This window comes from Pipistrellus hanaki (assembly GCF_964339955.1).
Source record: "Pipistrellus hanaki genome assembly, chromosome: X".
Classification (NCBI taxonomy): Eukaryota; Metazoa; Chordata; class Mammalia; order Chiroptera; family Vespertilionidae; genus Pipistrellus; species Pipistrellus hanaki.
This window is the reverse complement of record NC_140524.1, coordinates 11,547,417-11,652,738: the sequence shown is the minus strand read 5'-3', so window position 1 is coordinate 11,652,738 and position 105,322 is coordinate 11,547,417. Positions and strand designations below refer to the sequence as shown.

At 48.1% G+C, this 105,322-nt stretch overlaps 1 protein-coding gene across 4 annotated transcripts; it reads left to right on the top strand.

Annotated features, from left to right (window-relative positions):
• The first annotated feature begins 28,908 nt into the window (after positions 1-28,908).
• On the top strand, positions 28,909-100,101 carry ZNF185 (zinc finger protein 185 with LIM domain). 4 transcript variants are annotated; one of them, XM_084871063.1, is made up of 25 exons: positions 28,909-29,067; positions 44,795-44,873; positions 45,068-45,191; positions 45,617-45,682; positions 48,133-48,171; positions 48,276-48,353; positions 48,970-49,059; positions 49,999-50,085; positions 51,093-51,176; positions 51,480-51,521; positions 52,919-53,002; positions 53,433-53,522; positions 59,484-59,570; positions 64,657-64,761; positions 65,718-65,816; positions 68,012-68,107; positions 68,979-69,068; positions 75,845-76,045; positions 84,866-85,063; positions 87,618-87,728; positions 89,329-89,409; positions 91,532-91,603; positions 93,534-93,636; positions 96,581-96,679; positions 97,892-100,101. In XM_084871063.1, the coding sequence occupies exons 2-24, from the start codon at positions 44,840-44,842 to the stop codon at positions 96,677-96,679; spliced, it is 2,160 nt and encodes a 719-aa protein (XP_084727189.1). In that variant the 5' UTR covers positions 28,909-29,067; positions 44,795-44,839; the 3' UTR covers positions 97,892-100,101. The 4 variants fall into 4 exon arrangements, with proteins under 4 accessions (XP_084727189.1, XP_084727192.1, XP_084727191.1 ...); XM_084871066.1 differs by lacking the exon at positions 53,433-53,522; XM_084871065.1 differs by lacking the exon at positions 68,979-69,068.
• Positions 100,102-105,322: the final 5,221 nt, after the last annotated feature.

Here is a 105,322-nt window from a genome sequence, read left to right as displayed (position 1 = left end):
GACATTCTAGTGGGCTCATGCAAGTCACGTGATTGAAAACCTGAAAGTTCCAAGAAGGAAAGGAGTGAGGGCAACTGAAAGTGAACCTGGCCCAGTTGAAAATGGGGCAGAACAGCCACCAAAGGCTTCCCAAGGAAGCATCGTTAGTGCAGATCAGAAAGGTGAGACTGAGATCATTAAGTGGCTGCGGGAGCCCTCCAGACAGACCCTGAGCCCCAAGTGGGCAAAGGGCTGTCCTCCCCGCCTGGTGAGGGCCTTTACTGCCCGCCCTTGCTCTGCCCTGCAGTCCTAACCCAGACCCAAGTAACCTGCCCCCCCCCCCAACCTATTTGTAGAAAGTGTGACTGCCAGGAAACCACAGCCTCCAGCCCCTCCCCCTGAGAGCTCCTTAGAAACTCTGGAGCCCCACCCCACACCTACTGAACCGAGACTCTGGGGGTGGGCCTGGCACATTGTTCCCAAGCCCTGCCAATAGTCTGGATCACTGAAGTGGCCTCCCACCAGGTCATTGAGTCTTAGGTAGAACCTTGCCTCCGCCACTGCAAGACTGAACTTGCCCCCTCACCGGCCCAAGTCCCTGGGCCACCGGACCTGTTCTTTTCCTGAAGGCCGATAGCCTTGCAGCACACCTCCCGAAAATTACTTCCTGGAGAACCTACCAGGGCCTGTGCCCCTCCTGTGGCACATCCGTCTGTAGAATCGGGGCCGAGGGAAAGGGGACAGCTGAAAGTCCATGCCCAGTTCTGCGTGTTCATTGGGGAGATCTCTCATTTCAGTCATCTCTCCACCCCATTGACATCGACCTAGTTCATTCAACACCTGGCTCTGTCCGCACCTGGGTCAGGTGTACTGGCCCAGCCCAGCCGATCTGTCTCCTCCGATCCAGCCTCTATGCACACCCAGGGAGTCCTTCCTAAAACAGTCCTAGATCCTCTCCTCCACTGAAAAAACTTCAGTGGGTCCTGATTTTCTCCTAACACATTCCACGGCCAGTCCATCATGGCCTGTGCTCAGCTCACCCTTCCAGCCTCTTCTATTGGGCTTCACGCCTGCTATGCTGTACCCAAACTACTTGTGCCCCGTTCTACATCCCTTTGCTCAGGTTGTCCTGGATTCCTGCAATGTCCTCTCCATATGTCCTCAGGTCCAGAATGGCCAGCTCCCTTTCATCCAAAAAGCCTACCCAGATCCTCCCAATTAAAACCTTGCCTGTTCTCTAGGCTCCCAGCCTGGGGATCTCAATCTTTGCCTCATTTTAGTGTATTCCCTCTGTGTACTTTCCCCCACCAGTCCAGGAGCTCTTATGGCAGAGCCAACCAATGTCCCCACAGCACAGAATGGGCATTCAGGAAATACATTCAACCACCTGCCTGGCCTGGAATCCTAGAGTAACAGCAGCAACAGAAGGAAACAACCCAAGGCCTGGGGAACGGAGCAGCCAGTGGGACTGGTTGGAGCAGAGGTTCTGGGCCCGGCGTTCATGTGTGATTTGGGAGGTCTATGAACCACATACTAGTAAATTGGATGCAGCCTTTGGGTCACCTGTGAGTGTTTGACTTTTGTCAGGAAAAGAAAGGCACATAGCTATAATCTGCTTTTCAAACATGACTGTGGCCCAGTCAAAATTTGAGCCAGTGGAGTGAGGGCCAGTAGCTGTGGAGAAGCCCACTTTGTAGAGAGGGTTCAGGAGAGACAAACAGGGACAGAATGGGCCTCCAGGCCTTCTCAGCACTCCCATCTGCGCGTGTTCCTGGATCAGAAGTGCTTGTGGCCCGCTGTTCCATCTGAAGGACTGGAACCAAGGCGGAGGATGGCTCAGCAGACAGGAATGGCTGAGGCCTCTGACCACAGCACTCCAAGCTCTGGTGTGCATTTCTATGCACTGACAAGTAACTCTAAGCTTTCTCTCTCTTCTTGGTGTGTAATAGCCCTTGCTGGTGGAAAGTTCTCCCTTCTGCTAACCTGAAATACCTCTTCATGTGACTTCCATTGGCTTCCCTCCCTCTATCCAATCCCAGAAAGCTAGCTTATAAGCTCCTGTGGTCCTGCTAGGCCCACAGCCTCCTGTTCATTCTAAACTTTATCTCCAACAGCATTTCATCCTCCCAGCTTTCTCTCAAAAGGGTCTCTCTCTTCTGGCTTCCTACAAAGCCTGGGAGCCATCAAAATACTTCCTCAGTTATAAGGTAATCACCAGTTTAGCTGCCCAGTTCTCCTATGTCCACTTGTCAAGGATCAGGGGCTTTTGATTTATTTCTATGGCCCTGGATTCATGTACAATGCCTGCTTCTGGGAAGGTACCCAGTAAGTATAACCAGACTGGGAGGGTATTTAGAGGGGAAAACTACCAACACCCACATTGACCAGCTGGGGGAGCTTCAGAGAAAAGAAGCCACATTCAAGGGCACTCAGGCAGTTAGCAGAGCCCCAGCTAGACCCTGGGCTCTGACCCCTGAGGCCAGTGCACTGCAGGTTACCCATTTGATTCAGGCAGCCTAATGCAGCAAAGGTGCCCAGGTGGGGAGGGAGGGACATCATGGGCTCTGATCTGAGGCTCTGCAACATGACAGGCTTAAAGAGCACAAATAGTTGGGAATGGAGAGAAAGAAAAGAGGCTTTGGCCCTAGCTGGTTTGGCTCAGTGGATAGAGCATTAGCCTGAGGACTAAAGAATCCCTGGTTCGATTTCAGTCAAGGGCACATGCCCAGGCTGTGGGCTTGATCTCCAGAAGTGGGCATGCAGGAAGCAGACAATCAATGATTCTCATCATTGATGTTTCTCTCTCACACACTCTGAAATCAATAAAAAAAAATTTTTTTTAAAGAAGAAGAAAAAGAAAGAAAGAAAGAAAGAAAGAAAGAAAGAAAGAAAGAAAGAAAGGAAGAAAGAAAAGAAAGAGAAATGAGGCTTTGGGAGATACAATCTTCCCTCACCAGCAATGCCTAGTTATTGATCATGGAAAACCCAAAATGATGATGGAGCCAAATTAGAACCTTCCTTTTGTCAGATCTGCTTCTCACTCACTCAATCCCAGGAGGTTTGCTCACATTTGCTCCATCGGCCCAGAGAACTTTCTAGAGTAACGTGAATAGGGGATAAAAGGAGAGAGAAGAAGGTGGAGTCCTATCAGCCTTTTTTTCTGTATTGCAGCCTGTTTCCCAGCAACTCTTATAAGATGCCTTTTCTAGCAACTTCTGAGAGACACACACACTATTGGCTTTGTTCTCCATTGGGGGAGTGGAGACCCTTAATTTAGGAAATATTAACTGAGCACCTCGTAAGTCCAAAAGGTTGCAGAAGTGACCAAGATAGAGCCCTTACCCTCTGAGTCCCACAGAGAAAGTAATAAGCCAAATGCTCTTTAAGAGTAAGAACAGAGGTTTTAGGATGATACATGGCCTTCATCAGATCCTGGTTTGACCAGAGGTACTTTGAGAGACGTTTGGAAGAAAATAGGGAAATTTGAATGTGAATTGATATTAGATAATATTAGGAAATTATTATTAATCATTAGGTAAATTAATGGTATTGGGGTTATGTTAAAAAAAAAAGCACCCTATTTTGTAAAGATTCATATTAAACTGGCAAAATGTCAGGAGATATATACACTGAGTGGCCAGATTATTATGATCTCTGAACACATAATAATCTGGCTGCTCAGTGTATATCCTATTTAATAAAAGGGTAATATGCAAATTGTCTCCTCGACCAGGAGTTTGACCAGCAAGCAGGCTAGTCGACCGCCCATGTCCCCTCCCCCTAGCCAGGCTGGCTGGGCACTGGGCCTCTAAAATAGTGAGTGGCCAGATTATTATGCATTCAGAGATCATAATAATCCGGCCACTCAGTGTATAATTTCATTTTAAATATTTAAACTATTTCAGAAAACTAAGGATGACAAATTGTTATACCTAAGTAATGAGTATATAAGTGTTTATTATATATTATTTCCTCCACTTTTCAGTACATTTGAAATTTTCATGATACACAATTCCAATAAAGCAGTTTTCTAACATTAAAAAAAAAAAAAAAAGAGCAGAGTTCTGCAAATGTTGAACTCAGGGTCAACTCCCGCTTGCTGTCCACTTTGCTCAGTAAAGTTTTATTGGCACCCAGCCACATTCATTCATTTGCATATTGTCTATGGTTGCATTCATGTTACAATGGCAGAGCCAGTTATTGTGTGACCCACAAAGCCTAAAATGTTTACTATCTTCCCTTTACAGATAAAGTTTCCCAATCTGCTTAAGAGTGACTGATAAACCAACACGCAAATGAAAAGATGCTCAATACCATTAGTCATTAGGAAAATGCAAATCAAAACTATAGTGAGATACCACCTCACACTCACTAAAATGCCTCTAACAACAACAACAAAATTAACCAAAAAAGAATAATAATAATAATAAATAAATAAATACAAAAAGACGAGACCAATTTGGTCAACCTGAGAAGAGAAGGAATGGCATTCTAGCCTTTGGCTGAGGCAACCACTGTGGGCTGTGGCTAGAAATGGTAGGAGATGAGGTTGCAGGGGTCAAGGAGCTTGGACTTGATCAACCCCTAGAGAGTAACATGGTGACATTTGTGTTTGAATGGTGAGGGGAGAGTGCAAAGTGAGGAATTTGCACCAATGGCAAGTGACTTCTGCAGTCCAGGAGAGAGGGTGAGAGTGTGTATGTCTCAGGAAACTGGTTATGGAGATACAGAGAAGAAATAGTCTGGAGATGGTTCTGGGCTAGAATAGACAATACTTGGTTATTGGATGTGGAGCTAATGGACAGAGGAATAAAATAACTAGAAAGCTTGTATTCTGGCCACAGTGAGTCTGAGGAACCTTGAGGTTCTAGAAAGCAAGATACCAATATTTGAGGGGTCTTGGCATACTGCTGCTACTTGAAGTCATGGGAACACAGGAGGATGAAGGATGGGACCTGGAGAATTCAAAGGTGAACTCAAAAGGCATCAGGGAAAGCTAGAGAGGAGAGTGGTCAGTGGTGTCAGCCAGTGCAGAGAAGTTGAGGAGGCTGAGGCCAAGGGTAGATGCCCAGATAGTGAATTGGGAAGTGTCCCTAAGGTCTAACAGTCACAAATATGTCCTGAGCACCTCCTGTGTAACTGGCTTGTGCTAGGGGCAAGGGTACCATAGGGAACAGTCGAGATAAGAGTCCTTGTGGAGCTAATGATCCAGCAAGGGAAGGGGATGTAGTCATTAATGGAAGAATCACAATTTATTCAACTGGGCTTTGTGGTCACAGGGAAGCTGCAGCATGAGGCAGCAAGTGTCATCCCAGTTATGGTACATTGGTGCTCAAGGCAGATTTCCATGAACTCTTTATGAAACTTGCATCTTTTCTTCATCTTCCCCTACATATTCTTCTTTGATGGTGGCCATCTCAAGGGCAGATTATCTTAGACTTTGAGGACCCTCCAGCTCCCGCCCCAGACAATACTAGTCATGCTGTGGACACTCCAAATTTGTTGAATGGTTTTGGAAGGAGGGGATTAGAGAAAAGAGCAAAGACGAATGCTGAGCTAGATGACAGGAGCAGAGTTATGGAAAAGCTGGCAGATGGCTGGCTTTTGTTCAGCACCTCCTCAGCCAGCACATTCCCAAATATACTGATGGACAGACATATGGACCAGTGTTCTCTCCTTTGATTGTTACAATAAGACTGTTTATTATGATCTTCACTTTGTACTCGAAAGCCCAAAGCCTTTAGCAGAAGGGTTTTCACAAGACATACAGCTGGTTGGGGCAGAACTGGGCCTCAGCCCCAGGCTGGCATGCCTCTGGCCCAACATTATTTTTCCCAATGGTCTTTCAATTTCAGAGAGTAATCCCGAGTGGCCTATGCCCCTTCCTTACCTCTCCACTGGGTAGAAACTGGATATTTGAGAGTCCTGTGGTGACTATTAAAAAATTACCACAAACTTAATAGCTTCAAACAATGCAAATTTATTCTATTATAGTTCTGGATGTCAGAAGTCCAAAATCAGTTTCACTGAGATGAAGTCAAAGTGTTAGTTGGTCTGATTGCTTCTGGAAATTCTGAGGGGAAAACCCATTTTCTTGACTTTTTCAGCTTTGAGTGTCTTGGCTATGGCATCACTCTAATCTGCTTTCATTGACACATTTCCTCAAAATGTGGACACCTCTGGGGGCCATTATTCAACCTACCACAATGGCTAGATGTACATAATATCTAGAAAGGAACCCCTCTGGACCAATAGTCAGTAGAGCGGGAGTGTCCTGGCAAAACCAGTCAGGCATGAGGTTATATCTGAACCTCAGTACAAGGTAGTGAGGCAACTAGCTGAGTAGGTAGCCTGGTAGAGTCATGCCTGAAGCCTGGTCAATACAGGCAGATGTACCATAAGAGGGTGCTAAGCAAGCTGCTGAGGCATGGAAGAAAGGTACTGGGCCACGGATATAAGGCAGGCCTGCTAGAAGAGGGACCAAAGACCAGACAAGTCCCAACAAGTTCCAGAGCTATGAATCCAGGGTGTGGCAGCCCCTGCCAAGCTCACTGGGGAAGGCAAGCCCCTGGGTAGAGTGCCAAAGGACTGCCTACCCAATGCTCCAACTCACCTCTGACAGACCAAATGCTTTGAGCAAACTGTGCTGGATTCCTGCAGTCATCTGCCAAATACTATTCTAATCATTCCATGGCTAGTTTGGCATCTACTGATGATTGCAAAACTTGTACAGAGGTCACTACTAGACTGGTGCTGGCTTAGAAGGTACTGAGAAATGTGGGTGTGTCTATGGGGCTGGTTCAGAAAGGCCCGAGAAGCCTGTGGCCCAGGTGAACCAGTGTTTGTCTGAACATTGCCTCCAGGCCCAGGGCGGTGACCTCTGATCCTGGGACTGGGACTTTCATCTTGGGAGGGGAGGCACTGGGAATTGGACACGCCTCTTTGTGCCTTATTTGGGGCTGAGATTAGCTTTTGGAAGAGTGAAGCTCAGAGACTAAGTGAAGGCTGCCCAGAATAAAGCCATCTACTCATAGCGGACCAAAGGGGCACCCATCATGGGTCCAAGTGGAACCAAGACCAAGCCGAAGAGATTGGGCCCTGCAAGAGAGGCAAGGTTAAGACCCAAGGCTCCAAAGCTCTGCTGGTAGTTCAGCAGAGGTCACCCCATGCCACTGCAGACCTAAGGGCTCCAGAGGTCTCCAAAGCTAGTTCTTGCTCAGACTACTGGGTGCTGAGGGGCTGATTTCACTGTGAAGGGGCACAAAATAACCTTTGACACCTGTAGCCTCTCTAGACTTGGGGCTCCATGGGAAGTCTGCTCAGAACCTTTACAGGAAAACCTACTAGCCTAGGAGCCCCATTTCTAATGGCAGCATGTTGGGGGCTCTCCTTGGAATGCCTCCTGCCCTCTGTCTAGCAATTCTCGACTGGATTGGCAACAAGGCCAGGTGAAGTTCCCACTGTCCCCTCCTCTGTCCTCCCACTGTGCCTGCTCAGAGCTTCCTCCACTGATGACACCAGAACAACATGCCTGGCTCTTGTATCTGCCTCCCTTCAGAGTGAGGAGTCCTCCAAAGCAGGACCTGCTCAGAACCTCCCTGTGACCCCTGCAGTGCCAGCACAGGCATTAGCACCCTGGAGCCTGCCTCTCCCCATTCAGCTTGAATGCTTCACAGAGCTGAGCTGAAGGGAAAGCAGAAGCTGCCTTGGGGGTTCACCAGAGGAATCCTCCACTGTGGTAGGCCCCTGGCATGACAACCCAGCAATGAGAAAACTGTAATGATTGGGGTCTGAAGGAATTCTCCAGGACCCAAGTTCATTGTCTGGGAATAGTCAAGCCCTACCCAGAATACTTCTGGGACCAAACTCTAGCAACCCCCCTCAGCCTAACCTTCCTCCTCCAATGTTTGAACTCAGTGAGGGCATATAGGCCAGGACCCTCATTATTCAGATAAGGAGACCAAGATTCAGGGAGAGCTGAGATTATTTCAAGAAGAAAAGTCCAGCCCAGAGGTGTGGCTCAGTGGTTGAGCCAGGAGGTCACGGTTTGATTCTCAGTCAAGGCACATGCCTGAGTTGTGGGCTCCATCCCCAGTAGGGGGTGTGCAGGAGGCAGCTGATCGATGATTCTCTGACATTATTGATGTTTCTATCTCTTTCTCCCTCTCTCTGATATTAATAAAAACATTTTTAAAAAATCCCATTCATGAAAAAAGAGCTATTACAATGACAATCCCCTCCTAGAGTCTTCTGTCCAGCTCCTAGAAGCTTTTGACCCGCTCAGTCAATCCCAGGTTTCTATGCTGAGGAAAGGAGTGAGAGAGGGAAACTCATAGGAATGAAGCATTGTTAGCCACCAGAGATCAGACAGGCAGTGTTATGGGTTTCATTGTGTCCCCTCATTGTGAATGTGACCCAATTTGGAAATGGGGTCTTTGTAAATGTAATCAAGTTAAGATGAGGTAATTCAGGTGGGCCCTAATGCTATATGACGATGCCCTATGAGAAGATAAAACAGAGACACAGACACAGGAGAAAGCCATGGGGGAGACAAAGGCACAGATTGGAGTGGTGTGGCCAGGAGCCAAGGGATGCCTGGGGCCACCAGAAGCTGGGAAAGGCAGGAAGGATCATCCCTTAGTAGGGGTGTCGAACTCAATCAGAGAAGGGGCCAAAATCTAAAATCCAGCCTAAATTGCGGGCCGAATGGTTTACTGAACAGTCATAAACTGACAATGTCATAAACTGACAGCGGAGTGCAGTGATGACAGCGCGGTGCGGGCCACATTGCAAGACCTGGCGGGCTGGATTTGGCCCGCGGGCCTTGTGTTTGACACATGTGCCTTAGAGAGTTCTGAAGGAGTGGCCCTGCTGACACCTTGATTTCAGACTCCTGGCCTCCAGAACTGGGAGAAGAGAATCATGTTTGTTATTTTAAGGCCTCCCCCTGATCCCCAATGTATGGCACTTTACTGTGGCCACCCCATGACAATCTGCAGACTTTCCCAAGTGTCTCCTAGAAGGCTCACAGCAAGTCAGAGGCAGAGGCCTGGACAACTTCCCATTACAATGTCAGTGCCCCTGTGCTGCCTCTCCTGGCCTGCTGCTTCCATCCAGTCATGAATAAACAGAGCTCCTCAGCTTCAAAGTACTCTGGACATACTAATTAACTCTTGGTTAATTGGATGAAATAACTTGAAGCTCTAGTGACATCATCTCCATTCTGTGCCCAGATTTAGCCACAAGTGAAGTCTGATGACTGCTGAGCTATGAGCCTTGTCTTGTGGTAACATGTTGTGCCTTTCACAACTGTTCCACGAATCACTGGTCAGAGAGACCCCCCAACCCCCCTCAGCTCCACAGGCTTTAGAATGGCCAGCTGTAGGGGACTCTTAACCAATCAATCACTCACAATCAAAGTGGTTTCTGTGATTAAGTGTGTGTGTGTGTGTGTGTGTGTGTGTGTGTGTGTGTGTACTACATACCTCTGCACTGTCCCACATTGCTGAAATGGTCTTACTGGCAGCTCTAAACAAAAACCTACAAAAACTCAGATATACCTTCAAATCTTCCATGGAATGACCCTCGGGCTCTGTGACCCTTAGGACCTGCGTACCTCCTGCCTTCCACAAGAAGAATTTATTTGCCCTTTATGTTCAGGACCCCGGAGGGTGAGCAAGACTTGAACTGGAAAGTAGCTGCTTACAAGGCCTAGAGGCAGAAGCCTGTCCCAAGTCAGAGTGGGGAGGGATTCAGACCAAGGCTTGCAGGTCATGGCAGGGAGGGGCAGGGCTGGGGCTCTCCTAACTGCACCGGGCTTCCCAGTAGATAGAAATCTACAGGCTGTGGTGCACAGAATCAGGGGACCAAGGTTGGAGTTCTGCCTTTGACTCTGCCATAGCAGGAGCCCTGTCCCAGGTCTCCCTGACTTCTTTCAGACTCCTCTTCATCCTCTACCCAACAGCCAGGAGCTCTGAGCACCAGGAAGGTCTGCTCTTGCCCTCATCTATGTGTCCCAGCAGGTGGGCTAGAACATCATCTGTGGTGCAAAGACCATCATTGTCCAATAACAAAGGAAGGAAGGCTGTCCCTCCATCATGCTCTTCCAGTCTTTCAGATTATGAAAAACAAAACTCCGAATTTGGTGCTCTTGTGTGTGTTTGTAGTTGTAGCTCATTCTTCCTGCTGTGGAGTATCATAATACATGAAGACAGCACAACTTTCTTGTTCTGTCTGATAGGCACTGTGGCTACTCTGGGCTCTTATAAATAGTGCTGCTATGGCTATTGTTGTGCATGCCTTCGGTGAACTGAATATATATGCATTTGTGTGGAGTGTGTGTACCTGTATGAGTTTGCTGGGGCTGCCGTGACAAACTACTATGGTTTGGGTGGTTTAAACAATAAAAATGTATTGTCTCCCAGTTCACCTTTCACCCACCTTTGCAGGGTCACTTGTAGCAGATGCATACTATAAAAGAGCTACATTTACAATGTTTAAGAAAATGAATGATATTTTAAAAAAAATATTGACAGGGAACAGGACTGAAATTATATAGAGTATACCCTCTAACAAAAAATAAAATAAGCTACAAATTGATAACAAAAAGATAGCTGGAAAATATTGACTTGTTTGGAAATTAAGCAGCATGCTTCTAAATAACTACAGGTCAAAAACCATAATGGAAAATTAAAAATAATTTTAGTATTTTAATAAGAAAAATACTGCATATCAAAACTTGTGGGATATAGTCAAGATCATGCTTAGAGGGAAAGTTTAGCCATAAATGTGTGTGGTTGAAAAAGAGAAAAGGTTAAAATTAATGAGCTAAGTATCCATCTCAAAAAATTAGAAGAAGAGGAGCAATTAACCCAAATAAAAATGAATCAATGAAGGTTAAGGACAGAAATTAATAAAAAAGAAAAAATATGACAGAGAGGATTGACAAAACCAAAATTTATTCTTTGACAAGAACTCTTTAAAAATTAAATCAGCAATTAAAAGTCCATCTCCCTCCCATCGCCCCCCCCTCCCCCAACCTCAAGATGTCAATTTTACATGTCAACTTGACTAGGCTATAGTCCCCAGTTACTCCATCAAACACTCTTCTAGGTATTGCTGAGAAAGTATTTTATAGATGTGATTAAAGCCCATAATCAATCGTCTTTAAGAGAGATTATTCTGGATAACCCTGGAATAGGGTGGCCTGATTCAGTTCATTGAAAGGACTTCAGAGCAGAGCTAAGGCTTTCTTGATGAAGAAATTCCTCCTGTGGAATGAAGCTTCAGCTCCTGCCAAAGGGTTCAACAGCCAGTGCTACAGATTCCGGGCTTCCTGGCCAGTCTCCACCATCATGTAGCCAATTCCTGACAATAAATCTCTATATATCTCCTACTGATTCTGTTTCTCTGGTTGAACTCTGACTGATACACCTCCCCCCAAACAAAATTTCCAGGCCCAAATGGTTTCAGTGGTGAATTCCACCAATCATTCAAGGAAAAGATTCCAGTCTTACAAAAAGAATACTCTGTAGAGACTAGAAAAAGAAGGAAGGTTCCCTAATAGGAACAGAACGGAAAAGGAAAATGACAGACCAATCCCACTGATGAGCATAAATGCAGAAAGCAACAAAGCAAAACAAGCAAACAAAAATATTATCCAAGTGACTGACTATAGGCAAAGGATCTTATACCAGAACCGAGGGTATCGTTGCAGGAGTGCAATTGCAAACCAGGTCTTGGAGGGCCTAATGGCTTTAATGTAAATGGTGAAATTCAATTTGAGAATAGTAGCACACCAATAGTCAAATTTTCTAATGAAATGCTTTTTTTATTTAAAAATTTTTTTATTGTTGAAAGTATTACATGTACCCTTTCCCCTCCCCCAATGACCTCTTCTAACCTGTCCCCTTCCACCAGACTTTCACCACCCCATTGTCTGTATCCACAGGTTATGCCTATATGCATACAAATTCTTTGGTTGATCTCTTCCCATTCACCTACCCTCCATGAAAAACATTTTAAATCAGTGGGCACATCATTCAATTACCTTCATATCCTTGATGCCTTTTTAAAAATTTTTTATTGATTATGGTATCACATAATTGTCCTCATCCCCCCATTCCCATCCCAAACCCCTCTCCATATATGCCCCCACCCCCCTGTTGTCCATGGCCACTGGCCAGGCCCATATGTATGCACACAAGTCCTTTGGTTGATCTCTCCCCCTTACCCCCACCTTCCCCTACTTTCCCTCTGAGGTTTGAGAGTCTGATCACTGCTTCTCTTTCCTTGATGCCTTTGATACCTTTATGCCACAGGATCCAAGGCTGAGAATCTAAGTTGAGGAAGGTTCTTGGTCTCACAACTGCTTGGGCTCTACCCCTGCATTACATCCCTGAAAATCCCCACCTCACTCGAAAGCCACAGTCCTCAATCTTTGCCACATACCCGAGTCTTCAGGGAAATTTGCTAAAGATGTGAATTGTTAGACCTCATTTCTAAGATGAGAATTAGTTCTGCTGGAGGAGCCTGGGCATGTGTATGTTTTAAAAGTTATCCCAACGTCTCATGCCTTCTAGGGCTTTCAGAGCCAGGCAGCTGTGTCTCCTGGGCAAGCTAGTTAACTTTCTTAAAAGGCTTTGTCTGCCTTGGACTGCTGTCCCAGCTCAGCCACTCCTCAGCTGTGTCACCTTGGGCAAATGACCTCATGGCTCTGAACTCCAGTGTCCTCATCTTGACCACAATAGCATTCTGGCCTATAGGAGAGGAAAAGGTCACTTTTTCTGGCTTCCAGGAAGGGTCCAACATGTGATGAAGACCTGTGCGGAACGAGGGTGGATTCCCTTGAGCAGCCTGAGGTCCATGGGGTCAGCTCTGCCTTCCTCATTCCCAGAAATAGCAACGCTTCTGCTAGAGGGCTCAGTTGGAGCTGAGCCACCATCTCCCCATGCCTCTTCACCGAAGACAGACTGACATGGACCATTTCCTGGAGGGGCTGGTGAGGTGTAGTCCTCATTCTCTTTGTAAGCAGTCAAGATATTCAAGGTCAGGCTCCCCGAATGCAAGCCATCCCCTGATCTGTTTAGAAATATCCTGCTAAAAGCCAATCATATGCTTCTTTTTCAAATGTGGTGTCTTGCACAGATATTTAAACTCTGGCATAAGCAGTAGGTTGCACCAGCCTCTCTTATAGTTAAAGCCTGCAGGATTCCAATAATTTAATTTTGACCAAAGGAAGAAAGCCTCCTTACAAAGTGGCAGAAAAATGGCGGGGTGGGGGTGGGGGAATCCAAGCACCCTAAAGGATTTTCTCAGGGAACCCACTAACTGAAACACTTAGCATTGTGCCTGGCACATAATAATCCTGCAATAAATATTAGCTTCACTATTAGTTTGGCTAGCACAACTCCCACAGATTCCCCTGATTCCTGATTCTGCATGTAACCTGATAATTGAGCAGTCTGAGCTCAGTGAGGTAATAGACATGGAAGTTAGGAGTCCAGGCTCTGAAGCACAGCCAGGCTTAGACCCACCGCTTGCTAGCTGTGTGACTGTGAGCTTCAGTCTCCTCATCTGTAAAATGGGAATAATCCAAGTATTTATCTCATAGGGATGATTTGAGGCCTGTATTGCCACCTTTGGTACATCCTGGTGGAAGGTATCTGGCCGCAACTGTTGCTGGCTGTCTTTAGACTGTAAGAACATTTAATGCCTGAAGTTCTCAGCCAGGAATTCAAAAAGTGCCTGGCTCTTAGTGGGAACAAATTGTTTTCGAATGGCTCCTGGTACTAATTGGGGAGCAAGCAGGTCATCCCCAGTGGGTATCCATTTCCCTTCTGCTCCCTGCTCAGGCTGGGTTAGTAGGTTTCTGCTCCTTGCAACCAGATGAGTTTTTACAAATATAACTGCTATTGCCTGATCTCTGACCCCTTCTTTGTAGGCTCTTTCCTCACGGAGCTGGGCAGGGCTCCTCCCTGGCCCTCCTTATCCTTTTATAGACACAGAATCCTTCCTCTATGGCCTAAGTGAGGCCATGCCCTCTGTGGCCTTCAGGGGCCACCAAAAGCTGCCTCAGCCCAGGCACATTTGGCCTCTGCCCTGGACAGTCCTTCTGAGCCCCAGCCCCATAATATTCTGGTACTTTGGTTGTCACACGGGCCCCTCGGTCTCATTATATTTTTTAAAATATATTTTTATTGATGTCAGAGAAGACGGGAGAGGGAGAGAGAGATAGAAACATCAATAATGAGAATCATTGATTAACTGCCTTCCACCTGCCCGCACACTGCCCACAACCAGGGCATGTACCCTGACCAGGAATGGAACTGTGATCTCCTGGCTCATAAGGTGATGCTCAACCACTGAGCCACACTGGCCTGGAAAGTCTCATTATCTTCCAAACCAATTTTATTGCCCGCCCCTCAGATTAGATTCCTACCCCATGCCCTTCCTCAGTTACTTCCCATGGCTTCTGTAATTCCTGAATAAAACCTTTGTGCAGGTAACTAAAGCAAATAGTCAGTCTCTCTCTCTCTCTCTCTCTCTCTCTCTCTCTCTCTCTCTCTCTCTCTCTCTCTCTCTCTCTCTCTCTCTCTCATGCACACCAAGCATTTGTCTGTCTCTCTGTGGATGGGGCAAATAGTTTAACCCCTTCAGACCAAAGGAGGAGAGGACCAGTGGGGGCCTCCCTTGCCGAAGTTGGGAGTGGAGGCCAGGGAAAAAGGAGATGAAAGCATATTCCAGCCACATAGGAACATTTTTGTTGGTGCAAGAAACCTACATCAAAGTGGCCACAAGATGAGCTAATAGAAGATGGACAAATGTGACTCCACATTTACTTAGCTTGATGTGGAGTCTTGACTTCACAGGGAGGGGCCCCGCCCATGCCATTTTGCTGACCTCTTCCTCTCCTTCCCAAGCTCATGGAGCAAGAGGTGGGGCCCCCATTAAGGCTGGCTTATGGCATTTGATATTCTTATCTCTATTTTAAAGCACATGCTGACCCTCTGTCCCCCTCCTTGCCTTTTCCCCTGGGGAAATATAATAAAGGAATAAAGACGTTTGTCTTGAAAAAAAAAAGCTGTGAATCCAACTTTGACAGCTAGGGATAAGCTATAAAAAGCCTTGACCTGATGGTGGCATTTCACTGACAGCAGATTTCCTCCTTCTTTCCTTCTCTCCCTCCTTTTTGTAGTCACTAACCTGTGATCCAAAGGAGCACTCAGCCACTCCAGAACAACATGATTTCACCTTTCACATCTACCTCCTCATACCTTTAGACCTGAAGCTCAAGGAAGCATGGAAGTCCCTTTTAAATGGGTACAGTCTCTGCCATACCCAGGCTCCCCTCCCACCTACTCTTCCCAGGACCATCTCTTTCAATTTTCCTCCAATGTCCTTCTCCCCTCTCCCAACTGGTTCCCACCCCATGCCAGTGGCTCCTCTTCCCTCTGACACTAGTTCTTCCCTCAGGATTCAGTGACTTGTTAAGCCTCTTGGGCATTTTTTCTCCCCTACAGACAGAACCACCTGGGACCTGGGCAGGCACTTGGAACATATACATGGTCTACCTGAAGCCTGCCTCCAAGTGTCATTTTCTTCTGTCCTGTATCACAAGGAGAGAGTAGGGTCTGGGATTCAGGGGACACCTTCTGGGGTGACTTCATAGAATTTTATATAATTTTAATCATTTTGACTTTTAAAATGTAAATTTAAAAAATACAATGTAACGTGCTTTTAAAGCATACCACATTACCTGCTTTTTACTTTGCCAGTTGGACTTACACTGAGTGGCCAGATTATTATGATCTCTGAACGCATAATAATCTAGCCACTCAGTGTATGTCTTTATTGGTCATTCAAGTAGGGCAAAGGAAATATCCTTTTAAAACTCAAGCAAACTGGGTGTTTGTCTTGTAATCCTGTCAGAGGGAAAAAAATGGAAAAGAAAAATAAATAAAACACCACATACTTACTGGGTTTCTACTTGTGAATAAATATTATTACACAAATGTTAAAGAGTGGTCAAATGCAGTAATCGTGTGAGGACAGCTAAAGGCTGGCTGTCCTGCTATTCACGGTGTGATGGTGTGATTGGGGGTGGGGGGGTTCGAGTCCCACTATTGAGTTTAAGTTTTTGTTTTGTGCAGCTGTTTTATTAACGAGAAATAATATATTCAAGACATTGTCACCTCCAAGTTACTCCTTGGGGAGGGACCCACTTGTCCACGGAGACTGCCTTGGCCTAGAATCCAGCAGTGTGAGATAAGCCCTGTGTGTCATCTGCTTGATGGACATGCTGGGCTACTGCTGATTGGACAGTGATGCCAGGGGACACCCAGGTGTCATCCTCTATCTTGAGTTTTGAAAAGTGAGCATTTACAAAATGTCATCTCCATTTTCTTTCTATACTGGAGAGGAATCCATTCTATTGCTCCAGCATTGACTGAGTGCTTAGTGTGCGCCTGGAGGGGAGGAATGGGAGTTGGTTTCTGCCTTCTAGAGGTCACAAGCTGTAGGGGAGACAGAGAAAAACCATGATGTGTTGACATGGCAGTCGCTGATAGCTCAGAGGGGCTAGAGTGAGGAGAAAGCTCACCTTTGAGAAAGGTATCCTTTGAGAAAAGAACAGCTGTAGACAGTTCTATGTGCATCCAATCTCTGCTATGTGAAGTCTCTGTTTTAGGTCAAATTAATTCTTTCTCAATTCGAGGTGACCCCAGATTCTGCCATACAAGTTTGTTGTAGAAGAGTTCACGCTCACCATCTCTATGTTTTCTGATTTTGCGGAGCTATTTCTTCTTAGCACTGACCTTTACAGACTTAAAAATGCTTTGTTAGAGACACCGATTCATTATTGGAGTTTTCTGCCTCTGACAGTCAGTCAGCTCCTTGGCTGTGTTAGTGGCTTCTCTCTGGGCCCCCTGGGGGCCTGGCCTCTCCTTCCAGCACAGAGAGTAGGGGAACCCACAGCTGCAGGCTTTGAGGGGGTAACATATTACTCTTGGCTCAAGGCATCACCCAGAAGCAGGAGGAGCTCCCTCTTGGGCAGCCCAACTACTGGCTCTGACTCCGCAGCTCCAGAGCTCCTCAGCCAGAGGAGGTCTGGCATGATTTGAGTGGGCTGCTTGTGAAGTCGGCAGGGGCCTCAGCATGGCTTGGTGGGCTGGGCTGGGCCAGTAGCAGCAGGGGCTGGCAGGGGTTGACAGGGCTGGCTTGGGTGTTAAGAATAGCTCTCTTTTCTTTTTTGTTTTCATTAGTGTTTTTTTTTTTATTACGAAAGTAATACCGTCATAAAAATTCAAAGAGTGGAGAATGGAATAAAGAGAAAACTCAAAGTACAAGTACCTTCCCACTCAGCCCACACAAACCCACTGCCTAGCGGCAGCTGCTCAAACCAGTGTCATATGAAACCTTCCAGATACTTTCTAGCATATACAAACACAAATATAAGGGTGTACTTTTTGAAAATCACTTTCTTAAGAAAAAGAGATATATTAAAAAAAACAAACACTACAGAATACATTTTTTAAAAAGTAAAAGTAACTTCAAACTCATCTCCTAAAGATAACAAGTGTTAACATTATTAAAGGTGTTTCTCAATGCCTTCGGACAAATTTACAGAAATGAAGTAATGCTATACTTGCTGTCATGAATCTTATGAAAAAATGCTTTCCCCGCTTGTTTAAGAACATATTATAGGCATTTCTCAGGTCCCTAACTAGAGACCTATAATCATCACTTGATCAGCTGCATATTAACCTGTGATGAATTTTGAACACACCTATGGATAAAAATGTAGACTAAATGTTAGCACTTAAAAAATATTTTATTGATTTTTAAAGAGAGGGGAAGGGAGAGAGAGGGAGAGAGAGAGGAATATTGATATGAGAGTGAAACATTGATTGGCTGCCTCCTGAATGCCCCCTACTAGGGACCAGGGATTGAGCCTACAACCCAAGCTTATGCCTTGACTAGGAATGGAACTAGCAACCCTTTGGTGCACAAAATGATGCCCAACCAACTGATGCCTGGCTAGGGCATTACCAGTTTTTACTATCATAAAAAATATTGCAATGAGAATACTACTACTTGTGTTTCTTACTTCCAATAATACAACTTGAAACTGCAATGAACTAGCACTTTGCATTTACTACATTGGCAACAATAACACATCTGACAACAAGTGTTGGCAAGGATATTGAGCACTGGACATTCTCAGACATTGCTGACAGGAAAAAAATCAATGCTCTGTTATCAGTTTGAACATGCATGTATCCTATGACCCGGCCTTTCTACTCCTGGGTATCATATACCCCTAGAGCAGTGGATCTCCAAGTGTGATTTTCCAATCAGTAGTATCAACATCAGCTGGGATCTAGTTAGAAATACTAATGATTCCTAAACAAATCAGAAACTCTGGAACTGAGGGCTAGCACTATAACAAGCTCTCAAAGGGGATTCTGATGCCCATCAAAGTTTGACAACCATTTATCTAGAGAATTTCTTGCCCATGTAATCAGGAGATGTGTAAAGAATGTTTAGAGCAGTGTTGTTAATGGCAAAACCACTAGGAATTCTCCAACTAGTGGAGTTGGGGAAAAAAGTAGGAAGATTTCTGGATCTATTGGGAAGGCTGGAGGATTTCCTGACAGATAGGATGTGAGGAGTGAAAGAAAGTGAAGAGTCAAGGATCACACCAAGGTTTTGGGCCCCAGCCACAGAAGGATATGTGGCTATCAATTTTGGTGAGGACAGCTGCAGGAAGAATGGATTTGGAAGGGCTGGTAAAGAGTTTGGTTTGGAACACCAAGTACAATACCTAATAGGTATGCAAGTGGAGATATCAAATAGACCTTGGGATATAAGAATCTGAAATTCCGGGGAAAGGCTGACTTGGAATTGTTAAGTTTAGGAGTCACTAGCCTTCAGATGGTATTTAAAGACAGGGGATGTGGACAATGAGAAGAGGCCAAAGAAGACTTAATGGGGCCAGTGGAATAGGGGGGAAAGTAGAAGAGTAAGAAGTCCTGGAAGCCAAGGGAAAAGTGTTTCCAGAAGGAATATGTCTTATGTCAAATGCTGTTCACATGTCTAGTAAAATGAGAACTTAAAACTGATCATTGGATTTAACAAGTTGAGAGCACTGGTGGCATTGGCAAGAGCCATTTCTGTGATATTCTGGAAGAGATAGAAAGAAGAAAAATCAGAGACGAGGAGTATAGATAATTATCTTCAGGACTGTTTCTGAGAAGGGGAAAAGGAAATAAATAAATGGAAGGAAAGGTGGGATTTAAAAAAAGCTTTTTTTGTTTGTTTGTTTTTTTGTTATGTTCATTAACCCATTTATTATAGGCTCACAACATTTCAAACTGTGGAGCTTCTATTGGTCTTTCAATCCCTTCAGTCTTCTGATGGCTGACTTTACTGTGATGGCAGAAGTGGTGTAGATCCAGGCACCAACAACAACTGTTTTCATGCAGAAACCACAGTGCCAGATCCCCACGGCTCACCTCTTCATCTTGGTTTTGCCTCAGAAGGAGCAAGTATACTTGGTGTGCTGGCTGATTTCAATTTTTTAAATTTAATATTATTGTTTAAAGTATTACATAAAATAGTACATATACCTCCTTTTTCCCCCCAATGACCTTCCCCCAGCCTCCCCTACCCCCTGTCACATGCCCTCATCCCACCCCCCAGTGTCTTGTGTCCATTGGTTTAATTTTCTTCACCATTTTCCTGAGGGAGGCACCATAACAGTCCATATTTACTGATGATTTCTAACCTTCTTGGTGCATTTAGCAATGTCGCCGGAAACTAGGTAGGACGCTGAGAGCAAGCTTTTTTTTTTTTTTTTTTTTTTTTTTTATGGTGAGAAGAATTATAGAATGATCCAGCTAAGAGGAAATTATTGATGACTTGGAAGAAAGGGAGAAATGTTAGCCAGATGTCCCTGAATAGGTGGCAAGAGATGTGATTAAGGGCACAAGCAGAGAAATTTTCCTTTCATCTCAAGCCAGGACAGGTCATCCTGAGTATCAAGACTGAAGATAGAAGGCATAGATAATGGTGCTGGCTGGTGGGTAGATGTTTATGTGCATCACATTTTGCATACTATATATGTATACCATTTATATATCAGATAATAAAAGTAATTTTTAAATGGCAGTGTTGCTGGGTCAAAGGAAGTCCTCTTTGTTCCTTTTGTTACATATTTTGCCAGCCCAGAAAGGTCACAGCAATTAATACACCCACCCCTATGGCCCCCTGGGATATGAGAGTAAACCATTTTTCCACATCCCACGTAACCCATGTTTTGCAGATCTATTTTAACTTTTGCATATCTGATTCAGGGGTTGGAATAGTTGAATTTCCTTCATATATTAATGGACTTCAGCAAGTCTTCATTTGTGAATTGTCTGTTCCCGGTTTCGCCATCCCATTTTCCTATTGCTTGCTTTGAAAAGAGCCCTTTTTTATTTTAGGAAGATTAAGCCTTTGGCTGTCATATGTGCTACAAATAATTCTTCCTCATTTGTCATTTGTCTAACGACAGCTATGGTGGGTTTTGCCATACAGAAGTTTTTAATTTCTCTCTCTTTTATGGTTTCTGGTTTTCATGACATACTTAGAAAGGCTGTCCCCACCCCAAGATTCCTTCTAGGACTTTTATGGTCTTATTTTATTTTTTTACATTAAATTTCTAAGCCATCTGGAGTTTATTTCTGTGTGGAGTATGAGGTAGGAAATCCAATCTCCTTCCCCCCGCCCCCAGTCAGTACACAGTGCAACATCATCTATTGAATGATATACTTCTAATCCACTGATTTGAAATGTTACCTTGATTATACACTGCATTTGAAAGTAAATTTTATTTTTTCTTCTATTCATTTTGCAAATATCCCTTGTGTATCTACTCAGTACCATACCAGGCACTTGGGGGAGCAGGCAAGCACAAGATGTGTTTCCTACCTGCAGGAAGAAGGGAGAAGAGAGACAGGAGATAGTGACTGCCAGATAATGAATGCTGGGCATAAGTGCAGCCCAGGAAGAGACACTTAACTGGGTCTTGTGCTTAGGGATGATTTCTTGCTAGATGCATGAGTATAGTAGGGGTTAACCAAGGCAAGAGGAATTCAGTCAACAATAAGGTTTGGAGACAGACAACAAAGCTTATGTGGGAATCAGCAAGAAGTGCAGTATGGTTTCATTGTGCTGGGAGCTTGGAGCTTGAGAGTTTGGAGAAGAAACGAGATCCATAGCAGGCACCAGCCCTGGACAGGGAGAGGGAAAGATGAGTCTCAGATGACACTTCAGTTTCCAGCTTGGACAGCTGGACTAATAGTCACCTTATTGCCCAGACAGAGAACACAAGGGGAGATCATTCTGGCTGATTCGTGGAAAATAGATGCAGCAGAGCAAAAGGAGAAAACTGGGAGACCAGGGAGGAGCTGACCAAGGATAGTTGCTTGAACTAGGATGGTGGTGGCAGTGGAAGTAGGGAGAAGTAGTGGGGTATATTTTGGAAGTAGAGCTGCAATTAGGACTTGCTGATTAATTGAATGTGAGAAATGAGGGAAAGAAAGAAAAAGAGGAGGTACGGGTCAGAAAGTAGAAGGCCTATGCTAGACATTCTAGAGGTGATGACAGGATGCAGGCTCTATCTATAGGAAGAAGTGGCTGCAGTGTAGTTGACTAGGTCTTCAGAGATGTCAAGGTCGAAGAACTGGGAGGCCTGAGAGTGAATGGATGTTCCACAGGCATGGATACTGAAGTCACACATTCATTCACTACTCCACCTCATTGCTATCCTGCCCCCATCCCTCCCAATCACTTCCTCATATTCAGTGAGGTATGGAGGGAAAGGAAGAATGTGTGAAGATTTACCTGATTTTTGATATGTTAGTCAGTTAGCCTGAGCATCATGGAAGATGAGATTTTCATCCAAGGGCAGATTAGTCTATCCAAGGTAGGTGGGATATGGGGAAAGGAAGACTCTCCCCGGGGGAGGCTGAAGGGGTACCTTGCTTAGTGGAGGGTGTCCAGCTTCAATTAAGGAAGAAGTGAAGCAGCTAGAGTGCCTCTGTCCTCCAGAACTTTCTGTGATTATGGAAACGCTCTCTATCTGTGCTGTGCCACACGGGGACAATTGAACACTTAAAACTGGACTGTTGTGACTGAGCCACTGAATTTTCCATTTTATTTAGTTGTAGTTAATTTAAATTTAAATAGTCACATGTGGCCAGTTGGCAACTATAATGGCAAGTAGAGCTCTAGAGATATGTGCTGGTTAGGGAGCTGTGGTCCTCAAGGTGACAACAGGGCAGATGGAGAGGAGAGGAAAGGGAGGAGAGCACAATGCCAGAGATCATAGAGCTATTTGGTTGAGTTCATAGTCCCCAAAAGAGGTTACTGGGGCCAAGAGGGATGGATAGGGGCCAGGTGATGAGAGCCAGTCCTTCCATCTATGCTGAGAAGATTTGAATTTCGACTAAGGGGCGACTTTGGCCAGCAGCCCCTTGTCCAGCTTAGATGGGCAAGGAGGCAACCTCCAAACACTTCTCCCCTCTACTCTCTCAAAGGCTGGAGGAAATCAAGGCCGCTGAGCACCCTGGAAGGGAGGTTTCCAGAAAAGACCAACAGAGAAGCTTACATCCTATAAGAGGTAAATCACAGTAACTTGGCTCTCCTGTGTGAAGGGGTTTCAGGGATCCACTGCATTTCCCCTCCCCAGGTGGGGATTTCCCCAAGTGCAAGGGCAATGCTTAACCATAAGGAACAAATCAGCAACTCTTGGAGTTGGACAGACCATCAGGTTTCTGTGGCCTCGGCTTCCCCAGCCAGCGGTTTTGCCAAGCTAGGCTTAGCAGGGCCCCTAAGTAAAAACTCCCTCCCTCTCCAGACAGATCTAACGTTCAGAAGTCCATTTTCCCATGCATACTGCATCCCCCTGCCAGGTCTTCCAATCCAGGGCTCCAGTCAGTTCTGGGGGCACTACACAAACCCCAATACTGACTCGGGCTTCCTGTTTCTTCAACAGGTGGTGGCTTCTGCACCTTTTCTCTTCTGGACCTGGGCTCACAATACCTAGTGGGCATCAGAGGGGCCTGGAGCCCAGGCTGCTTCTGAGACAGGCTGGGCCCCCTCTGGGGGTGGAGCTTGGGCCAGGCTCAGGGACATGGCTCCCAGCAAGGCCAGCTGATTCCCCAGGCTGCTGACAGACTAGACCCTCAGCATGGCCCCTTGGTGGGAGTGGCTCAGCTCCAGGGATGAGGGGGCGCTGGGCAGGGAGCCTACTGTCTCCTCCTCATGACTTCCCTTCCTCCTTATCCCAGGAGCCTCCGTGCCGGCCAACTGTACTAAAACTCCGGAAAACCATGGCGGGGAGGTTTTCCAATTAGAACATTCTTTTTCCGATCTGTGGATGATTCTTAAAGCAGCAAAAAGCCATTCTTCAGGGCATGTGGGGATTATCTGCCAGCGGGGCTTTGGCTCGGCTTGCGCATTCGTCCTCTAGAGGCCTGGACTGGGGCTGCTTCACAGCCAAAGACAAAAAGCAGTCTGCATTCTGGGGCATCAGGTCACAAAGGCCAAGACTGATGGTGGAGCAGTTCCTGGGCTTATTCAAAGTAGTAGATTCAAAAGGCAGCGGGAAGTTCAGGATGCAGGGGTGGGAGATGTCCCAGTGGCCAGGGAGGCCTGCTTGCTTGACCTCCCTGCTCCCAGTGGAGCCACTGTCCACAGAGCATGAATCCGTGTCCTTGGAGCTGAACTGGTCTGCCTTCTGCACCAGACTGGGAGTTATTCCAAGCCAAGACTGGGGGTGGTAGTGCGTTGGAGGAAGGAGGCCCAAAGGGGGCATTTGGTGACTGAGAATATGTGTGAATGCCAGGGAGGGGGACCAGTCCCTTAGCCAGAAATGCAGGCTGATGGTGGGGCAGAGGGGCTCCAAATGCAAGACCAGGCAGGCAGGGTCTCACTCAATGTGCTGACCCTGCAGGTTCAGGTCTCTAGGGGCCATTGTGGTGCAGCCACACTTGGGGACCCTTGCTCCCCACCCCCACCCCGGGGGACCCACTCTACTTGGAGCCTGTGAAGTCACCCAGCAAGTGGAAACTGGTTGAAGAGCTTAGAAGGATGAGGCGGCAGGGCGGGCCCTGGAAGGGAGGGAAGGAGGGGATTAGGGTGCAAACAGGAGCCCAGCCCTTCCTACACATGAACCTGAGCACCCAGACTGGGTTGGGGCTCCATTCAGAACAAGTGGAGCCCTGGTTTTAGTCCCAGCTATGCCTCAGGCTGCCTATGTGACCCCAGTTTGATGCCATCCCTCTCTGGACTTGTTTCTCAAATTACACAGTGGCAGAGTTTGGGTTAGTTGTTTGTCTCTAGTGCCTTCTGGTGTGGGGAGACTGCCTGGGTTGGCGTTGAGGCCTGACAGCTTTCAGTACCCCATCCATCATCCCGCTCCCTAGCCTGGGAAATCTTAAGCTAGACTAGCATGCCTGAGTGTCATTCCCAGCCCTGGAGATCAGAGGGGCCTTCCTGGATCTTGTGAGCATTGCTGGCAAATTCTTTCTAAACAGCCACCTATCCCTGTACTCATCTGCTTGCTTCAACCTGGCTTTCCAGAGAATCTATTTCCATTGTTTGCTCATGGGCTATGGCCTCACTTGGCATAGGGGACCTCTCCACTCCTGCCTCAACTTTCTAGACCTCTTCCCTACACAGGCAGTCAAGCTTACCCCACCCTTAACCCCACCCTACTTAGGAGCACCACCTAGGAGCCTTCATGTCATTGGGGAGACTGCCTGAGATTCGGGCTTCAGGAGGATTCTGCCAGAGCCTGGCCAGCCTTAAAGCTGAAGATAGGGGCCAAGACACAAAAGAAGCTGAGAGTAGACAAGAATGGGGCCAAGTTCAAGCCAGGCAAGTGTAGCTAGAGCCTAGACTTGGAGCAGCCATCAACCACCAGGGTCTTGGCCCTCAAATTCTAGGCCAAGGAGAATTTATGAAGGAGCAAATGTTGCGACTGAGGATGGTTAGGAGGTCACCACAACTGAACATCTTATGTAGGGGCCTGGTGGTATGAGAGCAGTTGGTGTGTCTGGATTCAGGTGCCTGAGGGCAAGGAGTCAAGGAGGAGGCTGATAAAGTTGGCAGGGATCCTGAAGCTTGGATGAGGTGGCTAGGGGTGGCTCTAGCAGGGGTGGGGGCATTCTACTGGAGCAGTGAACAAGTGGGCAGGGCAGGGCAGGATAGGGTAGGGCAGTGACTGTTCAAGTCAAACCCGTTTGCAAGTGAGATCAGCTGCAGGGCCTGGCAGACTAGCAGGGAGGGAGGAGTTGAGGAAAGGCTGGTCCCTTTGGCTGACACTATAGTGGTGGATCTGGCCTGGGCGAGGCTGAATCACCTGGGACATGGGAAGAGCTTGAGGCCCTAGGGAAACCCATCTGATGCTCTCCCCTCACTAACTGGCCATTGGTGGCTTGGGACACCACTCTTGATTGTGCTCTCTAGCTGGCCCACCCAGACATAGGGCTCTAGAGTGAACTTGCCCATTCCCAGTGGTGGCATTGAGAAGGAAGGACACCCTCTTCCTCACCCCTACATCAAATCCATCACCATGTCCTTTACATTCTATCTCTTCAAGATAGGGTCTCTTGAAGGGGATGTGACACACTCTACGTCTCATGTTTAGGAGCTAGGATGCCAAGCCAGATACATCCATAGCCACCAGCAGCTCAATGCGGGAGTAGGGCAGGAAGGTGATAGATGTTGGCCACCAGACTGGAAGCATAAAAATGGTTGTTGGTCTTAACCAATTTGGCTCAGTGGATAGAGCATCGGCCTTTGGACTGAAGGGTCCCAGGTTCAATTCTGGTCAAGGGCATGTACCTTGGCTGCAGGCACATACCCAGTGGGGAGTGTACAGGAGGCAGCTGATCGATGTTTCTCTCTCATTGATGTTTCTAACTCTCTATCTCTCTCCCTTCCTCTCTGTAAAAAATCAATAAAAAATATTTTTTAAAAATGATTGTTGGCCAGAGACAGAGATGAACCGAAGTGACTTTACACTGACTGGTCAGATTTTTATGATCTGACCACTCAGTGAATCCTATCTAATAAAAGAGAAATATGCAAATTGACCATCACTCCAACACACAAGATGGCCACCCCCATGTGGTCAAAGATGGCTGCCCCCATGTGGACACAAGATGGCCACAACAAGATAGCCTGAAGGGCAGGGCAGTTGGGGGCGATCGAGCCAGCAGGAGAGGACAGTTGGGAAGACCCAGGCCTGCAGGGGAGGGCAGTTGTGGGGGACCAAGCCTGCAGGGGAGGGCAGTTGGTGGGGAATAGGCCTGCAGGGGTGGACAGGTCAGGGGGACCCAGGCCTGCAGGAGAGGACAGTTGGGGGAAACCCAGGCCAACAGGGGAGGACAGTTAGGGGCGATCAGGCTGACAGGAGAGTGGTTAGGGGGTGATCAGGCTGGCAGGCAGAAGTGGTTAGGGGCAATCAGGCAGGCAGACAGGCTAGTGGTTGGGAGCCAGCAGTCCTGGATTGTGAGAGGCATGTCCAACTGCCCATTTAGGCCTGATCCTAGTGGACAGTCGGGCATTCATAAAGGGTCCCACATTGGAGAGGATGCAGGCTGAGCTGAGGGACATACCCCCCAGTGCATGATATCCGTGCAAGAATAGGCTTTCTTTCTCCTGGTTTTGCTCCTGGCTGCTCAGGAGCCAGCAACTTTCCCATTCCTGTAGCTCCCTCTACTCCCCTCCCTCCCCCTCATAGTAGGCATCGCCAGGCTGCTCCATGCCTGCATATGCAAATTAACCTGTCATCTTTGTTTGGTTAATTTGCATACACACTCCTCATTGGCTGTGGGCATAGCGGAGGTATGGTCAATTACATGTTTGTCTATTATTAGGTTTTATATATATTAAAGGCCCAGTGCACGAATTTGTGCATGGGTGGGGGTCTATCCAGCCTGGCCAGAGGGAGGGCACATGGGTGGTTGGCTGGCCTGCCTGCTGGTTGAACTCCTGGTCAAGGGGACAATTTGCATATTAGCCTTTTATTATATAGGATATACACTGAGTGGCCAGATTATTATGCATTCAGAGATCATAATAATCTGGCCACTCAGTGTATATACAACCCCTTTACACCCCACATATATTCACACAGACACAGGGCCACCTCCTCCAGGAAGAGAAGAATGAAGGCAGTTTCCAGAATGTCAACACCCCTCAGTCTTCTGTAAATTCTCTCTGACACCCTGTGCTGGTCTCCATACCCCAGTGATGACTCAGACAGGGCCCTGCCTGCCCAGACTTCACCATCCAGAACAAGAAAGGATGGTGGCCAATATGCTAAATGGATGCTATCAGAGGAAACTAGGGGAGCACACAGAAGGAAGTGATCAACTTGACTGAGTAGCCTGTGCAGTCAGGGAAGGATTATGGACACTTGAAATAAGTTTTGTGCAATGACTGAGTTCACTAGTCAGACAAGTGGACAAAAGACATAAAGGGAGTCTGAGCGCCAGGAACAAATGCCCCACAGAGATGGGACTTGTGATGCATTACAAAGCAGAAGGAGGCCAGCATGGTTGGAATGTAATGAATCCAGGGGGGGAGAGGGGGAGTGGCTGTGCCTGCATAGAGGTTGGTGTAGCAGACACCTTGGGCCCCTGAAAGAGTTTGACTTTTATCTTGAGAATGATGGGAAGCCATCAAACAGTTGCAAATGTGGAGCAACGTGTAACTGTTACAGAGACTTCTGTGTGGAGACTATATAGGAAGGAAGGTTAGATCAGAGGCAGAGAGACCAGTGAGGATGGTGGCAGTGGGCTTGGAAAGAAATGCATGGATTGGAGGGCCAATATATCTCAGAGAGATATAGACTTGTTAGGGCTGGATGAAGGAGAACCTGTTGGTCCATCCTTGCAATTCTGTCATTCTGATAGGGCAACTCTTGACCAACTCTACCGTCTCTTAGACTGGCTTAACTATCCCTTGCCTTGAAAACCTCCCCCACCTCCCTAGTGGTATGGTTAGGAGCTTCTTTTGATGCTCCCTCCATCTTAGCTCCCCCCACCACCACAACCCCACCCTATGCCCAGTACCTTGCACATAGCAAGTACTCAGTAAGCTTGACTGAATGATACACGTGCTCAAAAAGCACGAATGGATGACACTGATCAAACTGCACTTGCCCTCGGTGTTTTAATGTGTCTCCCTGCACAGCCTATGCCTTGGACCTTGGCCCTGCTTGCTGACGGGGTGCTCCCTGCTGCTGTGCCTTGGGAGCTCCACGTCCCCCCCAGGATGGCCTTCCAGGATCACTCCGCCAGTGTGGCCTCACTTTCTTCTTCCCAGCCTCTGGGACTTCCTGCATGATCTCAGCCGCCAGCCACTGTTCCCCCCCGCCCCTGCCCCTCTCCCCGCCCCTGTCTGGGATCTCCATCTGTAAAATGGATCTAGGAACAGTAGTTCTCGACAGAATTAACCCGCAGCATCTGTGGAAGTCATTGGCCTCAAACTGGGGCCAGATCACATCAGACGCGGGCAGGGGCGCAACTAGGCAGCCGGGGCCCTTCACGTGGCGGAGGCCTCCCAGTCCGGGGGGCCGGGAGCCTGGAGGAATTTGCCTGGAAGTTTTCCACAGGGGCAAAGCCTTCTGGAGCTCGCCCTGGGCTCCGTGTGGGGAGCCCCGGCCTTGATTTCTCCTGCAGCCCCGCGGGGCGGGTCCGGGAAGGGGCGGGCGGGCCAGGACACTGGCAGGAGAATGTGCGGAATGTGCCAGGCCCATCTACCTACCCCAGGAGAGGGCAGAGGAAGGGGGCCGGACGAGGGGAGGGGCGAGGGGCGAGGCTCCGGGCGCCAGAGAAAACCTGTTTGTTCTCCTGCGGGCGGAGCCCAGTCCGTGTCTCCTCGTCGCCCTGCGCGCTCCCCGCCGCGCTCCGCGCCCTGCGCTCAGCGCCCCGCGCCCCGCGCTCGCCGCCTGGCCCAGCCGAGGGAACCCGCACCCCGCCTCCACCAGACCCTCCGCCCGCCACGCGAGCTGGGCACCTGTGCCAGGTAGGGCTGTCGAGTCGCCGTCGGGGCAGCCCGGCAGAAAGGCAGCAGGGGGCACTGGGCCCCTGCCCAGACTAGTGACAGCAAGGATGGTGACAGGGACAACTCTGGGCTTCAGTTTCCCTATCCATAATCTTCACGAGCTCCAAGCATTCCCCCCCCCCCCCCCCCTGGGCTTCCGCTGGGGAGGCAGTGCACCTGGTTTTCTGCTTTTCACTGTGAGCAAAGAGACTGAGAGAGGCAAAGAAGGCTGGCTGGATTTCTCTGCCCTCTCGCTCTTTCTGTAAGAGGGTTTGATTGTTGGTGAGTGGCCTGGGGCCAGGGTGCTCTGAGAATTAATTGCAGGCCTAAGAATCAGAGAGTCTCAGATTGACTAGTTCACCCTGTGTCCATTTTATAGATGAGAAAACTGAGACCCAGAGTAGGGGCCTCGCAGGTTGCTTGTGAGCCCCTGGTAGATTCCTGGAGGGCCATGGGGAAGGCAGCTGCTCAGACAGAAGGCACCGAATCAGGTGTCACTGGGTGTTATCAACGGGATCTGCAGCCAGCGTGACTCTGTGGCTGGATTGTTTTGATGGGGGCAGGGGGAGCCAAGAGTCTGTCCTCTTTGGAAAGACAGAGTGATATCTCAACTCAAAAAAAAGAGACTGAAAGCTCAGCTTCTCCCTCTGTCCATCTTCCCTGCTACTTCCAAACTGGGGGCATCTGGGCCGCTCCGTCAGTCTAAGGGGGTGACTGGCCAGATCACCTGCCACCCAGGGCTGCTGGGGACTCAGATGCAGTCAGAGGTGGGTGTGTCTGAGCTATGGGGGAGCCAAAGTTCAGTAGAAACTGTTCTTACTCAGCCTTGACACTGTGGAAGGTTGTGCAGCCTCATGTCAGGGCCACAGTCTGTGAACCCCAGAGAAGAGCCCTCACACCCCACCCAGAAGTGGTCGAGGCCCCTGGCACCCAGACCCAGTCTTGCCTTGGTTTCACGGTTCATTGGATTTCTGATTTTGATATTTGGCTGGGGACAGGGAGCAGTGTCCCATAGGCTGATAGGCTTGAACAGTGGGGAGGGGCTCTGGATTCCCACTTCCTCCTCACCAGCTCACATAAAGCTGTGGAGGAAGATTGGGGAGGGAGGGTCCTACCTCTCTGGGGCCTCCACTGCCTCATCTGAAAAATCAGGGTCAGCTCAGAGGCCTCGCTTGCCACTTAGAAGCAAGTGGCCAGGATACATGCACAGACCTTGGGCCAGATGTTTACCTCATCACCTCTGGGCCACTCCAGTGTGGAAAGAAGCAGATGATACCTCTTTCTGAGGTGAGGTGTCACTTGCTCTACCCCCTCCTTTCATCAATTCCCAGCCCCAGCCCTTGTGCCTTCCTGATATGGCCTTCAGAAGCCCTGGCCTGGCTGGGGGTTCCATACTCAACTGCAGTGAGCTTATGGAAAGACACCCAGCCCAGGGTCAGGCACACGGCAGCTGCTCCAGATCTTCTCATTTCAACCCTTGGGAAACTCACAAGTCAGCTACAGAGATGGCCAATGACCACATTGGATGCTGCGGCATAAGCACAAGGGGCCGTGAGTTCCAGGAGCAAGGGAGCAGCGCTGACTGTGAGGATCAGGGAAGGCTTCCTAGCAAAGGAGGGCTTGAAAGTAGGAGAAGGAGCTCAGCAGCTACTATGTCAAGGTCCTCACATCCTTTGGGGCTGCTTGAGTCTGACCTCCTCCTTGTGACCAAAAGAACAAACCCAGTTTTTTTCCTTAAGCTTCTGTCTGTTCCACCCAGAGCTGAGCAGAGGGAACCTGGAAAGAAATTGTGAATGGCAGTCCAGTTAGGGAGACAGAGAGGCCACTCAGTAAGGAGCTCCCACCTGCACTGTGTACCCCAGTTCCTCCTTAACTTGAGGGCAGTGACCCCAGGGGCAGCCAACGCTTTGCCTCAGCCTCCCTCAGCCTGCCTTGCGCCCCTGCATTTCTCTGTAGTGTCCCCGTGGCCTCCTGAGATGTGGCAGGGAAAAGACTCTGGGCCTTCAGCAGTGAGCCTGGGACCTGGCCACCCTAAGCATTGTCACCCGGTCCTTGAACTGTCCTCAGTCGCATGCCGAGGGAAATCCCCAATCTGGCTCCATGCTGGGAGCCCTCCTCCCGTCCCCACTCAGCCTCCATGGGTGACTTATCTCTTTGGTCTGGAAATTGCTTCAAGCCACAGCCCACAGGGTGCTAGCTCATGTGCAATACCAGCTTGCTTTCGGAGCCGAGCCCTGAGGCTGCCCGCATTGCCAGGCCCTCATGGCATGGGACAGGACCATGGGACAGGAAGAGGAGAGCTGCAGCTCACGTGGTGCCCTGGGCCTGTGGGACTCTGAATGCATTTCCACTGTGCCTGCTGATGCCAGGATAAGGACAGCACCCCCAGGGAGCCCACACACCTGAGAGTGATGCTTAAGAGAGGTTGGCATAATTGCTTCCAAGGGTCAGAGAGCTGGCAGGAGGCTCCTGAAGTGCAACAGGGAAGTGAATGGTGGGAGAGGGCCGCGGCACCTTTACAGCCTCAGGGTAAGAGAGCGGCTGGGAGGTCAGGCTGGGTTCAAACCCCAGCTCAGCCACCATCTAGTTGTGCAAACCTGAGCCTATCACTCAGCCTTTGGAGGCCTGGATTTTGTCACCTGTAAGGAAGGGAGGCTGAAGCCAGGAGCACCTGCTATATAGCAGCAAGCAGCTGGCACCCGGCACAGAGGCAGTGCTGTCAAGAACATCCTGTGAGCCAGGACCACAGTGTGGTCCTCTAGGAGCTGTGGTGGCCAGGGGTGAGGTTGGGGCAGGTTGGGAGGAATGTAGGCTCTCCACCTGAGGAAAATGGTTGTTTAAAAATCACTGCTTGTCTGTGCCGGTGATGCATGTGTTATCAAACTCACAGTTAAATGATTTGCCACAGAAAACTTAGGTAATTTCTGGATGCCTATTAAAATCGGATTCACTTTCTTTTTAAATTTTCACTGTTTTTATTTTTAACTGTTTGTCTTGGATCAATTCAAAATCACAGCAAAGTTGTAGGCGTGGTACAAAGAACTCCCTTGGAGTCTTATCTGGATTCCCCACTGTTAACATTCCCGGTGGTTTTCTTCAGGAAGGGAAAAATTGACATGGAGGCACTTGTGTGACACTAACCATCCAATGAGGAATGGCTATGGGTGGATGGGTCAAGAGGTGGGCAGAGCTAGTGTCATTTTTTCCAAAGGGAAACTGAGGCACAGAGAGAAACTCAATCAAGACTCATTTGAGGATTAAGACTAGAGCTAGGTTATCGTATCTCACATACACACACGGATGTACTTGGCCAGTGTCTTCTGATCCCTTGCCCGTGAGAAGGCCAGGGATAAGGGAAGCGGGAGGGGCAGGCCTGGGTGGAGAAGGGACTGGAAAATGAAAGGACAGGAGGCTCTGTGGGTGTCATTCTCAAACTCTGATGTGGGGAGACAGGAATCTGCAGCTTAAGCACATGTCCCAGAGGGACCAAGGCCACTTGCAGAAACATTGTCTATGCTTTTCCCATGAGGAGTGTGCTCACTTCCCATTTCAAGAGGGAGTGGAGAACTGGGGTCGCTGGTGGTGACTGATGAGGTGGCTGTGGAGCTCTGTGGCCACACCCAGGCCACTGGGATCAGTGATGGGCAGTCCTGATGCTGCTGTGGGTCATGCAAGGTGGTCCCTGGCCTTGGCTCCATCTGTGTCCACACCTCAGGCACGCATCCAGCCCCTTTGGTCTGGTACCTGTGATCGTTGGCTCAGAACGCCACTTTCTGATGACTAGGTCAGTTTCCCAGAGAGCGTGATGTGGCCAACGGTTGCTATGGAGAGAGGCTCAAGAATTCCAATCACAAGAACGGGTGTCCCTGGTGAAAATGCTCACCAGGGCAGTGCCTGGTTTAAACTGTAAACAAAAACAAAACAAAACAAAACAAAACAAAAAAAAACACCAGAAACAAAAACAAAACCCCCAAAACAAAAACTAGTAGTAGTTGCTTCCTCACTACTCCTACTCACTCTTTCATTATTTCGGGGGCATACAAGCCTAGGGCACCTCCTTGAGTAATGCAGCACTCTGGCCGTGCCCTCACAAGGCTTCTCTAAGCTGCCTATCTGTCTGACCAGCACCCAACCAGCACTGACTTTCCATAAATGCTTTTTGAATAAATGAATAGGTGGCCTTGGGCAAATGTTTTCTCTTCTCTGGGTCTTCATGTTTTTATCCCAAAAAATGAGGACAGTGTTAAGAAGTGAGAGTGGAGCTCAGGGGACTTGGGGACTTGGGTGGAGGGAAAGGTGAGAAAGGAGGGCACCGGGAGGGAGCTGGGTAGGAGAGAGCTGCCAGGAAGAGGAGGAGGAGGAAGAGGAGGAGGAGGAGGAGGAGGAGGAGGAGGAGGAGGAGGAGGAGGAGGAGGGGGAGGAGGGGGAGGAGGAGGGGGAGGAAAAGGAGGCCCGCCCAAGGTCAGCTGAAGTCGGAGATGCTGTGGATGGGGAGAGGGGGCTGCCACTGCTTTTCCTCTTGAGCCTCATTTGTGATCACCTGTAACTGGGACAAAAGGAATTAGCTTTTGCCAATGGCAGTCAGGTGTAAATGTGGGGGGACTTCCCTGCCACTGGGCCTGCCCTGGCAAAGGCTGAATGGGTGGTAGCAGTGAGGGTACAGGGACATTCCTGGAAAGGGAGAGTTGGTTGGGGTAAGGGTGGGCTCCTTGACAATTGAGTCCCTTTGAACTCCCTTGGCTGTCTGTGTGCAGATGGGGATTGCATCTCTGTCCCACTGGAACAGGCTTAAAACTGCCTTGGTTCCCAGGCTGCAGAGACAACTGGGGTGTTGGGAGTGGGGGACATAGCCAGACCAGGCCCCATAGGTGGGCTTCCAGGGTTCCTCAGGGCCCCATCTCCTGGTACACCAGGGGAGGAGGAGGCTGTGAGAACAATGAGAATAGCTCATATAGGTTGCTCTGCCAAGGGGTTCTGTTTGGGGTGAGGGCTCCTGGGTCCTGCTGTGTCCAGCACGTTGATCCTGCCCAGCCCTGGGCATCCAAAGAAATATCTCAGATAGCTCTTCCCTTTACTGGCCGTTGCAGACAAGACATGTCTGAAATGGCCCAGTCACCCCCCTCAGTCACTGTGTTCAGCCTGCCCAGAGCTAGAAACTGGGTACAGGAAAGCCAGGAGGAATCCCAGCTCCTCAAGGGTGACAGTGGCCAGGTGGCCATGGCTCCCTTTGTCCCCTCAGGGCTCAAGCTTCCCCGCTGTTTTGGGAGGGAGCTAATCCACCTCAGACATCTGCCTCCAAGCGGCCCTCCAGCGCTGACGCCGAGAAGTCTAGATTCTGGGATACTGGGGGTGGGATGGGGGGAGGTAAAATTCCAGACTTTCATGCAGAACTCATTTACCTGTAAAGCACATTTACAAACACTCCCCCCATGTGTTCTTTTTCCATATTATATTTTCCCCTCGGCAACCCAAGTCTCCTCCTGCTCTTTTTTCCATGTGGTGCATCTCCTTCCTGCCGCCCCATTGGTTAGCCTCCAAGCAGGAACCCCTGGGACTGGAGCATCAGGGGCAGGTCAAGGTTCTTTGCTCAGCCCCTCACACTGGCCCCTGGGAGCTGCGTGCTGAGCAGCAGACTGCAGGTCTTGCAGACCCAGCTGCTCAGTCATCACTCTGGCAGGCCTCTGAAGGTCCCCTTCCACTAGACTACTGCAGAGACCCTCTGGATCCCAGGAACCCCTGGAGCAGCAGCAGTACCCACTCCAACCTTTTCCGGAGGAAAGCAACCTGCTGCCACCTGTCCTCTTGCCAGCCGCTGAGACCAAAAATTGGGATGCCCTCATTCACGAGACCTTCATAAAATGAGACATTTGATCATTCCAACCCTGTTGGCCTGGGGAATTGGGTCAGCTGCCTGAGTGCTGGCTTAGGTCTGCCTGGGTCAAAACTGAAACAGTTTGCCAAGTGCCTGCCTTGAGAAAGGACTGAGGGAAAGGGGGCAAGGGCACCTGAGGAAAGGGTGGAGGCCACTCTCCCTGACTTTCAGCATTCCCAGCCCCCTCACACTTCATGCCATGTCCTGCCTGAGACCTCGGCACTGTTCATCTTTGTATTAAGGTGTTACTCAGCCTGGCCTGTGGTAATTCCTGCGGCATCCTTCATGGGACCCCTGCCCCTCAGCCTGGGCTCTCCCTATGATGCTGGACCTTTGACCTCCAGGGGATGTTCCAGAGGGAAGAAAGGACAGGGATGGAGGCTCTAAAAACAGCACTGCATGTCATCCTGTGTCACTGGTAATGAGCTGCCATGAAGCCCATGTCTTTCCACCAGGACCAGGTGCCGGGGTCAGGGAGCACTTTGAGAAAAAGGCTTCACCTTCAGCCAGAGAGGGTTGTGAAATTTCTAGTGACTCGTTCTGACAGAACCAGGACTTGGACTCCTTTCTAGTGCTCTTTTCTTTGCATCCGAGTTGGAAGACAGTCTGGATATGTGGCTTCGCAACCTTGACCAAGTTCCTCCACATCTCTGATGGTACCAGTGTGCCCCTCCTATGAAATAGCAGTTGATGGGCCCAACTGGCTTGTCTCCGAGGCCTTCTGAACAAGCAGTGTCCCCACCACCCTCTCAGCTTGTGTTACTGCTGCTCCCTTCAGGCTTGGTGCCAGACTGGCTGCAGAGGGGGAGCTAAGGAAGGCCAGTCTGAGAGAAGACACCTGTGCCCCTTGGTTGGCAGGTGGGGTTCTCCAGCAGGTGGGTTTTGACTACCGCAGTGTCATCCTTTCCTTGGTAGCACAGACCACCCCAATCCTAGGACAGCTCATTTCCCTGAAAGAACTTGAATGGAGCCTCCCAGGGGCGCTTATGCACAAGGGAGGACCTTGACCTTGAAGCTCAAATGCATTTCATTGAAACACACCCAAAGAGGACCTGAGTGTCTATTCTGGAAGGTAGCTCTAAGGCATGGGACTTTTCTTTTGAGTCCTTTCCCAAAATGCTGGGGCCACTGGAGGCTCTTTGTGCAAAGGGAACATTTACAGTGAAAATGGTCAGGCGTCTCCCCCATGCTGAGAATCCCCCATCACCAAGGCAGGTCCCAGCAAGTCAGACTGTCACACAGGGGAGGAGGGGCACAGCCTTGAACGGTGGCTTTGGCAGATTGGAGCCTTTGGATTGTAGAGACCAACTCAGACTCTTAGAAGAGACCCAGAGGGGAACAGGTGTGACAGCTGGGGTCCCCCTTGCAGGCTTTGTTTTTCCATTATTTAATCATTGACACTCTTATGCAATGGTAGGGAGCCAAGGCCCCATAGGAGAAAGGAGTCTCCTTCCACTAGGCCACCTGTCTACTCTAAGACCCCTGATAGTGACCAGCTGAACAATCAGAACTGGCTGGTCCACTCATCTTAGGAACAAGTTGCTGGACAACAAGGGACTTTTTATCACTTCACCTCTTCCCTCATGACCCAGATGGAAGCACTTAGGTTTCTGTTGAGATGGCAGAGGAGGCCTTATTCTGGGGCTCTGCTTCTGTGAGAGCTCAACGCCCCAAAGCCCCATGAAACTGCTCATTAAAATGTGATCTGGGGTTGGTCCAGCAACCAGCCCCTGCACTGGGCGGCCCAAGGCCTTGATGGCTTCCTCCAGATGTCATTTGCCACATTCACGTTTGGTCACCAGGCTTGGCTGCATGGGCTGGGTTCTGAGCTGCATACTCTCGCCCTGTCCCACTGGGCCCCCACATGCCGTGCCCATACCTAAGAGGTCCACCCAGAGCTGAGCAGCTGGCTTTGGTTCAAAGAGACAGAACTATGTGGATCCCTGCCAGTCAGGAATGGGGCCCCTTGGAAAGCCGATACATATGGGCATATGCAGTTGGGCTTCCTCTCAGGCCCCTGGGTGTAGAGTGTCACAGCTCACCTCTGGGGAGGCCCTGCCCCTTGCTCTTCTGCCTAGGATGTGCCCACTCATGCTCCCTCATGGTAGCCAGCACCCAGCACACACACATTCAGACAAGCCCCAACACCCATGCCCCCTGGGTGTGTCTCCTTGGTTTGCAACGATATTCCATGCTCCTGGGAGGCAAGCTAAAGGTGTTTGCTCCTCTTCCCTCCAAGTTTAGCTAGGTCTCTGCCTGACATCCAATACCTCCTATTCCCCTGCCACCCAGGGTGAGAGAAGGGGGGTCGCTCAGCCTGCTATCTCCTTTCACACAAACCCTTGCCACAAAGATTCCAGGCCAGTGGTCCTGGGGTTCAGGGGGACCAGGATGCCTGTATTGGCAGTTCCAGATACCTTGCCCTGTCCCCAGTGTGCATCCAGTTATCTGGAAGAAGCCAGCCCTTTCTATCTGTGCACAGGAAACAGAGAGGACATTTTAATCCTGGAGTGGGCTAGCATTAGGGGGCCAGAGAGAGCCACCATGTTGATGGCCCTCCACATCTACATCTATGCCCTCGGCTGCTGCAGTCTCCCCGAGGTGGGCTCTGCACCTCCACAACTCCCTCTCTCCTATGAATATTTTTTCCTTCCAGGCTAGTGGGAAATGCAGATGTAGTGTGACCAATAATGGGACTGGGCTGTGTCCCTGAGTCAGGGGACTGTGGGACTTGAAGGCTTCTCTGGGAAATGCCTCCTGGGCTGAAGCTCAAAAACATTTGGCAAGGGCAAAGACACAGAAGCCTGCTTGGAAAAGAAGGTGTGCACAGCTTGGGGAGTCAAGCAGGGAGGCTTTTTTAGAAAACAGTCTCCAACTTAGTCTTGCAGAGCACGTCCTTGTGGGCTGCGGGGTGCCCCCTCCTCCTGCTGCTTCTCTCTCCATCTCTGTCTCCTCACGCATCAGCCAAGTATTTGCGTCACTGTCTGCGACTCCCCCCTCTGTCTCCAGGGCTCCCACCCTCCTGCTAATCTGCCAGCATTAGCTGCTGCATCAGCTCTGACTCCACTGACGACACCGAGCTCACTGTGGCTCCTTGAGCCCCCTCATTGGCTCCTCGCTTCTGTCTGTCCAATCAGGGCTGGAGGCCCCTTTCCTGGGAGGTTGCTGAGCAGCCTTCATAGACTGCTCAGCAGGGAGGAAGGTGCAGTGGGAGCAAGCCTATTGGCCTCTGAGGCCATCTGCATCAGAGAGGACCTGTTCCTATCTCATCTCCACCTGCCTGCCTCAAAAGACATCTGCAGGCTAATCAGAGGGATAAAAGAGGGATAAAGGTCCAGGAAGGTTGGCTAGGGGCACCCACCTGGTGTCTGAGGTGGCCTGGTTTGCTCAGGAGTGTTTGGACTTGGTTCTGAACTGGGAGAGGCTGGTATAGTCTCAGTGTAAGGTCTTGCTCAGAGTTGGCACAGAAAGCCTTTGATGGTCCAGGCCAGGCCCCTAAGCAGGGCAATATGGCAAGTCCTAAGGAACCAGAAGATTTTTCATCAAGGTAGACACAGGGTGCACTGGCTGTCCTGACCAGTGGTATGCTCACATAGGCCATGTGGGAGGTGAGGACACACACCAGCAGCAAAACATCCAAATTCTCAGAAGTGGCACATGCTCTGGCTTGGGGGTGCCTTGGAAGAGACCTAGACAACAGGTCCACAAGCTTGGTAGCTCAGCACCACTTTACAGATGAGAAGACCAAGGCTTAGTGAGTGGGACGGCATCATAGCCAAATGAGCTCACTTAGAGATGAGGAGCAGAGATGTCTTTGCTCTCAGGTCAGGTGACCCTTCTGAATGGCAGGGTTCCTGGGCCAAGGGAAGTATAAGCCTGGAAGGCCCCAGGCAGGCAGGAGGTCTCCAGTTTGCTTTCAAAGATTGCTGGGGATGTAACAATCCAGCAATCCAGTATTCATTCATCTTGCTTCACTCTCCACCTTCTCCGTGGGGTGAGTGGGGAGGTTCAGGGGCCCCAGTCAGAGCAGCTTATCTCTTCTGTGTCTTCTTGGCTTGTATCTTGCATGTCAGGCGCACAGCGGAAATAGAGCCCACAGGGGTGTGGGCTGCCCTCCTTGGAGGGGACTCTGGGGCCCAGTGCATGGAATTGGTAGTGGCTGGACCAGGATGAGCAGCTATATGGATATTGTGTGTGTGTGACTGGCCCAAGTCCAAGAGTTCCCTCCTTCCAGCAGGTGCAAATCAGCTGCCGAGGCCATGTGCTAAGCTTTGGGAGAAGTGTATAGATGTCAGTTGAAGGGGTTCCTGGGCCACCTGCTCCCCGATATTTTGCTCCAAGGAGCACTCCCAGCCATGAAGCATGGGAGCAAGGCTACTGCGTGGCTGTGGCTCAGATTCCAGCTGCATCCTCCACCTTCTGGAAGTGTTGAAATTGTGGCCTGGGACCAGTTGCCCAACCTCTCCAGCCCTTTTGCTCATGGTGAAGCGTGGATGACACTAAACTTACTGCTGTCTAGTTGCAGACCAGCTGCTGGGCATGTCTGTCCTGACCCCTGGACTGGGCGCCTGTCTTATTAGCATGCTTGCAACCCACATCCCAGGACCCCATGGAAAGGCAGGGCCAAGGCTCCCATCCTGGTACCCGAGTCTTCTTGCACCATCACTGCCAACATCCAGGCTTTGAGCATTCCCTCTTCCATGGTCTCCTTTCCCTGGGAACAGTGCCAGACAGCCTGAGTGTGTGGGTAAGGGGAAGGGAGTGGCTTGAGGAGGGTGGGAGGGGAGAAGCCTGAGGATGGGGAGTTGTGTTCAGTACCTGCAAAATGCAGGCTTTCTGTCCTCCTTTGCCCCTTGCCTTTGTGAGGGAAGCTGGCCTCCTGTTCCCTGGGGTGCTTCTGCATTGTGCTGCTGGGGCAGCTGCTGCTGTGACCTTCTGACTGAGGACTGAGATCAGACTCTAAGCACACCGTCTGCTCTCCCCCCCCCCCACCCTGATCTAGTGGGCAAAGAGGGTGGAGGCTCCTGGAAGAGGTCGTGTGTGCCAGAGGCAAGACATTGCACAGTGCAGCACAGCACAGGGGTTTCCCCTCCCCACACCCACCTCTAGGATATCCACCTGACAGGAGGGAGAAAATTCCCAAGGTCACTGTAGTTGTATCCATACACTCTCCTCACCATCTAGACCCCCTTGGTACTGCTTACCTACTATCAGTTTTGAGACCCATCATTTGCTTAAACCACTTTTGTTTAATTGTTATCACGTAGACATTACACATTCATGACAAAAAAAAAAAGTTAACAATACAGAGGAGCAAAAAATAGAAATTAAAATCATCTTTAATTCCACCATCTAAAAATATTCTTAGAAGATTTTTGTACATTAACTGATTGTTGTGCATTTTAGTGTATAGCATTTAAGAATGTTCCCTTTGCTTTTTTTTTTTTTTTACATACATGGGATCATACTATTGATACTGTTTTAGAAGTTATTTTTCATTTAATTCTACATTATAAACGTGTTTTCTTATTGATAAATATATGAGATCCTAATCAAATGTATACACAAGTTAGTAATTTTTAATTGAGAAATGACATAATGTTATAGTAGCTTGCTGCATTTGTATACTCTCCTCACATCTCATCTTTTTAGTAGCTTTTGAGTCCCATTCTTTGCTATCCAAGCAGCCCCAACTCCCAGTTCATTTGCTTAAATCACTGTTTCTTTAGTTTTTATCATGCAAGCAATACACATTTATGATAGAACTACAGAAGAGCCAAATATTTTGGAATATATCCTTTCAGGTGTTTTTTCCCATGTGCATTTTTATGTAAATACTAGAGGCCTGATGCACAAAATTCATGCAGGGGGGTGGTCCCCTCAGCCTGACCTGCATCCTCTCACAATCTGGGACCCCTCAGGGGTTGTCCTACTGCCGGTTTAGGCCCAATTGGACATCCCTCTCGCAATCCAGGATCCCTCGTTCCTAACCATCCACCTGCTTGCTCTTTACTGCTTGGCTCATAGCTCCTTAGTGCTGCTGTGGAGGCATGTGTGGCTCCCATCACCACTGCTGCCCTAGTCAGCCACGGGACTGGCTTCTGGTTGAGCAGCACTCCAGTTGTGGGAGTGCACTGACCACCAGGGACAGCTTCTGAGTTGAGTATCTGCCCCCTGGTGGTCAGTGCGCGTCATAGCAACTGGTCTTAATGGTCACTGGGCTTCTGTTATATATCGTAGACTAGGGACCCAGTAAACAAATTTGTGCACCTTGAAAGGAACTGTGGGCTGCAAAGTTACAATGGGCACAGGGATGGGTCTTGGCCCATCTTCCGTGCCTCTGCCCAGCCCCTCCTGTTGTGGTCCCCTGGTTCCCTCTCTGCTGGCAGTCCTGCTCTCATTGCCACTACTCCCATGAGCTGATGACGCCAGCCCCGCTCACACCCGCTGATGGCACAGAACAATTGGGGCTGGTTCCAGCAGCAGGTGTGAGTGGGGTTGTCACCGGCAGCAGGTGCGAGAGGCAGCTGTGGACTCTGATAGCCCCTCAAGAGCAGGGGGAGGTGGGGAAGCCTGGAGGGGCTCTAGTGCCAGCAGCAGGTGTGAGCAGGGTTGGCGCTGGCAGGAGCAAAAAATTTTCATAACCACCAGAGGCTCACCCTGATGACAGCGACCCACACCCCACCTTGGTCTGGTGCCCCCACTCACCTGCTCCACCATCCATCGTGGCCAATGCCCACCATGTTTTGCACATGCCCCCTGGTGGTCAGCACATGTCATAGTTGTTCCAGTTGGTCCACTGTTCATTCTATTTACACATTAGCCTTTTATTATATAGGATAGTTTTAGGTCAATGGCACCATCCTACACATCTGGTTTTAAAAGCTGCATTTCACATAATGATATATGAAAACCATGCACATGAAGGCTTAAGTATCATATATGCTAATATCATTTGTAATGGATGCATAGTGTGTGCTAGAATGATGGATCATTATATATTTTTAAATGATTTGGGAATTTAGATTATGGCCAAATGTTCACTATCACACTAAATGCTGGGATGACACCCTCTTGTATACTTGGTTCACTTATGCAGTTGTCTCCTTACGAGATATGGCAGTGAGGGGAGCTGCTGGATCAATAGCCTTGCCCTTTCTAAAGTTTTCAAAACATATGGAGAGTGGTACTCCAAAAAGATGCCCCTATTGATCTGCCCACTCACAGTGTGGGAGAGCTGCCCAGGAAACACCCTCCTGAGTGGTCAGTACCCCATTCTCCAAAGCTGCTCCTGTCTGCAGACGATTTTCACAGCTGCCTCTTAATTGAGTTGCTGCTCTGCTTTGCTCTCTAAGAGGGGAAGGGGTGGTGGGTCTGAATGAAGACCTCAGGCCTGGGAGTCCCCAATGGCCCCTCTGCTTCTGTCATTCTGCATGTATGTGAGTCCTTCCTGATTTTGGACACATTTTATTTGGTTCTAATTAGTCAGAAAATCTCTAGACAATGTGGCCAACAGGTTTATCAGAAGATTGATGAGTTTCTGAAGGAACCTAAAGACTGAGTAGTAGGAGTTCTAGAGCTGAGGCCCATAGGGAGTGAGGGACTCGCTCATGGTCCTACAGTCAGTCAGAAGCACTAAGAGACCAAGGAACCAAGATCTCAGGAGGTGATTCTGTGAGCCCTGCCCAGTAAGGTCACTTCATGGGCTGCTGGGATGAGACAGTTGGGCATGTGAGAATCACCTATGGTATGTGTTCTGCTCAGTAGAACTGTGACGTGGCTGCCTTGGTGTAGGGGCTGGGCACGCAGGGTGCCCATGCATGATGATGAGGTGCTGTTCCTGGCACACAGCAGGCTCAGGCCTCCTGGGCTGCTCATTTGGTGCAGTTTATGGGAAAGCCAGCTCTTGCTGACATGGCAAATTTGGTTTGCTCTTGGCCCCCTGCCCTGCCCATTTTAGTGTACCCCTGACCTCCCTGGAAACATGTTCAGGCCTTGCCAGCTGGCAGCAGGGCCCAGCTGCTCAAGCCTGGCCCTGGAGGGGCCCAGAGGGTGGCAGACCCCTAAGAGAAAGACTGCTCTGCCTCAGGACTGCATAGGCAGGGCCAGGGCTCCTGCTTCTCATCATGCCCGTTTGTCTGAGCCTCCAATTCCTCTCTTGATACCCAAGAGGCCAGCTGTGACAGGTTAGGGCTGTGACTAGATCCATGACATGGGCTTTCCACCTTCCTGCAGCACCAGGCCTTCCATTTCCCTGCAGCACCAGGCCAGTCCCAACCTGGAGAACTGGTTTTCTCACCCCAGGCCCTCAGGCAACAAACAGCCTTCATGGGGCAGTGAAGGCCTCAGAGGCCAGCACAGCCCTTCACTGGCCACAGGAGGGCAACACCTAGCTGAGGTGCAGAGAGGCGACAAGGAGTGAGAGCAGGGTTAGAAGCAGAGAGAGGAAGAGAAGGCAGAGCATAGGACATCGCTTGGTTCCCAGACACAGCAGAAAGCCCTTACTAGATCTCCACCCTTGCCTGGTCACCATGGACCACTAGGAGCTGGCAGTGGGGCCCTGGACTTTCCTCCATGGAGATAGAGCCAACTCTTGAACCACACAGGGCTGCACCCTCCAGGTCGTGCTTGTGCTGATTGAGGACCACCCACAGTCCCCTCTCCCAGGGAGGGCAGGTTGAGAGTTACTACTCTTGTTCAACACCCTTTGATCTTGGCTGTGCCAGGGGGTGCCAGCCACTTGCAAAACATTAATGCATTCTCTCCTCGCAGCAATCAGGAAGGTTAGACTTTAAAAATTTTTATATTTTAAAAAATATATATTTTTATTGATTTTAGAGAGGAAGGGAGAGGGAAAGAGGGATAGAAACATCAATGATGATAGAGAATCATTGACTGGTTGCCTTGGCATCACCCCCACTGGGGATGGAGCCCACAACCCGGGCATGTGCCCTGACCAGGAATCAAACTGTGACCTCCTGGTTCATAGGTGGACGCTCAACCACTGAGCCACACTGGCTGGGCAAGGGTAGACTTTTAAAACTCTCATTTTACAAATAAGAACACAAAGGCAGTCCCTAGAGGTTAGCTGACCTGTCCAAGGTCTGTCAGGCAGCTAGTAAGTACTGAGAGATGGTCCAACTTCAAAACTGCTGCTGACCACGGCCCCCGCCCATCCCTCAGTCTCTCCTTCTGAGTCTACGGGTGTCAGCCTCCAGAGAGCCTGTCCTCTGTGTGGCACTGTGAAGGTTACCTTGCTGCCACTCTCTCCCCCACACATTCTGGGGCCTGGATTCTGCCATTAGGGCTCTCTAGGAGGGTTTGTACTGTTCCCTCATCAGCTATCTCTTAGACCAGTGTTTCCCAAACTTTTGACATATGTGTACCACTTCTATAATTTTTGTAATGCTGAGTACCCCTCGTACTCATAAGAACGTAGAATTAGGCGCAGCTAAGCACGGTGCAGTGCACATCCCCACCAAACTCTGGTGCAACGCGTACCCCCAACAAACACTTCCCATTCCCCTGGGGGTACGCATACCACACTTTGGGAAACACTGTCTTAGACGGATCCTGGTAGTCTGTGCCTTGTTCCTTAGGTGAATGACCCTGGGAAGATATGTGGCTGTTCCACCTGGTGGTGGCAGATCCAGGAAGTGTTCACTCTTGGGGACTGTGGATGCTCCTCATGTACCTGCCACCCAGGACTCCACAAGTTTTTGCTTCCCAATGCCCAAAAGACAGGCTGAGTGGTCTTGGTGTGCCAAGAGGCATATGGTGACCTGCAAACCATTATAAATGCATGAAGTGACAATCATGTGCTTGCCTTTGCCCCAGGAGCCCTGTTGAATCAACTGAGAAGTGACTGGCAGAGAAGACACCATGAGCATCTCAGCTCTCGGAAGCAGCACCAAAGGTGAGGTCCAGGTTTCCTCTTGTTGCAGTCCTGGGCACAGTATGTGGCTGCTTTTTCCTAGGCTGGCCCTGTCAGGGCCATGACTGCTGCCTGGGTAGCAGAGTGAGAGAGACATGTTGGGAGGGCTGAAAAGGAAGCCCAGGACCCTGGGGCTGGGCTCCCCTTCTGAAGCTGTGTAACCTTGTCCCTGGCAGGGAAGCCTCTCTCAGCAGGCGAGGAGGAACGCAGTAACGTCCTCAGGCAGATGAAGGTGCGGACCACTCTAAAGGGGGACAAGAGCTGGATCACCAAGCAGGATGAATCAGAGGGCCACACCCTGTAAGTCCAGGAGGTCTGGAGGGCCAACAGCAATGGGTGGGGCTGGGGTTGCGATCCACGAATCTTGTCCTGACCTGGAGATGCTGAGGGGCTTCCCCCATTCAGAGCTCAGCCAGGCAATGTGGCCATAGGTCAGCTGGGGAGGTTGGATCAGGGGAAAACAATGCAGTTGAGGGAAAGACTCAAAGTCACAGGGCAGGAAAGCTCTGGGTGCTGGGGTGTACATGTTTGAGTGCCTGTGGAATGTGAAGGCAATCCAGGGAGGGAGAACGTGAAATGGGAATGGTGGGCCAAGTTCCTGGGGTGCATGTACTGCACCTCCCTCAGCTGCCTTGGGGCCCAGCAGGCAGTCTCTAGTAGGGCGGCCATACGGTAGATGACCGTTCAGGGCCTGGGAGCCACTCTTTTGTGAACTCTTTCCCCAGAGAGCTGCCCTCTGGTCGGAGTCGTGCCACATCTTTTTCATCACCTGGGGAGGTCCCGAAGGCCAGGTAAGTAATGGTACCCAGATGGCTGGTGGGTGGGACCCATGCTGCAGTCTGCAGGAAACAGGGATGGAGCCTGAGCTGAGAAGGGACATTAGGGTCTGCAGCCTGACATTTGAAATCTACAAGAAGGATGAGTCCCCCCCCCCCCGCCCCCCCCCCCCCCCCCCCCCGCTCTGCTCTCCCTTGGGAAAAGGGAAAGGAGGAGTCACTGGGTCCAGTTTCCGGGCCTTGCTATATGGCCTTTGGGCCAGCTGCTCCCCCTTCTGAGCCTCCATGGTTCCACCTGCCAACTGTGATCAAAACTTTGTCATTAAGAACCCCCTGCTGGGAGTAAGACAATGTCTGGGAGGTGCGTTAAGTCGCTCATGACTCCCTCCATAGGTAGCCCTGATTGCTGAGTGCACCTGGTAATTGGCATGCCAGGGGAGTCTCACACATTTGTAACAACTGTCTCCCACGTTCAGGATGACATATTTTGACAGTTGTCCAAGGGGAATAATCCCCTCTCTATTTCAAAGACTTTTGCAAAGAGATATCCAGGGAGGCTCTGAAGCGTGGGAACATCTGCCCAGATCTACAAGAACTGCTCCTGACAAGTAAGGGGGTACGAGCCAAAAATTCATGCTTGATACTTGCTCTAGACAGCTGGCAATTGGCAGTGAATACATTGCCAGGGCCTTTCTCAGGTGATGGTAGAGGCAGAGGCAGCAGCTGGAAGGAAGAGGTCCAAATTCACTGCTAGCCCCAGAGGCTGCCTTTGGTAACTGTGGCCTTGTCCATCATTCCTCAATGACTTAGTGCCTGCTACCTACCAGGTCCTATGCTGAGCACAGAGGAGACATCCCTCTCCTCAGGGAACTGACATCCTAGCAGGGACCACAGGTACAACCCAAGTAGAGAGATGAACATACAATGGCGAGGTTGGCAAGGACCTGCGGACAGTTCTAAGATAGTCTACTCATTGGTGAAGCTTGTTTACTTTGGGGGTACAGTTCTCATCATGGGCTTTAGTTTGGAGGTGCATTTGGAAAGCACATCCTGGGGTACTGTGACTTGGGGCCCAGAGCAAGGGAACCCAGAAATTTACATAAACCTGGGCTCTCATTCTTTCTCAGGGGGGTCCAGGGCCAGCAAGGGACCATAGCCTAACCTCCCCAGCACACAGGTATTTTAGCCATAAATGCTCATTGTGGCTGGGAGGGGTGCAGGTGACCTTTTCCCCTCTGGTCCCTCCCTAAATGATCCTGGATCTTGGTCACCTCCAGGAGGCTATCCTCAGTCAAGTACAGTGTCTGTTGAGATGGAGAACACTTGGGCTTTGTGCTGCCCTGTCTGCCTGCTTGCACGAAGTCCCCTTAGACCCAACCCTGATGCTCAGTCCCAAGCTCCTCTGTTCATGGACAGAGTCCTTATCTCCTGTCCTCACTGTCAGCCTTTGGCTCCCACCTCCAACCCCCTGAGTTCTGAGTGCCCTCGGTTGCTCCCAATTAGAAAGTGCTCAGCACATGGAGCCTAATGCTTTCCAGACACTAACTTAGTCTTCACCATGCCCTCAGGTCCACAAATTCCATAAAGACGTATGTGTGTGAGTGTCCCAGGGGCTGCAGGAGGGGAAGCCCCAGAGGAGGGCAAGGGACAGTCAGCTGGCCTTAGGCCTTCATGAACTTTCTTGTAAAAGGCAGGGTGGTGGGGGGGATGTGGAGTGGAGAATAGGTCAGGAGCCATGGCTTCTGCCTGCCATGTCCCAGCCCCACCCTCTGGCCACGGAGTGTCCAGCCTGAGCTGGGTGATCTTTGAAAACAGAGGGTGGTTGCCTGGCCTGCTTGGCTCAGAGATTGAGCATCGACCTATGAACCAGGAGGTCATGATTCAATTCCCAGTCAGGGAACGTGCCCGGGTTGAGGGCTCAATCCCCGGGGGGGGGGTATGAAGGAGGCAGCCAATCAATGATTATCCCTCATCATTGATATTTCTATGTCTCTCTCCCTCTCCCTTCCTCTCTGAAATCAATAAAAATATTTAAAAAAAAAAAAAAGAAGGAAAGAAAACAGAGGGTGGGAGGGCTGTCAGCAATCCCAGAAAAGCTCTCACTCAGGAGATAGCTGGGGTCTAAGGCAGGGAGAAGCCAGACTTTTAAGGGAACACCTCTGCAGCAAATGCCCAGCCAGAGATACTTACCTTCCTAGGCACTTACTGTGAGTCAGGACCATGCTGGGCTGGGCCTGGAACAATCAGCCACAGGTACTTTTCTTGGGGAGCATGAGAGATACAGGCAGAGCAGAGCAGGAACCACGCTAGAGGTGCACAGTGTCTGGCTTTCTTGGGAAACTCCTGGCCACCCCTGCACTGGGACACTTACCAGACAATCCAACTTGCTGTCCTTTGGGACAGGAAAAATTAGGGCCCACCAGCAGGGCATCAATTCACTTTATGCCTTTTTTTTTACTTGGCAGGTCTTCAAGCACAAGGGCTTCCACTGGCTATATCATCCGGTAGGTGATGGCAGGACCCTGCCCACCTCCCCAAACCCTCCTGCATTGCCCCCTGTCTTCTCCCTGGATGCTTAATGGGGTGCTTCTTCTGGGCTCTCTTTTAGGGGTGTGTTCACTAAGCCCATCGACAGCTCGTCCCAGCCCCAGCAGCACTTTCCTAAGGCCAACGGAGCTCCAAAAAGGTGTGTCCATGGGGTGCTGGCTAGCCTGACAGTGAGGAGTTTTGAGGGCCTGGGCCAGGCTTATGGCAGAGAGAGTACTCTGCCTGTCACTGAGGGGGTGAGAGATGGCAGTTCTGTTTTTGTGTAGGGTAAGGCCTTGGAGAGGAACACAGGAGCGACCAGAGGAGATGGGTTGGGGGGTGATGCAGTTGCACCTGAGAGACTGGAAGACCTCAGATGGGTGTATGGCCCGCTTGGGCCCTCTGGTCTCTGGGAATCCTTGGGCCACTAATGGTGACCTTAACCTTGAGCCAGCCCTGATTTTCAGGGAGCTTTGACCAAAGTGAGCTGTGTGTTTTCAGCCACCTTCCCAGCAGGGTAAGATGGCACCTTGCTGCCAGGCTGAACTCAAACTCCATCAGAAAGGCAGGGTCAAGGGAATTGAGTTGCTCTTAGCAGGAGGGCTTCCCTGCTCAGGGTGCTGCAGAGGTTCTAGATAAATGGTTGGACTTGGAGCATAGAAGAAAGGCCACCAGCATTCTCTCACCCACCTCCCATGTGCCTGCTAGGCTGTATGGGCAAATCTGGAGACACAAGTAGTCTGGGGTGGGCACATGAAAACTCCTTGCTTCTGCAGCATGGCCAGTCTGGTGAGAGCAGCTCCCTCCGGGTCTCTCCGCCCCTTCTCCTCTGGCTACAAGATGACCACTGAGGACTACAAGAAGCTGTGAGTATACAATCGTAGACCCAGCTCAGTTCCCTCCTCCAAGGGATAGGCCCAAGTGATGAGCCCAAACACTGACCCTCTGAGGGCAGCGGGCTGCTTGCCTCTGAGCACACAGTCTAAGAGTGCTAGTCCTGCTGGCCTGACGTCCCTGCCAGTTGATGCTATGACTTGGAGCCCACCAGAGGGTGACAAGTTCCATAAAGTTGGATGTCTGTGCACACTGCACTTCTGATTTGAGGCAAAGCAGGATCTGTAGGAAGTTTGTAGAAGGGAGCGGTGGGTCTGGGAAAAGGGTAACATGGCACTGGGACTGCTTCTGGCTAACTGTGTTTCCTGGACATGCCTCTGTACTCTGAGCTGGGCTTTCAGTCTGGGCTGGGCCAGGCAGGGCCAGGCTGGTCTAGGGCCTGGTTATCCTAAGCATGCTTCTGGCCATGGCAGTCATATCAGATATGGGCATTTTGTGCTTAAATCTGAGCTGCTTTTGAATATAAATTTTTGGGGTTCCCTCTAGGGTTCCTCTTGTGGCCCGTATCAAAGGCCCTCTCCTGTGTGCTCAAGGATGGGGGCTCTGGACTGAATTGTAGGCTGTGCCCATGGTTCCCAACCCCGCCTACTCCCACCCCCAGTCTTTATATTGTTTGTTCCTTGTCATCATAGTCCAGTGACATGGAGCAGCTAGGGTATCTTTCTGGAGAAGGGGTGAGGCTTGAGCTGAGTCTTAGAGGACAGTTAGGTTTGGAACAGGGAAAGAGAGGAAGGCTGGCAGCTCTCAAGGAGGAAGAGCGGCATGAGCAAAAGCCCAGAGGCAGTTTTTGGAAGCCAGGAAGCCAAGCTGCTGAGAGTGGCAGCCTATGAAAGGGAGAAGGGGTGGAGGAAGGATGAGGAAGAGCCATAACTGCTAGCATCCTTAACCCTTCCCACTTCTCATCCCCCCAGGGCACCCTACAATATCAGGCGTAGCTCAGCCTCGGGGGCAGATGAAGAGGAGGAAGTGCCCTTCTCTTCTGATGAGCAGAAACGGAGGTAACAGTACCCACTGGGAATCCCACGGGCAGGGCTGGGCCCAAGTCTGCACAGTCTGGTGAAATAGGAATTGTGCCAGGTGGGGTGATGAAATGCACAACACTTAGGACACTGTTGCTGGCCTGTGGGCTGAAGGTGGTTGCTAGCAACAGGTGTTATCCCTTGAGTCTCAGAATCATCCAAGTAGCTGGGCCAGCTCAGCGGAACCTCTTATGAACATTCTATGAGGCAGAACCTAGGTAACAAGTGATGGGGGAAAGCCTCATCTGTGGACAGAGGGTGGAAAGGGATGTGCTTCAGGACTCTTTATCAGTTTGTTTAAAAGGGGTTCTGAGTAAATTGGACCAAAGTAGGCAGCAAAGAGGACCTTCAGAAGAGCCCACTATGTATTTGCTGTGTGTGTAGAGTCAGGGTAGGGTCTGCATGCATGGGGCACAGGGACAGGCTCCAGAGGTTCCAATGTCCCTCACCACAAAGTGAGACTGGGTGCTTGGGCAGCTGCTAGGACCCAAAGAAATAAAGCTCCCCAGGTTCAGTCTACCTCCCTCCCACTCCCAATGTGTTCTGGCCCCTCTGTGGCTCAGGAAACAGAGCAAAGCCCCTCTGAGAGCCTGGCAGCTGGGCAATCATAAGGGCAGAGTTAAGAGTGGCAGGGGTCCCTAGCCTGGAAGGTACTGGGGAAGAGCCAGGCCACCTGGCATCGACTCTGTCACCAGCTAAACGTATGATCTTGGGTAAGCCACTGCAACTCCCCATACCTCAGTTTCCTCATCCGTAAATCATGGGTGATACTAGCACCCAACTTCCTGGGGTGTAAGGAATAATCCAGTGTGGATTGGCAGCATCCATTGTTTGATAAACAAGGGTTTCCATTCCCTTGGTCTTTACTTTCCACTGAGTGGTCCTCAGAGCAGGTGCGAAGCTGGCTTGCTTTGATCCTTTGCCTTGCTGTGGTGGTCCAAAACATCCTGAGTACCTGTCTACCAGATACCCCCTTGCCACTGCAGGTCAGAGGCTGCAAGTAGTGTGGTGAGGAAGACAGCTCCCCGGGAGCGCTCCTACGTCCTGTCAGCGGCCAAGAAGAGTACAGGGTGAGTTGCACAGCAAAAGACACAACTCGGCCACCATCCAGCTCCATGCTTTGGAACAGTTTCTGTCCCTTCAGGGCTTTGCTATTTCTCTGCCTAGTGAAGGGTGGGATGAGTGAGCCCTCTTAGCTGGACCTTCTGAGATTCTCAGATGTACTTTCTGGAAAACTGAGGGGTCTGGCTACTTCCATCAGGACAGACAAGGTGCTAGGAATGGGAGAGAAGCCCAGGACACTCTGGGGTCATGATGTCACCTGTCTACTCCAGGATTCTACCCAACACATAACCTTTCTATCTTCTTTCCAGAAGCCCTATTCAAGAATTGCAGGCCCCATTCATTGCGAAGAGGTAAGTGTCAGCAAGGGAAGCCTTACAGGTCTATTGCTGGCCATGGAGAAGGCTTCCTTTTAGCAACAGTGTAGTGTGGGCACTGGGTAGGGGGTCATTGGATACAGTGAGGCCGCTGTTCCTGAGCAGGGGTTGTTGTAATGGGCTGGTGCTTCTGTCTGGAGGCCAGGTGAGCACCTGGAGGACTGTCGTGGCACATATGGCCCTGGCATCCAGTTCTGTGTGGCTGGACACTCCCATTTGCCAGTAGCCAATAGGGCTGGGCCTCTGACTCATAGTATTTCAAGGGCCTCTGGGGTTTTGAAGCATAAGTAGCTGTAGGAGTACATAGGATTTGTTCCCTGGTCCTCCCATCTGACCAGGGACAGGCTGGACAATGCCCACACAGGAGCCATCACAGGGAAGGAGTCCAGAGGCTTGTCATTGGGAATCCCTACCTGGTTAGTCAGGCCTTTGAAAGTGACCATAACATTGGAGATAGTCCCTAAAGGGTGAAGAAGGTTTAACAAGGAATGATCAGGATACTGCAGCTGAGTGAGGGAGCGGTGTCACCATTAAGTGAAAAGGACATCTTTTGAGAGAGGAGAATATTTGGGGAGGCCAAGGAAGAAACTTCTGGAAAATGGAATTTTGGGGATATTCTATTGGGTAGACACGGAAGATCTTCATAATAAGCTGAGGACAAAAAATAAAAAAATAGCCAGCACACCAAGTGTTGCAGGTAGAATCCCAGAGGTGGGCAGAGGTGGGAACATTTTTCTATGTTGGAAGACCAGAAAGGCTGATGGGACTGCAGCCAGCCGAGGGTGATGCGCTCTTGATGGCTGTATTAGGTTCCTGGGGTTGCTATAACAAAGTAACACAAGCTGTGTGGCATAGACACCAGAAATGTATTGTTTCCCAGTTCTGGAGGCTAGAAGCTCAAGATGAAGTTGTTAGCAGGGTTGGTTCCTCCTGGAGGCTCTGAGGGAGAAACTGTCCCTGGCCTCGTTGCTTCTGAAGCTACAAGCAACACTTGGTGCATCCTTGGTTTGTGGCTGCATCACTCCAGTCTCTGCCTCCATCTTCACTTGGCCTTTGTGTGTCTGTATGCAAATACACCTCTTCTAATAAGGACACCAAGTATTGGATTTAGGGACCACTCTACTCCAGCATGACCTAATCTAACCATGATTACATCTGCAAAGACCCTATTTCCAAATGATGTCACACTCACAGGTTCCAAGCAGATGAATTTTGGAGGGACACTATTCCACATAGTATGCTGTTCTTATCCCAAGGTGGAGTCGCTGAGCCCCCAGCTTGAGCCACCTTATGACCTTAACCCCACTTAAAGAAAGCATGTCCTTCAGGTGCAGCTGAGCAGGTGGTGCATCTGTTTCTCTTCTTGCCCAAAGGGTGGAGGTGGTGGAGGAGGACAGGCCTTCTGAGAAGAGGCAGGACCCACCTGCTCTGACAAGATCTCCTCCTGGCTCCAGCAGGTAATCAATCAGTCACCCATCTCTGCCTGGGGCTGGTGGCTGCCAGGCCTGCCTGCTACTCAGTCACTGTGGAACCTCTGCCAGGTCACCTCCATACAGAGCTTCAGAGTCGGTGTCCTCACGTGCCCAGTGACAGGATGGGGCACGGAAATCAGTGAGGGCCTATCTGGCTGGATGTCCTAGGGCTGAAAGAAGCAAAACAGCCTGGCCTCCAGGAAGAGAGCACTGAACTCTTGTCTGTTTAGTGGTTATCTGTGTCACGGGGTTGGAGCGGGTCCGCCACTGGGGCGCCAACCCTGCCATTCTCAGGTTTGTTCTCGGCTCTCCTAAAAGTTGGCCAAGTTCAACCTGCCAACCCTGTCCTCCCGCTCCTGCTGGGGAAGGAGGCTCTACAGTACCCAGCACCGCTCACAGATGCCTTTTTTGCCAGTGCGGATGGAGGCCGAGCCAAAGTGTCTCGGGCAATTTGGATTGAGCGCATGCCAAGTCTGCCAAGCCCTGCCGGGAGCCTGGAGCCCAGGTGGGTGTTGAGAGCTGGCTCTGGCCTGTAAGCTGGTCAGATGGGAGGATCTGGCAGTGGGGTGACAAGGCAGGAGCAGGCCGAGCATTGGTGATCTCACTCTAGGCAGGGCCCTGATTTGCCCTGATTTCTGAGTCCTGAGTGTCCAAGCAGATAATGGTTCTCTCTTGTCTGCGGATGAAGAGCATTCAATACCTCCTTGTACTTTGTGCTAAATCCTGCGAAGTCCTGCAGAGAGTGCCCTATTGTTGCTGCTGTTTAAAGCATCTGCCTGGATTGGCAGCTCTGCCCAAATCCAGGTCTGCTAAAAGCTGTGCCTCTGTGGCACCCCTGAAAGACCCCGAGGCCAGAGGGGCAGAGCACCTATCCCTACAGCTCACTTTTGGGGATTCCAAGGACTGTTCTAGCTCTCATAATGCCACTGCAAGCCCCACTCCCATCCCCAACTCAAGCCCCTCAATCATTGTATGTGTCCACAGTCCTCAGGGTCCTCTCCTCAGTGCCAGGAGAAAGACAGATCACCTGTGCAGACCTTCTCTGCTGGGCTGGGGCTGGGAGGGGAGAGGAGGAGGTGGCCACAGGGGCTTCTCTGCCAGAAAGCCTATTTTCTTCATTCAGTTTCTCTTTTGATCTTACCTGTTTTCTGAACTTTTGTCCACATGAACTTTTGAACAAGTGGAAATATTTGAGAATTCTTCAGAAAGTAGCAATCAATAATGGAACTTGGTGACTGATAGGATATGGGAGCTGTCTTAGGTTGCTAGAGCTGCTGTAACCAAGTCCCACAAACTGGGCAAATCAAACAACTATATTGTCTCCCAATTCTGGGAGGAGGAGAGTCTGAGATCCAGGTGTTGACAGGGTGGGCTCCTTCTGAGGGCTTTCTCCTTGGCTTTTATTTTTATTTATCTTTATTTATATTTTTGTTATTTCTCACCAAAGGATATTTTCCCATTGATTTTTAGAGAGAGAGGGAGGGAGGGATGGAGGGAGGGAAAGAGAGAAAGTGAGAGAGTTTGACGTGAGAGAAACAAATCCATTGGTTGCCTCCCACATACACCCTGACCAGGGCCAGAATAAAAACTGGGACCCTTTGGTCTGTGGGTTGGTCAACACTCTATCCACTGAGCCAAACCGGCTAGGGCTGTCTTCTCACTGTATCCTCACATAGTCATCCCTCTGTGCATGTCTGTGTCCTGATCTTCTCTTACTATAAGGACACCAGACAGGTAGAATTACAGCCCACCTAAATAACCTTATTTTACCTTAATCACCTCTTAAAAGATCCTATCTCTAAATACAGGCACATTCTGAGGTCTTAGGGGTTAGGACTTCAACATACAAATTTAAAAGGGGACACAATTCAGCCCCAAACAGAGCAAAGCTCTGACTTTCCTTTTTTTTTTTTTTTTTTTTTAAAGCAATGAATGGTTTTATATGCTTTTAAAAACAGAATGCCAGAGGAGAATTCAGTTGTACTATATTATAGATTTGAAAGGTATTTTGACATTTATTCCAGAAAATTCCTTTAGATGTCTAATATCCATCACCTGGCTGTCATAGCAAGGTAGCTGCCATAACAAAGTGCCCCAGCTGGTGGCTCAAACAACAGATGTGTATCGTCTCCCAGTTCTGGAGGTGGGCTATCTCAGATAAAACTTGCCTGTAAAGCCCCAGGAAACAGAACTAGAACCAGATTATGGAATGTTCCAGACACCAGAGGTATCTCAAGACAAGCCAGCCTCCTCCTGGAAGGATGACTGGTCAGGCAGGCATGATAGTTCTCATGGGGCTGCTTTCCTCAGATTCTGCCATCATCAAATATCTCGTCCCTACCAGGCAGCGTCCAAGTGAGCTGCTGGCCAGTCCTAGGCAGCCTTCTTCTCTGACTTGACCCAGTCAGGCCCTGAATTGGCCCAGGCAGCCATCATCAGTCTCTCAACCCCAGCTCCTATCTGCCTGCCTATTCCCTTCAAGAATTCTAGCCCTGTCTGGCTGGTGTGGCTCAGTGGTTGAGCATTGACCCATGAACCAAGAGGTCACCGGTTCAATTCCCATTCAGGGCTTGTGCCCGGGTTGCAGCCTCAGTCCCCAGTAGGGAATGTGCAGAAGGCAGCCGATCAATGATTGTCTCTCATCATTGATGTTTCTCTCTCTTCCTCTCCCTTCCTCTCTCTGAAATCAATTTAAAAAAAAACAACACCACACACACACACACACACACACACACACAAAAAGTCACATGTTTTTAAAAAAGAATGATAAAGAAAAGAATCTAAGTCCCATGGGGAACACTTGCAGTACCTCAGAAGAAGCTGGTGTATGGCAGAGTGGGACAGAAGAATATCACAGCCTTGTTCCCAGGCGTGGTCCTCTTGAGGCCACCCCCTTCACAAGCCTAACCCTGTTCTGTCCCCTTTGGCTCAAGTCTGAAGGTCAGCTCCTCATCTCATGCATCAGGCCAACCAGGAGGAGTGCCCCTATCTTAGGTGTCAAATCCTTTACTGACTTCAAGGAGGTCTGAAAATTTGGGATGGGAATTGTCACACAAGGATGCCCACAGGCTGTGTCCTCAGGGCTTTCCAGCTGTCTTTTTCCTTCCATTGGAATTCCAATCTTGCTCCAGACCCATGACCTGCCTGGATGTCCCAAAGGCCCCTCAGCTCCAGTGTCTATACCCACCTCCCCAACACACACACTGCTCACACATTGAAGGGGCCCTCCCTCCATGCACCCCAGGCCTAGTTTCTTGGGTCAGTCTAGTTTTTCTTGCTGTTGGATAATTCCTGCCCACATTATAAACTGAGCTCATTTGGATACTTTCTCCCAGAGACACTGACTGGCCTGAGGGCTGCCAGGCCTGGCTGCTGCCCTGTTATAGCACATTGTTCAAGCTTCCTTGGCACTGTGCCTCACCTAACCAGGGCAGGGCCTGCAGTCTGTGCCCCAGCATGCTGCCTGTAGAGTAGCTTGGAAGCAGTGAGTAAGAGCACAGCTTCCAGTATAAGGCAAAACCCTGGCATTGCCCCTTCCTAGCTGTGTGACCTTGAGTGACTTTACCTCTCTGTGCCTCAGCTTCTTCACGTGTAAAATAGGGAGATGTGAAAGCTACCTCTCCGCCCCCCCCCACACACAATGCTGTCCCAAGTACTAAATAGGATAAAGCTTGTAAAGTCCTTTGTGTAGTGCCTGGGTGCTGGTATTGTCAGAGGCTCCCACTAGAGACTTGCTAATTTTCAAGGCCTTTCTTCAAATAACGAAAGATGCTACTATCGCCACCTACTGGCCCCTGAGGAAAATGCGGCTGTGGGCTCTGGAGAAGGAGGTACAGGTATCCCAGGGTTTTCCAAAGTTTGCCTTCTGCTATTTTGCTTTGCAAAAGAGCCAAAAGACCTACATTAGTATCTGTTTCGCTAACCAAAATAAACCTGAAGAGGATTTTTGCTTTTGTGAAAAAAAGGCAAAAAGAAAAAATAGCATTCAGCTCATTGTCTCTTCCCTTTATACAATTTTCGGCTTCTGAAAAGTTTTACAGGAACATTATTTTCAGAGAGCTGGCGAAACCTGTACTCCCTCCTCTCTCCCCTACCCCTCTTCCTCTTTTAGCACAGGCCTCTGTCAGTCGTGTTCCCATGGCCAGCTGGGGCTCCACTGGATGAGTGTTCCTGACCTTCAGCAGCTCTTAGTCTGAGAGCCACCTGTGGTTGAGTGACTGGGGAGGTGACGGGGCTTGTCTAGCACTGCAGGCGAGGAGAGGTTGGAAGGCTCTTGTATGAATTTGCTCCAGCTGCCATGACAAGGTGTCAGAAAGTGAGTGGATTGAACAACAGAGATTTATCCTCACAATTCGGGAGACTAGAAATTCCAATATAAGGTGCGGGCAGGTCTGTATGCTCTCTCCAGAGGCGCTGGGGGAGAATGTTCTAGAATATTCTCTTAGGGTGTTGTCAGCAATCCTTGGTGCTTCCTAGCATGGAGATGCATCACTTCAATCTCTGCCTCTCCCTTTGCGTGGCCATCTTTCCTTTGTGTTCCTGTGTCTAAATGTCCCCTTTTTATAGACACCGGTCATATTGAGTTAGGACCCACCATATTGGAACATGACTTTATCATAACTAATTACATCTTCAATAACCCATTTACAAACTGGGTCACAGATACCAAGGATTAGGACTTCAATACATATCTTGGGGGCACACAATGCAACCCATAACAGCCTCTCTAGAAGGGCTCCCATTTGACCTAGGTCTTTAAAAAGCAATTGCTCAGGGGGATGACGAAGGAGGAAGAAGGTGTTGAGGGAGAGATGCCAGCTTGGGCAGGCTGAGGCAACACTTTATTTCTATTCCCTCTCCGGCATAACAAAAAATGCCAGTGAGAAAGTGTTTTTTACTTGCCTGTGACATCCTCAAGTGCAATGTGTCCCTGCTCCCTGGCACCATGTGCCTTAGATGGGGCAAGTAGGGCAGTGGTCAGGGGCTTTATGCTGTCATCATTATTGTCATGGGACGAGACAGACAGAAATCAGAGCTGTCTTCTCCTGGGCCCCTCCTGGTTTTCACACGGGGAGAGGCCCTGTCCTTGGCAGCCCTGCCATTTCACTCTGGTCATCTCCATTGTCCCCAGGAAAGACAGATATGAACAACCCACTGACCCTGAGCTGGCCCTCCATGAACTCTCAGTCTAGGTTGGAGGCAGATGTCAGGGTCAACACCCAGGGTCACCCACTTCCCTGACTCCTCCGATCCCTCATCCTCCTGGGGACCCTGGAGTGGCCTCTCTAAAGTGGCAGTCTGATCATGTCAAACCCCTCATTCTCCTTATTTCTTTTGCTGCACCATATGCGACCTCAGAATTTAAGGTATTTGCCAGCCTCCACCTCCCTCTTCCACATCTCCCTCCTGCTGGCTCATCAGGACAGGCATAGGGCTCACCCCCATCTGTACCCCAGAGTCCAGCCAGGGGCAACCAAAGGAAGGAATGGATGTGAATAGTCGTGATTTGGGGTGAAGGGTACCCACACAAAGGCAGGGAGTTCTAAGTTTTCTCCAGCCCTGGCCATCACTATGGCCTGAGGCTGCTGGGTGTCAGGCTCTGCAAAGGACCCCCAAAAATACATCGGACTTGAAGGGATGTGTGCTCTGAGCACAGGAACCCTCAAAGGGGACCAGTGAGCACTGAGAATGTTAGATCCTCTGTGGACTCACAGGCCTGCTCACTTCCCTTCATCTCTCAGTCTCCACTATCCCTCCCCCACTGGCTCACTTTAAATTTGGCTTGTAGGTTTCCTGGGCATTTTATAATAATAAATAAATAAATATATTTATTATTGATTTTTTTACAGAGAGGAAGAGAGAGGAATAGAGAGTTAGAAACATCAATGAGAGAGAATCATTGATCAGCTGCCTCTTGCACACCCCCTACTGGGGATGTGCCCGCAACCAAGGCACATGCCCTTGACCGGAATCAAACCCGGGACCTTTCAGTCCACAGACCGAAGCTCTACCACTGAGCCAAACCAGTCTTGGCGTGGACATCTTATTAATCATCAGTCCATATTAGCTCCTGAACTCAGAATTCCTATTGGCCTCACCAACAGTCTCTGGACTCACCAGTCACGCAACAGGCAGGATTCATTGTGGCAGCTACAGATGGGGTGTTGAGGCTGGGTGCTTCTATTTCTACCCAAATGACCCCTCTCTGTGCCTGAAGGGTGGAGGACTGGTGAAAGGGTCCTTCACTTCCCTTCCTTTTGGGCCTGGATATCAGTGGACCAAGCTCAGTTGCAGCACCAAGAAGATTCAAGGCAAAACAGGAGCCAAGGGGTGGGGGTTGGCAATGGGTCTGGGTGTCCAACTGTACTAGCCAGGAGGCTGCTGAGGGAGAATGCCCTTGGATGCCCAGAACAGATGGGGAGACTTTTCTTACCAGCAACTCTATGGCTCTCTCCTTTGGTTACAGTGCAAGAGGTGAGGAAATTGTCCGCCTGCAGATCATGACACCCGGGGCAGGACTCCGCCTGGTGGCCCCAGACCTGGAAGGAATGAGGTACGGGGACCCTGCTGTTGTCCGGGCTCCTTCCACACCATTTTAGAGATGGGGCCAGAAGAACCAGCAGGCAAATGATGAGGCCTGGAGTCTGGTTGGTGGGAGACATGATCGACCTGGGTTCTCTGCCCCCATCTCATTATTTTATTCCACAACTATTGGGGAGCAAGCACTTTGTCTGTGAGAGGCCAGGCTCTGCTCTGGAGACCCAGCAGAGTCCCAGCAGAACCCCTAGATCAGGGGTCCTCAAACTTTTTAAAGTGGGGGCCAGATCACGGTCCCTCAGAGAGCTGGAGGGCCGGACTATATGAACTACTAATTCCTACTGTAGCACCTCGGCTGCGCTCACTGCCCAAAAAACCTGGCGGGCCGGATCAGACTCCTCTGCGGGCCGCTTGTGGCCCCCGGGGCCGTAGTTTGAAGACCCCTGCAGATGAAGGTACTGACTGTTTGCCTGGTGGGGGAAGCAGATGTAGACATGAACCAGCTGTGGTGTCTCAGCACTGCTGAGTCCTGAACACCAGACAGGCCAGGTGTGCTTGGTGGGGACACGGGGTCTGTGAAGTGCCATGAGATCACCGGAGCAGTTGCACTGCCTATGTGAGGGGAGCCACCGGGAATGGGGTGGAGTTCCTGGGTCAGCCTGACAGCCCATGATGCCACCATGTCCAGTACTGGGGAGGACGAGGGACAGGGGCCACAACCAGAAGAGAGCACAGCAGGCCCAGCCCCTGCCCTGGGGAAGTGGGCAAATGGAGATCTGATCAGGCCTCTCTTCAGCGTTCTCTCTCTCTCTCTCTCTCTCTCTCTCTCTCTCTCTCTCTCTCTCTCTCTCTCTCTCTCTCTCTCTCTCTCTCTCCCCTCTTTCGTTCATTTAGTTATTTACCCAACTAGTGATTATTGAGCGTATGCTGAACATCTGACCCAATGCCAGGGCCTGGGAGGCAGCCATGATGCATGAGAGGGACCCTACCTTATAAAGCCTAGAGTTTGGGGCGGGAAGCCAGAATGTGTGCCCAAGATAACCCCTGAGGCACTGTGAGCTCTGGCCAGGGGCCTCTCATCAGCATGGGTATGGGGGGTGGTTAGAGAGGCTTCCAGGAGGAAGTGACATAAAAAATGAGTCCCGATGAATCTCTATGCCCCTTTACTCTCCTCCTTAACTCCTCCTCTATAGCTCTGCCCCAGTCAGTAACTGAGTCCTGATCATTCCATTTTTAAAAAATATTTGTATTGTATTTGTATTGATTTCAGAGAGGAAGGGTTAAGGAGACAGGGATAGAAACATCACTGATGAGAGAGAGTCATTCATTGGCTGCTTCCTGCACACCTCCCACCAGGGATCAAGCCCACAACCCAGGCATATACTGTGACTAGAATGAAACCATGACCTCCTGGTTCATAGGTGGACGTTCAACCACTGAGCAATGCCAGCCGAGCCTATACATTCTATTTTAGAGATATCCCTGTTCTTACTGCCTTCCCCTGGGTACAGGCCACCATCACTCACCCAGCTATCTGCCACCGTCTTTTAGGGCCTTGTCTTCAGACCCTCCTCCACATCTCTAACTAAGCAACATTCCTAAAGGCAGACATAGTCATGCCAGCCCACTGGGGAAAAACCTACAATGGATTCCCCATTTAAGCTCTGCAGCCTGAATTCAATACCTTGCCTGGCCTTCCTTTTACCCTCTTCACAAGCTCCCCTCATAGTCTCCCTCTCTGGGCCATCTGCTTCTGTCTCCCAGGCCTCCATGTGTCCCCACACTATCCTCTCTGCAGACTGTAGGCTCTGACTGGGATACCCTTTCTCCTCTGCATTCTTCAGTCTGATATTAGATGCCCCACCCCCCTCGGGGAACCTCACTCCTTGAATTTCTTTCTGAGGCAGTGTGTGCGAGGGGCTTTCCCCACTGAGCTCTCACATTGCTGTGTTCATACCTCCACCAGAGAATCATCCACACAGTTGTCCTCTCATGGATCAGTTTGTCCCAAGAACCCTGAATACCTGGAGGGCAGCAACTTCATTTTCTTTGAGCCCCAGCACAGGGCATGGTCCAGGACAGGAATGCAGACCTGTTTGTTACTGGAATGATGGAGAATCACCCACTGTGACAATGTCTTTAATAAGGCAACTCTGGAAGCTACTTCATTGGTTTTTTGAAGGTGACCAGTCTCTGAGAAACAGGACTAAAGTGACCCCTAGAAATGCAGGAGGGAGCCAGGCTGCCTCCAAAGAATTCATAGGGCCTCTGACACCTGGTCTGGAAGTGGCCAAGCTACAACAGTCCATTAAGAGCTCCTCTCCCACTTTCCAGCAGGAGAATCAAGTTAACAAAAGGAAAGCTAGAATTCTCCAAGCCCTGTCTTGCCCCAAGTAGGTACAGTCACTATGTCCATTTTACAGGTGAGGAAACAGATCCTGAAGGGTCACCACACAGTGAAGGGCACCCACCCAGGCTACCTGACTCTCATCCTGCATCTTTTGATAACACAACTCATTACATTAGTGAGAACCAAAGGGAAGGGTGATATAAATGCTTAGCATTTTTTTAGTTAGATTATTTGTAGGCATCCAAATGCATATTACTAGGAGGAATTTGAGTGTTTGTGGCTAAGGTTCTGGAGAGAAGTCAGGGCTCAAGATATTTCCATATTATATTCAGACAGATGAGAGTTAATATAATGGGGCTCAGTGTCGATGTCTACATGGGTTACAATATCAAAGGAATCCAGGAGAGAGGGGCAGGCAAGCTGAGCACAGACCGTAGTGTGGAGGAGGCATCTGCCTGGTCATCATCCCTCCTGAGGGCAGTTGGGGGACAGTAATCAGGTCTGGCGAGGTTCAATGTTAGCTTCTGGAGGTCCAGTGGGGGTATGGGTTAGGAGCACAGAGGAGAGGTGTGAACAAGCAAAGAGAGGCAGTTGATGCCATGGTAGCATAAGAGATGGCCAAGAAGATGAACAGTGGGAACATCAATGTTCAAGGGTCCAAAGAGAAAAAGGCAAAGGAGACTTGGAAGGTGTGGCAAAGGAGGTAAAGTGTCACAGAATCATGATGGATGGACAGGGGAGAGAAAGTGAAAGTGTCCCACTGGGTCAGTAATCCTGAATGGAGTATCTCTATTGAGTTTGACACCTTGGGGCTCCCCGATGACCTCAGAGAGAACAATAAGAGGTTGATTTAGAAGGTTAGGATTAGTCTTACACAGCAGATGATTATAATCTAGGACTCTGAAGTCAGACTGCTTGGGTTCAATTCCCGGCTCTTCCCCTTGTTACCTGTGAAACTTGGGATAATTCACTCGGGCTCTCTATGCCTCATTTTGCTCATTTGGAAAGTGTCATGGATAATAACATTGCCTCTCTCCTGGGGTAAATGTGGAGAGTTAATGGATGCAGAGTCATGGTCTAGCCCTCAATCAAAAGTAGTTATTAGTAACTAGAGGCCCGGTGCACAAAATTCGTGCACTGGGGTGGGGGTCCCTCAGCCTGGCCTCTGCCCTCTCACAGTACGGGAGCCTTGGGGGGATGTCCAACTGATGGCTTAGTGGGCCTAAACCATCAGTCGGACATCCTTAGCATTGCCACTGAGGTGGAGAGGCTCCCACCACTGCTGCTATGCTCGCCAACCATGAGCCTGGCTTCTGGCTGAATGGCGCTCCCCCTGTGGGAACACACTGACCACCAGGGGGCAGTGCCTGCATTGAGTGTCTGCCCCCTGGTGGTCAGTGTGCATCATAATGACTGGCCATTCCACCATTCGGTCATTTGCATATTAGCCTTTTATTATGTAGGATACACTGTAGATGAGGCCCCTAGAACCATAAGAAATGCAAAAAATTCACTGTTAACTCATTTTTGAATTGCCCCCACTTAAAATCAAATTGCTCCCCCCACACCGTGGGACATGTGCTGCAGCTTGGGAACCACTGGGCTTGACACTTTTCCTCTCTGAGCTTCATTTCTGAATACATACGCATATACCATGGGAATTGTAATGTCTTCTCTGCCTACCTCACTGGGTTGTCATGAGAGGTTCTGAGCTAATAAACCTAGAAATGTTTCATCAAGTAAGTGATGTCTAAACAGGAAGGGATTGTTATTTTTAAACCCACAGGTACCCTCACAGTAGCAGGTGCTGATTAGGGAGGAGGCCATGATTGTTTCCTGGGACTGTAGCTATCTAAGCTTTCCAGAGGGTGCCACAGGCCTCAGAGGGGCGGGCTCTGGCCAGCAGCCCTGTAATGGTGGTTGTCCCTGGAGGCATTGGTGGGGGTGAAGTGTTAGGGGGGTCCTGGGGGTGGGCAGCGAGGCCAAAGGGGGAGTAACTGTCAAACTTTCTCACTTGGCACCATTCTTTAAATTGTACTTGGCTGTTTTGCAGCTGTATCTGCTCAGGTCAGGGCTCCAATCTTCTGGAGCAGGGTGGGGGCTGGGCCAGGATGGAGCCAGATGGGCTAGGAGGGCAGGTTTAGCTGCACCCCCAGCAAGGTTCAGCAGGTTCAGCGCGCTTCTGCTGCAGAGATGGTGCTGCTGTTGGGAGAAAGGGTCTGACCTTGGCGGGGGGGGGGGGGGGAGGGAGGGGGGCGCTCAGGCCTGCCTCCACATGGGTCTGGAGTTGTAGGGAGGAGAGGAGTGCCTGGCCCCAGCAGAGCGGAGTACAGGGGCTGGAGTAGGCTGTTTGTCCTCCCCCCCAAGGGTGCAGGGGCTGGGGTAGGGTGTCCATGCAGGGGGATTGGAAGAGCTCCCTGTGGCTGCTTTGTCTTCCTTCTTTACAGTCCAGGCTCCTGTCAAGCACTCTCCTCAGAGTCCGGAGAACTTGACTCCCACTGCCCATCCCCTGCTGTGAGTGCATCCTCCTGCTGGTCTGTCATTATGCAAATTGGTTGTTACTGGGACACCGTAATGGACAATTTGCATATTATCACTTTATATGTATAGATAAGATTTTGAGAATTGGCTGATCCTACAATATCAGGTTTTAAGCTCCTTGGAGACAACTGGCATTTGGAGATGAGGTAACTTCCTCCACTTGAGTGTGGGTGGCTTCTGGATGGTTAATTTATGTTTCTTTCCTCTATAGGTCTTCCCCAGACTCCAAAGACAGGGAAGCCCTCAGTCCCAGAGAGCCCAAGAGAGATTTGGCTGGTGAGGAGGCCTTTAAGGGCCCCAATTCAGACTTTGAAAGGTAACTTAGTGGAGGGACATAGAGATCACGTGGCCCCCAGTCCAAGGTCCATGGTTGGAGCTGGGACTAGAACTGTCCTATTCACTGTGTTCACTGTTAATATCTGTGGGAAGAATGAATGAAGGACTACATGAAGCTTAGAGAGGGGAATGCCCCTCAGGAAACCAGTTGCACAGGAAGACAAACTTCAGGCCAGGCCACTCCCACTCCACACTTGGCCCAACCTCACTGTGCTTTTAATCCACTGAAAGCATCCCTGCAAACTGCCAGGGCAAGCAGGGCCACCAGGCTATCAGTATGGGATAGTCAGTGACCAAAGGATGTATGGACCCCATCAAAGCACCTAGAAGGGACTTCTAGAATGATCTGTGCACAAAGGAGGCAAGGAAGGGAGGTGAAGGCTTGATGAGGAATGGTGAGTCCAGAAGGGATGAGTAAAGAGGGGATAGTCCCACTACCATTCCACTAATCAGAGGAAGCCAGTTGTGGTGAACTGAGAGTTGGGCATATACTCAGCAGGCAGCTGGTGACCACTAAAGTATAAGAGCCCACCATCTTCTCAGTATGGAGGCCCACACTATTAGCTGGGACTTAGCCATTGGAATGAGGGATAGGGGACCCAGAATGGGCGGGGGAGATTTGTCTCTGACTTGGGATCTATGGTTTTAATTATAAGTGGCTTCTGTTAGCCATTGTCCACCCCCCCCTCACCCACCCCCAGATGCATTGTACCACCATCCTCCTGAATTTCTTGGCTCTACTCCTCCTCCTAGCCAAAAGGTTTGGAAGAAAAGCAGAAATACTTGCTCATATTGATTTGGTTTAAGTTGGAGCTGTACAGGATGGTAGCCCATGACCCAAGGTTCTGGTCCTTGAGACCCACTTCTCAGGACATCTGAGTTAAATTAGATCAAAACCCAATCAAGAGTCAGCAAATGCTTCTCTTTCCACAACAGGTCAAATGCACAGTCAAGGGATGGCAACGTGGGATCCAGAGCCACAAGCTCCCCACCTGAAGGCTTGGCTGGAGCAGACATCAGCTCTGGGAGAGGAGGGTGAGTTACCCAGGGGAGGCAGGTGGCCCAGAATTGTTGATTGTCTCATGTCCCTGGTGACAAGCCAAGGTCAAGCAGCTAAAATTATTGGGCTGCTGGGGGTGGAACACTGGTCATTTCCCTACTGCATCTCCCATCTCTAACACTTCAGCCACTACCACATCCTTTGTCCCTGGGATTTCCACTTCTGGGAATTCCTGTGCTTGAATATTCCTCCTTTTCATCCCCTCTGCCACTGGCTCTCAAGCTCCTCAAAAGCAGGCACAAGAGCCCACTTACAACTGGAGGTCTAGCCCTGCCTGGGTGGGCACTGGATAGATAGAATGAACATGAATAGAATGAGTGAAGGGGCAAACTGATAAATGACCAAATGATGGATAAATTTGGTACCTTCTTGCTTATTGGCTAAGCTCTAAGAACAAACTAGAAGCTGCTTTCTCCTTTCCCTACCAAAAGACCCCAAACCTCCTTTTCCTGCCCTACTCTTATCCCTTGGCCAGCTCTGCACTGAGCTTCAATGAGAGGAAAAACAGCTTCCACAGTGAGACTGACTAGGAGACAAGCATGTTCAACTGGGCCCTAAGTTGTTGGACATGACGAGGGTCAGGGACCACTTTCTCAGGTGATTTGGGGTGTAACAAGGTCCCATCTGTTCCCAGGTAGTTCCAAATCAAGTGTGGGTCATCCTAGTTGACAAAGGTTAGGTATGCAGATGATGGCACCAATCGTTCAGCTCCAAGCTGTGCTAGAACCTTTATGGTTTAGGAGATGGCCAGAGAGGATTGGCAAAGCCAGTGTCTGCAGAGAGCCTGACTGCACGCTGCTCACTAGCACCCTGCCTAGGGCAGTCAGGTGATAAGATGCCCAAGGGATGCCTTCTGCCTACTGCTTTCTCCAGTGCTTTCTCAGATGCCCCTGCTTCCCTAAGCCCATTGGGGGTCCTCTGCCTTCACTAATTTGAATAGTTTGCAACTGATGTTTGGACCCAGAGTCCCGGCTTCCAAGTCCAGGAGCCCTGGCCAACATGGGAAGAGGACAGTCTGACCACTGTGCCCAGCAAGTGCCAGGAAAGGCCACTGGGCCAGGGCCTCGGTTCTCTGAGCTGCCACGTGTGGGGACTGTGCAAAGAGCCAACACCTGCAGCCTGCATCGCTGTGTGCTGGCCAGTAAGTCATGCAGATTGGCCAGTGGCTGTCATGGAAGATTTCCGGGCCAATGTGATTGTGTCTGGTTCTTGGCTGCTTCATTTTTGAATGTCCATCCATATCATCCTTCTTGCTTCCACACCCTCACAAAATGAAGATTTTGCTTTCTGCTTTCAGTTTCCTTAAAAATGAAGCCAAACCTCAAATTACCTTTCAAAATAAGCTGGAGAATCTTCTAGATTTCCATTATTTTTAACCCAGTCTTTTTACATTGTCTAACCTATATTGATTTTTAAGAAACTTGCCTTTACTGTCTTTCTAAAGATTGTTTCTCATTAGTTTACTTACTAATTTAGTGATTATGGTTGCAAATACAACTGGCATGAACAGGTTTAGGAGCAGATACCATGAACTCTTAGTTAAGGGTGCTACATAAATGAAAGGTGCAATCTTGCACAGGTGATAAGATGCCCTGAGAGCTGTGACTGCTTGGTGTGCCATGAGAGTCAGTTTGCCTGAAAGACAGAGAATGTGGCCAACCCATGGGAAGGCCAGGTTAGAGAGCACCCACTCAATCTGTATCAAGTTTATGGATACAGATGGAATATAAATGGCCACAGATCCCCGTATTAATAATAGGATCACTTTAGCACATGCTAGGGCCCAGGCATTATTCTAAGTACCTGTCATGTATTAACTGATTTACTCTTCTCAGAAAATTTGTGAGGCAGACACAATTATTATCCCCATTTGATTGATGGTAAAACTAAGGCCCAAAGAGATCAGATGATATATCCAAGGTCATACAGTTGGGAGGTAATAAAGCTGTGATTTGAATTTGGGCAAGGTGCCTTCGAGGACACTTAACCACTAGGCTTCACTGACCTGGTGGCAGGCAGCTGTGAGATATGAGTATTATTCCCTGAACATCCATTTGAGCAGCTCCTTAGTTCTCATCATCTGTCAGGGTCAGAAGCCACCCTCTCAAGAGAGAGTAGACATATAGACACAGAGTCCTGAACCCAGACTGACCTTGACCTCCTTCCACAGGGTGTGCTCAGCTGCTGGCTTCACGCCTCTCCTGGATGACGATGATGTGCATGGTGCCAACTCTCAAGCTCGCAAACCTGGACTAGTGGTCACCAGGTAAGGGCGGGTGATTATCTGGTGACCATTCCGCATTGCCAGATATAACCTTCAGGGTTCAGCCTCAACTCCAGTGACCCAGAATACCCCTCACACTTGCTTAGCTCCATGCTACCCCTCTATCAGGTGATCACCGTAAGAGATGGAAGGTTGGGAGGGTCCTTGCCATGCAGCTCAACACAGGTACCAGGGACAGTGGGGACAGGAGGACAAATGATAAGTCAGGAGACCCAGACAGCCCAGCACCTACCCATAGGGATTCGAGTTGAGGTAGCAGAAGGGGTGCATCAGGAGGCAGAGCTTAGGAAGAGACCATGATAGGAAGTCTCAAGAGAACCTCTCCTATAGGTACTACAGCCTGGACCAGCAAGGAGGGCCAGGGGGAGGAATCCCAGGGAGCATATGGAAAGAGGCAGCTGTGGAGGGCACATGGCCCAGGGACATGAAAGTACAGTGGGAAGAGGCTGTGTCTTGCCAGGCTGTAAGCTTCTACACTATTTCACCTACCAATCTACCGGTGGGAATAGTCATTTTGCTGTGGGTGTGTGGAGCACTTAGCAAGGGACACTCTTTCTGGACTTCCAAGAGGTATAGATCAGACAAGGACATGAGAATCTAAAATCAGGAGATTTCCTCAGGGACTCCCACACTAGTCAGGGCTAGTGCTTTGTCTTGAACTCAGATGCTAAGGCAACAGCCAGGGCTCACAGTGGCATCTGTGCCACACTAATGGCAGGACTGAGAGGCCACCCATGACTGACAAGTATAGGCATCACATTTCCTGTGTGAAGGCAGCTGGGAAAGGAAAGCCCTGAGCCCCCATTCTCCTTTGGTCTGAGGCCTCAGTGGGCCTGTGTGCTTCCTCCCTCAGCTCCGATGCTACTTTGGCTTCTGCTGTACCAACTAACAGGAAGAGCAACAGCCCAGCAGACCTGGAGGACATGAATGCAAATTTGAAGGGGTAAGGCACCAGCCAAAAGAACTGAGCTTTTGTGGTGGAGAGAGATAGCTCAGGTTTGCATTAGCTTTTGGATGGAAAGTGAGGCCAGCGAGGTCTATGAGCTGGCCCAAGGCACATGGCAAAGGCTGAAGCACCAGCTGAAAACCCCTGGCCTCTGCCTCTGGGTCTATGGAGCCTTCTGCTACACTGCATTGTCTTAAGCCAGGAAGTCCTCCATAATCAGAAAGTCACCCACTCTTTCAGTCAGCAACCACTTGGACAACAACTGCCCCGTGCTGGAGGCTGAAGCACACAGACAAATCAGACATGGCTGATGGAGGGCAAAGCCTGATCCAGACAGGAACATCTCACACTGGAGCAGGGGAAGGGGAGCAGGCACAATGGCTTCATGGGGAAAGCGGCATTTGAGCTGAATCTTAAAAGATGAATAGGAGTCCTCTGAGCCAAGGGAACAGTGTGTACAAAGGACTCCAATCAACCTGGTGTTTCCTGGACACTGTATGTAGTTGAGTATGACTGTATGACTGGCGCTGAGAGCCCTTGAAGGGGAAATGGTGAAAAAGAATTTTTTTTTTAGGTAAGCCTGGGGCAATTAGGCTTCAATACGAGATATTGTTAAAGATTGCAACACTTAACTTTTGGGCATATACTTGGTGCACAGCCCACTGCTCACAGTGTCACGTGCAGTCCTCCCCACAATCCTGTGAGATTTTCCCCTAATTATAATGAAGAACAGAGGCTTGGAACCCAGGTCTCTGTGCCTACTGGGAAGAACAGTGCTCTCCAAAAATTATCCAGGGTGCTGGGATAGAGTGATGGCAATGAGGAGGACTACTGCTTAGATAGGCAGAGAGATGGAGATAACTTGGGGGAGCTTCTCTAAGGAGGAGAAGGAACTAACTCTAGGAAGAGAAAGGACAAAAGAGCTGCAGATAGAGAACTACAAACCTAAAAACCCCTGTGGTGGGAATGTTCTCAGCATGATCCAAAACATAGAGTGGCTGGATCCTGGCCAGTGAGGGGTCCATAGATGGAGCCATGATAAAGAGGTTGGATCTCATTTCATGTTTAAGCCAATGAGGAACATGGTCTAATTTAGGTGTTTTAAAAGGTGAATGCATATTTATACTTTCACAACACATTGCAGTGACTTCCAGTAAAACTGGGATGCTGGGGGTGGGGTAGGCAAGGGATCTCTAAGGTATTAGGCCTTATTATGTGACATTTTTTGTTGCAAATTGCACTGACAATTAATAGGGTGAAAACAATAACTGACACCTATAGTGTGCTTTGCTAGTTGCTTTACAATATTCCCAGCACCCCTGTGAAATGGATAAGATGGGAAATGGAGGTATAGACAGTTTGAGATTTGTCCAAGGGCTTGAAAGTGGCAGAGCTGAGCCCCAATGTAAGAGACTCTAAGAAAAACCTCAGGGGGAAAAACTTTAAAAATCTAGTTTTTAAAATATTTTCTTTGGAGTCAAAGCCCAGAAACAGTAATTATTAAAAAAAAATTTCTTTATTGATTAAGGTATCACATATTTGTCCTCATCTCCTATTCCCATCCCAAACCCCTCCCTACGCATGCCCCCACCCCCCTGTTGTCCGTGACCACTGGTTAGGGTCATATGCATGTACACCAAGTCCTTTGATTGATCTCTCCCCCTTATGCCCACCCTCCCCTACCTTCCCACTGAGGTCCGACAGTCTGATCTATGCTTCCTTGACTCTGGGTCTGCAGAACCAGTAATTCTTAGCTGGTTAACATGTACACCATTCTGTATATATGATCTCACCTATTATTTCCCAAACCCGGGTAAGGATCTGGCTTCTTATGTAGTTTAATAGTGGAAGAGGAGCAGAGCTGGGAACAGAGCTCAGATACGGCTAACTCTAGAGTCCAGTCTGAGAACTACTTTCTTCTGATGTATAAAACTCTTCAAAGTCAATACAAACTTTCTTGAATACAGTGTTTCACAATTCTGGCTGCAATTGAGAATCACTCAGGCAGTGTTTTATATTTATTTATTTATCCCCACCTGAGGATATTTTTGGAAGAGCAAGGGAAAGACAATGAGAAATATCGATGTGAGACAAACACATGGATTGGTTGCCTCCTGCACAAGCCCTGACCAGGGCCCAGGCCGGGAAGGAGCCTGCAACTGAGGTACATGCCCTTGGCCAGAATCAAACCCAGGACCCTTCCATCTGCAGGCCAATGCTCTAACCTAGGGGTGTCGAACTCAATCAGAGAAGGGGCCAAAATCTAAAATCCAGCCTAAATCGCATGCCGAATGGTTTACTGAACAGTCATAAACTGACAATGTCATAAACTGACAGCAGAGTGCAGTGATGACAGCGCGGTGCGGGCCACATTGCAAGGCCTGGCGGGCTGGATTTGGCCCGTGGGCCTTGTGTTTGACACATGTGCTAACCACTGAGCCAAAACGGCTAGGGCTCATTCAGGATTTTTTTTTTTTTTTAAATAAAGCTTCCTGAGCTCCAAGGTGGGACTCCATCATCAATCTTTTTAAAAGCTCCCAGTCCCCCCCCCCCCCTCATGTCCAGTCTAGGTGAGAACCATTGTTGTAGGGCAGTGGTTATGAACCAGGGGCATCTCCCCATACCTCCCTACCCACTAGGGGTCACTTGGCAGCGTCTGCAGATTCTGTGGATTCTCACAGCTGCCAAGAGGGTGATACTGGCAAATAGTGGGTGGAGGCCAGGGATGCTGTCCTAAGTCCTACAATGCACAGGGCAGCCCACACACAGTTATCCAATACAAAACGTTAATAGTGGTGAAGTTGACAAAGGTTCTATAGCTTTCACGATCTCTATGGGGAGCCAGGAGATTCCGGATTGGGAAGAAAAAAGGGTGGACACAGAGAGAAACTAACAAGGGTCTGAGCAGGGAGTGCAGAAACGTGAGAATGGGTGTGCTTTTGCATTTTGCATTTAGTTATGCATGAGACCTTCCTGTGTGAGCATGCGCCATACAACTCCATCCCCTCAGCGTGTGAGCCTGCGCCTGAGGGTCCTGACCCTCCACCCACATAGGAGCCTGCGTTTGCGCCTGCATTTGCGCCTACGTTTGCGCCTGCGTTTTGCGCCTGCGATTGCGCCTGCGTTTGAGCCTGCGTTTTGCGCCTGCGCCCAGTCTGTCTGCATGCGCCTACTCCTTCACCCCAGCAACCATACCTGCGCCTGCTCCTGGAGTGCACACCTACCCTTAGCATGCATTCCCTTGCGCCTGCGCCTGCGCCTGCGCCTGTAGATCTTCCCACTTCTCCCAGCCCCTCCCCCGCCCGTTACATGCCTGTGTTTGCGTGTTCCCACCCCCCCCACCAGCTTGCACGTCTGCGCTGGGGCCTGGCGTGCGTGCGTGCGTGCGTGCGTGCGTACGGTGCGTGCGGTGCTTACGGTGCGTGCGTGCGGTGCGTGTGGTGCGTGCACCTGCGCCTAGAGAGCATGCGCCTGTGCCCCAGCGTGAGACCATCCTATGTGCGCATGTGTGTGCGGGCTCTGAGCTCCAGCGTGCACTGAGCGCCTGCGCCTGGCGTGTGCACCACCTTCTAGTGTTTGTAAGCCTGCGCGGGCCGCCATTTCCTGCAGTGTCAAGTTCTGGTCTCAGTGCTTAAAGGGAAATACGATTGACCACAAAGCGAAATGGCTGCCCAGTGCTAGAGTGGCCTCCGGGGTGCTCCTCTCTTGCGGCTGTGCCTGCGCTGACCGCCAGATGGCGTGCGAGGACCATAGATGGGTCTGGTCTTCCTGGTCTCCCACTGCCCTTTCCCCCGCTGGCCTGGTGAACACAGCTTCCCAATGTCCTTGCAATTGAAGCCCCTTCTACTGCTGCAGTCTCTATGGGGCGGGAGAGAGGAAGAGAGGTGGGTGCCCGCGAGGAGCCAAAAGAGGCTCCTGTGGCCTGATCCTATTTGGCAGGGTGCCCTGGAGTCAGTCATCCATGACACTAGACCCTAGTCTTCAGAGCTGTCCAGGGACAGGGACTGTGGACATGCGGGGAGTGCAGCTGGACCATTGACCCTGCAGGGGACTCCAGGCGGACCTACCTGCTCTGGGATTCCTTAGGGAGGGCCTTAGTTTTTAAAAGTTTGGTGAGGAAGGCTGATGGGGTGGGCAGGGAGAATCTGCAGGACAGTGGAATTGTCTAAAACTTGAGGAATTCTGCTCTATTCTAACTTTGATCCTGCTTCATCACACGTACAGGAAGAGGTAATAGAACACAGTGATGAGCAATCTTAAGCTCTGTCACTTTATGGCCTTGGGTATCTTGCTCATCAACTCTGTGCTCCAGTTTCCTGACCTGCAGAATAGACATAATAATAGTTCCTATCACAGGGTTGTTGTGAGGGTTAAATGGGTTTGAATGTGTAAAGCATTTCCTGCCACAAAGTTTATAAAAACTTATAGCTAAACAAATCAACCACAAAAGAATACTTCCTTCCATTGTAATTATTAAAGAACACTCAGAAAGTTGGCCTCTGCTGCCCTTTACTAGCTTTATTGGCATGATTTCACTTAATACAGAGTAGCTCATATTCCCCCTACTGAGTTTTTTAAAAAAGATATTATTGATTTTTTAGACAGAATGGGTGGGGGGAGGAGATAGAGAGAAACATCAATGATAAGAGAATCATCAATCAACTGCCTCCTGCATGCCTCACACTGGGAATCAAGCCTGCAACCGGGCGTGTGCCCCGACAGGGAATGAAACTGGCAACCTTTTGTTGCATGGGATGATGTCCATCCAACTGAGCGACACTGGCCAGAGCCCCACTAAACTTTTATTTTTAGGTTTTATATCTAAAACATAAGCTATTTTCCTCTCCGTTATGTTGCAATCTGGGCATTGCAGGTTTATATTTCTGCATCAAGACAGGTGAACTTTAAGATAAGCACATTTATTCACTGTCGACAACTGTTGTTAACCAGTGGCAGAGGCTATTGAAAGGGGCGTGTTCTTCTATGCAGAGTGTTACTGTGTCAAAAATTGGCATTATCTGTATTAGACTACTAGATCTTTGATCTAGTTACAGCCAGAACTCTTAACTTGCCTATCTCTAAATGGTTGACTTGCAGATAATTCATTATGGGCCTGGAAGACCTCTGGACTATTACATTGCTCAGCAAGGCTTCCTGTGACATTTTTACTAAGATTTTCTTTTGATGGACAGATGGATTATACCTCCTATAACTGTAGTAACCCCTCTCTGAAGCTAAGGGTGAAAGAGACTTATTCACCCACTTGTCCCTGTATTACAGCAGACCCTCAAATTGCTCTTTGCAGAGAATTTTGGGTTTATTCACAAACTTGGTGAGGACAACATCTATTACCATAATTCTATAGAGGATGTGGGATGGAACAGGACTGATTAAATCCATGGTAAAGCTAGCTCAGGGCTCCCAGAGTTAGGAGACAAACTCTTCAGGCCTTCCAAGTTTACCTTTGGCTCAAGCATATATGTCACAGACAAAAGTGAAGTGGATGTATCACGGAATCCTCCTGGCTAAAAGATTAGAATTATGTAAGCAGACCATTAAAATATATATATATATATATATATATATATATATATATATATATATATATATATATTATTGATTTTTTTTTTTACATAGAGGAAGAGAGAGGGATAGAGAGCTAGAAACATCGATGAGAGAGAAGCATCGACCAGCTGCCTCCTACGCACCCCCCCTCCCCGACACACACACACCGGGGATGCGCCCACAACCAATGTACATGCCCTTGACAGGAATCGAACCTGGGACCTTTCAGTCCGCAGACCTACGCTCTATCCACTGAGCCAAACCAGTTTCGGCGGCAGACCATTTTTGATATCTGGCTGGGCTACAGCAGACCATAGGTAGAAGCAGCATAGAAAGGCACAGTACTCACTTGCCTACAGGTCTTCCAGGTACAGATGGAGGTGGTATTTGGTTCGTTCCTGCTGGGGTACTTTGGTTCCCTCCACCTGAGGCTGAAGAGTCCCTTTGCTTTCAGGGCATACTCTGCAAAAAGTATCGTCATTGCTCCCAGTCGTTCTAGCTTGAAGGCAGGGACCCTGCCTACTATGGGATTAACTTTCATAAGAGCCCTAGGGCTGTAGGTAGCTAGTGGTACTGTCTTCTTGTCCTCAGGTAACCCCACCATCAATTAAAGGCAGACTGCTAATTTTGGGAGGTTTGGGTTCAGAGTGAGCCAGAATCAAGGTGATAGTGAACTGTTTTCATTTTATGGAATGCTGAGCTTATGCTCTCAATTACCTGGTTTAGTCTTTGCCTTTGGTTTAGTGGGCATATGACATTTTTGGCACTGGAGGCCACCAGGCAGCAGGACCATCACTCAGGATAAAGGTTCTGGAGGAGGCACCAGCTGAGAAAATAAAGCCCGTGGAAGCACCTTAGGATGAGATGGTGGTGGAAGGTGCAAGTGTTGGTATGATGTGAGGCAAGAGAAGAAGGAAGACCTCCCAAAGAGTTCAGTGCCTGAATTTGGGGTGTGGCAAAAGCATAAAAGGCTCAGGATAGTACAAGTGGGGATGGCCCTTGTAGGAAGGGAGTAGTAGTGCTGGGGTCCTCCTGAGGAGGAGACAGGTTTCTCCCCAATATGGAGGCCAGGCCATGCTGGGTGCCCCTCTGCCCCACTTTCAAGGAGAGAAGCCTCCTATGTCCACAGAAGGTGACATCAGTGTGCATTGGGTGAGCAAGGACTAGTCCCACAATATTTACTCCATAAGGGCACTCATTTTTTTCAGGTCCGTGGCTGGTTTTGAGGAGAAGAAGAATGTGGTCATCGAGCTGGGAGAGTCCTGGCAGGAGAAGCCTGCAGCCCCCAGAGGTGGCCACAGAGACTCAGCTGCACCTACCCAGCAACCTGAAGACCCCAGCACTCCAGAGCATCATAGCAGCTCCAGAAGACCCCAGCATTTAATGGACTTGAAGACCCAAGCCAGCAGGTAAGGGTAACGCTATGCTGGTCTTCCTGCCCAAGCTGGAATTTTGTCAGGTTCCATGACCCAGGCGTAGCCTGCTTCTCCCCCCCCACCCCCCGTTCATGCCAGTGCCTGGTATATCACACTCTCAGATGCCCACCCTTGTGCCCAGTATGGGATTAAAATGGTGACTTCCTGGTCACGGAGCAGTGTCAGGGGCCTTCCTATAGTACAAGGAGCTAGGATGAGGCCTGCTGTGGGAGCGGGTACCTGTCCTCAGAGATAAGAAGCCCTGGCTAATACTTAAAGTGTGAACTATTGGTAGAAGCAGTATAGAGAGGCACAGTATACATGCACTTCATATTGGAGGTCCCAAGTAGGTTGAAGGCTATTTGTGTCTTGACAGGAGGGTGGTAGTAAGTGAGAGAAAGTAACAGGATGAAGCGGTGAGAGTGCAAGAAAGAGCATGAGTAAGCAGTCATTAGAGAGGGTGACAGTGGTATTGAGGGTGGCAGTGGTATTGTGATTGGCAATGTGTTGGTGTGTGTCAGTGAGAGGACAACTATGACTGTGACTGGAGGTGATCATGTGGTATGGGTTGAAGTGTTCAAATCAGTGCTCTCCTGCCAGCATCTGAAATGCTGGCCCCTACACCTCATAACCTATACAGCTTACAAAAATGTTGACAGATTGTTAAGATCCAGTGAGCTTATGTTGGTTGGAGATTTCAGAAAGAGCAATCGAAAGCTCTTATCACTTCCAAACCAAGCAAACAGTTTCTCACACAAGACAGACATGGGAGAGCTGAGATTCTTATAACCCCAGGAGACAGTAGATGGTACTTGTGGCTTCTCTTGCAAGGATAAAATAAAAATGTTCATCCATCCTCATGGTACTGAGGTTCTTATACTGTAGAGATTTCATAGTTAGTGTGATAGAAGACTTTTTTTTTTTTTAACGGCCAGACTGATCTATTAAATAAAAGGTTTTCTTATTTAAGAATATCCAACTTGTTTTTATCCTTTTCTTGTCCTTGGCCCCAGGCCCTGTAGGAACCCAGACCAAAGTTACTGATCAAACACCTTTGAACTTCCTGCCACGTCATTTGGCTTCCTATACCACTTAGTGTTCCAATTAGTGAGAGGGAGTGCAAAAAGTGCAAGCTGTAGATGAAGAAGGAGGCAATTGGGTTTCCTTTTTGGTTGGGTGCGGGATTGTCAGGAGAGGTTTTCTTTGCTGGTGGCATGAGGTTGGAGCTAGAAGATTTTGCCAGATACTCATGCTGTGAAGGAAAGATAGAGCCAGGGTGGCGGCAGTGGAGGAAGGGTTAATTGGTGGCTTGGTGGAAAGTGCTGAGGGGGGCTGAGCAGGCATCTATTCCTAGGCTAAGAAGTATGACTCACCTTCTGATGCCCCAGGGGCCACTGATAGCTTTAAGGACAGTGAGATGACTAAGATCCAGACCAGACCAGAGCAGCGTGATTTGTAGGAAAATTCCTTCCACCTGCCATGTATGGGATCAGGCCCCGGGATATAAAGCAAGATTATTCAGGAGACTAGTTAGGAGACATCTGCTCACCCAAGGGAGAGGTTATGAGGCCACAAGTTTTGTTGCTCTGTTAAGGGGAAATGTGAGAGAAAGTAGTAGCCAAGGCTGTTCTAAAATTTTCAGGGTTTGGCAACTAGGTGGATGGTGTGGCCCCCAAATATCGACAGGACCTAGCTGAGAGCCTATGGCGAGGTTGTGAGGGTGTTATGCACATGACATTTCAACTATGTTAAATGTGAAATGGCTGTAGGGAATCCAGGCAACGATGTCCAATAGGCTATGAGTAAACAGGCCTGAAGATGAGTGAAGATTAGATCTGAGGCTAGACAACGAATGATGTTACCTGGAAAATGAGATTACCTGGAGCGGGGTAGAATGTCATTTCTCTGGAATTTTGTTTATTCTACTGGTCTCTCTTCCTCCTGTTCTCTTGGGAAGGAGTGGCTTATTTGGTTGTCACATTGGGGATTTTAGGGACCAAGCTTGGCCTGGAGTTTGGAAGCAGATGACTTTATATGTACAGCCCAGAAGGTGCCCCTTGAATTCTATGCTTTTCTCCACAAGTATCTGGGGCAGTGGTCTTGCCAGACCCTTGGCTAGATGAGTAAGTCCCTGTGATTCAGGAATGCAAGGGGAATCATCCTTTTTGGCTCTATATGTAAAGCTATTTGCTTCACCAGCTGACGTTTATCTCCATTTTCTGCCTTTCTTTTGTCTCAAAAAGAAAAGAAAAGGGCCAAAAACCAGTTTGGCTCAGTGGATAGAGTTTCGGCCTGTGGGCTGAAAGGTTCCAGGTTCGATTCCGGTCAAGGGCATGGACCTTGGTTGCGGGCACATCCATAGTAGGGGGTGTGCAAGAGGCAGCTGATCGATGATTCTCTCTCATTGATGTTTCTAACTCTCTATCCCTCTCTCTTCCTTTCTGTAAAAAATTAATAAAATATATTTTAAAAAAGAAAAGAAAAGAAAAGGGAGAATAATAATTATTGACCTTCTAAAACTTTAATCGAATATATAAAAAGAAGAAAGGTTAAAAAAAAAAACAAGAGAGAAGCAAAGGGATGGATCAGAATTCTTGAAAATAATATTGAAGGGTCTTCTAGAAGAAGAGGAGCTGAGGAAAAAGACAGTTTTGGATAAATGGAAGAAACTAGCAAGAGGATAGTCATGAAAACCAAGCAAAGCTGAGCTAACTTTCCTGTGTGCTGTGGACCTTCAGATAGGCCCATCAGGTTTAGCAACACAGAATTTATAGCTGCCTTGAGGAGGACATGTTGGGAGAATAAAATGTTATGGTTGGATTAGGATCGATTGAGGAGGGATTGGTCAGTGAGGAGATGGGGTGCAGTTGGTACAGGTGTACAACTCTCTCTAAAATGTTGGTCATGGTCTGGCCAGTGTGGTTCAGTGATTAAGCATTGAACTGTGAACCAAGAGTCACCAATTCAATTCCTGGTCAGGGCACATGCCCAGGTTGTGGGCTCAGTTCCTAGTGTGGGGTGTGCAGGAGGCAGCTGATCAATGATTCTCATCATCGATGTTTCTATCTCTCTCTCCCTCTCCCTTCCTCTCTGAAATCAATACAAATATCTTTTAAAACTAAAAATAAAATATTGGCCATGAAATGATGGATGTGGAAAGGGTGAGCCAGATAAACAGCTACAGAATGAAGCTTATGTGCCCAGGGGAGGAAATACCTGCTAGATGAGGTGAGTTTGCAGTTCAAAGAGAGATGAGCAAACTTGAAGGTGAAGGGCCACTGAGGTCAGGGTGTGGCAGGTTCTAGAGCCTTGAGCAGGAAAAAGAGGGCTGTGTCTCTGAGACAGGAGGGAAGGTTGAGTGCAAATGTAGGCCTGAAGGCAGGGGAAGGAATGAGCAGAGTAATGTGAGCAACTTGATTTGTTCTGCGAATTAGTGAATCACACATTCCACCATTAAACCAATTTTTACTTAGTTACTAGCTCCTGCCAAGCCATATACTGCACTAGGAATACAGACAAAAAAAAGACTCGGTCACTGCCCTTTAGGAGGTCAGTGGTAAGTGTTTACCTGTGGGTATGGCAGCATACTAGAAGGACCATGTGACTTAGCTGGTCTCACAGAATCAGAGAAGGCTTCACAGAGGTGACGGTAGATGTCCCTCTTGAAAATGTTTTCAAGGAGTTGAAGGGAAGGGTCCTGGAGTAGGAAGAATCTCCTATGCTTGAAGGAAGACAGGTAACATTGTGATATGTTTGGGGAGTGCCCTATGATTTGATATGGCTGCAGTTTATTATGAGAAAGCTGTGGAGGAGGTGATGTTAGCTGGATAGTGTGCAGACAAGAGTTAACCTAGGAAGCCTCAGACTGCTCTCCTTAGAAAGGCCTACTTGCCAGGTGACCCATTGGCTGACCTCTGGGAACTTGAAAAGGTAGACAGTTCTTTACACGCATATGAACCTTTTCCTAAATGATAAAAGACTGGGCTAATGATGTAGATCGCCTGTACAAACCATGTGCTTTATGGTGAACCTCCGATTGCCTTCTGGGAGTTGGGAATTTGGGTAGGTGCCAGGCAGAAAGTGCCTATATGACCAGCCCTTAGGCTGTGACTAACAACGCTGGCTTTTCATTTTGCTAATTATGTTTGGTATCCTTTTACAGTAGTATATCTTAGTCTTGAGGACAACTATATGCTGAGTTCTAGAGTCCTCCTAGAGAATCACTGACCCTGGGAGTAGTCTCAGGGAAACCGACACAGCATGTCAATCTAATAAACGACAAAGATCATATGATCACAGGCAGATGGGCAAAGTCATATCCTTATGCCATAACAAGGACTTACCAGTGGTCCTCAAACTTTTTAAAGTGGGGGCCAGATCACGGTCCCTCAGAGAGCTGGAGGGCCGGACTATATGAACTACTAATTCCTACTGTAACACCTCGGCTGCGCTCACTGCCCAAAAAACCTGGCGGGCCGGATCAGACTCCTCTGCGGGCCGCATGTGGCCCACGGGCCGTAGTTTGAAGACCCCTGACTTAGACTTTCTCCAAAGGACAAAGAGGAGCCAGTAAGTTGTCTTTTTAAATTGTAAAATACATGAAACAAAATTTACCATCTGAACCATTTTAAGTGTATAGTTCAGTGGCATTAAAATTTAATTTAGGAAAGACTCAGCATTATTGAGGGGGGCTGTGTGACTGGACAATGCATTTCATGCAATTTACAGAATATTAAATAAACCTATTATTTTTAACACCTCTCGTTACAAGGCGAAAGAATAAATAAACCTTTTGGGTACTCTGGGAAATCCCACTGTCAGTTTTAGAGAGAAGAGAATGAGAAAGATATCTCACATTTGGTATAGGGAATGCAAAATGTCAAATGTTATCAGGAGTTCTGGACATTTGATTAAATAGATTATAGGATAGTGAGAAATAATACTTAGTTATCTACTGAATCAAAGTGACAAAAATTTTCAAGTAAACATAGGCAACCATGACTTTAAAGATTCTTATTTCCTTTAAAATTAAAAGGCCTTTTAAAAATACTTTAAGACATGGTGTAGTCAGTACACAGAATAGGGCATTTGTTTAGCAAGACATAAAAACTTTGCCTTTTAGACAGATTACTCAGAAGGAAATAAAGGTCTTTTGTTAAGGTCAGACCAACAATCCAGGAAAGTTTTGGAGAGAAAGCCCGATTTTAGTTATGCATCAGTATAAGATTTGGTACTAGAACTCTTTTGAGAAAATCTTAGTCTTATTAAATTTTAGTTCCTTTTGACCATGACAATTAAAATTTCTTTTCTGTGAACCTTTTGAAATTATAGAAATATCCATTTATATTTTGTCTTACATAGTTTTTGGAACCACTAGTTATTTTAATTTAGGACAAAACTATTCTCTTTTTCCTTAACAAAAACATGTTTGCTTTTCTTGCATACAGACTTGTTCCTCTTTGCCATTATTACTTTTAGTAGTCTCTTTCTACATATTGACTATAATATTTAACAATTAGTTACTTCCATTTTATAGAAAAAAAACAAGGGGACAGATCATTTTGAACTGTTTGTTATATACAACATTTCTTAGCAGACTAGTAAAGCTTATGAATATCTCATAAAATGTATAGTTACATAATTTTATAGTATAGTTTACAGTATGGACAAATGAACACATTTATTAATAGATCTAAATACAACCTCTCTGTGCTTCAAAAAAATAAGCAAAAAGTATGTAAGCTTAAAAATAGGGTTAGTGTCAGTATTTTATGTTACTTAAAAATGATTTAGGTATTTGATAAATATTAATTCATTTAATTTAGCATATGCCTAGAGTTTTAAATTACCAAAAAGATATTGAAAACTGTCTTAAAAGTGATGTATTATAAAACATAATTACTGTTTAAATAAAGTTTTCAAAATAATGAGTTGTTAAAAGCAAATTCATATTTTTGTAATCTTAAACATCTGGTAGATGTAATACTAGCTTATTCAAACAGTAAACCTGTTTGAATAAGCTAGTATTCAAACAGTTGAGGAAGAATATACTCAAGTAGAATAAAAATATATGCTTGTGTTAGCTATAACATTTACAACTCACAATACATAGCTGTTTTTTAAATTAAACTAACAATATTAAACTCATCTTGTTTGGCAGAGATTTACCTAACCTTTAAATTTTAATTTTTAAACATTTGGGATAGTGTTTTTTTTTTAATAAGAATCCTTTATTTTTTCATTCCAATTATTTAGAAATTGTTTCTGTAATTTATGGGAGTTTTAGAATATTTAAGTGCTTATTTATCTCTAAGTCATTTGGAATAAAACATAAGGGATTTTCTTAAGCTAATTTGGTAATAATATCTAGAGTCAAGAAAATATTACACATGTATAACATGCACATATACCGAAACACACAGACAAAAAGGAATAGAGATCTTATGGCTTTAATTCTAAATTTTCCAGCCAGGAGTCAGGTATAAACACAGAAATACAAAATGCACTGGTTTATATAAGCATTGGTTCTTGTCTTTGTCTGTTTATATTTTTATCATAATTGTGTTTCTGGGAGATGGTACAAGTTGAGGTTACCTGCTCAATATGAATAGTAAAGCTTCCTCCTAATATTTGTAGAGGAGGCTTAAGATTTTTTTTTTTTTTTTTTTTTTTTTTTTGGCCCTGAAATGTAATCTTATGGAGACTGTAGACTAAATTTGTGGTGAGAGACAAAGGATAAAGCAAATATAAGTTGGGGTGTCTCCAAAGCTCATCTACCTGGATGAAATATCCAGATCCTTTCCAATTAGATTTTTTAGCCTCAGATGGCTGATTTTGGGGTCCCTGAAATCCTGGGGAACCTCCAATGGAGGCAGGGACCTTAAAGAGTAGCATATTGGCGTAGACACATGGGGGTAAGGAGCCCAGATAGTTTGGGATATTGGAAAGCAATGGTGAAAGTTTGGTGAAAGGTTGACAGGGAGAAGAGAACGAGGAAGTGGCAAGACAGTGCAGAAAACCCTTTCAAGAAGTTTGGCTGTTGAAAGAGAAAAGAAGCAGCTGAGAGGGAAGGGGGGTTGATGAGCTTGAGAAAGGCAGTTTTGTGTGTTTTGAACCGGATGCTAGAGATGAGAAGTGTACAGGCAGGTACGTGATCAGATTGAGCCACGGGGAGCAGGTGAAGTTCTGTTGTGATGCCATTTATGAGTGGCAACAGGATCCCCACCCCAGCTTTTTCGTCTGCCAAAAAAGGGAAGAAAATGCTATTGCCCCGTAATAATAGCATTGACTATTTACCAATAAAGAAGACAAGGGAGTAGTGGCTTCAGAAACAAAGCAGCCACGATACCTTTGCGCCTGACTATTCAAGTGCCTTCCTCCTAAGTGCTTAGCTTCCTGGCCAGAGAGTGTGCGCCTGTGCGGTCGGTCTGCCATTTCTTGTAGCCCTGAGCTGGTACCATGGTGCCCCCAGGAAATGCGACCTTCAATAAAGAAAATGGCTACCCTGAGCCACATCATCTTTGGCAAGGCTTATTCTGCGGCTTTGCCCATCCTGGCCACCAGATGGCAATCGAAGATCACGAATGGGTTTGGCAGTCTATCTCAGGTGTCTGGGAGCCTTTTAGCTTATATGGCTTTTCCCCCTGTTCCCTCTCCGTATCCCCATCCATCCCACCAGGGAAGCCTGGGGACAAGCTCCTTCCCAGAGAGCTGGAGGTGGAGGGAGCTTGCAGGGCCTGGCTGCATATACCTGTCTGAGCACCTGAGCCTGGGAATAAAATATGGCTTGGGACCTTTTAAGTAAGATAGAGGGACTAGATATGTAAGATAGAGGGACTAGAACAGGGAATACTTAGAGCAGTGGTTCTCAACCTTTCTAATGCTGTGACTCTTTAATACAGTTCCTCATGTTATGGTGACCCCCAACTGTAAAATTATTTTCGTTGCTACTTCATAACTGTAATTTTGCTACTGTTATGAATTGTAATGTAAATATCTGTGTTTTCTGATGGTCTTAGGCGACCCTGCTAGCGGTTCTCAACCTGTGGGTCAAGAAGTTGAGAACCACTGCTGTAGAGCCTAAAGACCATCGGGTGCAGAAACCGGTTTGGCTCAGTGGATAGAGTGTCGGCCTGCAGACTCAAGGGTCCCAGGTTCGATTCCGGTCAAGGGCATGTACCTTGGTTGCGGGCACCAATGGGGGGAGTACAGGAGGCAGTTGATCGATGTTTCTCTCTCATCGATGTTTCTAACTCTCTATCTCTTTCCCTTCCTCTCTGTAAAAACCCTTCCTGTCTGTAAAAAATCAATAAAATATATTTTTTAAAAAGACCATCAGAAAACACAGATATTTATATTATGATTCATAACAGTAGCAAAATTACAATTATGAAGTAGCAACAAAAATAATTTTATGGTTGGGGGTCACCACAACATGAGGAACTGTATTAAAGGGTTGCAGCATTAGAGAGGTTGAGAACCACTGGCTTAGCGAAAGGGAGATCCCAGTGGGAGGAGGGGTAAAGGAATACCACTGTTCCTAACTAGGAGAAGACTTTGTCTTTTAAAACCTCATTAAAGTCAGTTGCTAGGTGTTCTTGGGGATGTTGCCTTTGTCAGTGGAAAGGGAGTAGCAGTGCTGGGGGCCTCTTAGGAAGATACAAACAGCTTTCTGATATGGGGTCAGTTTGGGGCTCCTTTCTGCTCCATCCTCCAGGAGAGGAGCCGCTATACTCATAGGAAGTGACTTCAGCTTGCAGTGGGTGAGCAAGGACTAGTCCCACAACACTCACTCCTCATCTCATTCTTCCTCAGCTCCTTGGGTGGTTTTGAGGAGAAGAATGTGGTCACCGAGCTGGGAGAGACCTGGCAGGAGAAGCCTGCAGCCCCCAGAGGTGGCCAGGGAGACCAAGCTGCACCTACCCAGCAGCCTGAAGACCCCAGCACTCCAGAGCATCAGACCAGCCCCAGGAGACTCCAGCAGCTCATGGAATTGGAGAGTCAGGCCAGCAGGTAGGAACTATACTGTGCTGGGCTCCTGCTCCTATTGCCAGGGTTTTGCCAAGTTCCAAACCCCAGAACAAACCCTGACACACTGAGCAGGCCAGTTACCTTTTGCAGGTGTGACCGCTTAGGAGCCAGTGGGAAGCTGACCGGCAAAGAGCATCTGAGGGGCCGGTCTACATGGGTTTCATTTTTTAAAAATATATTTTATTGATTTTTTTTACAGAGAGGAAGGGAGAGAGATAGAGAGAGAGATAGAAGGGAGAGAGATATATATTTTATTGATTTTTTACAGAGAGAAAGGGAGAAACATCGACCAGCTGCCTCCTGCACACCCCCCACCGGGGATGCGCCCGCAACCAGTGTACATGCCCTAGACCGGAATCAAACCTGGGACCTATCAGTCCGCAGACCAACGCTCTACCACTGAGCCAAACCGGCTTCGGCCATGGGCTTCATTTTGAAGCCATGGCATCAACTCTGTTAGACCATGCCCGGCACACAGAACCATATTATATGGAAGTCATTTGTGCCATGAATACCTGGGTTGGAAAAGGCATATGGGTTGCCGTTGCCATTCATGGAGATGAAAGTTCTCAGAGGAGGGTGTGCTCTGATGTGGATGGAACTCCCTGCCAGAGATAGCGGAAGTTCAGTGAAGTCTTCCACTGCCATCACCACCAGTTTGGTCTTGAATGACAGCATTTGGATGCTCCCTTTGCTCCCTAGAGGTCTTTTCCAGTAGTGGCCATGAGTAGGGAATAGCCTCATGTGAGCCAGCTATACTGGCCATATACACATTGAACAAGATGTACAGGACCCTGACTGCCTGCCCTCAGGGAGCACACAGCATACTGCTACTGGATAGAGGACCTGGCCCTCAACAGGTCTGTCTATGGCCAGCTTGACTTTGTGTGGGGAAAATTTCACAACACAAGTCCAGGTATTGCTTATTAACACTGGGACCAGTGAAACAAGGAAGAGCTTAGCATGGAAGAAGCAGCAGGAGAGCTTAGCTCTCTGGGAAGTCAGAGAAAAGGGGTCCTTAGGAATAGATTCAGGGGGTTAGCCTAGAACAAGCTGCTGGTGCCCATTGCTCCCCTGGTTGCAAGTCTCCTGGGGACCCTTAGAGGTTAGGAAAGTCACACCTGTGGGGTAAAAAGAGGGGGAATAAGATGGAAAAGTGAATGGCACAAGCTGCTCCCCAGAGAGAGAGAGCATGTGCCGGGTCCATTTGTATTGAGGCTTTTATCTTTCTCTGGCTCTGTATTTTATCCCCTGTCTTTCCAGGTTCCCATGGGGCTTTCCCTCTCAGCCAGTCTACCTCCTTCAGTTTCAATTATGCACTGTGTCATAGGGTGATGTAGGAATATGCACAGAGTGGGTACATTGAGGCCTGGGATGAGAGACTAGGTACCCCAGAAGGGCTTCCTGAAAGAGAAGGTGGTGTTAAGTGCAAAGGCATGAGAGAGCTCATTCAGTATGGCTAGAGGTTCAGGTACACATGACATCATTTGGGACAATGTGGCTGGGGAGCCAGGCAGGTGCTAGATCATGATTGTTTTTCCCCTCCCCACTCTTAAACTAGTTGAGGTCTTGGGCACTGGATTCTCGGGCAAGGGAGTTATGCCCCAGAGCCTAGGCCAGGCAGAGGGAAACCACATCCAGAACATGATCTGGAACCGCATGTTGGAGAGAAACCAAAATCAGTCCAGGGCAGTGTGCACCTATAGAGCTGGCCTGAGGCTGCTGGAGAAGGGGCAGATGTGATACAGATGGCACATACGGGGCAGTGGTGCCAGTGGTGGTGCCGAACAGGATGCCCTGACTTGCAATAGGTAGCTAAGGCAGCTTTAGTATCAGAATGGTGACCTGAGAGCAGGCAGAGTGAGAGTAAGTAAGAACCTGGCCAGAGAAAGGCCTTGTAAACTGGCTAGGAGGTCAGATTCCAGGCCAAGGGCTATGCATTGCAGCTGAAAGATGGCGACTCAGAAAAAATCATTCTACCTGTCAGTTTCCTATCTCTGCTCGTGAGCAGTGCCTTCCAGAATTAACTGCATCCAAGTCTCTTCCTTGGTGATGCTTAAACTCATGTGTCTCTCACCATCAGCCTTGTATTCATTGGAAAGTTCACTGGGGAGGGGAAGCTGATCTTAGGAAGGGGCTTTCCAACCCAATGAGTGGATTATTTAGTGTCAAGTCTCTAGTACCCCCATGATGTGCCCTAACCAAGTAAGCCACAGGCCAAAGCACTTGGCTACAGTAGAATTTTGTGTGGTAACTGGAAGATTGGAGTCTTGCCACTGATTCACGGTGTGACCTGGGTCACTTTGCTTTGGGTTTTCTCACCTGTAAAGTTAGTGATACCACCTATCGACCTCAGGAGTCTGGAAGAGCAAAAACTCAGTGATTTGCAAGGGTTATTTTAAAAACATCAATTAAAAAAAAACAAAAAAAACTTGAGGTGGCAGTCAGGGGACTGGGATTCAAAAATTCTGTGTGAGCGCCTGTTTGATATCAGCTCTCAGTACGGACACACTCATCTTCCCTCTGTTTCTTTCAGGGTGAGAAACCCCTCGAGCTGTATGGTCACCGTTACAGTTACTGCTGCTGCCGAGCAGCCTCATGTTTACATCCCAGCCTCCCCAAGTGAATTGGACTCCAGCTCAACCAGGTAAGAAGGGACGACCTGGGACATGTTCTCTGGGCTGTTTCCTCCATGGAGCTAAAGGACTGGACTTTTATCCCATGTCACTTCTCTCCCATTAGCTCTAGTGCCTCTCCCAACTCCTAGTGGCCATTGGTTAAGGGGCCACATAGCGCAGCCCCAGGACCTATCCCAGTGAAAGACTAAGGTGCTACTTCCTAGAACTCTGCCATCCGTAGAATCTTGCTGATGGCTCTTGGGGGACATTCATGGAAAGGCCAAAGAAAGCCCATGGAAGCCAGGGCATATGTCTGTCTCCCTCACATTATCCATCATAAGGAGAGGCACACACTCACTGCCTCGTGTGTGTTTCTGGCCACATCTACAAACTTAGAGTGTAGGAACGGAACCAGTGCAGAGAGTCCAAGTGAGGTTTGTGTGTGTGTGTGTGGGGGGGTGTGGGGTGGGGAATCAGAGGGGCTTTTGCTGACATCAGACACAGAAATGGGACTACATTGGAAACCATGGTGAGCCCAGCATGAGGCAGACCTTGTTTCCAATGTCGCCAGGGGCCTAGCCAACATGAGGTGACTTCTGGGACCCTGGAGCTCTGTGAGTGACAAGAGAGAGGTTAGATTGCTGATGTCTATTCACAGAGAGTGGAGAGGACCAAGTTCAGGATTGTGGCTTGGAGACTCTCCTGGTCCCAGTAGAAGAGGAAGAAAGTGCAGTCAGAGAGGAGAGGTGGGCAGGCCACTGCACTGAAGTCTGCAGGGAGGGGCGCAGGGAGTGGGTTGGAGGGCTCTGGTAGTATTGAGATCTGTATGAAGTAGGACAACATACCACGACTGGCTGCAGGGATGTTCTTTCTGGGGCTCTCACATCCACACACAAAGCCAAACTCATGGGCTTTGATTTCAGCCTGAGTTCCCAGTAGGCTCAGCAGTCCAGCAGCTTCCGCTTGCCACTTTCCTTGCCCAGTGGCAGCTGGGGCACACCTGCATCTCTGCCCCCAGGCCTTCCCATTATCCTTCGCTTTCTTCAAACCAGCTAGAAGTCCTCCTAGCCCTGAACCCCTCCTTGGGGCCAGACCTAGTTCCCTGTAGTCTTTCAGTATATCTCTTTCTTTTATTTTTTTATTTTAAAATATATTTTATTGATTTTTCACAGAGAGGAAGGGAGAGGGATAGAGAGTTAGAAACATCGATGAGAGAGAGTCATTGACCAGTTGCCTCCTGCACACCTCCTACCGGGGATGTGCCCACAACCAATGTAAATGCCCTTAACCGGAATCAAACCTGGGACCTTTCAGTCTGCAGATTGACACTCTATCCACTGAGCCAAACCAGTTTTGGCTCTTTCTTTTACTTATTTTTCTTAAATTTTAAATTGATTTTGAGAGAGAGAAGGAGAGAGAGAGAGAGAGAGAGAGAGAGAGAGAGAGAGAGATTTTTAGACATCTATTTGTTGTTCTACTTATTTATGCATTCATTGGTTGACTCTTGTATGTGCCCTGACTGGAGATTGAACCCATAATCTTGGTGTATTGGGACGATGCTCTAGCCAACTGAGCTACCTAGCCAGAGCCCAGTATACCTCTTTCTGTTCTGCTGTGCTCCTTCTACAGCAAAGGGATTCTCTTTGTGAAGGAGTACATGAATGCTAGTGAGGTATCTTCCGGGAAGCTGGTGTCTCCACGTTACAGCAGGTAAGAGCAAGTCCCTGAATCTTTCATGCCATGGCCTTCTCCCACGGGGCCCTGTGTCGTCCTCATTCCTGCATCCCCAGTACCTCATCCAAGAGTAACTTCTGTGTAATCATGTATTGAATGGATAAATGATATAATTGCCTACGGACATGATTTATGCATTTCCAGCTGTTCTTACTACCTCAGTGCCTTTGTGTTTCCCCTTTGTCATTAATTCACCTTACACCCCACTTCCAGTGCCATCCATTTCTGCCTGTCTTTGTTTCTTGGTAGACTCCAAACTTTCTTTTGTGAAATACTGAGAGTATCACTCTTTACAGAAGTGGCGGGGCCCTTATTAGACAATGTAGTGAATTTCATCGTGCTCTAGAACATAAAGATTCTCTCTTCAGATTACACAATCTTTCCTGCATGCCAAGTTGCCTCATTTGAACATGCATTTGACTGTAGGTCCTGATATGTATGTAACTTTTTACTCATCATCTCTTCATCTTCTTGTTTCCTGAAGCCATGTGAGGGTTTCTCCTGCACCACGTCAACGAAAATAGCCTATACTGAGACTGCATCCCCCCGCCCGCCCCCCCCCCCCCCCCGGGAATGTTTCTTTATGACATATCACCTCACTGCTAGGGTGAGGATTTTATAAACAGAGAAGCAACCTGGTATTATTTGAGGATCGGGCCTCTAGGGATTCTGAACCAGTTTTCACTGGTGCTATGAAATGATGACCATGGGCATGGGGGTCATGTTCAAGCCCCACCTCAACCCCCAGTGGCTAAATTATTTTGGACAAAATACTCGACTTTCTGAGCCTCAGTTTCTTCATCTGCAACCCCTTAGGGTAGTTTTTTTCACCAGCTTTATTGAGATATAACTTACATATAATAAATTTCACTTTTTAAAATGCAGAGTCCAGTGTTGTTTTAGTACATGTACAATGTTGTGTAACCATTAGCACTATCCAGTTCTCCGTGAGCATTTTCATTACCCCAGAAGGAAATCCTGTACCCGTTAGCAACTCTCCACACCACCAGCCACACAGCCCCTAGCCATCACTGATCAATTTTCTATCTCTATAGCTTTGTTCAGAGAGGCTTTGAGTTTAGAAAGAATGTATGTAAAACCTCAAGCACCCCCAAGGGAGCTGCCCTGGTCATCTAGCATCTGCCTCTTTGAGTGTCATTTGACTGAACTTTGCCCCTGCTTTTGGTTTTCCTTCTCCCAGCCCCACCATTCTGCTAAATTTATTTCTTACACTCTGACGATTGAATTAATTTTAAAATTAAATTTAATATCTGATCAAAATGGACAAGCCAGTGGATTTCTTGACTGGATAGTGAGAATTGTCCGGTCCAGTGTGTTTTCTCCTTTTTCCTCAGAAGGCTCTGAGATAAGCTTAGTTCTCAGAAGAAATTAGAGTCTGGGCTGAAACTCTAGCTCACCCCTTTTTATGGGTGTGACCTTAGGCAGGTCATTTACCCTCTGAGTCAGTTTTCCTGACTACCTCAGGGGGTTATTATATGACTCCTGTGAGATTGGAAGCTACACTAAGCATCCCGCAGGGCTTGTAGTTAGTAGTCCTTCCCTGCAATGGTTTTATCTTTTAACCATCAGTTTGTATTATAAAAAGTCTTGTTATTGAAAAATGATTATGAAAAAAAGGGGGGGTGGATCTCACTTCCTGTAACCCAAACACAGGTGTATGTCAGAATGTTTTCTTTGTTCCCATCTGTAGTGTCTAATATCTGCTGTGAGTGGGCTCCTGGTGACTGTCACATAACAACTCACACACTATGTGGGGAGAAAAACCCTGCTCTTTTCCCACTGGTCAGTGGAATGCGGGGCCCTTATGGTATACACAGCCTCAAGAATCAGAGCCACGCTTCACCATGGCAGATCCTCTCCTCCCCCCCCCCCCCCATGCAAGGGCTTTTCTCCAAGAGAACTACGCCTCCTTGGTGCCAAGTTTAAAGCTTCTTGTGACATTTTGCATAACAGATGATAACTGGCCATGCAGAATCATGTCTCAACTGTGCTAATGAGAAAAGCATCCCCACTCATGACTGTGGTAGTTCCCTGGCTCTCATTTTCTTCTGTCCTCTTCCCTTACCACCCCCTGCAGTATCAGCAATACTGAGGACTCCTTCAACATGGAGAAGAAACCCACATATGACAGCACGCCATACTCTGAGAGGTGAGTCTGCTGTCTTACCAGGGAGCTTGCAGGTCTACAGAGAAGGAACAGTTGAGATTTCCACAATAAGTCTGATTGCTTTTGTCTCCTGTTTTACTGCTTCTAGTCCACTTTCAGATCTTTCACATCACTGTGCATCCCTTATAGGGATGTCACACTAGTGTTACCTAAAGCCTTCAGCTAAGACTGGAGGGTGGACACAAAAGGCTTCTGAGAAAGGATATGGTGGTGTCTGAAAGCCCAAAGGGCTCCTGTTAGCAGGGGAGGCCCTTGGAATTAGAACCTAATTGATCACTTCATGAACTTGCAAATCTGACCAGAAGGAAAAGAACTATAAGAGAGAGTGGTGAGTGGGAAATGAAGAAACGTGGGTTGCTCTCATCAAGAATCCAGAAAAGAGTCAGAAAGAACCATTCATTTGAAATGAATGAAGGTGCAGAGAGCAGCTCATTCAGCAGTTTCAAAAGCTGTCACTAGACAGCAGTCTTGGAATGGTCTTAATGAAAAAAATAGTACTGTTTTTCTTTTCTTTTTTTAAATTTTTTTTTATTCATTTGGGAGAGAGAGAAAAACATGGAAGAGAGAGAAAATATTGATTGGTTGCCTTCCATACACACTCCAACTGGGGATTGAACCCACAACCTAGGAATGTGTCCTGGGCAGGAATCAAACCTGCAACCTTTAGGTGTGTAGGAAAACACTTAATCAGTTGAACCACCTTGCCATAGCAAGAAGTCTTGTTTTTCAATTCTTGGCATAGGGGAGCAAGGAATCTTAGAGATACAGTTTACTCAGGTCACAGTGAAGAAAACAGGTCTGGAAATAATAAATCATGTTTTGTAAGTCACACAGTAAGTATTACAGGGATCCAAAAGTGTATGGTCTGAGAGGCAGGGCTCAGTGTCCTGGGCATGAACAGAAGTGCCATCAAGACAGGTGGCCTCGTAGGGCATACAGCAAGCATGTCAAACTCAAAGACTAACACGGGCCAAATAAACAAGGTTGAAGTTTATGTGGGCCGCAAAACAACAAAAGCTTCAATTTTCGTAGACACATAGGTTTATTTCGATAGAGACATGCTGAATATTAAGGGCTGAAATAAATGATTCATTGTTAACATAATATAATAGAACATTTTAATAAAAATTATTTTTCTTGAACATTAACTTACCAGGCACTGAATAACTCTACAAATTAATAAGCGTAACACAAATAAACCCATTTTTCTTGTTTCCTGAAAGTGAAATATTTTCTGTTGCACACACCAAACAAGTCAGTCCAAGATTAAAGTTGTGGCCATCGGCTGCTAAACTATTCGCTGCTAGTATGAGTGGAGAGAAATGGTGCGCCTGCACGTAAGGCACATAAGGGAAATGAATGCAACACAATTTTAGTCATCAGTCATCAGTGAATGTTGTAGTTCATTATTAATAATTACATCGCATAACAGGATATTATAAAAATTAAGTTATGGGATTTTTATTAAATTGTTTCTTACATGCCATTATATTGGCTGGGCTGCAAAAATATTCATTGTGGGCTACATGCAGCCTGTGGGCCACGAGTTTGACATGCTTGGCATATAGGTACATATCTTCCTGTAGAAGACATGGGTCTTCCTGTTCTAGAGGGGAGCAGTTAAGCTAGGCAAGAGTCAGGGAGAAGAAATTTGACTGGAATAAGAATCACATCGGGGTGTCTGCACATTTGATAGTGAGTATGAAGATGCATGAAAATAATGTGAGGATCCACAGTGGCCTAGGCAGGCCCAGAGCTGTGTGGCCAATTGCACACCACAGAAAAAGTTGGCAGGCTGAGAACACTGGCAGCAAACCTAGGCCTGGCTCTATCAAACTAGAGGGTGTAACTGTATCGCATTAGTAGTCTGCATGCCAGACTGATCACCAGGTTCTTGTTTTTCATCTCACAGAACATCCGGAGGAATCTGTACTTATTGCAACCGAGAGATCAGAGACTGTCCAAAGATTACCCTTGAACACCTTGGCATCTGCTGCCATGACTATTGCTTTAAGGTAAGGAAGTGGGTGTAGCTGCTGAGAGCATTATCTAGAGTTAGGGAGTGTTAAGGGCTTAGAAGGCTTAATCTCAGTATGATTGCACTCCATTGGCTTTGCAGAACTGGGAGCTGAATGAGCTTCCAAGTCCAAGGGAGTGAATAAGTGTTGGGGACCGAAGCCTGACTAGAGTGGGCTAATGAGAGAACAGGACATGACATGTGGAAATGGAAAAAGTGAGTCTGGAAGACTCTCTTCTGTGCTTGGTTTTATAGGGGAGCAGTGCAAGAAGACAGCAGATCTTTGCAATAAGGGTACAAAGGGAGATAATTTGAGGGCCAATTGTGTTCTGTGGACTCCAAGTAGGATTACATTTTTCAACCTGTTTTACATATGGTTTGACAAAGAACATTTCATTTCCTGATTCCTGGACTCATGTGAAAATTCTTAGAAGATGCTGTCAACTTCTGGTTATGTACTTAATTCCAGAGCATTCCTGTTAAATAGCAAAATCCCAGGAGCCTGAGAAATAAGTAGCTCTCAATGCATTTAGTCTCACAGCGCTAGTGTTAGGGGAAGGCTCAGCCAGCGTAGGTGGCAGTCCCTGAAAAGGCTTTGTAAGGGAGTTGGGTCTGGAGTCTGGAGTGAAGGGGCCCACAGAGGTGTTTTCCAGGAGGCAGCTGCCTTTGCTGAACATGAGCAAAGGCAGCTGCCTCCTGGCCCTTGACACAGAGGGAATAGGAAGAGGAAGAAGAGGTCCACAGGTAAGGGAGGAGGTGCAGGGAAGTAGACATGGAGGAACAGTGATTTTATTTTATTTTATTTTCATTTATTTATGTATTTATGACTTCAATGAGCAATTTTATTTTTAATTTCTTTATTGATTAAGGTATCACATATTTGTCCTCAACCCCCCATTCCAATCCCCCACGCCTCCCCACTCATGCCCCCACCCCCTTATTGTCCTTGACCACTGGTTAGGCTCATATGTATGCACACAAGTCCTTTGGTTGATCTCTCCCTTTTATCCCCACCCTCCCTTTGAGGTCCAACAGTCTGACCCATGACTCCTTATCTCTGGGTCTGTTCTTGTTCATCTGTCTATGTTGTTCACCACTTCCCCTAGATGAGTGAGATCATGTCCTACTGGAAATATACTTATAAGAGTAAAAAATGAGACAAGCAATAATGGTTATGCTGCAAGGCATATGAATCAGTCTGTAGCGAGTTTCTTTCTGGGCCAACAAGTTCTTCTCAGACCCAATCTCAGTGTCAAACAGTTTCTTATGTGTACATGTCAGCAATGATATTTCAGTTCTGGATGGTGAACAAATGGTGGTAATGCAGGTCCGACCCTCTCTGGTTTGGTCCTGGGCAACATGCAGTGATTGTGAGGTAACCAGGAGCAGTGATTTTAAACTTGACTGGCTGGCGCTCACATAAGAGCTGGGGAAGTTGGAGGTGTGGCAAAATGGTGAGACCTGATATTTTGGGGGGATTCTGGGAAGGTAGGTCAGGTGAGCACAGGGTGGAAAGGGAATTATTTTTCTAGGATCACAGAGCTGCTCAGAACCAAGGGTTAGCAATCCTGGTTCTGACATCAGAATCAACATTATGTCACTACATTCTGCTGCCTCTCAGGAAAGGTCACCCCATTGCTCAAGCTCATTTGTATATACCAGTCTGTCAGTATCCTTAATTGTAGGTTTTTCTTACCTTTATCAGGTTGATATAACATTTTAAAATACAATCTGGTATTGTTACATTTAGAAAAAAAGGGAGGACATTCATGGCTGAAGCATCATAATAACTCTTTAGCGTCCCTGTTCTTCACAGTGTGAAGCACGTTGCAAGCCAGATTGTTGATTTTTTCTGTGTTCCTGGAGGTGACCCCCACAATGATCAGCACCATTAGTTGGCTAAGTTAAGGTTCAAGTGTTGGTCCACGGCAACTAAAATGACAGAAACAGTGATAATACATTGAGTCCTCACTTAATGTTGTCAATTGGGTTCTGCGACTTTAAGCATATAACGTTAAATTCTTAAACCAATTTTAATGTATAACCAAACCAAGCCCGGCTGTTGTGGCTCAGTGGCTGAGCATCGGCCTGTGGGCCAGGAGATTACAGTTCAATTTCCGGTTGGCCCAGATTGCGAGCTCGATCCCCAGTGGGAGGCATGCGGGAGGTGGACGATCAATGATTCTCTCTCATCATTGATGTTTTTGTCTTTCTCCCCCTCTCCTTTCCTCTCTGAAATCAATGAAAATATTGAGAAATTAAGAAAAAAACACACATAATCCAACCATAGGGGAGATGCATGATCACTTTGCATGAGTGTCCTCCCTTTTTTTTCTAAATGTAACAATGCCAGCTGGTATTTTAAAATGTTATATTAGTTAGATGTCCAATCATTAGAAACAAGAATTAAGTTCCTAAGGCATCTCATCAATGTTAAGGAGCCATGGATCAGACTGTTGGACTTCAAAGGGAGGGTGGGGATAAAAGGGAGAGATCAACCAAAGAACTTATGTGTACACATATGAGCCTAACCAGTGGTCAAGGACAATCGGGAGGTGGGGGCATGAGTGTGTGTGGGGGGTTGGAATGGAGGGTTGAGGACAAATATGTGATACCTTAATCAATAAAGAAATTAATAAAAAGAAAACATGTTATTTGAGGACCTGCTTGGTGGATTTAGGCCTCAACCCAGGCCTAGTTATAAAACCAAGGCTCCTACCCACTAGGTAATCATCCTGCTTGCTAGTTTTTGTTTTGTTGTTTCATTTCTAGTTTGGTTTTGTGTCTCTTTTCTGCCATTTTTCAATTGTTTGCTTTTAAGTCCAAGGTGTGCCTTCTGCTCCGTGTCTGCCTGCCTACCTTGGTCAGGTGCCCCCTCCCAACTGCACTCATTTATGTTGCTTCACTTATATGCTGACCTCTGGGCTTACTTTCTCTTTCAGTGTGGGATTTGCAATAAACCGATGGGTGAGCTCCTGGATCAGATCTTCATTCACCGTGACACCATCCACTGTGGAAAATGCTATGAAAAGCTCTTCTAGGTATGTGTTGGTACCCCAGAGGCCAAGCAGCCAAGGTTATTTAGAGGGAAGAAATGTGCCCTGATCTCTCTCTCTGAGTCTCAACCCAGGGCACTGCTGTCTCTCTTCACCTGTATGTCCAGGAGGCCCCAAGTCTTCTGTACCTATGCCCTATGGTACTTTGAAGTCTTAGGTGGAAAGATCCTCCCAAGGAACACTTCCAGTTTGCAGGGTTTATAGTCTCTTCCTCTAAAGAAGCACCTTCAATGCAGCACCTCGGTTGAGCCCTCTAGCTGCCCTGGGAGGCCAGCCAGGCATATGTTGTTAGCCTTAGCAGGAACAAGGAAATGAAGACCTCGGAAGAAAACAGGCCCAGGGAAACACCTTGCTGGTGTATGGCAACATCAGGACCTCAACCCCGGACTTCAGATTCAGGCTCAAGGCTCTCTGCTATAGGCCCTTGGGCCGCTTCACCATTGCTTGTGTAGCATAAAATCAGAACTCAATAGCTAAGGGCAGTGGTCGGCAAACTGTGGCTCGCGAGCAACATGCAGCTTTTTGGCCCCTTGTGTGTGGCTCTTCCACAAAATACTACGGCCTGGGAGAGTCTATTTTGAAGAAGTGGCGTTAGAAGAAGTTTAAGTTGAAAACATGTGACTCTCAAAAGAAATTTCAATCTTTGTACTGTTGATATTTGGCTCTGTTGACTAATGAGTTTGCCACCACTGGCCAAGGGGTTCAGTAAAACAAGATACAGCTGGGGGCAGTAGTAGGTAAAGGCCAGGATAAGTAGGCATCTGTGGGAGGGGATGGTGCCATCTTGGGACTGGCCTGACCAGGAAGGGCTGCTTGGACAGTCTCTCAGCCGCATTGTCAACACTGCCTGCAGATGGATTTGCACAATAAAAGCCAGTAGAATCCACCCATGTCTGAGCCGCATGAGACCTAGTGTCATAGGACACTGCCTTTCCAGATCCTGGAGACAGTTCATTTTTAGCATCTCCTCAGCTAGAAATGCAAACCGGAATATCTCCCTTGAAGGCACTGGAAATGGGTTGCCCCAGCTACAAACCTGTTTGCCGTCTCTCTAGAAGGCATATTGGCCTGCACTGTTACTTGTGATACCTGAAGCAGTCACCCACCCCAGAAGACTCTGACTGGTCATTAGATGGGATGTGTATTTCTAATCTCATGGCTGCTTCTATTTTATTTTTATTTTATTTTATTTTTTAGCTCCTGAAGCTGATGACTCCTGGACAAGTTTGGCCATCCTCAGTTGTCCTAAGTTGCTGGCTCTTCTTCCCTCACCATTTGATTTCTTCATGCTTTTGCCCTTCTCAAGTTGAATTTGCTTACATCTAGTAGCATATGTTAATGATGCTATGATAATTACTCGTGTGTGTAGCTTTTTATAGGTCAGAAAGTGCTTCACATCCATGATCTTATATGAGGCATAAGCAAAGAGGATTGAACAAGAATTCCATCTTTGCTTCCCTAAGGCAGGTGGGCCTCCTGACAAGTTTAGGTGGCCTGGTATGATAGGCAGAGGCAGGAGCATTGGGTTTGGTGTGTACCAACTTGGAACAGAGAGCAAATCACATTTTGGTTTGCATCTCTGAGTGTACCTTTGGGACTTTAGAATACAAGGAGACTGCTGATGCTTCTGAGGGACCAGATTAAAAACCGATGACGATCCCTGATGGGTAAATCACAGGCATTGAATGCTAGAGATTGGTATAGGCCAATGTTTAGCTTGTCTATTTGCCATATATACATGTTTAAACTTTCCATATACTTTTAAAAATAGCTAGTTACTTTTGATTGAAGTATATAGCAGTTTTTAATTATCTCCTTCTACACACCTTTTACTATATAGTTGAGGTTATTTTTCCCGCAGGCATGTATTAGAAAGTTTACATAATTTTGTTTAAATTCTATAGGATGTGATTCTTAGGAGGCTACAGACCAAAGGAACATCTATGTCTGAACCTTGATAGCTGATTAATACCTTTGCCCTCAATTCCCAATCCCTACACTTGACACAGAAATCTTCTAAAGTAGGTTTTAGAGTATATACACTCCAGCAGGATTAAGATGGGATAAAGGCAAATGACATTTCTTCAGGCCTTACTACATTCCAGACATCACAAAGTAATGGCATCAATCCCCGTACTAATTCTGTGCAGAGGGCATTCTTGTCCCCAGTTTACAGATGAGGGTATTAAGGCTCAGAAAAGTGGTCGTTGAATTATGCAGAACCATTGCTGTCTCTCTCCAGCACAGTAACCACAACAGCCAACATTAATTTAGTGTTGAGTATGTGCCAAGCTCTGTGCAGAGTTTACTTAATCCTGCCAGGTAATACAATCCTCCCCCCACCCCAGACCTCCTCTGAGGCATGTTCTAACAAAGAGGGGAAGGTGAGAAATTGCACTGCTCCTCTGAGCATCCTGAGTCCCACCCTGCCCCCATGAAGTACCAAACTGTCCATCTCCCTATCCTCTTTCTGTGAAACACCTCTGAATTGAGATGCTCTCATCTGGGAAGAGATTTGCTCAGAGTCCTTTGCAAATAGGAATTTGTCAACCCAGGGAAAACTCCAGTGGGCTAGCCAATCTGAGCACAAGACCTTCAGTGATCTCCTATTTTCTGGTCCAGACTCTTTCTCATGCTAGTGGAAACCCATTGGCTGGCTGGACCTGTGCTTCCCTCAGGTTCAATTGTGCTCCACTGCCTTTGTGACCAGCATCACTGTATAAGCTCCTTGAGAGGAGGAACAACCTCACAGTGTTTCTAATGAAAAATGAGGGCCTGTTGATTTAATTAGAAAATGTCTCCCATCTCTCTCCAGTTTCTGAGCCCTATGCGCGTTGGCTGGTGGACTTGATCTTCCGGCCAAATGATTAGAGTGGATCATTCCAGTTATTTGCATAGATGTGCATCAGATTTGCTCTAAAGGGAATAAGTGGCACGATTACCAACACTAAATGTAAGCTGGTATTTCTCAAATCTAGCCTGCAGCATGGGACTTGGCACATGGTAGGCACTGACACATAGATGCTAAGTGAATGAGTGAAAGGGAAAGAAAGATCAATCCTTTGGATGGGAGGTGCCATCTCTGGGTCTTGGTTCAGGCCCAGTTGATGGAGTGCAGAATAAAGAGGTCCGAGATAGGCTGGTTTCCCCACCTTCAAGGTACACTGTGCCTTTAAGGGAGTTTTAGAACCAACATGCAAGATATTGTCACAAAGCTTGCAAGACCAATATTGATTTCAGTCCAAAACAACATCTCTCAATTCTAAAAAGGCCTGGAATTTTGCAGACTCGAAGAGGGGTGGTTGCATTACACTTTTGCTTCTTTTTAATTGCCTAATGTTTTTAATCACTTGCTTAACCCACATTAATGTACACACTTATAATAAATGTTAAGATATTACATTGTCAATATTAAGGCTTCCTTTTTTTTTTAAAGTGTAATAACTTGGTGCCTTTGGCTGTATGATTTATTTTCTCCTGTTATCTAAAGCCATTTTCTCTACAAAAGCTGGTAAATACTTTTAAAAGCATCAAATCTAAACAGAAAAAAAAATAGCAAGCTCTTGAAACTATGCATGCACAAAAGTGGGAATTCTTGACCTGTCAGATCTTAATGAAGAATATGTTATCCTTGCGGGGGGTCATCTTCCTCTTCATTACAATTGCAGACAAATGGCCACCTAGTCCTTATTGCATACTTGCAATGACCATGAGCACAGTCTCTGTAAGCCCATTCTGTCTGTGGACAGGACCAGTTTTAGAAAATACATTTTTTTTTCCCCCCAAAACTAAATTACATACATGTTATTTTCAAAACTTGAATGCCAAGAGCAAAACTCTGGCTATTAAATAATAACAACAATGCCAATGCAAAACAACAAAATGAGAAATCAGAATTATGGACATATTAATATTTTTAGCTACTAAATAAGTCTCTTTTGTTGCTGGTGTAGATTTACTCAGAGTCCTTGGACTTGCTGCACAAGACTTTGCAGAAGACTGGAAGGTAACAGATGCTAGCATGAGCAGGAACATGATTAAAGAAGTAGCTTCCACTTCAGTCTTCAATTCAGATGACTCCATGTTGGCACCTCAGTCCCTTGCATAGTTTTCAGTTTTCTTCTCCCACTTTGCTGTCATCTGGGCAACTCAGAGTCCTTTTGGGTGAAGGGACACAGGAGGTTCTCTGAGTCCATTGTGATGACAGACATAACACTCGGGCACCCAAATTGGCTGCATTGCTCCTTCTTTCCTTTCATTTTGAACCCAGGGTTCGACCCCACAACACTCCGGGCCTGGCTGCTCTGGGCCTGGATGCTGCTCCAAGCCTGGATGCTTTGGGCCTGGCTGCCCTGGCTGCTCTGGGCCTGGCTGCTGCTGCTCTGGCTGCTCTGGGCCTGGCTGCTCTAGGCCTGGCTGTTGCTGCTCCGGGCCTGGCTGCTCTGGGCCTGGCTGCTGCTGCTCCGGGCCTGGATGCTCCAGGCCTGGCTGCCCTGGCTGCTATGGGTCTGGCTGCTTCAGGCCTGGATGCTGCTCTGGGCCTGGATGCTGCTGCTCCAGGCCTGGCTGCTTCGGGCCTGGATGCTCTGGGCCTGACTGCTCTGGGCCTGGCTGCTTCGGGCCTGGCTGCTGCTGCTCTGGGCCTGGTTGGTGCTGCTCTGGGCCTGGCTGGTGCTGCTCCGGGCCTGGATGCTGCCCCTATGAGCCCGGCTGCTGCTGTTTCGAGCCTGGCTGCTGCTGCTCCGGGCCTGGCTGCTCCGGGCCTGGATACTCTGGGCCTGGCTGCTGCTGCTCCCCTGGCCTGGCTGCTTCAGGCCTGGCTACTCTGGGCCTGGCTGCTTCGGGCCTGGCTACTCTGGGCCTGGCTGCTGCTGCTCTGGGCCTGGCTGCTGCTGCTCCAGGCCTGGCTGCTGCCGCTCCAGACTTGGTTGCTCCGAGCCTGCCATTCTTCCATTTCTCCAGCTGGTCACATTTTAAGAGCCCCATCTGTCCCTCATTGCTCCTATTATCATGTTAATTGTTGACTATTAACCACCCAGCACCTCTCTCCCGTGATTTTGTACCATAGATGTGCTTCATATTAGTTTTACTTTTTAAATTGTTGTGGGAGCGGAAGACCAGTTGCTCACCTTCGCCGCCATCTTCTAGAAAATACATTCTTCAGTTGAGTTCTGTTTCCTTTAACTATCACCCTCTGATAATCAATAATCCCTTTCTCTGTGCCGGCCTCTAAAATAGATGAAGATGCTTATTAAATTCTCCTTTTAACTCTTCTCCCATTTGAACACCCCTGGTCCCATCAACTCTTCTTCGGCAGTAATTATGAATATGCATCTTTGAACACCTTCTTCAGAGGTGTCCTCTCACACATATTGAACCCATCCTTCCAGCTGCGTACCAATGGGCAAGAAAGTTTCATCTTGCCCTAGCCTGTTTGGCTCAGTGGATAGAGTGTCAGCCTTCAGACTCAGGGGTCCCAGGTTCAATTCTGGCCGAGGGCATGTACCTCATCATTGATGTTTCTTTCTTTTAAAAAAAAAATATTTTATTGATTTTTTTACAGAGAGGAAGAGAGAGGGATAGTTAGAAACATCAATCAGCTGCCTCTTGCACACCCCCTACTGGGGATGTGCCCACATCCAAGGTACATGCCCTTGATCAGAATCAAACTCGGGACCTTTCAGTCTGCAGGCTGACGCTCTATCCACTGAGCCAAACCAGTTTCAGCTCATCATTGATGTTTCTATCTCTCTCCCCCTCTCCTTTCCTCTCTGAAATAATATTATATATATATATGTATATATATATATATATATATATATATATATATATATATATATATATACACACACACACACACACACACACACACACACACACACATACATTCTTATGTACTAGAGGCCTGGTGCATGAAATTCATGCATGGGTGGGCCTGGTCTGCGATCAGGGCCTCCCAGGGCCTTCCTTCCCCCAGGTGAGAGAGGGTCAGCATACATCATAGCAAGCAGTTGAATCCCTGAGGGGAAATTTGCATATTAACCTTTTAATATATATATATAAAGAATCCTGTTGAATCATCATTCTGTTTATCAAGTGATCCAAGCTTCTGAGTTTTATATCCAAAAATACAATTTGTATGCCATCTATGTCTTGGTGCAGCCCAAGCACCAAAAAAGGGGATTAGCCTGGCCAGCGTGGCTTAGTTGTTGTGCATCAACCTATGAACCAAGAGATCACTAGTTTGATTCCCGGTTAGGGCACATGCCCAGGTTCCAGGCTCCATCCCACATGCAGGAGGAAGCCAACCAATGATTCTCTCTCATCACTGACATTTCTATTTCTCTCTCCCTTTACCTACCTTTCTCTCTGAAATCAATAAAAAAAAAATTCTAAAGGATGATTAAGAAAGTCCAAAGATAGAAACATGACAGAAATTCCTTCACAAATGAACAGGGACCTTGGGACCCAGTGTTCAATAGCTACTGAACTAGTGCCCCTATAGCTATTTTCTCACCCCAACCTCAGTCACCTTCTAGACTACGTGAGTACAACTGGAAAAGGAAAAAAGAGGGTTTAATACTTGAAAAGACAAGGACTACAACTGTAGCTCCTAACCAGATATTTCCAGAACTTGGTGAAAAACAAACAACAAAACACATACCAAAAACCTAAAAAAAACCCAAAAAACAAAAAACAATAATAAGGTAGTGTTAGCTACTTTAAATTATCAGGTCATGTCTGATTCTATGAGCATCTTTCTCAAACATGACATTTCAGTCAGAGCCTTGGTTATGTTTCCAATTACATCCTGTTAAGAAGGAGGGCAGGTTCTTATTGAACCTAGGCAGATAGTTGTATAACCATGAAAATAAAAAGATAAAAAAGAAGGAACTTTTACCATTTGCAATAGCATGAATTAATCTGGAGAGCATTATGCTAAGTGAAATAAGCCAGTCAGAAAAAGATAAATATCGCATGATCTCACTCATATGTGGGATATAATGAACAACATAAACTGAAGAACAAAAACATATCCAGAGACAGAGAAACACTGAACAGACCATCCAACCTCAGAGAGAAGGCAGGGGAGGGGGAGTAAGAGATAAAACCAAAGGACTTGTATGCATGCATATTAGCATAACCAATGGACACAAACACTGGGGCATGGGGGGGCTTGTCCTGGGGGGAACAGGGGGAGGTGTCAATCAGGGAAAAGGGAGGAATATGTAATACTTTAAACAATAAAAAAGAAAGGAATAAAAATAAAAATAAATTACAAATTCTGGAGGGATTAGCCTTAGAAAAAGATATAAGTGTTTTATTCCTGTAAAGTAACTGAAGCCCGATGCATGAAATTCTTTCAAGGGCCTTGGGCCATGCCTCCGCCCACTGACCCCACAGCCAGGGACCTCTGCCACCTCTCCCTAGGCTCCCACCCATTGCAGCTTTGTCTGGAAGGAAGGGCATCTAGAAAGATGTCTGGAAGGAAGGGCATCCAGAAGGATGTCTGGTCTAATTAGCATATTATGCTTTTATTATTATAGACTAGAGGCCCAGTGTATAAAATTCGTACATGGGGGTTATGTGTGGGGTCCCTCGGCCCAGCCTGCAATGACACCAGCATCCCATGCCCCAGCCTCTGGCCAGAGGCCCCTCCCTTCCTCCATGTGGCTGGGGCATGGGATGCTAGGCTCGTTTGGTCGTTTGGCCGGGGTGACGCCACCAGCATCCCACCCTGGCCACTATGGGCACCGCCATCTTTGTGACAGAGTGACGGTTAATTTGCATATTACCCTTTTATTAGATAGGATAATACTAAATTGTTATGAGTTATGGATAGCTTAAGAGAAATGAGAAAGGAGTTCATTATATCCAGAAAATAGCACATTAAACATCAGCAATATTCCAAGCAAAACCCATAATCATCCTTCACAAGTTGATTCAATCCTATGTGATTAATTCTTGTTCTGCTCAGTCTTAGACTAGCAGTCTCATGAAGCCATCAGCTTCTTCACTAGAATTCTAGAAATTCTAAGTCCAGTGATAGGATCTCAAAACTATGTAGCAATGTCATCAGAATCCAGTGCCCCCATATAACTTGCCATAGTCCTTTTCCCTGGGGGTCTGAGGTAGTGCCTTTTTCTTAAAGATAAGCATTCTAGCCTGCAGCTGATTACAAGCACTTTTAGAAAAGCCTCAGTGTGAAATACAAAACTATCTGGGCATACAAGACTTACAAAAACCATGAAGTTAACAATGAAATTTGGTTGTTTCTTTGGCATGCAGCATTTTCAAAGATAACTAGAATTATGGCTGATAATGCTATACTGTTGTTTAATATCAGGCAAAGCAGAACCAGGACATGTGTGGACAGTGAGGGCATTGACCAGTCTCTAGGAAAGAAACTTCATACAATTTCTGAAATATTTATATTAATAATATTTTGCCCACCCACACAAATTTAACTTAAGGAAGGTTAGGTATCTCTTCTGATTGATTGGCAAAGCCTTCCAACTCGATATCCTATATAATAAAAGCCTAATATGCAAATTATCCTCTAGGGCAGTCGTTGGACCAGGAGTTCGACCAAACCACCAGGAGTTTGACAGCTCGCTATGATATGTG

Coding starts and splice junctions, on each gene's coding strand:
- ZNF185 (XM_084871063.1), top strand. CDS start 44,840: ATGAGCATCTCAGCTCTCGGAAGCAGCACCAAAG. Junction 59,571..64,656: donor CCAGACCTGGAAGGAATGAG/GTACGGGGACCC, acceptor TTTCCTCTATAG/GTCTTCCCCAGACTCCAAAG. Junction 93,637..96,580: donor GCCATGACTATTGCTTTAAG/GTAAGGAAGTGG, acceptor TTTCTCTTTCAG/TGTGGGATTTGCAATAAACC.